Below are 123,028 nucleotides of genomic sequence, written 5' to 3' on the forward strand. Positions count from 1 at the left end.
ACCGAGGCCCTGGGAAGGGATGATATGCCCTCTTCACAGATGACAAATTGAAGCCCCAAGAAGGGAAGGAACCCAGCCAATGTCATACAGCAAATAAGTGTCCAAGCTGTCTCAGGAGCTTGGTGTTTGTAAGACAGCTCCTTGGCCATGACCTAATTTTGGTTTGGGTCCCTGTGCAGTTTTGGGGAGTGACCAAGTGCAGAAGGAAGAGCTGTCTCCTGGTATTCAGCCAGCCCTTAGCTGTGGCGTAGATGTAGCTGCTGAGGCCCCACTGGGGGTGGAATCCAGATGTGGGAAACAGGAGCCCTAGGTCCCTTCAGGACCTCATGATGCTTTGGGCAGAATGGACTTGGAACAGGGCAGGTAGACAAGAGGCACCACACTGAGAGGCAGAGGAAAGAGGTTAGGTTTCGAAGTTCAGTCTCACTTTGCCACTATCCCACTGTGTGACTTCAGGTAAATAACATCCACCCAGAAACCCTAGTTTGTGCATTTGTAAATGGGAACAGCACCTCCCACCTTAGAGGGCTGTCAGGGAGGTTGAAAGAGGCAGTAGGAATCCAGTACTTCCTTCCTGGCCTCCCCCAACCCAAGCTAGGTTGCTGGTGTCCCTGTCCCCAGCAGAGGTGATCAGCTGCTCCTTGGTGAAGAAGAACACGAGCTATGATGGTATCTCAAGTCCCAGGCCTACAGTGGATCCAGGCTGTGGGGGATCTGGTCAGTGCTGCCACCTATGGGCCCTATCAGGGCCAGATGAGTCTAGCATGAGCCCTCAGGACAGGTGGGTGAACCCTGGCTCTGCACTAAGACCTCAAAGTACTTGCTCACTCTGTGCCTCAGTTCCAGGGAATCTCCTGAGCATTGGTTGGGGGTGGGCAGGAATTGGAAACCTTCTAAAGGGAAGATGGAATAGGCTCCTTCACAAGTAGTAAGCTCCCTGCCTCTGAGGCATGTAAGCAGAGACTGGCAAGCACTGGGCAAGGATTCACTCACTCATTTGATAAGATATTGAGAATCTACTTTGGGCGAGGCCCTTTGCCCATCACTGGGGAATCCACTGACAAAGCATCCTTACTGTCCCAAAATTTACATTCTAATAGGGGTGAGAGATGTTAAATAGTGGCTAGAAAGTATGTACTAATTATGGGAAAGGTTTGTCAAGGAACCCCTTCCCCCCACCCCTTCGAGGAAGTGATTTCTAAACTGAGTTTGAAGGACAAGTGTGAGTTAAGTAGGGAAGAGAGGAGTATTTAGGTCTGAGAGAACAACAGGTACAAAAGCCCAGTGGCAAAAAAGAGCCCTGCGTTTCTAAGTAGTTGAAAGGTCGGCATGACTGGAGGATAGGAAACAAGAAGGGTGGTGATTGAACTGGTTGGGCGAGGAGTCCCAAGTCCTCACCTGAACAGAGAGACCCATCTTAAGGGTCAGGGTCAACTCTGTCCCATGATGGCCAAAGGTGAGGAGCTAGTCAGGTGAAAGAGGATGGGACAGGGAGGGAACTGTCTGTGCAAACACCTGGAGGAGGGGAAAGTGAGCCTGAAGCAGCTCAGTCCGGCTAGACCCTGACTGGGAGAGAGGGGAGGAGGCTTGGCTGACCCGAGAGCCTGAGAGTGTTGCTGAGCAGCCTGAAGGCCATAGGGGGAGACAGAGGGGTTTTAATCAGGAGAGTGACCCACCCTTGGTAGGAATATTAAGGAAGGTTGTCTGAGACGCCCTTTAAAGTAAGTCCCTACAGACCCTAGGACTGCGCAGAACCTCTGGGGAGCGCAGCCATTTTAGGCACAACCTCATCAGAGCCATCTCAGGGAGGACGAGGAAGCTCATTTGTCAGAGGAACCTCAGAGAAGGGACACCAGGAGGTGGGGTTTGGTCTCAGCTCGTCCCTGACTCAGTAACTCAAGAAGTCTTAGCAGGCAGGACCTTGGGGGCTGAAAGGACAATTCTCTCATCCTTGGGCGGGAGAAGTGAGGTTAAGTGAAATTGCTCCAGGCCACACAGCAAATCAGTGGCGGGGTCAGGGTCAGAAAGAAAGAAACTAGTATCTACTGAGCACCCCGTATGTGCCAGTCCAGTGCCGGTCACTTCATACACCACATCATTTAGTACAGGGCAGACTGAGGTCCAGAAGGCATGACTCTTGTTGAGGGTCACACAGAGCTAGGACTAGAAACCAGACCTGCACATTCCTTATCCCGAAACTCTTTTGGGTCTGAGTCCGGGGGTGTGGGGAAGAGGCGGAGCATGTCCAGGAGGGTGAGGGGGTGGGTGGGGTTGTTTCGGGGACTTTCCTCACCGAGGTCAGAAGCCCGAAATAGCTGCGCTCCAGTGAGCACCGCAGGCTTGGTTACACTTTCTTTGCCCCACCCGCCGTGGGGATCCATCCAGCAGCAGAGAGCGTCCCATCTCCCAGGAGAACCGGGCGAGCCTCGCAACACGCGCCTACTCTCACCCCGCGGGGTACGCGACCGTGCCCCCGGGATCCGCCAACGCTCTGAAGCTGGCGCTGATGCACCACAGCCTCCAGGCGTTCTCCGCCTTCTACTCCCACTGGGTCCACTCCGACGACCCGGACAGCGAGTATAGCCACAGCCCGCGCCGGCCAATCAGGAAGCAGAAGCTGACTCGGGCACACCTCCCTCGGCGATGTTAGGAACCTGGACGCCCCGCCCAGTGGCCTGGTCTGGGAAAAGCCAAACTGAGAACTAGGGGGTGGGGACTCTGGAAGGGTGAAAACGACTACCCTATGAATCACACACACAACTGACCCGAGAAATACATGCCCGGAGAATAGATTCCTAATTTTAAATGTATGTATTAACTCAGTCACTCCTCATCCACCCACCATCTATCTGTGTACCCACTTATCCAAAGTTATCAGGCGCCTCCTATGTGCCAGGCGCTGTGCTGGGTGCTGTCTATAAATCATGGTGAGCCCTGAGTGAGTCTAGTGAGGAAGTCTAACAGTAACAAATGCTTACACTAATCATGCATCTATTGTAATCGTGATCAATTCTAGGAACATAAGGTACAGGCTGCTGGAATAACGGAGTGTTGCGTTAATTAATTTATTTTTATTGATTTGAGAGAGAGATATTGATTTTGTCGTCCCACTTATTTATGCATTCGTCGGTTGATTCTTGTATATGCCCCGATGCGGGGGATGGAACCTACAACCTTGGCGTATGGAAACAATGCTGTAACCAATTGAGCTACCCAGCCAGAGCACGGGCCTGTTTAATTTAGATTGTGGGCTCAGGTTTCTGGAGAAGTTAGATTCGAGCTGACTCCTAAAGCAACAAGAGTGTTCCAGCCAGAAGGAAGAGCTTGTGGAAAGGCATTGAGATTGGCAGGCACTCGGAGAGTTCTGGGAAGGAAAAAGAGGCCAGCCAGTATAGCTGGAAAAGAGTTGGGGGAGGGGAAGCAAGGTGAAATAAGGCTCTGGAGGTTTGAGCAGATTATTCAAGACTTCGAAGGCCAGAGTAAGCAAGTAAAATTTTATTCCAAGTGTGAGGGACAACCATGTGGGGGGTGGGGGAGACTTTAAGCAGGGTTGGGGGTGTCACTTGTGGAGAATAGACAGTGGACACAGGGAGACCCATTAGGAGGATCTTGTAGGTGCCCTCCAGCCTGGGGGTAGCAAACTAGAAGAAATTAGATGAGGAGAGGGGGCCATGTGGGTAGACAGTCATGAACAGACTCCAAAAATAATTAGAAGATAGAATCTACTGGCTGGCTGGTTGCTGGATTGAATGTGGGAGGTGGGTGAGGCAGACGGAGATTAAAATTAAGTCATTCCTTTATTGGACAATTATTTATAGAGTCCCTCTGGGTGCCAGACACCATTCTAGAGAGACTATCTGGGTTCAAATCCTGGCCACCAATTGCTAGGTGTTTGCCTTGGGCAAGTTATTCAGCCTCTCTCTGCCTTGATCTCTTCATCTGTACAATGAGGATCCTAAGAACACCCAAGAAGTGTTGGCTGGGTAGCTCAGCTAGTTGGAGTTTTGTCCTGATATACCAAGGTTGTAGGTTCTATCCCGGGTCAGGGTACATACATGAATCTTATGTATGCATAAATAAATGGAACAACGAATGCCTTCTGTGTCAAAATCAATACATTTTTTAAAATTACTAAAACAAGATTGCTGTAAGAATTAAGTGAGTTAACATATTTAACACTTTGGATCTGGGTTCTGAGGTAGAGAACTTGGACTTGGGTACTTGCAGCTGGGTGCTTGGGCCTGCTTCTTGGAGTAACCAAGCTTCATTTCTTTATCGGCCTTTTATATAAAGTTAAAATGGGATGATATGCTAGAGCAGTGGTTCCCACACTTGTCTGTCTGCACATTACAGTGACCTAGAGGTTTTTTTTTAATTCCAAAGTCCAAGCTGCACTCCAGACCAATTAAATCGCAATCTCTGTGGGTGAGACGCAGGTTTTTGAAGACTTAGTATGTTTTGAAGCCTCCAGATAATTTCAATGTGCAGATAAATTTGGGAACCACTGAGGCAGAGAGCAACAAGGAAGCTCCTTTAAAGTGAGCCGTCAGGGAGGGCTTCTCTGAAGAGGTGACATTTGAGTGAAAAAGGAGTGAAGTAGGAGCCATCATTGGAGAGTCATGGGGGAAGGTCTTTGGGGAAATGTCTGGCCTGGGTACCTGCATTCCAGAAGGTGCCTTTGCCGGAAGTGGGGAAGACTGAGAGAGTAATAGGCTTGAGCTGATGGGTTCCAAGAGAATGGGTGAGTAATTGTGGCTGAGTGAAGACCTTTTGCCTCTTCCTCAGGTCGGCACCTGGAGCCACTGAATCACACTGTGCTCCTGGTAGGCAATGGGTGCTCTGTCCTCCTCACAACCTCTCCTTGAAGGAGGCAGGGAAGGGCTGTCCACTGGCCAGGCAGAGGCTAGGCAGAGGCCCAGACAAGGTCGTGCAGCAAGGCTAAGGAGTTGTGAGCCCCAAGTCAAGCCCTTGCCTCTCTGCCTAGGGCTGGTTTCTAGAGGCCTCCCTGGCCTTTGACCTGCTTCTGTCCCTGTTGGGGAGATCTGATGCTCCGTCCAATGCGGGGTATGGGTGAGTGGGGGCTGGGTACCATCCTAGACAAGCAAGTATGTGCAAATAGAACAAGAGCAGTAAAATTGTACCAGTTTGGGGTTTGTGATTATTCATTATGGTTGGGCTGGCATTTCCCTTAGTGCTGGTTACAGGGAAAGAGAGTCCAGTAAATACATTCTGGGACAACTTCTCCTATAGGGCCACTCCCCCATGCAGTGAAAGAGCCATTGGGGTCTGCCAACCTCTGTCTGCTCACTGGACCCCCCACTGGGAGCTGGTGCTTGAAGCTGGGAAGTTGGGGCTGGGTCTCTAGGGCTGGGTTCTGAGGGTGGATGGGCACTTGGGGCTAGGAGCTGGGCTTGTGTCTCAGAATAACCAAAGGCTCTGTTTCTTTACTGGCCTTATACAAACGGGCCTGCCCCTAACTTGACTCTCCTTTCTATGGCTTCACATTACAAGAGAGGGGTGTGACCCTGCCTGTCTGCGCTGTCTGCTCCATGGAGGCTCCAGAGGGAAGGGAACTAGAAGGTGCTCTGGGCCCCTTCATGGGCCTCATTCATGGGGCCTTCTTGGGGTCCTCTTCCTTTCTCCCTGGGCCAGGTAGCCCATGCTCCCTAATCTTCACCCCTCCCCCACAGCCATCTGCTGAAAGGAAGTGGTTCTTCAGTTCTTCACAGGAAGCCACAGGCCTCCTTTGCTTCAGCTTCCTCCAGCGCCTGTTGACCAGGCCCTCTGCTGGCCCAGGCCACTGTCACAGCTGGGTCCGGGGATGCTCTGCAACCAGCATCACCTCTGCTGCCCAGCCAAGTGAAGTGTGTGTGTGAAGTGCTTCTCTCGTTTCTTTTTAATCCCTGTGGCTCAGGTCTGGAAGTGCAGGTTGTGGCCCTGGAGGCGAGACCTACTTGCAAAGGGTCCGAAAGGCCGTGTCCAGGAATTCGGAGATCCCAGAGAGAGCAGGGGGCAGGCCCTGCAGCGTTCCTCCGGATTGACCACTGTCATGCGCTTCAGGAGCTCCTGCTACAGACAGGGGCAAGGTTGGGTTAATTTCAGTCTCTAACATCCCTGATGGGGCCTGACCCAGGGAGGGCTGTGCCGAGCTGCTCAAGGGCGGTGCAGGCTGAGGAGGATTTCAGGATGGGATTGCACTGTCACCTGGTGGCCACACCAGCACATAGCACCATGAAATTGTGGGAGGCCTGCCAGGGCCAGGAGTGAGCTGACTTTCATGGGTGTAGGGAGGATCTTAAAGAATAAAAGAAGCCCCTGGAGAGAGGGATCTTATTAAAGAGTATGACAGCTTAATGTGAGCACTTAGGAAAGGCATTCTAGGTCTAGATGAGATTCCAACTCCTCCCCTCCTCCATTTTATAGTCTGGGACACTGAAGTCCAGGGACAAAGGACCAGGAGAGAGGACCTCAGCGTTGTTTTCTGTCAAGTCAGCCACACAGACGGGAACTATTGTCAGACTTGTCTTTGGGTGTGACCTCAGAGTGAGGAACTGCCCTGCTAGTTTCTAGTCACCCCCATTTGTGACCAAACGTGGCACTTCTCAGCACCATCACCCACCTTAGTACCAAAGTTGGCAACAAGATGACTTTTGTCAGCTTCAGAATTAAAATTCACTCTCAGAGGACCAGGATGTGACAGGGCCAGGGGGATTCAGAAGCATGCATTTCATGTTCAGCAGTTTCAGGGTAGGAAGTGTCCTGGAGAATATGAATTCAACCCTACCGGTTTTTACAAAACCAGGAAGCTGGGACCCAGGGAGGACAAGTAACCTGCCTGAGGCATCCCACCCTGGAGCTGGGCCAGGACTCAGCTATGTGTTTTTCTGAAGGCCGTTGCCAAGGAGGAGTCTAAAAGCGCATTAGCATCTCCTGACTTGTTGCATTGGTGAATTCTGTTCTGTGTTCGTCATTCTGCCTCATACTTTGCAGACAATGGGATTTTTTTTTTTGCACTCTGTGAAGGCTGACGAGGGCCAGCACAGGCAAAAGGAGATAGGGATGAAGAGGTGGTGGCAGGGAGGGAGAAGTGGGGTCATGGATGCTTTTGGGGGCTCCCAGTTTGTGCACTGTGGGCTCCAAGTAGGTAAGAAATGGGTCTCTTCCACTGTCATGTCCTCAGCATTTGGCACAGTGCCTGGCTCAGGCCAAGTGCCCAGTAAATGCCTGCAGAATAAAGAAGGCCAGGAGCTATCCTGCAGGTGCCCAGAGGGACCTTGTGGTCAGTGGAATCTCCCCTTAAAGACGAGTCACTTCAATGTCATTTAGCCTGAAAACTGCTGAGGCCTCAGATCTAAAATCCAGGGTAGAGCTGTACATCTCTCTTTGGCCTTGATGCTGTTCAAGTGAATAAGGTGCCAAGGGAATAAGAGGAGGATGCTCACCGTTGGGAGAAAAGCAGAACAGAGTCTGTGAGCCCCAGAGAATAAACCCTGAATCCAAAGTTAGATGGTCTAGTTCCTGGCTGGCATTTGGCTGTTTCCTCTTTGCTTTATGCAAGTCCCCAATCATGATAATAACTGACATTTGCAAAGTGCTCGCCATGTATAAGGCATCATGCTGGACTCTGTCTGTTCATTAATTCATCTGATTTCCTAACAAAGACTCCATGAGGTAGGGGATATTATCATCCTCAGTTTATAGAGGAGGAAACTGAGAGGGGAAGAAACTTGTACGGGGGCATACAGGGCAAGAATTGAACCCAGGTCTGTGGGACTCCAGAGGAACTTTCCTAACTACTATGCTCCATTGCCTCATTTGCAAACTCTTCAGTGCTAGAGAATATTGAGTAAAAGGTAAGGGGCCTGTGTTTACTTGGACCACAGTGTTAAAGGGGGTACAGGTCCCCCTGCCCTATGCCTGCCCAGTGGTGGCAGTGGGCATTACCAAAGGAACCCCAATGAAAGAACAAGAATTCCAGGTACTCCTTTCCATGAAGATTGGGGAACATGTAGGGACAGGTAGATGGGAGTCGGGGAGGCTAACCTCAGTTTCAATTCTGCCCACCTATATTGAGCACCTACTGTGTGCCAGGCCTCTTCTGGGCACTAGAGAGAAGACATAACTTACGCACAGTGCCCTCGTGGCCAGAGGACACACACTTAACGTCTCTGGGATGTCGACCCCATAGACAAACTGGGGTGCAATTAATAGGCCTCAGCAGAGCATGATACTTGAGACCCTACCTCTCTCTGAGGGCAGAAGTCCACTCTATCACTCCCCTATGCCGCCGTGAGTGGCCCCAGCCAAGGCAGGTCTCCATTCAGGCTTCTGTTCAGGTGAGTATCAGGTTAGGAGACTCAGCCCAGCTTCTGTTCTTGGTTACAAGTCATGGAGACAATATTTGTGGAGCAAGATGGTGCCACTATGCACTTTTTCTACAAAGTGCTTCTCTGGGGGCCTGGAGCAAACCAGCTGAAGCAACCGATTGCCATCTGCAAAGATGGCATTGGACCTGGGGGCATGAGCAAGCAGGATGGCCCTCTTCCCCACCCATCCATACACGTTTGTGTTTCTTTTCTTTTTTTAAAGACTTTATTTATTTATTTTTAGAGAGAGAGGAAGGGGGAGGAGAAAGAGAGGGAGAGAAACATCGATCGCCTGCCTCTCACATGCGCCTTAACCTGGGACCAAACCCGCAACCCAGGCACGTTCCCTGACTGGGAACCCAACTGGCAACATTGTGCTTTGTAGGACGATGCCCAACTAACTGAGCCACACCCGTCAGGGTCATCCATACACATATGTGATGGAAGGATTTCTGGATTATAAGTGAGGACAGCTGGTTTGGCTTTTTTGTGACAAGGTTTTATAGGTGATATGTGGCCACTTCCCAGGGGTGCAGATCTCCTCGGAGGATGGGCTGGCACTGAGGCTGCTGTCCACTCATAGACCAGAACACAGCATGATTCTCTCCTTCCGCCAGTGATGGAACCAGCCCTACCTTTACCGGCATTTGATTTCTAGGGTCTCTGCCCTCCGCCAGCCTAGGTCCTGGCACTCTGCTTCACCTGGATAGGCCTCCCAAACTTCAGATCTCCCCAAGGGCTTTGGTTGGCCTTCCCTTCCCATTCAGAAGGCATATGCTCCAGATGCACATTGTCTATCCTGTCCCAGAGCTCTCTGAGGGAAGGGAGGCCTTGCTGAGCCCTCTGAAAGCTGCTGTTACACATTTTGCCCAAGCCAAAATCTGGCCTCCTATTCTCCATCAGAGAGAGATGACTCTGGTGCTTCTTCAGAGACTGGAGATCTTGTGTCTATGTTTCTGCCTAATCAGAGAAGTAGCTGGAAGCTTCTCTCACTGAGAACAGACCGAGCTCTTCCTCCCCAGTGCCACTGTGTAATGCAGCCTGAGCATTCCTAGTGTGACAGGGACAGCAGGAAGCTCTGCTGGGGAAGAGTCCCAGAGGAGGGGGTGTCTGAGCTGGTTATGAGCTTCAAAAGGACATTCTAGGCAGAAAGGACAGCACATGCCAAGGCCCAAGGACAAAATCAGCTGGTTGTATTCAAGGAGCTGTGGTTGGCTTTGGGCGAAGTGAGGGTGGGGTGTGTGGACAAAGCAGACCAGAGCCTGATCTTGCTGGGCTTCTTATAGCAAGGACCACTCACAGGAAAAATGTTTTTTGAGAGAAGTTTATTTTTTTGTTCACCTCACTCACCCACAAGTGTAACAGAGAAACCTGGACTGTAACAGAGAGAAGGATGGTGATGGGTGGCTTGGGAGCTTCTGACTACTCATCCTCCTCCTTTGACTTCTTCTTCTCTTGATGCTTGTAGGCTGCGTAGCCTAGAAGCCCACCAACCTTGGCCATGAGGGTACTGCCACCACCAGCCCCTGTAAAGCAAGTATAGTCTGGCCACCTGTAGCCCAGGCATCAGGCCTGGGAATCCAAATATCTGGAAACCATTGCTCAAGTCCAAACTCTTCATTCTTAGATAGAGAAACAGAAGGCCTAAGAGGGGATGGGACTTCTGCAAAGTGAATCCTATCACCCCCTTACCCCAACTTGCCACCTCAAAACAGAGCTGTGTTTCAGAGACACAAAAGACAAAATAACAACTCATTCTCTTCATGTCTGCAGTGAACACATGGTGTCATTAATAATGCTAATAACAGCTACCTTTGTGGAGACCTCTCTGTGGGTGCTGGGGGATTCATAAGTAAGGGAGAACAACCACCTTATAACACAAGGCTGTTCCTAGCCCGGCCCACACCCCTTACTTCCCAGTGCTGGGGAATGACCTAGTCTGTGTCTCCCCCTCTGCCCCCTCTGAAAAGGGCTCTGTTCTTTTAGGCTGGTTCCTGGGGCTTTGTCATCCCCAATTGAAAGAAGATGGAGGCTTCAGAAAGGTGGAGAGACAGTTTGTCAGGGGTGGTTTTTCTCTACGATTTTGGAGTCCTCAGAGAGAAAGAAGGAGAAAGAAAAAGAAAAAGAAAATGGTGGATGGGAGAGGGAGAGTGATAAAGAGAGATACATAGAGATAGATATGAATATACATTTTTTAGAAGGATCATTCTGAGCTCTATATGTATTCCGTTCACGGTGTTCCAGAAACGCAAGTTCAGACCAGGGTTGGTCTGAGATTGAATTGGGTTGTCCTGCCACTCTAGGTTTTTGCTACTCTGGGTGTCTGAGATTGAGCAGATTCATAAAATGTGAAATTGAGGATGATTATCCTGGTTAACAGATGAGAAAACTGGCTTGCTGTGACTTGGTCAAAGCATCAGTGAGGCACCAGGCTAAAGGCAAAGAATCAGACTGACTGGGTTTGAATCCTGGCTCTGTGCAAGCCAGCTGGGAGAATTTGAGTAAATTACTGAATCAATCCATCTCTCAATTCACCCACTGTGTGATGGGGTTTATAAGAATACTCTCCTCAGAGAGCTGAGTTGGCCTGTGAAAAGGACTCAGAATAGTGAAGGGGGGGCGGGCTATGTGGCACTGGTGTCGCTGCCCCGGGGCCCCCGACTCACCCAAACTCTGCAGCGTGGCCACCAGCCCTCCTGCGGGCACGCCGCCCCCGTTCGCCACGGCCGACCAGCTCATCAGCGAGGCTGCCAACGAGTTGGCAGCGATGCCGGTGGCGGTGAAGCCCAGAGCGGGCAGACCCATGGCCAGAAGCCCTGGAGGAAGAGAAGGTGGTAAGGGAGCGCCCACGACCCGGGCCACCCCACCTTCCTGAGCTTCAGCCTTCCACACCCACCTCCTCCGACTGCTACGTAGGTCAGGGCGCCCCAGAATCCGGAGTTGCTGTCCTCCTCGGAGTCTCTTCTGCCTGTCGGGAGAGCGGACAAAGTGGAGTGGAGCAGGCAACAGAGTCCCCTGCTCTGTGCCTGATGCCCAGGAACAGCCCAAGAACTGGGGAGAACCTCACAAAAGGGAAGAGACTTTTCTCCTAAGGCAGCGTGCCTGGCACATAACTGGCATTGAATAATGTCGGCAGAATGGAGAAATTGAGAGTAGGATTCAAACCTGGGACTCTCGCTACGACAAGCCTGTGGTGTCCATTGTAGTAGCTCCTCTCATTCAGAAGCATTCCTGACTCTCTAAACCAAGGGTTCTGAAACTATCCCCTTCTTTCTACCAAAGTCCCCTGGCCGCAGGATCCTTACGTGCTTCCACACCGCCGCAGGTGTAGAGGAGCAGGTAGCACAAGAAGAGCGATATCGCCTTCTGCCGCATGGTGGCGCTACGCGCTGGCTTTGTCGCTGGACCTGGGGAGGAGAAACGAGAGTGAGCCGGAGCCATTTTTTGAGCCACACCCGCTCGGCTGTTTTCCCTTCTGATTGGAGGATGAATCCCTAAAAAGCAGTGAGGTGCTCTAGATTGGGCTCAGCACCCCCGTAAAGATCCGCGGGGGTCCCATTTCCCCGCCGCAACGTTGGCGGTGATGTTCCCACCTCACCCTGTGGTCGTGAGGATCAGCGAAGGAATCCTCCCGGTAAGGTGCCTGGCACGTGGCCCGTGCCCGCACGTGGCCCGTGCTGAATGATGTCAGCTAGTAACATTACTGTGGTTTCTGTGTTTGACTTTGTGGGACTTTGCTGTCACTGCCTGTGTGACCTCGGGAAGGACACGGGGCAGGGGCTTCTCTGGGCCTCGATTTACTTATCCCTAAGACGGGGGTATTAATAGAGCCTATTTTAGAGGGTGACAGTGAGTTTTGAAACTATTCACCACTATGTCCCCAGAACTTGGAACAGTACCCGTCACATGGAATTTTCTAAAAAAATGGTTGTTGATCAACTTATTCATCCAATGCATTGAATGTTTACAGGCATCAAACATTGTCCTCACATCAACTTCCTTTTATAGAAAGAAAGCACTGAGGGGTTAAGGAGCTTGTCCAAGGTCACACAGTAAATGGTGTAGCCAAGACACACGCTCATGACCGTCAGAATTCAAAACCTATGTTCTTTCCATTATACCACAGAATAGGAAAATGTGCATGCCCCCAAACTCACCTCTAATGTGATTTTTGTCAGCTCAGTGCAATTTTCTTAAATTAAAAACTAACCATACCTTCCTCCACCCCCAGTATTGAACACTTACTCAGCACTTTATGGCACAAGGTCGTTTATACCCATAACAACCACACGAAGTACCTGGAGGTCCCGCTGTTCTTAACCATGTGTTATAGACAAGGAAACTGAAGCTCAGAGAGTTTAATATTCCCAAGCCTGCCCAGCCAGGAAGTGACACAATCAAGATTTAAACCTGCAACTGACTGATACTCAAACCCACACTTCCAACAACCATTCCAGATTACTCCATTTATGCTTCAAGATAAACTCACTGTCACATTAGATCCTGCAACCAAGGGGTTTCAGAAATCATGCAGTCCTTTGGCAGGTCAGGTAGCTTGATTATCGTTTTGCAGATGGGGAACTAAAGCCCCCAAAAGTGAAATGACAGTTAAGGCCATAGATTGCTGACATGGCATCTGTAAGCTTAAGTCTAAAGCTTCTCGGGATTTTGCACCTCAACCCCCTAAAAGCCCCAAACCTCCCCCTCAGACCAGTTTTAGACCAGGGCACTAAAAGTAGCCTCCCTGAGGAACGGGTGTCCTGGCTCTCTGGGCGTGAGGCTCACAGGTAGGTTAGCCTGGCAAAGGGTGATTGCTTGACACCCGTACCTCATCATTTCTGGATTTACCTTGGAGGAGAAAAGAGAAGGAATCTTCCTGCTCTTCCTGCCTGGAGCCTGCTGGTGGATGCAAGCAGGAGTGAGGCGCAGCAGCCGCTCTCTCAGCCTGCAGGCTGTCTTTTTATAATCACATTCCAGTTGCGCACCCCCCCCCTGCCCGATAGTGGGCCAATCTCTATCAGAGTTTCCATTTCCTACACGCGGCAGAGTTTCCTTTTCTCCCCCATCTCTGCCAACAGCCTCCCTGCTCTCCCTGCTGGCAGAAAAATGTAATTCAAATGGGAGTTTTGACCATCCAAAGCAGGTCACACTACAGTGGGATCCATGGCCCTGCTGGATTTAGGGAAGCCCGACAACCAGTTCCTCCTGGGGCCCAGAGGCTTTGCACAATTCAATTAATAATAATACCTACCATTTATTGACCACTTGCTGCACGCCAGGACCTGTACAGAGTGCTCTATGTATGTGACCTTTCCAATCCCACAATAATTTTGTGAAGTAGCATATACTGTTTTTTGAAAATTATTTTAAATCCATATTATGAGTTTATTTTATCCTATAACCAATTCAAATTTTCACATGATTAAGGATTTTTCATGGCTACCAGAACAGGACTTGGGCTGGAGAATCCCTACAGACACCTTCCAGAGCCCCTCAAATCTTGGTGTAATCCACATAGTTAAGAGTTAAGAGCTCTTCTAGATGGCCATTTCTCAGCTTGCAGCTTTGAGGGAAGCATCATGAGAACCATTCACCTTCTGAAAACCTAAAAAGAGATGTGGAGCCAGAAATAACTTTAATGCAGGAAGTTATTTACCGTATTTTGCTGTGTATAATGAGCATCCACATTTTTAGCCCGAACTTTCAGGAAAAAAAATCTTTTGTTTTAGTTTTTTATTTACATTTTGAAACAAAACCAATTATCATATTCCAGGTATTACTTTGCATATGGATATCATTATTGCTTTCTAGAGTTATACTTTTAATGCATAAGCATAAATAAAAGACTAAAAAACATTTCTATAGATATGGAATTACTACTACCCATATATAATGTGCATCCTTATTTTTCCCTCAAAAATTTGAGCAAAACAGTGAGCATTATACATGGCAAAATACGGTCTTTCTTGTGGAGTTTTGACAATCCAGGCAGACTGGCCAGATGAGTCAGAAGAAGGAATCTGTGGAGGCATTTCTGGAATCATACTGGGAAGTACCTGGTAGGGATTTTTGCTTCAAGGCCTTTTCAAGGGGTCTTGTGTTCTCCTGCATGAATACAGGCTTCTTTGTGGAACTAGCTACGAATATCAGTGGGTCTTCTTTTGCTTTAGTAATTTTCCTTTAATGATAAAGCCAGTGAGCTAGGGAGTCTATGGGATCTCTGGGACAAACCTTTGCCACCTCCACCAGTACATGCGCAAGGCAATTTCCCAAGCACCTCTTCCCGTAGTCAGTTTCCATCCGGTGGGCAAGTTGTAGTCCTGCTTCTGCCATTTGTTAGCTGTGTGGTCTTCAGCAAGAAGCCAGCGTCTGTGAGCCTTGGCTTCTCATTTGCTCTCATGCTCCCTCCTCTTGGCCACATGTTCTCTCCCCTACCATATGCTGTTTATAATCCTCATTTTGCAGAGAGATTAAAACTTGTGGAAATGAAGTCATTTCATACCATTGTTCTCTGAAGCTGCCTGCTGCTGGGTGATGGGCATATATGATAAGACTGTCACAGGTGGGCACAAGTAACCATGTTCTTAGTGATCTCGAACAATGAATTGAACTGAGAGAATTGAACACATGGAGAGTTTATAGCAGAAAGAGAGAGAGCAGATTTATTAGCGATAGTATACTCCATAGAACATGGGAGCAGGCCAACTCCAAGAAGAGATTGACCCTCAGTGGCTAGAGGGATTCTTTTCTTATAGGGCGGATGTTTGCTGGCTAGTTTTGGCGGGCTTTTATTGTGCATGTGCATGTAGTTATATTATTTTAAAGCTACTGTGCATGCAGTCTCCCATAATTTTCCTTGACTGGCACCAGGGCAGGGGTCCCACAATGTTAATTTATTATGATGCTGTTATAATGAAGCAGGGGTCATGTAGCATCTTCTGAGCAGGAGCAGTCGTGATTCACCATGATTCAGTGCTTTTCCAGACAGGAGGGGGGCAACCAACCAGTCTTAGAACAGGGTCTCTGTCTTGTATCGATGTCTTTTGTCTTAGCCCTGAGGCGCCTCCGGAGTTTCCTCCTTCCTGACTATCTCCTGCCTCAAGACCAGTGAAGCCCATATTCCTGTGGCCATACATCCTTTGCCGTAAAATGGGTCTTGGCACTAGGTAATAGATTGAATGTTTTTTTAAGCCTTTGGATGGTGGTGCTTGTAGGAGCATTATGGTTACGAAACATAAGTTCCAATAAGGATGAATCATTGCCTTCTCCAACGTGGAAGGGGGCAGATATAAGTGACCTGTCCTGAGGTGGCTGCCTGCTCTCCCTCACCAATGGCGCTGGACTGCTGCCTGCTGCGGGCTGGTTAGCTATTTGTTGGCAGTTGCTAGATCAGCCTTGGTGAGAGGGAGGCCACGTTGTTGGATCCATTCATTGCTACTGTGGCCACTCCTATAGGTCTTTTGCAAAACAATAGAGTGGCTAAGTTTAGAAGTTGGTTGACATCTGTAGGATGGGACATCGGATCATCTGGCTGGAGAGCTTTTTCCTGCGGTAGATGGTCTCTGGTGAGCATTAATGTTGGGACACAAAGATCTGCATGCTTTTTGCCCACTCCTGTAGCTTCATCCACATGTCCCTTACCTGCTTATCTCCAAAATTCCACTTGTGCTCTTTCCATGCCCTTGATCAACTAGCCAAGCCATTTGCCACTTATCAGGAATTAGTGCATACCTGAACCTCAGCCCATCTCCTCGTCTATGCAAAGGGTATGACAAAGTGTACTGCTCACAGTTCTGCCCTTTGGGAGGATTTACCACCATCCTTCAGGGCTACCCCTAACTGGGGACATAATAGAGTGGTCTATTTCCAGCTGATGCCAAAATATCTCATCGACCTGTCTGTGAAATGGATTTAATTCCTTCCCTTCTTTTTTTTTCTTGTTTTTTTGTTTTTTTATTGTTATTCAATTACAGTTGTATGCCTTTTCTCCCCATCCCTCCACCCCACCCCAGGTGAACCCACCTCCCTCCCCCCTCTCCACCCTCCCCCTTGGTTTTGTCCATGTGTCCTTTATAGTAGTTCCTGTAATCCCCACTACCCACTGTCCCCGCCCCCACCCCCCACCCCTGCCCTGGCTATTGTTAGGTTGTTCTTAACTTCAATGTCTCTGGTTATATTTTGTTTGCTTTTTCCTTCTATTGCTTATGTTCCAGTTAAAGGTGAGATCATATGGTATTTGTCCCTCACTTCCTGGCTTATTTCACTTAGCATAATGCTCTCCGGTTTCATCCATGCTGTTGCAAAGGGTATAAGCTCCTTCTTTCTCTCTGCTGCGTAGAATTCCATTGTGTAAATATACCATAGTTTTTGGATCCACTCGTTTGCTGATGGGCACTTCGGTTGCTTCCAGTACTTGGCTATTGTAAATTGTGCTGCTATGAACATTGGGGTGCACAGATTCTTTTGGATTGGTGTTTCAGTGTTCTTAGGGTATAATCCCAGCAGCGGAATTACTGGGTCAAAGGGCAGTTCCATTTTTAGTTTTCTGAGGAAATTCCATATTGTTTTCCACAGTGGCCTCACCAGTCTGCATTCCCACCAACAGTGCACGAGGGTTCCCTTTTCTCCACATCCTCTCCAACATTTGTTTGTGGATTTGTTTATGTTGGCCATTCTGACTGGCGTGAGATGATACCTCATTGTGGTTTTAATTTGCATCTCTCTGATGGCTAGTGATGCTGAGCATCTTTTCATATGTCTCTGGGCCCTCTGTATGTCTTCCTTGGAGAAGTGTCTGTTCAAGTCCTTTGCCCATTTTTTAATTGGGTTGTTTGTCTTCCTGGAGTGGAGTTGTGTGAGTTCTTTATATATTTTGGAGATCAGGCCCTTGTCTGACGTATCATTGGCAAATATGTTTTCCCATATTGTTGGTTCTCTTTGTAATTTGGTGCTGTTTTCTTTAGCCATGCAGAAGCTTTTTATTTTGATGAGGTCCCATTTGTTTATTCTTTCCTTTATGTCCCTTGCTTTAGGGGATGTGTCTGTGAGGATGTTGCTGCGTTGAATGTCTGAGATTTTCCTGCCAATGTTTTCCTCAAGGACTTTTATGGTGTTACGGCTTATATTTAAGTCTTTTATCCATCTTGAGTTTATTTTCGTGTACGGCGTAAGTTGGTGATCGAGTTTCATTTTTTTGCACGTAGCTGTCCAGATCTCCCAACACCATCTGTTGAAGAGACTGTTTTTGCTCCATTTTATGCTCCTGCCTCCTTTGTCAAATATTAATTGATCGTATAGATTTGAGTTTATTTCTGGGCTCTCTATTCTGTTCCATTGGTCTATGTGCCTGTTTTTATGCCAGTACCAGGCTGTTTTGATTACAGTGGCCTTGTAATACAGTTTGATATCAGGTATTGTGATCCCTCCTGCTTTGTTCTTCTTTCTCAAAATTGCTGCTGCTATTCGAGGTCGTTTATGGTTCCATATGAATTTCTGCAATGTTTGTTCTATATCTGTGAAATATGTCATGGGTACTCTAATAGGGATTGCATTGAATCTATAAATTGCTTTGGGTAGTATGGCCATTTTGATGATGTTAATTCTTCCAATCCATGAGCATGGTACATGCTTCCATTTGTTTGTATCTTCCTTAATTTCTTTCTTCAGTGTTGTGTAGTTTTCTGAGTACAGGTCTTTTACCTCCTTGGTTAGGTTTATTCCTAGGTACTTTATTTTTCTTGTTGCTATATCGAATGGGATTTTTTTCCTGATTTCTGTTTCTGCAGTTTCGTTGTTGGTGTACAGGAATGCCTTTGATTTCTGGGTATTGACTCTGTATCCAGCTATTTTGCCAAATTCATTTATTAGGTCGAGTAGTTTTTGAGTGGAGTCTATAGGGTTTTCCATGTACACTATCATGTCATCTGCAAACAGTGACAGTTTCATTTCCTCCTTTCCAATTTGGATGCCTTTTATTGCTTTTTCTTGTCTGATTGCTGTGGCTAGGACTTCCAATACTATGTTGAATAGGAGTGGTGAGAGAGGGCATCCTTGTCTTGTTCCTGATCTTAGTGGGAAAGCTCTAAGTTTTTGTCCATTGAGTGTGATGTTGGCTGTAGGTCTCTCATATATGGCCTTAATTATGTTGAGGACTGCTCCCTTTATTCCCACTTTGCTGAGTGTTTTTATCAGAAATGGGTGCTGTATCTTATCGAACGCTTTTTCCGCATCTACTGATATGATCATGTGATTTTTGTCTTTGCTGTTGTTGATGTGATGTATTATGTTTATTGATTTGCGAATATTGTACCATCCTTGCATCCCTGGGATGAATCCCACTTGGTCATGGTGGATGATCTTTTAAATATATTGCTGGATGCGGTTTGCTAATATTTTGTTGAGAATTTTAGCGTCTATGTTCATCAGTGATATTGGCCTGAAGTTTTCTTTCTTTGTTGTGTCTTTATCTGGTTTTGGGATTAGGATGATGTTGGCTTCATAAAAAGAGTTTGGGAGTCTTCCATCAGTTTGGATTTTTTCGAATAGTCTGTGAAGGATAGGGGTTAGTTCTTCCTTAAATGCTTTGTAGAAATCTCCTGTGAAACCATCTGGTCCAGGGCTTTTGTGTGATGGGAGTTTCTTGATGACTGCTTCAATTTCCTTTGCTGATATTGGTCTGTTCAGGTTTTCTGCTTCTTCTTCAGTCAGTTTTGGAAGATTATATTTTTCTAGAAATGTGTCCATTTCATCTAGGTTTTCAAATTTCTTAGCATATAGGTCATCATAGTAATTTCTTACGATCCTTTGTATTTCTGTGGTATCAGTTGTAATCTCTCCACTTTCATTTCTAATTCTGTTTATTTGGATCCTCTCTCTTTTCTTCTTGATAAGCCTACTAAAAGGCTTGTCGATTTTGTTTATCTTTTCAAAGAACCAGCTTCTGGATTCATTGATCCTTACAATTGTGCTTTTAGTCTCTATGTCATTTAGTTCTGCTCTGATCTTGGTTATTTCCTTCCTTCTGCTTGCTCTGGGCTGTCTTTGTTGTTGTTCCTCCAGTTCTTGTAGGCATAGGGTTAGGTTGTTTGTTTGAACTGTTTCTAACTTCTTAAGGTAGGCCTGTATTGCTATGAACTTCCCTCTCAGGACTGCCTTTGCTGTGTCCCATAGGTTTTGGGTTGTTGTGAGTTCGTTTTCATTTGTTTCCAGGAAGTTTTTGATTTCTTCCCTAATCTCGTTCTTGACCCATTCATTGTTTAATAGCATGCTATTCAGTCTCCATGATTTTGAGTGTTTTGGGTTTTTACCCTTGGGGTTGGTTTCTAGTTTCAGACCCTTGTGGTCAGAGAAGATGCTTGATATGATTTCAATTTTCTTGAATTTGTTGAGGCTTGCTTTGTGTCCTATCATGTGGTCTATCTTTGAAAAAGTTCCATGGACACTTGAAAAGAATGTGTATTTTGCTTCTTTGGGATGAAAAGCGCTGTATATATCAGTTAAGTCCATTTCCTCTAGGGTATTGTTAAGTGACACAATATCTTTGTTGATCTTTTGTTTGGAAGACCTGTCCATTTTTGATAGTGGGGTGTTAAAATCCCCTACTATAATTGTGTTGCTGTCAATATCTTTCTTGAAATCCTCCAAGATTTTCTTTATGTATTTGGGTGCTCCTATGTTGGGTGCATATATATTTATAATGTTTATGTCTTCTTGGTGGATTCTTCCTTTGAGTATTATGAAGTGACCTTCTGGGTCTCTCTTTATGGCCCTTCTTTGGAAGTCTATTTTGTCTGATATGAGTATTGCTACCCCTGCTTTTTTTTCCTGTCCGTTTGCTTGGAAAATTTGTTTCCAGCCCTTCACTTTCAGTCTGTGTAAGTCTTTTGTCCTGAGATGGGTTTCTTGTAGGCAGCATATGTGTGGGTCATGTTTTCTTATCCATTCAGCTGTTCTATGTCTTTTGATTGGAGCATTTAATCCATTTACGTTTAAGGTTATTATCGATAGGTAGTTATTCGTTGCCATTATTTCCTACCTGTGTTCCTCTGTCTTTCTCTTTTCCTTCCTTTCCTTAAAGCAGTCGCTTTAGCATCTCTTGCAGAGCTGGTTTGGTGGAGCTGTATTCTTTTAGACTTCTTTTGTCTGGGAAACTCTTTATTTGGTCTTCTATCTTGATTGAGAGCCTTGCTGGGTAAAGTAGTCTTGGTTGCAGGCCTCTGGTTCTCATTATTTGGAATATTTTTTGCCATTCTCTTCTGGCTTGGAGCGTTTCCATTGAGAAGTCAGTTGCTAACCTTATTGGGGCTCCCTTGTATGTTACTTCCTTTTTCTCCCTTGCTGCCTTTAAGATCCTCTCTTTGTCTTGGAAATTTGCCATTTTAATTATGATGTGTCTTGCAGTGGGTCTCTTTGGGTTCCTCTTGTTTGGGACTCTCTGTGATTCCTGGATTTGGGTGACTTTTTCTCTCCTCAGATTAGGGAAATTTTCCATCATTACTTTTTCAAACAGGTTTTCTATCCCTTGCTCTTCTTCTCCTTCTGGTATTCCTATTATACGGATATTGTTACGTTTCATGTTGTCCTGCATTTCCCTTATTGCCTCTTCATTCTTTCTGAGCCTCTTTTCCTTTTCTTGCTCCTTCTGGGTGTTTTTTTCTACTTTATCCTCCAGCTCGCTGATCCGATCCTCTGCTTCATCAAGTCTGCTTTTAATTCCTTCTACTGTGTTCTTCAATTCAGAAATTGTGTTCTTCATTTCCTCTTGGCTCTTGTTGATAGTTTCTATTTCCTTTTTCATGTTGATATAGTTTGCAGTGAGTTCATTGTAGTTTCCTTGTAGTTTCTGGTAGTTCTCTTTGAGCTCAGAGAGCTCAGTGAGCTTCCTGATGACCATTGCTTTGAACTCAGTATCTGATAGTTGACTTGCCTCTTTTTCGGTTAGTATTCTTTCTGAGACTTCCTCCTTTCCTTTCATTTGGGAATTGTTTCTTTGTCTTCCCATTGTTTGTGAGGCTCTTCTTGTTGGCCTCTGCTTCTTAAATTGCTTTGTTCTGACTCCCTGGGTTTATGATATGAACTTGTATGGTAGAATGCCAATGGGATTCGGTGGTGCTGTCTCCTTACTCTCCTGTGCTCACTGGTCTTGAGCTGACGTTTATGTGTTTAACACAGTCTAACTCTAGTCTTTTCAGCACTCCAGGTTTTGTTGTCTCACCGTCAGATCTTTCAATGTCCTCTATCTTTGGTCTCTGATCTTCGTATATGCTGGAATACTGTTGGCTGTTCGCTCTGCTCCTCAGATCAGCTAGGTATTTCCCTGTCGTTGAGGGGAAGTGGATTCCGCTCCCACCTATGTTGCCGCCATCTTCAAACCAGTCATTCCTTCCCTTCTTTATCAGTTGGTTGCAGGGAACCCTCCCTGAGGCCATAGGTACACGTTAAAGGAGAGGTGTCAGATCAACAGATTTACTATATTTTTGGACTATAAGACGCACTGGACCATAAGACGCGCCTAGGTTTTAGAACAGGAAAATAGGAAAAAAAAAACCCCGCTCCACTGTTGCTCCCCCCCTCCCCTGCCAGTGAGCCAGGTAAGCTACATTTGGACTATAAGATGCACCCCCATTTTCCTCCCAAGTTTGGGGGGCGAAGGGCGTCTTATAGTCCAAAAAATACCGTAGGTGCCCAGGGAGTCTGAGCTGCCTGTTGATTGGATTTACTCAGCCTCTGGACTCTTTGAGCCCAGCCCTGAAAGTACCACTTCCATCATACTGGATGGCTGCTGTGCCTGCCGGGTGACATCTAACTTAAGACAGATAGCCACCTGGCATCCAGTGGTCAGATGCTCAGGCACTGCTTGGGTCCAGTGACACATCAGGACCTTTTTGTTCAAATGGGCGATGGTGACTATGGCCTTACTCCAGAATCCTGGGGGTTCTCACTGTAACCCTTCAATCTGAGCTTTCACAGACACCCTCCAGAACCTTTATTCCTGATGGATTCCTCCAGCAACCTTGAACTGCAGGACCACATAATCCAAAGTGGCAGCATCGCCTGCTTTATGGTTTGAATCTGCTGTACGGCACCTTCTTGCTCTGGGCAGTGCTCACAACCGCAGCCTTCCGGGTCACCCCGTAAAGGGTTGGAGAAGTACAACAGTTCTGAGTGTGTATATTCTGCCTCCAAAATTCAAAGAGGCCCACCAAATGAGCCCGTTTTTAAGTGGTGAGATGACTTGTCCTGGAGTGCCCTGAGCCATGGAACTCCTAAAAATGTTCCCAGGGTGGCGAGACCATGAATCTTCATGTAATTTATCTCCCACTCTCTGGCAAACTTGGTGCTTTTACCACTTCCTGTTTATGAGCAAGGAGCATGATGTCGTTAATGCAGTGGACCAGCTTGTTGTTCTGCGGAATGTCCAGGCGATCAAGGTCCCTGAGGACTACATTATAAGGAGAACTGGAAAGGTAACAAAGCCCTGAGGGGAGAGAATGAAAGTGCTGTCATCACGGCATTGCGAAGCAAAAGCAAACTGCCATCTCACGGGCATGAAAAAGAGAGCATTGTGGGGTATGGTGGGAGGATGAATGAAAAAAGTGGAAGGGATTAAGAAGTACCAACTGCAAGTTATAAAATAAGTCAGGCCCTGACCAGGCTGCTCAGTTGGTTAGAGCGTTGTGCTGATACACCAAGGTTGTGGGTTTGAGCCCCTGTAAGGCCACAAACAGCAATCAACCAATGAATGCAACCGTAAGTGGAAAAACAAAATCTATGTCTCTCTCTCTCTCTCTCCCCTTTCCTCTCTCAATCTAAAATCGATTAAAAAAATAATAAGAAGTCATGGGATGTAAGGTACAGCATAGGGAATATAGTCAATCATATCGTAATAGATATGTGTGGTTACTAGACATTGTGGGGTCCCTGTGTCAGGTATGTAAATGTCTATCCGTAGGTGTACATCTGGAACTAATATAATGTTGTCGGTCAACTGTAATTAAAAATAAACTTAAAAAAGACAAAGAAAGCAATTGCCAAATCAATTACCATGCACAAGTATTAGGGCTTGTGCTGATATGCTCCAGTAAAGATACCACATTTAGACCCCGGCCAGGTAGCTAAGTTGGTTAGAGCATTGTCCTGATACGCCAAGGTTGCAGGTTCAATCCCTAGTCAGACCATGGTTAGGAACCAGTGAATGCGTCAATAAGTGGAACAGCAAATTGAAGTTTCTCTCTCTCTCTCTCTCTAATTAATAAACAGAAAAAATTTTTTTAAAGCTACCACATTGAGTAGAGTAGCTCTGATTGAGGTTATCATGTGCTTACATTTATAGTAGCCCATCATCTGTCATCCACCAGGATACATCTATTTTCCTGGAGGCCAGACAGGCAAACTGAATGGGGATATGATGGGCACACCCTCAGCCAATGTATTACAGCAGAAATAATACTGCAGAAATGAACTATAGGGCAGTGTGACGGTTAATGTTATGTGTTAACTTGACTAGGTCACAGTACCCAGATATTTGGTCAAGCAGTAGTCTGGATGTGGAAGGTAGTTGTTATATGAGATTTACTTTGTTTTAAAGATTTTATTTATTTATTTATTTTTTTAGGGAGGAGAAGGGAGGGAAAGAGACTTCAATGTGTGGTTGCCTCTCACGCACCCCCTACTGGGGACCTGGCCCACAACCCAGGCATGTGCCCTGATTGGGAATTGAATTGGTGACCCTTTGGTTCGCAGGCCAGCACTTAATCCACTGAGCCACACCAGATCGGGTATGAGATTTACATTTAAATTAGTACATTTTGAGAAAAGTAGATTACCCTTTATAGTGTGGTGCTCCTCACCCAATCAATTGAAAGGCTTTAGGATAAAAAAGACGACTCCCACTTAGAAGAGGGAATTCTCGCTGCCTGTCTGCCTTTGGACTTGAGCCATAACATTAATTCTTTCTTGGGTTTCCAGGCTGCCAGCCTACACTGCAGATTGTGGACTTGCATGAGCTAATTCTTGAAGGTGAATCACTCCCTTTCTATCTATCTGTTGTATCTGTCCATCTATCTAATCTATATCTATACATATCTGTATATCTCTCTATCTGTCTCTCTGTGTCTATCTATCTATTTGTACATCCAATTGGTTCTGTTTCTTTGGAGGACCCTGAGTAATACAGGCCGTGTCAGGGGCTTCTGTGTGGCTCTTCCTATCATAACAGCCTTTATCCAGAGTTCCTGGAATTAATGACAGGCTCTGCCAGCTTCTATGTACCCCATTGGAGTTATGGTAAACTCCATCCATCACCTGCCTCTTTTAGTCCCTACTCTGACTAGGTAACTGTGATGGTGTTTTGTGTCTCCTAGCTTCTATGTCAGCTCAGACTCTACGTCATTAACAATCTTTGAAAATTCTGAATACCCTCCTTTTTCTTTTCTTTCTTTTTTTTTTTTTTTTAATACCCTCCTTTTTCTAATGCACACTTACCCTGGCTATAGATCCATTTGGGGAAGGATTGGAGGAATAATTACTACATATAATTGTGATGTCATTGCACAGTTGTTCCTTAAGGGACATGTCCTCCCTATGGTTAAGGGATTCTGGGTCTGTGAACTTAGATTTAGAATCTGTATGAGGAACCATGATTTTCCACTGTGGCAGCTGACGTCAGTCTTCTGCTTACCAGCTCTTGATTTTTTAAAATATAAAAATCGAGGATTGCCCTGGCTGGTGTGGCTCAGTGGACTGAGTGCCGGCCTGCGGACCAAAGGGTCGCTGGTTTGATTCCCAGTCTAGGGCACAGGCCTGGGTTGCGGGCCAGGTCCCCAGTGGGGGACACGTGAGAGGCAGCCACACACTGATGTTTCTTTCCCTCTCTCTATCCCTTCCCCTCTCTCTAAAAATAAATAAATAAAATCTTAAAACAAAATCAAGGATCACCTAGTCAGCTGTCCATCCACCCCATCCCCGTAATCAACTTGGCACAGGTCCCTGTTGATCAAGGCACCCTTATGGTCAGTGTGGCCAGCCGCACCTGACAGTACTTATACTCACCTGGTCTTGGAAGCCGCCTCTCCCATTCTGGAATCTCAACATTACTGTTAGGGATCCCGGTTCCGAAGCAGCATCTCTTACTCTTAATCCCAGCCTACGAAAGACAAATACTGCAGAGCTACTCAGCGATGCTGGTGTCCCCTTTGTCGGTGAACTGCTTATTGCCTCAGCAGAGAGAGTATCCTTCGGGCACTCCTAGAGAACATAGCCAAGTGCTGAGTTCTTGGATCCAACATTTCCAACTCTCTGAACTTTCTGACCTCTTTTAACTGCTCTACCATGGAAGTTCTATCATCTCGACCCCCTTTGTTGTAGGCCATCATCCTGCCCAGGCTTTAAAGGAGCCCTCCTCGCAAACTATTAGGACCATATTTCAATAATCTATCTCTGAATAACAAACCACCCCAAACTTAAAGGCTTAGAACAACAGCAACTTATTATTCCTTACACTTTTCTACAGTCTGGGTTAGGATCAGTTGGGTGTTTATCTGCTTCATGTGGTATTTGCAGGAACTGAAATGTCCAAGATGTATTTTTCACTTACATCAATGGCACCTCAGCTGGGAAGGACGGAAGACCTGACAGCTGGTCAGGTGAGTGTGCTTCTCAGTGTGGTGTCTTCACATGGCTAGCTCACACCGCCTCACAGTGTGAGGGTCTGATTGTGGTTGGGTTTCTTACATGGTGGTTGGCTGCCAAGACAGAGGAAATAGAAGCTGCCAGTCTTCTTAGAGGCTAGGTCTGGAACTGGAACAGTGTTAGTTCTGCCGTCTTCTGTTGATTAAGGTGAGTTATCAGACCAGTCAGATTCAAGGACGGGGGATAATAGACCCCATCTCTTGAGGTGAGCAGGGGCATGCACTTGGAGGGAGGGAAGGCGTTGATGGTGAACATCTCTGGAAACGGTATACCGGAGCCCTACTCCAGGCATCCCTGCAAGAATATTGAAGCCTGAGTTATTGGAGAGTGGTCGATGATGATGTATTCCCCATCAGCCAGTCTTACATTCTGCCATGCCAGCCCCCTCACTGCCATGTGAGAGTTCTGGTTCCTCCTAAGATTACTCCCACATATACCAGCCAGGTCTTTCTATTCGCTGATGTGTAGCTTATTTTCCCCAGGTCGAAACTTAAATTTTCCCACTCAGGATTTGCTAGGTACTGACCCTGGTTATTTGAGGATTTGATGGGAGCAGGTCTTGAGAACAAATGTCATCTAATGAGGCACGTACTTCACGTGAGATCATTGCATAGTCATGAGGAAAGGGGAAACTTCCTTGTTCTTCCTTGGCAAGAGGGAAGGGCTTGCTTCTCCTCCTACCTGGGAAACTCAAGCGAATTTATGAGATAAGGATTCTTAGGTTGGCCTACCCTAATGTCCTTTTCCAAGTTCTCAGGTTCCTGTGTTTTCCCTATCAGGGCTTTGACTTTGACATAGAAGATCTACTAACACTGTGCATTTAGAGTCCTTTGCAACTCTGCAACATATAAGCAGCCTGATCCTGGATGTTATTTTCCACATGGTCTTCCCTTCACCACATGTGGAAGAATTAATCATGGTGCTGCCACATGAAGGCCAAGGTTATCGTCACTTTACTTACTACCAGCAATAAGGTCCCTATTGCCTTCACCTGGGTGAAAATTCTAACCGCTAAATCACAACCTGAAGGTCTGTTTCTCAGGACCTCTTCTGGCACTAAATGCCAGCCTAAGATCCCTAGAAAATAGAATCCGAATCAAAGGTTATATATTGATGCTTTCTTGGAGGTTGCAATCCCAAGGAAGGAAAAGGGTGGGGGAAAGAGAAGTGAAACAGAGAAGGAAAGAAATGCAAGCTGGCACATTACTTAGCTGACCAGAGCCCCGCCAAAATCCAAGCCAGTGGTTCCGTCACGTGGGATCTCTTCAAAGAAGGCATATGGAACCACTAAGCCTTGGAATAGTCCATAGTAAGGAAGAAGGGCGAATATATCTGTCAGCAATTTTTCATTGTCTTGTTTCATGGTCACCAATGGGGTCTTAATTGTCTGAACTTTGGAACTGTGTTGACTCATTCCTCTGGGCTGTTGCTAAAGGAAGCCAGAGCCTTCAGAGATCCAGTTGGGTCAGATGTAACAGCTGAAGCTGCTACTGTTCCCACGATAGCAGGCTTAATTTGGTTCATAGCAAAGACTAGCACTTGCCTCATGCTGATCTGAAGCAGCCAGTAACATTTAGGGAGGAAGCAAGGATGTTGACCGCTGGGAGACATCTAAACTGAGTGTAGTACAATTAAACTAATGACTTTGGCATTTACTTAGAAAGAGATGGGAAGAAATGAAAAAAATGAGATGAGAAGCTCCTGGAGGGCTTAGAGCAGAGGAGTGTGACCTGTCTGACAAGTTTTAACAGGATCACTCTGGCTGCCCAGGACAGCCAGAAGCAAGGGCGCCAGTTACGAGTCAGTTGCAATAATCCAGGTGTAATAGTCATGGTTCTATCAGAGAAGCAGAACCATTAGGATTTATATGGAATAAGAGACTTATTATAGATATTTGACTTTATGCAATTAGGGGTGCTAGTTAAGTGGTTTATGTACAGCTGTTGCTTGAGCAGCTGATGTTGCACTGGAAGTCAGCAGAGCAGTTCTGAAAGAGAGATGCTAAGTGGTGGAGGGCAAGGTGAAACTGGCACCCAGGAAGATGAACTGGAATCCACAAGGACAACTAGCTCTCCTACTCACTGGCCTTTCCTCACCAGTAAGCCTCCGATTTTGATGATGACCAGCAAGAGAAGCTGATGCCTTTTATCAACACACACCTAGTCCTGGAGTGGGAGACGCTGAAAGTAGAGATGGTGGGGCTGAGGGCAGAAAGGCACAGGAGGCGGGTGGTGCTAGAGGAGCTGTGGGCCCAGCTGCTGCCTGACGCTGCTGGCGAGAGGAGTCAGCAGACCAGTGAAAACGTGCACCAGCTGCACAGCCTCTGGCCCTGCACTAGTGTACTATGTGTAAGCATGGCTACAGCTTCACTTCTGCCTTCCAAATCCTGCCCAGATCTCCCTCTGAGGCCAATCCTCACCCAAAACTACGCAGGAAAGGGAATTCTGGGAAACATAGTCCCAGCTTAGCTCAGTTGACACAATTCAAAGCCCACCACACCAGGTATGATAAAATGTCTTGGACCTGAGTGTTGGCCACTGGGATGTGAGATGTGCTCGAATTTTGGAGGTATCTTGACTATTTCTCACTGTCTGAATCTACTTGGCTTCTGAGCTTGGATGGTGAGTTCTGATGCAAGGGTGGACACGTCCCTTGAATCCGATGAGGGAGAAGGAAAGAGGCCCACCAGTTACATCTTCAGAGCTTGGGACAAAGGTATAAATGGAGGCCCATATACCACGTCTAAATATTTAAAAACTTGTGATAACTTTGCATGGTGACAGATGATTACTAGAATTAGGAGAGTGATCTCATTGTAAGGGATAAAAAAGTCAAATCACTATATTGTACACATGAAACTAATAATTAATATAATACTGTATACCAACTAAAATAAAAAATTCAAAATAAATAGTAAAAGTGCCTAAAACATTAAATAAGTAAGTGTTTAAAAACTCTAGTCCCGGCTGGTGTGGCTCAGTTGGTTGTAGTGTCATCTCATAGATCAAAAGGTTGCAGGTTCAGTACCTGGTCAGGGCACATACCTGGTTGCAGGTTTGGTCCTGTGTACGAGAGGCAACCAATCGATGTTTCTCTCCCTTCCCCCCCTCTAAAATCAGTAAGAATGTCCTCGGGTAAGGAAAAAAAAAAATCTCTAAATGAAGACAATAAACTATTATATAGAATATATTCTATCAGGTATTTTTTGGACTATAAGATGCACTGGACCATAAGACGCACCTAGGTTTTAGAGGAGGAAAATAGGAAAAAGAACCCCTCTCTGCAGGCCGCACCCCCCCCCCCCCGCAAGCCAGATATACTACATTCGGACTATAAGACGCACCCCCATTCCCCTCCCACATTTGCGGGGGGAGTGCATCTTATAGTCCAAAAAATATAGTACTTTTAACAAATATTTTATAACGACAAAATTAAATATATGCGTAGATCTACTTTTTACATGACTGAAAATCTATCAAAACCACTGAATTTAATTATTGTAGTACATATCCAGGTGTTCTGTTTATGGACTGGAAATACTTGGATGACAAAGAAAATATGTACATTAATAAATTATATACTTATTCCATATAAGAAAGTCTTCTCACTCTGTCCTCACACGGGGACAAGGGAACTCTCTAGGGCTTCTTCTTTTTTTTTTTTTTAAAGATTTTATTTTTAGAAAAAGGTGAAGGGAGGGAGAAAGAGAGGGAGAGAAACATCAATATGTGGTTGCCTCTCCCACACCTCCTACTGGGGACCTGGCCTGCAACCCCGGGCATGTGCTCTAGACTGGGAATCAAACCAGCAACCCTTTGGTTCACAGGCTGGCACTCAATCCACTGAGCCACACCAGCCAGGGCTCTAGGTCTTCTTTCATAAAGGCTAATCCCTCATGACCTAATCACCTCTCAGATGCCCCACCTCTTTCTTAATACCATCACTTTGAGGATTAAGTTTCAACATACAAATTTTGGAGGATATAAACATTCAGTCAATTGTGATTATATAAGGAAAAATAAACTTCTATCTTGTTAAAGCCACTGAGTAATTGTTCATTCTCTTTGCTACAGCAGCCTGGCCTTACCCTAGGTGGCAAACCTCGTGATGATCTCCACACTCACCAAAGTCCAAGAGCATTAGATGGGAATGGATGAACAGTGTAACTCCTCATGCTTGAGGGTGGCTCAGGGAGCAGTGGAACATTTTCTCCAATGGCCTTGAGCAGAGCAAGTGTGGCACCTGTTGCTGGCAGATGTGAAGAGAGGCCTTGTGGTCTAGATGAGAAGGACACAACAAACCACATGGACAGATGACTCGACACCAGATGGGAAGGAGGATGTCGCTATGGACAGATGACAAAGACTGTCCATATTCCACATCCCCTGCCCAAAGACTAGATATAGTCACAGCAATTCAATTCAGTTATGTGTCAAATATATCCCAATAAAGCTGGAAAAATTTTTTTGAAGATTTATTTTTAGAGAGAGGGGAAGGGAGGGAGAAAGAGAGGGAAAGAAGCATTGATGCAAGAAAGAAACATCCATCGGTTGCTTTACACCTGGACTGGGAATTGAATCAGTGACCTTTCAGTTTTCAAGATAACACCCAACCCACTGAGCAACACCAGTCAGGGTGAAGATTGATTTATAAAAAATTAAATGCAGGTTTTTTAAGGTTTTATTTTTGAGTTTGTGGACCAAGAATTCATACCTACTATAGAAACCAGTTATAATTTTGATCAGCTCCCCCATCTTCCACCCTGAACTTACAACATCCTTTTTATTTCTAAGGGTGAGGATATGTTTTGTTTTTTTTTAAATTGATTTCAGAAAGAGAGGTGGGGAGAGAGGGAGGCACGTTGATGTGAGAGAGAAACATCGATCAGTTGCCTCTTGCAAGCACCCTGACTGGGGACCAAACCCGCAACCCAGGCATGTACCCTGACTGGGAATCAAACTCATGACCCTTTGGTTTGCTGGATGATGCCCAACCAACTGAGCCACAATGGCCAGAGCCACCATCCTTTTTAACACGAACATTTTCTGAAGATTCGGAAGAGGAAGCATGCCATGACACTCTGGCAGAGCTGACCCACTTGAGCTGTATCTTCTCTCTGGATTTCCATGGTACCCTGAGCACAGCACAACTTATTTACTATTCTGTCAATAGTTATTTCCTTTTCCCTCTTTTCTTTTGCTACTATGAACAATACCACTAGAAATATTCTCTCCCACTTCTTGCTCAGGGGCATACCCAACTGCTATTGCCAAAGACACATGGAGGAAGACTAGATAAGAGAAGAAGGGACAAGTTTTGACAGGGCAAACATTCAGCAAACACAGGTGTGTGTTCAGGTCAGTTCAGATAATATCAGTCACTGCCCCCACTTTAGTCTCCAGTAACTGTTGACTCATGTCTCCTGACCTGTCTTCTCTTGGCCTCTGCAAAAACTCTCCTCTCTGCACTGCCTTGCTCATGGCTCCTTTGCATGCATCTCCTCCTGAAGAGACCTCTAACTGTTGGAGGGACTTTCTCTTGACTCAGGAAGGAGAACTGCTCTCCTCCCTCTATGGACTTCCAAGGTAATGTCATCCAGTCTCGGCATTAAACACCACACATACAAGATCTATCCAGAAAAAGTCCAGCCATTGTTAATCTAACAAGATGGCTTGTGTGACAGTGATGTAACCTGGCAGCCAAGGAGAGTGGACTGGGATGCGCATGCACGAACAATGACGACTTCACTGTACTAGTCAGTGGGGGTGGTAAATGTCATTGAGTGAGCATATGTACTGTGTGACAGTCACATTAAAAATGACTGAGTAGAGCAATGAATCTGCATCAAATTTTGTGTTAAGCTTGAACTTTCCTCTGAGGGAAATTATTTGGATGATTCAGAAGGCTTTCGGGGATGATGCAATGAGTGCAGTGCAAATAAAATGCTTAAAGATGGTTGAGGATCTGTTGAAAGTGATCCACTTTCTGGAAGGCCTGCCACAGCAGAACACCCTGAGACTGTTGAACGTGTGCGGGCTGCAGTCAACAGAGATCAGTGTCTGGCAGTGTGAGAACTAGGAGCTGATCTGGGGATTCCAAACACTACTGTGTCCAAGATTTTGATGCAGGACCTTGGCATGAAACATGTCGTGGCAAAATTCATCCCACGGCTTCTGCTACCAGAGCAGAAGGAACATTGTGCTGCAGTTGGGAGAAGGTCCCAAGGTGCCGACTCTGAAGGAGACTAAGGCGTCATTGTTCTATGTATCTTCTTCAATGTCCCTATTTTTCATAGTCTGTGGCTGGATACTTTATGGACAGGCCCTGTCATGTACTCATAATCTCCCCAAAACTCTGTCTTCATCTCTGATCTCTCTTCTAAGAGATGCACAGACTAGAGCCTGCTGCCTGCCTAATGTCTCTTCTGGGATGTCCCATAGGCATCTAGAACTTCATAGGTCAAAAATAAAACTGTTCATTTTGTCTCTGAAACCTGTCCTTCCAGTCTTCTCTTTCGCTGGAAATACCTCCATTCACATAGCTGGACACATTGACCATAATTTCTTCCTTTCCCTTGCCACCTCCTAAACCCAGTTCGTCCCTAAGTCCTGTTGACTCCATCTCTAGAATATATCTTGAACTGTTTGCTTCTCTCCACCACAACCTTCCCATCATCTCACATGGAAAACTGCAATAGCTTCCTCAGTGGCCTGTGCATTTATGCCAGTCCACTACAGTCCCATTCTCCTCATAGAAGTCAGACAAACCTTCTGTCACTTACCTGCTTAAGAACTTGGGCTTCTTTCCCATCTTACTTTATACAGTGCACTTTGAAAACGAATTCCGTATCCATTTCAGGGTCTACAGGTTCTGCACCTCTGGCCCCTGCCAACCTCTCCTCGCCCTCTGTCCTGCTAAGCCCTGGCTATACTGGCCTTTCTTTCTTGTCTTAAACACGCCTCAAGGTCGACCTTCTCTACCCAAGTGACTCCCCCTACCCCATCCCAACATCGTTCTCTGTCCCTGTGGCGTGTCTTTTCATTCACAGTCCTTGCTGTTTGGCTGTCTTTGACACTAGACTGTTGGCTTCACAAGGGCAATGATCACAACTGTTTCACATGCCAGTGTATCCCCCGTGTCTAAGCCAAAGTCTGGCACAAAGTAAATACTCAGTATAGATTTGCTGAAAGCATGAATTAGTGAATTAATTCACCATCAATACCTGGAACCTGAAGAAGGTGGAGTGGGAAGCTTGTGAGAGATACAGAGGATGATGGCCCAGATATGATCCTTCTATTCCATGATGCTGTAATCTGATTTATGAAAAACAAGTAAGTAGGCAATTGCAAAACTGCTAAGTAATACAGTGGAGATCAGAACTGAAGGCAGTAGGAACACCGAGAGGCTCCTGCCCCAGGGCGGGGTATGTGATTCGAAGGAAGGCTGTGTTTACATGATCCAGGGCACCAGCATCTCCCTAGAGTCAAGTTGCTTCTTGTAATAACGAACGTTTATCTAGTTACCAAGTTCCATGTTTCTTGTTTATTTTGTTTGTTTTTAATGTGCTCACAGTGATAGAGCTTCTAAGTGATAGAGCTGGGATTCAAAGCCAGGCAGTCTGGCTCCCAAGCCTACATCCTTTTTTCTTTTTTCACCTAATTCGAGGTGAAATTCCCATGGCATAAAGTTAATCATTTTGAAGTAAACAATTCAGTGGCCACTAGTACGTTCACAATGCTGTGCAACCACCACCTCTGCCTAGTTCCCAAACATCCTTCAGTCTGAAGTGGAACCCCTTACCCATTAAGCAGTTTACCTGTTATCCTCCATATTCTGGTTTTGATTCTCAAAAAGATCCAATTGTACAATTGAGGAAAGTGAGGCTCTGAGAAGTTCAATTATAGGTCTAAGGTCACGTAGCTAGTAAATGTGGAGTAATGATTTCGAACCTTAGTTTTCTGACTCCAGAGCCTAAACCTTTGATTAATATACATCTTTGGGAAAACACACAAGGAGGGGGCTGGCTTAAGTTTTAAAGAGAGTAAATTCTGTTGGGGCAGGGATCTAGAAGTTTTAAGTGCACACTCAATTGTAAAAAAAAAAAAAAAATTCATGTTGAAGTAAAACTTCAACTAGTGCTGTACAGGTAGTCAGCAGAGCCCCAAGTACTCTAAGTACAAGGGCAGAGACTTGGAAAGGTCAGCCTTCCCTGCAGGAAGCTTTGCCAAAGCCTCAAGAACAATAAACTGGTTAATTCCTGGGGCAGCCCCAGATGGGCCAAGCTGGAAGCTGAAGAGAAGGCAGAGTAGCTAGCCAGGGGCAAGCCAAGAAACCCCAGGTGGTTGTTTGCAAGAGAAGCTGGGGGTGCAACTGGTAACAAAGTAAGACACAGGCCTCAGGTCAATTGCATCCCACTCTGAGGGATCAAGAGGACTCTCAGGAAAGCTTTGCCTTAGTATTGGGTTGGCCAAAAGGTCTGTATGTTTTTTTTTTCATAAAATAAAAGACACATGTTTCATTTTCACCAATAACTTTATATTGATTTGGGTATTTTGAGTATGTTGGCTATCTCCGGTTGCTAAACATCTTCCATTGTGTAAGATGGCCCCACAGCAAAGATTTGGCCAAAATGTCATAGTACAAGAAATTTTGCAAACCACTTTTGACACATTCGATCAGTCACAGCACCTTCTCCATACAGTGCACAAATCTTTTTGCATTTCAGTTGCGTTTTTACCTCTCTTGAAACAATAAAGCATAATATGCCAATCTTCTTCCATCTTCAATATTAAAATGGCTGTACAAAAACTCATCAATTTTGATGTTTTTTAAATGCACGTTGATGTGACAGCTGTTATAATACAATAACAAAATTGGTGCAATGGTGCAGAAAGAACGGGACTTTTTGGCCAACCCCATATTTCTTTGTCTTCTCCCTCCTAGAGGGACTGTTGTCACTCTAGCACCCCTCTTCTCCAATATAGGGGTGCTCTCTTATAGGGGTGCTCTCTCTCTGGGATTTCCTCCTATCTCTCTGGAGGTCAATGACCCTCGACCCCCCCTTTTTTTTTTTAAAGAGAGATTTTATTTATTTGTTTTTAGAGAGGGGAAGGGAGGGAGAAAGGAGAAAAACACCAATGTGTGGTTGCCACTTGAGTGCCTCCCACTGGAGACCTGGCCCACAGCCCAGGCATGTGCAACCCGGGACTCTTTGGCTTGCAGTCTGGTGTTCAACCCACTGAGCCACAGCAACCAGGGCAAGAATCCCCCTTTTTATGGGTCTCAGACTGAGGGCACTCCTCTAAGTTGCCTCTCATGCAAGAGGGCTGTACGGCCTGCCTCGCTGATGGAGGGGTTCTCTCATACCCTCCACCCTCTTCAAGCTCCGAGTGGTCCCCAAATTCTACTTCAACAATGCGCTGCATTAGGCCCAACCGCACCCCTCCTGCTCGCAGGGGCCAGGCCCACGGAAACTAAAGCATCACAACTCCGCGGAGGTATCGCGAGAGGCGTGGAGGCCACCGCGGCCTAAAAGAGGAGGAACGAGGGCGGGAACAAAGAGCTAAGTGGGAGGAGTCTGGCCGCTTCCGAGGTCGAGGTAGAAGACCGTCCCTCCCAGCAGCGCCCCCGCGTGACTGCGCTTTACATAACCGAGGCCTCGCGCGTCATGAGTGGCGTACACAAGCCAGGCCGAATCAGAGTCCTCAGGAGCTCCGTGTTCCGCCTCTTCGTGCTTGATGGACGTTGAGATGACCAGTGAACGGGCGCTCAGTGCCGCCGCGCCCGCCCCGGTCCAGCCGCACCCGCCCGCCCTCCCGCCTGCCGCAGCCCGCAACCTGCCGCCGCCGCTGCCGCCGCCGCCACCTCTGCCAGGTTGTGCTTCAGACTGTCAGATAAAGCGGCGGGCTGAGCCGGCGGGGCGGCTAGCACGGCCCGGGCCGGACATGGCGGCGCTCTACGCCTGCACCAAGTGCCACCAGCGCTTCCCCTTCGAGGCGCTGTCTCAGGGGCAGCAGCTGTGCAAGGTGCGCGGGCTGGGGCGGCGGCCGGGAACTGGGACGCTGGAGGCGCGGCCCGGAGCCCGACGTTCCGCGGGGACGCCCGGCGGGGTCCCCTGGTCAGGGCGTGGCAGGCCCGCCTAGCTGAGGAGCCGCACCCGCCCCGCAGGGGGCTGGCGGGGCAAGTGAGGGAGTCCTGGACCCGGTCCTGGCCCCCTTGCTGGCGTGTCCGGCTGCTTAGCAACCTCGAGGGATTGTGATCGGACCCTGTGAAGTCGGGGGAGGGAACAGCGGGACCCCTGCTTGGCTTCTACCAGCCGCGCTGGAGATCCTTTTTCTTGGGCTAGCTGGCTTCCCCGCCGCTGGGGTGTGTCTGGTTGCAGACTGAGGGACCCCCTTGCCCCGCCTGAGACTGAGCTCCAGAGTTGGGTGCTGCCTGAAAGGAGCGTCTCCAACTCGGGCGCCTCACTGACACTTTTCAGCCAGTCTCAGAGTCGGAGGTGGAGAGGCTTTTTAGAAAAGGCGCAGTCAAGCGCACGAAGCAAAAGGATGATTTTTCAACACCCAGTTGGTGACCTTCGGTCCCCATCCTTACCAACTGTTGGTCAGTTGTTACCCCTGAAGATGCAAGTTCTCTTTTTCGTTTAAGTTGCTTTATCTGGCTTTGTCGATTTAAGGGCATAGAAGAGCTGTGTGAGGCGACAGCTAAAAGTCACCAAGCCGGCCTTAAAAATTAAATTACAGTATATATTTTATATATATATATATATATATATATAGTTAAAGGAAGTTATGTATATATAAAAAAGCAATCATAATTTTAACCCAGCAATTTCATTTCATAAGTGAACCTGCTCAATCACACAGCGGCAGAGGCAGAACTGGATTAGAATCCAGGGCTTTTGACTCCCAATCTAAAGCCTGTTCATGCATACCTTTGTTTTACAGTAAGTGACTGCAGGGTAGTTCCATATAAATTCTGATTTATCTCCTACATCAATGCAGGGCAGTGATGCCAATATCATAGAGGAAAAAAATTAGGCCCCAAAAGTTCAAGTGACTCAAGCGCCGTGGCTATGCTGGGAGTAGTCCCCAGGTCTATTGAGTACTGAAGACCGTTTCCATTTCTGACTGCCTTTTAAAATTATATCCCCCTTTCATTTCAGGAATGTCGGATTGCACACCCTGTTGTGAAGTGCACCTACTGTAGGACTGAGTACCAGCAGGAGAGGTACAGTTTTTGTCCACCATGAGAAGTGTTAATAGGCTTTTTCCTCGTAAAATCTGTAATCGGTGGCATTTCAATGTACAGATCTGCAGTCAATTGCATTTTCTACAGACTCTACAGTTTTTTATTTTATCACATTGATGGGTGGAAAACACTCATGTTTCCTAGTTAGGCATTGATGGCTTACATTTTTTAAGTTAACTTTGATCCTTGATCATTTGACATTGTGGTTATGATCTGCATGACACCCAGCAACGAGAATAACACACGAGCTTCATGTTGCAGTGTGTTTATATACAGAGTTTGAAGAACTCATAAGCCAGAAATATGACAATCCTGCTAACGGTTTTGTTAGCCTTAATTGTATTTGAAACTCATTTGCCTTTACACTTGCCTTGTGTGAATCTCATTTTAAAGAGAATGCAAAACGCTTAAGGGTGAGTGAATATACATCTTTGCGGGGGCTTTTGATCTAGTAAGTGGTTTATGGATACGGTAAGTTCAACTTTTGTGGGGCTGCACCTGTAAGTGGTAGTGCCTTAAGCATGGTGGGGTCTGTTTGGTAGCTCACACATGGAAGCATAGGGAATATACTCTAGAAGCTCTACTTCTTAGCTTTTATATTTAGGTTTAGGATCAGTCCATCTTTAATTTTTGCATATGGGGTGAGATACAAAGTTTGATCCTTAATTCATATCATATACAAAAATAATTCAAGATGGATCATGGAAACAGTTTTATTTTCCATGCTTTTTAAGATGTCAAAACATTTGTATGTATTGATATACATCCCACCCCTTCAATAATAAATCTAAGTGTACACCAACATGTCCAGTATCACAGAATCACTGATGCTGGTCCTCTTTCTAGAGGTCTCTCAATGTACTGCACTTCCTCTACTGCCGTTTTAAAGTGGCAGGAAGTTGCCCTGGAAAATACGTTGTTTGAGCATCCCATTGTAATTTAAATGTTTTCTACTTTAAAGTTTTTCTTTTGTCTGTTTTAACTTTATGTTCACTTTCATAGGAATTGTATGGTAAAATAATCATAACATCGTGAATAGGCTGGGGTTTTTGTATGACTTTATTTTTATCTCCAGAATATTGCTTAAACTGTTCTTACACATCAAGCACTTGTGGGTACCTCCCCTTGGGAAGGGTTAGGCTTTAGTTAAGATGAATTTTTCCTGCAGCTGTTTATCAGCTCAGGCATTTAGGTAATATTATGACTTCTGGCAAAAGACATTTTTATTTCTGTCACTCCTTGGCTCTTAGAGGAACTGGAAATAGTGACAAAATATTTGGTCATAACATCTATATCCCCACATCTAGGATTTTTATATCCTTTTACTTACAGAGGTGAGCATAGATGGAGAAAGGTCAACATGGATTCAATCTCTGAGTTCGTATTCCAAACACATATATTTAACCTTAACTTCAAATTCTCAGTTATTTATCTGAACTGAGGAGAATTAATTTCTTTTCTGCTAGGTTAGTCCAATCTAACATAATATTCTTTTCAGGGTCCTCTCCATAGCTGATCATTTTACTTAGTGATACTTGGAGATGTCATAATCAGAAATAACTCACTATTTTTTTTAAATTTATTTTTAAGAGTTTATTTTTTAAAAGATTTTATTTATTTATTTTTAGAGAGAGGGGAAGGGAGGGAGAAAGAGAGAAGAACATCAATGTGAGAGAGAAACATCAATTGGGACTGAACCTGCAACCCAGGCATGTGCCCTGACCAGGAATCAAATCCGCGACCTCTTGCTTTGCGTAACGATGCCTAGCTAACTGAGCCACACCATCCAGGGCAGAAATAACTCGTTAGTTTAAACTAAAGCCTTATTTTAACTGAGCTAATAAAATTAATAACTACAAAATAATTAAAAGAGCCCTGGCTGGTGTGGCTCAGTGGATTGAATGGCCGGCCTGTGAACCAAAGGGCTGCCGGTTCCATTCCCAGTCAGGGAACATGCCTAGGCTGCGGGCCTGGTCCCTGGTTGGGGGCGTATTGAGAGGCAACCACACATTGATGTTTCTCTCCCTCTGTTTCTCTCTCCCTTCCCCTTTCTAAATATAAATAAATGAAATCTTTGAAAAATAATAATAATTAAAAGAGCTATTGGCCATATAGTCAACCTTCAGTTAATCAAGTATCCAGGCTGTATTTCACCTTGACACTTAGCAATGACCCTATTCTTCAGGTTTAAGGAGGAATCAATGTTCAGCTGTTGCAAGTAAAACAACTTTTTTCTTATAGAAGCCTTGCATCTCTCTCTTCCTTTGCAGTAAAACCAGTACAATATGCAAGAAATGTGCTCAGAATGTGCAGTTGTATGGAACGGTGAGTAGATTTCTCTGCACCTAACACCGAGCGCTCAGGTCTCTTAGAACTTTACATTCTGTGGACTGTTAATGTAATTACCATATTTTTATTAGAATAACTACTTACGTGTAAATACTTTATCATAAACATTCCAACTCAGGTAGTTCTCAGGATTGAGGAGTTCTGTGTTTACAGTCACTGCATCAGGACTGTGATTATAATTTTCCTGAGAGGCTTCAGGAACTAGTAGGGAAAGAGGAGGGGACAGATGGGTCCTATGACTTGACCTTTCTGTTTGGTAGCAGTTGCCTGGGCATCTTGATGAATGATTTTTTTTCTCTCGGTGTTAGGGTTCAGGATACATGTCGGTATAGGCATTTCTCCCAACATGTTTCTATAATGATAATGGCAAAGAGGCCTTTTCCAGAAATTTCAGTCATTTGCTGGTTTCTCCAAAGAGCTGGTTCTGTTGAATTTCTCATAGAAGTCCCAGCACCTACGCTACCGGGTTTTTGTTATTTCTTCATTTATTTATTTTCAAATCAATAGTCTTCTGCATAAAAACCACTTTACATAGTGTTAGGAATTGGGCTGCACTTGATCAGTCAGTGTAAAAGGAAATGTAGAAAGTTGGGGATACATTTTTGCCATGACTAATGGACTATGGAATAGGAATCATTGCTCTAAAAAAGGAATTGGTATTTTATAATATACTTACTTGACCCTTTTTTCTCTTTAAGCCCAAACCTTGTCAGTACTGCAATATAATTGCAGCATTCATTGGCAACAAATGCCAGCGCTGCACAAATTCAGAGAAGAAGTACGGACCCCCGTATTCTTGTGAACAGTGCAAGCAGCAGTGTGCATTTGACAGAAAGGATGACAGAAAGAAGGTAAATTTCCGTGTTTTTCTTGATTGTTTTTTCTTCCAGAGAAATTAAGGTGGGCCAATCGTGTCCTAAAGACGTATATCACCCCGGCTGGGTGGCTCAGGTGGTTGGAGTGTTGTCCTGACACACCAACATTTCGGATTTGATCCCCAGTCAGGGTACATGGAGGAAACAACCAGTAAATGCATTGATAAGTGGAATAACAAATCAATGTGTTTCTCTCTCTCCCCCAAATTAATAAATTAAAAAAAAAGACATATAACAGAGATGATGTATTATATAATTGTATACCTGAAACCTACGTAATTTCATTAAACAATGTCATCCCAATAAATTCAATTAAAAAAAGACATAGCCCTGGCTGGTGTAGCTCAGTGGATTGACCACGGGCCTGCGAACCAAAGGATCATTGGTTCGATTCCCAGTCAGGGCATGTGCCTGGGTTGCGGGCCAGGTCCCTGGTAGGGGGCCTACGAGAGGCAACCACACATTGATGCTTCCTCTCTTTTTCCTTCCCTTTCCATCTCTCTCAAAATACATAAAATCTTAAAAAAAAAAAAAAAAAAAAAAAAGACTTGTAACAGAGAAGGTTTTCTCACTTTTACTCCTACTTCTGTTATTGACCTTGAAGATGTCCAGCCTTTGTGTTCTTCATTATTGAATGTGGACCCTTACGTCTAACATCTCATGGGTTAGTATTTCATGAGAATCTGAATTACAATGATCAATATCCCACATAAGTGAAGTGGTGATTGGCAGAATTCTACAGAACTCTGTAAAGGAGAGATTGTGACTCAACCAAGAGAGTTGTACTATCCACCGGTTTCATTGTCTGGCTCTTTAAATATTTCTATCTGTTGAAGTTAAAGATCACAAGAAGGTGACATGGAGGGAAGCTCTATGTGAAATGATGGTACCCTGGTGGAATCAAAATGGTTTAGATTTTTGTCTGTTTAAAGCCATCCAGTGAGTTCCAGTTGCACTGAGAATAAAACCCAGACTCCTTTCATGGCCTACAAAGCCCATACCTGACTCTCGGTCTCATTTGCCATCACCCTTTCCACCTCTTTCCTTGTTCCAGCCGTGCTGGCCCTCTTTCAGTCCTTCCGACATGCCAGTCTCATTTCCACCTTTGCACTGGCTGTCCTTTTGCCCAATACTTCCTCCTTGAGAGTGTCTTCAGTGGTTTTCATGTCACGTCTCAGCTCAACATACCACCTCCTTACCAGTACCTTCTTCTAACTCCCTCAGTCCTTTTTATCATATTGCCCTGTTTTATTGTCTTCATGGCTTGTAACATTATGAGAAATTATCTTTTTTTAAGATTTTACTTATTTTTAGAGAGAGGAGAAGGGAAGGAAAAAGAGGAGAGAAACATCAATTGGTTGACTCTTGCATTTGCCGCAACCAGGGACCGAGCCCACAAACTAGGCATGTGCCCTGAGTGGGAATCAAACCAGTGACTTTTCGCTTTATGGGATGATACCCAACCAATTGAGCCACACTGGTCAGGGCAGATAGAGGTTAGATTGATAAGAGTCATACTTTATTGAAAACTATCTCCTTTCCTTTTTAGTTGTCTTATCTGACATGGCCAAAATACTAATCTGAAATATATCTTCCACCTTACTGTTATTTATTGATAAAAAAAGATGGTCCTCATTTTCTATTTCTTTTTTTAAGATTATTTATTTATTTTTAGAGAGAGAGGGAGGGAAGGAGAAAGAGGGAGAGAAACATCAATGTGTGGTTGCCTCACACTCATCTCCTACTAGGGACCTGGCCCACAATCCAGGCATGTGCCCTGACTGGGAATGGAACCGGCGACCCTTTGGTTCACAGGCCAACACTCAATCCACTGAGCCGTTCCAGCCAGGGCTCTATTTTTTTTTTAGATTAAAGATTTTATTTATTTATTTTAGCAAGAGGGGAAGGGATGGAGAAAGAGAAGTAGAGAAACATTGATGTGCTAGAGATACACTGGTTGCCTCTCACATGCCCCCAACTGGGGACCTGGCCCACCACCCAGGCATGTGCCCTGACTGGGAATTGAACAGGCGACCTTTCAGTTTGCAGGCTGGCACTCAATCCATGGAGTCACACCAGCCAGGGCTCATTTTCTGTTTCTTAAAAAGTGACTAAATGGATTGTTTAATTTTTTTAATTGAGGTATAATTGATGTACAATATTAGATTAGTTTCAGGTACACAACATAAGATTTGAAATTTGTATGTATTGCAAAATAATCACAGTAAGTCTAGTTAACATTCATCACCATACATAGTTACCTAATTTTTTTTTTCCTGTGATGAGAACTTTTAAGATCTATTTTCTGCCCTGGCTGGTGTGGCTCAGGTGCTTTTTAGGGATGCTTAGGCTCTCAAGAACTGACTCTTGCTAACCAAGTTCATTAATTTTCAATGGGACCAGAATACTCCTGCCGGCCAGCCAGGGCACCTCTTCCCTGAATCAAGATACGGGAGAGGAGCTCTCCCTCCCCCTGTCTTCCCCCCGCACCCTGGCCATCGCCCAGGTGAATTACCTTTACCTCTCTCTCCTGAGCTCTAGGAGCCCCTTCCTTTGCCTCTGTAACTTGTTTCCTTAGCCCATTTCTTCTACAGCCCACTTCTACCTTTGTGACTTTCTAAATAAACTTTCTCTTATTAAAAAAAAAAAGATACTGGAGAAGCTGTATTAGTCATCAGGAAGTAACATATAATAATAGTTGAAGCACAAACTTTGCAGTTCCTCAGACCCTGGGTAGCTGAATGATCTGGGCAAGCTACTCTTGTTACATATCAATTTAACCACTTTTCCAGTGGGAATAACGATAGCTAGTTCACAAGGGCATAGGGAGACTTAATTGAGATAGATATATAAAACACTTAATTTTGAGCCTAAAACTCAGTTAATGTTATAGACATTATTATTATTTGGATTATACTAGAATTCATTAAGTTTTACTTTCTTAGTTATAATCCTACCTTAAAAGTATGGATAATTTTAGGCATCCTGAAGTGCATGTTTGTAAACTTCAGGAGAGCTAAGCTTAGAGATCGAGCGTGCGTGATCTGGATTCAGAATGCGTGGGTTGAAATCTTGGTTCTGTCATTTATTTGCTATGTACCTTTGGGCACGTTAATCCATCATTGCCTCGGTTTCCTCATCTGTAAATGAGGCTAATCGGGCCTGATCATTGTTATGAAAGTTGAGTTATGTGGAAAGCCCTTGGAAGGGAATCTGGTACATGATAAGTACTCGATAGGTGTTATCTATGATGATTTCTTTATGATACTTTAGTTCCCAGAGGATAATTTTATATATTTTTAAATATATTCTTTAAAGATTTTATTTATTTTTAGAGAGAGTGGAAGGGAGTAAAAAAAGAGAGGTAGAGAAACATGCATGTGTGAGAGAAACATAGATGGGTTGCCTCTAAATGCCCCTGACTGGGACCCAGCCCACAACCCAGGCATGTGCCCTGACTGGGAATCAAACCTGTGACCTTTTGGTTTACAGGCCGGCACTCAATCCTCTGAACCACACCAGCCAGGGCTAATTTTATATTTTTTAATTTTATTTTTAAAGGAGAGATCTGAAATCAAGTATCCTGTGGTTTGGTGTGCTATTCTTGTTTTTAATGCTGTCTCTCTTTTAGTGGAGTTACCTTGTTTTCAAACCTTCTTTAGTGAAAGTTAGTAACTAAGCAAGGTCTTCCAGAGTGTTTTAAAATCAGGCCTTCTGGCCATATCCCATAACATGAAGTGAACCACATTGAAGTTTGGTTTCAAAATTCATTTATATGTCCATTAACAAATAATTAAATGCTTGTCATGTATCAGGCACTGTTCTAGGTATTAGAAATACATTAATGCACTAAACGGAAGACTTTAGTCTCACAGAGCTTGTATTCATGTGTATGAGAGAGAGGTGGGTGAGAACAAACAAGGAAAGAAATTAGCACACATTTTAGATACAAATGCTATAAAGAAACAGTATATGGTGGAGAGTGACTAGGGAGGCCAGTTCAGATTGGGCATTCAGGACAACCTCCAAGAAGGTGACGTTGGAGCTGAAATGGGAATGATGAGAACATAGCTATGGTATTTCTGGAAGGCAAAGATTCCAGGAAGAGGAACCATCTATGAAAAGTCCTTGAGGCAAAAATGAGCTTGGCATATGGGAAGAACAGAAGGTAGAGTAAACTAGGGGAAGAGAAAGGGAATGAGATGATAGGGGCAGGTAGGGGCTACATTTAAGTCAATTTAGGCCAAGGTAAAAAGTTTGGATTGTATACTAGATATGATAAACCATCGGATTAAAGAGAGGAGGATTAAAGAGAGGAGAGAGAGAGAGAGAGAGAGAAAGAGAGAGAGAGAGAGAGAGAGAGAGAGAGAGAGGAGAAATGCAATCAGATTTACATTTAAGAAACTCTCTTTATCAGCTGGGTAAAAATGGTTTATAAGAGCCCAAGGGTGGGATTAGGGAGCTCATTTGGGTGGCTCCTGCAGTTGTGAGCAGTAGAAAGGCTTTACTTGGGAGTGGGGCAGATTCAGAATGATGTGCTTGCTAAATGGGTGGGAGGGTGGAGTGCAAACTGGATTTCACTAACAAGATAAAAGTACTTTAGATAAGTGATGGCTTGGCCTACCCCAGTTCAAGATGGTGCACAAGATCTAATTTCAGAACAAGACATGAAAATTAAAATTCCAAAAAATATCATCACACTCCCTGCCCCCCCTGCATCATTCCAGCCAGCTCTGTGGCCCTGCCACCTGCACCAGGCTGCCCCACAAACAGGTCTGCAGTCAGTGCTGCGCATAGGTGCCCCAGCTTCAGAGGATCTGGAAAGCCCCAATCCTAGCCCTGTGCCCCGCTCCCTGGTGCAGATCTGCTTCTGCCCAAAGGGACTAACTTTTTCTAATTCAGAGTGTCATGGTAGGCTACCATCAGGGACCAGGACACTGGAAACTATTCACTCATTGGTCTTTTTCTGGGGACATTCTGTCTGAGAAAGATATCCAGAATACCATTTTGTGAGTCATTTATAAGGTATTAAAACTGAAGTATAAGTTTTATATTTCATAAAACGTTTTTTTTTGCCTGGCTAGTGTGGCTCAGTGGATTGAGTGCCGGCCTGCAATCAAAAGGTTGCTGGATGGATTCCCAGTCAGGGCACATGCCTGGGTTGTGGGCCAGGTCCCCAGTAGGGAGCGAGCGAGAGGCAACCACACATCGATGTTTCTCTCCCTCTCTTTCTCCCTCCCTCCCCCTCTCTCTAAAAATAAATAAAATGTTTTAAAAAGTGTTTTATTACTGATTTTTAGAGAGAGAGGAAGGGAAATAAATGTTTTATTATTGATTTATTTGTTCCACCCATCGATGCACCCATTGGCTGATTCCTGTATGTGCCCTGACTGGGTATCAAACCCACAACCCTGGTGCATGAAATATTTCATCTTCTGTCTTCTCTTCTCTCTGCTGAATTTTCCTTAACGAGCACAATGGAGATATTTGTGTCTCCTGAAATCCTTGTGGAAACTTTGCTCTGGTCTGGGTTTATTAAGTTGAAGAAAAAACAAACAAAAAGGTACATAAAATCAGTAACTCATATTTATTAAACAAGACTTATTTGCCTGGCACCATGCGTTACCTACATTATGTTGCTAAATTCAACAGCCCTCTGAAATAGGTACTATTATTCCCTATTTTACAGATGAAGAAATTGAGCCCAAGAGAGCTCAACTGACTTGCCTAAGTTCACACAGCTCGAAAGTGGCAGAGCTGGGACTTAGTCCAGAGGTTCTTGCTTCCCACACTCACGTTCTCTAGTACCCAGGTACTTAGTTCCCTCTTCTTTATCTTTGTCTCCTTGCCTTTCAGGTAGATGGGAAGTTGCTCTGCTGGCTGTGCACGCTTTCATACAAACGGGTCCTTCAGAAGACCAAAGAGCAGAGGAAGCATCTGAGCAGCTCTTCCCGTGCCAGCCACCAGGAGAAGGAGCAGTACAGTCGACTGAGTAGCGGCAGCCATTATAACAGGTAATCCCAGATGCGTACGATAGGACTAGAGGTGCCAGTAGGTGCAATGTAGTGCTCACACCGTCAGCCATGGAAGAAACCATTTTGTATAAATTTCCCTATTTTTTCTCTCTAGTTACTAGCCTAAAGGAGGACTCTCCTTTGTCATATCTTACAATGCCTATATTTTCCAGGAGCCAGAGACACTTCCATAAGGTGTCAGAATTTCGTGACTTCGTTTGTATCATGTCTGAAAAGTTGGTAGTCCTTACTCCACTTTCACATGTAACGTTCTCCTCACCCTTAGAGTGGGTTATCTCCCTGGAAGATCGGACATTTCACTTTCTGAGGGGTGAGGGCTTTTTACATGTATTTGGCCAGGAGGTTGATTGATGTTCTAGGTTTTTCATGGTAGTGTTGTTAAGAGTTGTGGATTGAATCCTGGCTTTTCCAGGTTCTCCGCATGAGATTTTAGGCAAGTTTTTCCTTCTATAAAATGAGAGGAATAATAGTATTACCTCATGGAGTTGTTTATAGTTCAGGAATAGTGATTCGTTTTATAACTGGTATATAGGAATACATTTTAGTTACTCTTGGTTATTATTACTGTTAGGATTTTGTTTATTCATATAGCAAACATTAAGTACTCTCATGGGCCAGGGACTTTGTTCGGAATGCAGAGGTGAATCAAAGAATCATGCTGCTCACCAAGAGTATGCAGTCTGGTAGGGAAGACAGACCTGAAATCAAATCATTGCAGTATAATTCTCTGGAAGCATGGAAACAAATTTCACGGTGGAAACCTCAAGATACAGGCGTGAGAGGCAGTCATAATTAACCGCCTTAGGAAGTCAGATGAGGAAGGCTTAGAGAAGAGCTGGCGTTGGAGCTGTGTCTTAGGCTGAGTCGGAATCATCAGGTGAGGAATGGACAGAGGCAGACTAGGCTTGGGGAAGAGCATTTGCAAAGACAAGGGGAGGACATGAGACCACATGGGCCTCTGGGGAATTGCAAACCCTCTTATGTTACTGGAGCTTATGGTTGGGAGATGGGAGAAAAAGGGATTCTGTAGCTCTGGTAAAGAGCATGAACTTGATCATGGGGTTGATAAAAAAAAATTAACCCTGATTATTGTGGAGAATACACTGGAGGAAAAAGAGCCTGGGGGCTAGTTAAGAAGCTTTCTTTTGTAAAGTCCAGGTAAGAGATGTTAATACAAGAACCTCACTGAGGCAGTGGCACCGAAGATCAAAGAGGCAGATTCAGGAAGATGCTTTAGAGGGAGAATGAACAGACAGATGGACAGGAGCTGGGTGAGTAAAGGATTATTCTCAGGTGTCTTACTTGGACATATAGCTAGACTCTTAACTTACAGAGAATATAGGAAGGGGAGAAGAGAAGATTAGTTTTGAAAAGTTGAGCTTGAAGCATTAAAAAGAATTATTTAGTGGGAGCTGAGCCTAGAACTCAGAAAAGAGGTTTAGATACGAGCCATTGGTTATACTTAAGTGGGAACAGAGATTACTTAAAAATGCAGATTCCTGCGGCCCCACTTCAGAGTTAAATTTAGTGGGATCTAGGATAGAGTCCAGGAATCTGTATTGTTTTGTGAATATCCCGGGTGATTCTGATATAGGTGATCTGTTGCCAACCACTGTGATGGGTGGTGGTTGGTGTAACTCAGGCTGAGAACAGAGCTCTGGAAGCACTCAAGAAGGATGGAATGGATATTTGTGAACCATATATGTGATAAGGGATTAATATCCTAAATCTATAAAGAACTCCTACAGTTCAATAGCAGGGGGGAAAAAAAGTAAATACAGTAAAAAAAAAAAAAAAAAATTGGGCAAAGGACCCAAATTTTTCCAAAGAAGACATTTTTCCAAAGAAGACATATAAATGGCCAGTAGATACTTGAAAAGGTGCTGAATATCACTAATTGGTCAGGGAAGTGCAAATCAAGTCCACCTCATCATACCTGTCAGGATGGTTATTATCAAAAATACAAGAGATAACAAATGTTGGCCTGGTTGTAGAGAAAAGAGAACTCTTATACACCGTTAGTGGGAATGTAAATCGGTACAGCCATTGTGGAAGAAAGTATGGTGGTTCCTCAAAAAAATTGAAAATAGAACCACCATATATGATCCACCAAGCACTTCTGGGTACATTCCCAAAGGAGTGAAGTCAGTATCTCAGAGAGATACTTGCACTTCCACCTCCACTGCAGCATTATGCACAGTAGCCCAGACCTGCAAACCACTTAAATGTTCTTCGGCAGATGAATGGGTAAAGAAAATGTGGTATATGCACTATGGAATATTATTCAGCCACAAAAAGGCAGGGGATTCTGCCATTTGCGATAGCATGGACAAACCTGGAGGGCATCGTGCTAAGGGAAGAGAAAGACAAACACTGCGTGGTATCACTTTTATGTGGAATCTTTTTTAAAAAACCAATGTCATTGAAACAGAAGGGAATGGCGTTTCCTAGGGCCGGAGCAGGTCAAAAGTACAGACTTTCAGTTGTAAGAAGAGTTAAGTTCTGAAGATCTAGTGTACAGAAGACCGACTATAATTAATACAGTTTTGTACACTCGAAAGTTGCTGAGCGTAGACCTTAAGCATTTTCTCCCTGAAAAAAAAAGTTAACTAGTGAGGTTATGGATGTGTTAATTATCTTGATTTCGGTAATCATTCCATAATGTATTGTATATCAAAACATCACATTGTACACTTCACATATATATAGTTATATTTGTCAATTATTTCTCAATAAAGTTAAAACAAAGTTGGGTGATGAAAGATGGCATGGTCAGTGGTATGAAATGTTGAAAAGACATCAAGTAAGGAAGGGTTGGAAGCCTCCTTTGAGCTTAGCAATTGGACATCCATTAAGGTGAAGGGGTTGCAGACTGATTTTAGAGGATGAACTTATTAGGGCTAAAACTGACTTTTAGTGTTGTTGTGGGACCCAGATACCAGTAGACTCACAGAGAAGGAAAGTAGATGAAGGAAAACTGGACTAGGAGTTCAAGTATGTCAACCTGGTGTCTAGTCCCAGCTTAACTCTTAACTAGCTGTATATTCCTGGTCAGTTAATATTAATGAGCCTCAGTTTCTGCAAAGTAAAAATAATATCTTGTATATACCTCACAGGTTTATAAGATGCATGTGAAATGTTGAATGTAAAAGTACTTTTTAAACTGTAAGATACATTATACTTATCGAAGTTTTATTGACTGTTTCGTAGTTGTTAGTAAGTCAGGTGTAGTACTTAATTAAGGCTGAGAATTTTGGGGGCCTATGAAAACAAGCCACCCATGCATCCAGGACCTATGAAATTAACACCTTGGTGGATTTTAATAATCAAGAATAAATAGCTCTTGCATAGAAGAGCTATAATATTTCATTGGTTCTATTTGGCACTTTTATTGTGATGTTTTATTAATCTTTGAATTCTAATGTGTGTCTCTGTTTTTTTGCCATTAAAAGCCAGAAAACACTTTCTACGTCTTCAATTCAAAATGAAATCCCAAAGAAAAAATCCAAGTTTGAGTCAATCACAACCAATGGAGACAGGTGAGCCAGTTGGAGTGTGCGTTGCGTGCGTGCTTCCGTGTGAAATGTGTACAATTCCTGAAACAGGAATACATTTTAGGGTGTGCCTTAGCGCTAGTGTATGGTTGTCAGTCTTAGAGTCACTGTGCTAGCTACTTGGTATCTTATAAACAGGCAGTACTGATATTTGTTTCTAAATCGAATCTTGTCATTAAAAGACAGGGACATGTGACTGGATTTAATAGCAATCAAATTCTACAATTCACAAATAACTGCTCCAGACTAATTCTCAGAAGTCAACAGCGGATGCCTTCCATTATGACCTGTGCCTGTAGCGTCTTCCAGGCAGTCCAGGAGTCAGGCTTGAGAGGCAGAGCAGAGACAAGCTGGAGTTAGGCCGTGTTCCAAGGGACGATCTGTGCTTCCTTGGCCTGCAGAAAGACAGCGCAGTGCAGATGCTAGATCAGGAGACAATGAGATGCATTTAAATATTTTGTTTCCTTGTAAGCCTGTCTAAATGTGTTTTTATTCCTTCCATCTCTCCTCAACAATGCTTCCTCTTGTGAGTTGCATTGTCCTAATACCCAAATTGTCCCATCCCTGCTGGTGCAGTGGATGGCTTCCTAGCAGAGTCGTGGGCCCAACCACTTTTGCCTTTCTCCAGGGCCCAGCATCCTGAAGTGAGGCCACCTGACACACTGTTCCCTAAAATCCTTCGAGTCATTTCCATTCCAGTCTCAGCTCTCCCTTCCAACCAGTGGTGGTTTGGGAGCAGACTGGCATACAGGCTTAATTAAACAAGCCATGTAGGCTTGTTTATATGCAAGTTGTCCTTGTAAAAACTAGCATCATTGATTTTAAACTTCTTGAATTGAACCTTCTAAAATGCTTAACTTAGATATTCGGATCACATGGGGGAAGGAACCCTAAAGTCCTTCTTTATGGTCAGCCTTGCTGTTCTCTGAACAACTGACTAATCTGGTCAATCTGAGGAAAGTAGATATGGCACACAGATTGTCCCATCACCTCTGCCAGGTCCATGACCTTGAAAAAACCACTTCAAAGAGTGAACGCTTCTTAATGCCCTGCTTTCTGAAGGCCTAAGCCAAGACCCACAGCCTTTAGAGTCATCATTTCTGTCTTGTGTTCACTTCTGACCCTGGCTGTGTTTGAAGACCTGGAAAAAGTTTGTTCATATCCTTTCGTTTAATCAACCAGTTCTTTTTTTATTTTTTTAAAGATTTTATATATTTATTTTTAGAGAGAGGGGAGAGGAAGGACAGAAAGAAGGAGAGAAACATCGATGTGTGGTTGCCTCTGGCATGTCCCCAACTGGGGATCTGGCCTGCAACCGAGGCATGTGCCCTGGTGGGAATTGAACCCGAGACCCTTTGGTTTGCAGGCCAGCGCTCAATCCACTAAGCCACAGTAGCCAGGGTTCAAATAAACTCTTATAAAAATCCAGGGAAAAAAAGTTTATCCATCCAAGTTATGATTTTTTTTCTTTCCATTTTTTTCACTCAGCTTTTCCCCAGACCTGGCTCTGGATTCACCAGGCACTGACCACTTCGTCATTATCGCCCAACTGAAGGAAGAAGTGGCCACTCTGAAGAAGATGCTGCATCAAAAGGATCAAATGATTTTAGAGAAAGAGAAGAAGGTATGGCTTAGTTTATGCCTCTCAGGTTAGAATGATGGCAGGGTAAGCTATGTGGAATAGGGCACGGTGCTAACTCTACTTAACTGGTATTGGTCGGGTACTTACCATTGATGCTTGAGAGAGATCCAGTGGCAAGGCTGGGGTGTCCTGGGGAGAGGCTTGCTGTCTGCTAAGAGGACTTATGGCATGGTATTACTGTGATGAACCCACCTCAGCCCAGTGGGTTTAGAAAGTTGATTTTCTGAGCATTTGGAGGGAGCTTACACGTCTCAAGGAGAATATGTGTTAACCAAGCTTACAGAGATGTATAAAACTCCAGTGTTCCCTCTTAATTCACAGTGGGGCGCATAACTGAGTACTGTTTTTCTCAGCGTGAGCTTCCTTAGAAGGTTGTAATCAGAAAGTGCAGAGTGAGCATGGTGTTAGGGTGGAAGGAGGTAGTTATGTAATTGGAATTTTTAATGCTCTCAGGCTAAGAGAACCTGATGCCTCTATCATGTCCGTGGGACAGTAAAACTCAAAATATGTGGGCCAGGTCTCCCTTCTCCCTGGACAGTGTTCAGGTAGGCCTTCCTTTGTGGCTTTTGCATCACGTTGCTTCTGTTGCTGACAACTCCCCTCCTGAATGACTTACTCTTTAAACACGTTAATGTCTTCAGTAAAATCTTACTCTGTTCTAAGTCATCCTTCCTCTTTAAGGCAACTTTTTATATCCTTGTTCTGATTCATGTCTGGTGTTTCTTTTTCTTTTTTAAAGATTTTATTTATTTATTTTTAGAGAGAAGGGAAAGGAAGGAGAAAAAGAGGGAGAGAAACTGATGGGTGAGAGACAGCAATGGGTTGCCTCCCGCACGCCCCCTACTGGGGAATAGGCCCATAACCCACACATCTGCCCTGACCAGGAATCAAACTGGCTGCCTTTCAGTTCTGCCACACGAGCCAGGGCTCATGTCTGGTATTTCTTACTTTCACATTCTTAGAGATATCTCATTTTTGCCTTAATGCAATATATTAATGATAATAATAATAGCTAATTTCTGATGGATGCTTACTATGGGCCTAACTCTATTCTGAGTGTTTTATATGTATTAACTCATCCTCATAATAGTTCCTTTGAGATAGGAATTATGATCATTATTTTATAGATAAAGAGTGCCTCCAATATTTTTCCTCTTGGGATTCCAATCCCTACAACTAGCTGTTTTTTCCCTGAGCCTGTATGTTGCCTTGTAGCAAGTTTAGAATGCTATTATTCACTCCAGTGGCTAACAAAGGCATTTATGACATAAAAACCTTCAGGTGCAGTCTTTCAATCTAATTTCCACCTCATTTTATAGAAGAGGAAGTAGAACTAAAGAAAGTAAATAATGTGTCCAATTCAAACAACTAGTAAATGGCAAAACAAAGGAATAAACTCAAATCTTTCCCACTGTACCATTCTTTCTACTGTTCTCTGCTTTCTTCTTCTAGTAAGGTGGAGATTCATGGAAAGAGACCGATATTCTGAGGGGGTGGGGTGGGCTTGGTGGAGGGAGGCAAAGGGGGAAAAATTGGGACAACTGTAACAGCATAAAAAATATATATATAATTTAAATAAAGATACCAGTATTCTTTCCACTTTACAACATGACTATCATATGAAAGTGGACCCAAGTATATTTCCTTCATGGACTAGATCAGAATGGCGCATAAAAGGAGTTTTGCAAAATAGAGACAAAATAAACACTTGTTTCTACTGTGCTGCAAAGTTGGGGTTTTAAAAGGAGCAAAAACAAATAGTAGATTTTTCCCTATAACTTTCAGGATCAAGGTCACACTTCGAGGCTCTGCCCTGTCCTGCCTATCTCTAGTGCCATCTGCTGCCATTCCCCATGCTCATCAGTCATTAGAACAAGCTCTTGGTTATCTCACACCTTCTGCCTGTGCCTTTGCTGTTCACTTTGCTTGGGTGCCCTTGTCCTTCCTTCATGTTTCAGTTGCTGCCTGTCCCTCAAAACTCAGCTCCCACATTTCTCAAAGTATCTCTTCTTTTGCTCCTTGAATAGCATAGTTAATGGGAGAAGGCCTGGGGTTTGAATTCTAGCTCTGCCACTTGCTAACATGTATGATCTTGGCCATGCCACTTAACCCTTTCTAAGCCTTGGTTTTTCCATGTATAAAATGGGAAGAATAATATTATCCCCCACAGGGTTATCATAATGTTGAATGAAGTAATCAATCAGTTTGCTTGGAACAGGGTGAAAATTCAGTAAATAGAAGCAGCTCTTATTCTCATGGCCCCTCTTGAAACCATCAAAGTGCATTACAATCACTGATTTATTTGGAGGTGGGTATTTAGAGGTATACATAAAATCTTTAAAACCTGCTAGTGGCTAAGTATCAGAAATACTATTTCAGGATCCTGTGTGTACCTTTCAGGAAGTCTTTAGAAACAATAGGATATGGAATTCCCTGGCTTCGATGTAGGTATGGATCTTCAGGAAAGCCCTGGACTTCATTCATTTGGGGGACCACTTAGCTCTCCAGTACCAAAACATTTTTCATTGTCCAGAAATGTCTTCAGGTTACTCTGCTTTCTTCCCTCAGATCACAGAGCTGAAGGCTGATTTTCAGTACCAAGAATCTCAGATGAGAGCCAAAATGAACCAAATGGAGAAAACCCACAAGGAAGTCACAGAACAATTGCAGGTGACGGATGCTTATTTTATGTGGTAACTCATGTATTTAGCTGATTATATTTTAAGTGGTCATTTCTTAGATTCCTTTTCCCCAAGTACTGACAAATCGCTTTAATCTACCTTTTACATGTATTTTATTGTTTCACTCTTAGATGTGTTCTGATCTTTTCCCCTTAAAAACAGTGGAATTCATAAAAGGGTTCTTTGATTTTTGGATAAACCAGATGTGATTCCAGTTGCATGAATCATAAATTCTGCTTATGCAGCACATTAGGGGATTCCATGGTTTGTGATGGATAAAGCATCCCTTTCTTGCAGTGGGTCCCAGGAGACTGAAGTGTACCGATTAACCTCCAGCAAACACTGCCTTCTTTCCCCTGAACCTAGAGCGCTTTCTTCTGTTTTCTCTAAAACGTGCTCGTCTCTGCCCTGGCCAGACAGCCCAGTTGGTTAGAGCGCCATCCGGACGTGCCAAGGTTCGGTTCAGCCTTTGGTCAGGGCACGTACAAGAATCAACCAGTGAACACATAAATGAGTGGCACAACACATCAGCCTCTCTCCCTTTCTCTTCCCCCCTCCCTCTCTCTCTCTCTCTAAAAAAAAATCAAACTTAAAAAAATTAAAAAATAAAAACAAAACAAAATAAAATTTGTGCATCTCTTCCTGATCCTCTACATCTGCCCTAGCATCTGCATGAAAAACATATCCTATCCTGTTAAAACATCCTCGCACTGATTTTTTGTAGGCCAAAAACAGAGAGCTCCTGAAGCAAGCAGCTGCCTTGTCCAAGAGCAAGAAGTCAGAGAAGTCAGGAGCTATTACCTCTCCATGAGAGACCACAAGGAGCAGTAACAGCAGTAACAGCAAATAAATTCCTGGGTTAGGGTTGGAGACTTGGGAACTGCAAACTTTCTTAAGAAATCTCTATTTTATTACTGTTACCTTTTGTGTGATTGCAGTGGGCTGGATGGAGACACCTGGTCTGTGCTGTGTTGTGACTGCATGCTTGAATGTTTGGGATTTCCAGCTCTTTTTCTCTCACTCTCTCACACTCCCAGTCCTCCCTCTCTCTTCCCCCTTTCCCGACCTTCTCTCCGAACTACTAGCTCTCTGTCTCTCTCTCGGAACTCCTCTTTCCTCCTTCTTCCTCTTCTTTTTTGTGGTGGTTACTGCTCAGTGTTACGTGCAGAATGATGTTTTTGTCCATCGTTGCATCCTGCCACACCCATGAGCAAATAGTTTGGCATTAATTTCATATCACTGCCACCCTCTGAACTTTGGAAAACTGCCACCTTAAGACTTGGTACAATGGATGAGGCTTTCTCTCTCCAATAAACCTTTTGCTTCAGGGTATACTCTTGGGTTTTTTTCCAGGTATATTATGTATGAACTTTGTACTGTGTATAGCCAGAGTTTTATTTATTTTTTAAAAAAGAAACTTTCTTGATAAAGGAATAATGGTAGTCTAGCTTGTTCTTGTAAAAGTGATGCCTCTTTAAAAAAAAAAGTTCTATTCTAGCTTTTAGTAAAAGAATCAAATCTTTTCTTTCTTGTTACCTTGGAGTCTTAACAACTGATTGTTAAGGTGAAATAATTCAATGCGTAAGTGTGGAGTTAAGTGCCTTTTGGAGGATGTCTTGGAAGAGCATTTAAGAAGATACTTAGGGAGGTAGCAGCGGTTTGAACAGCCTGTCTTTGGAAGTAAAGGCAGGAAGAAAGGTTGTCCAGGTTGTACTGGACACTTCCCTCTCGCACCCCTTTCTGATTGTTTCATGTGACAGCTTTTAAAGTCTCACACTGCCACTTCTTTAAAAAAAACAAAAAACAAAAAACCAAAACCCTTACTCGCTTATATCAGTTGTCATACTTGGCCATTGTAAGAGAACTTTTTTTTACATGAGCAGATTCAAAATGGGATAATATTTGAACTATAAAGCATTTTCCAGGTCAGCACAAGCTACTCAAGTATGGACTCAGAGTCTGACCGAAAGAAATGGTATCACTGTACCTTCTCCCCACTGCTCCTCACTCACCCCAGCGTGTACACTCCCTTTGAACAGAAATGTATTGAAAACAGGTGCTTCCCAGAAGCAGCTTGGCTTTACCTGTAATTGTTTATGTCCTGTTTTCCCTTCTTGACCAGATAAGCAGGCACATGGATTTACTTTCCCAGGAGAGGGGATAAGTTTGCATTTCTAGTCATGCTCTCAGGTCCTCTATGTGATGTTTGTAAAAGAAAGTAGAGATGTTTCGTGTGCCATGAACAGTAACATCAGCTGCCTTGGAGTCATTCATGCAAGGGGGTGCTTGAGTTAGAGGCAATCATGAGGGCAGATTACCTTTGTACCTCATCTCCCCGAATTGCAGCAGTAAATGTAACTTGCTGCGCATTTCCTAGAAGCAAACACAGGTTCTCACAAGTGGAACCCTGCACAGAGTGGGACAGAGCCGTGGAAATGGGTGGCTTCCTTCTGATAAGAGAAACAACGGGACGTGTTGTTTCTATATCACTCTCGTAGGGGATGTAATTTTTCCTTTTGGGCAAGGGAGAAGGCAGTGCTAAATAGTTTTATAACTTTTTGAATGAGAAACTTTTAGGTAAAGACAAACTGTCAGATAATATTTTTCAGATGCATGTACGTTGACTGTGGGGAAGGATTGTGAAAAAAGTCTTTTTTTTTTGTTTTTTTAAAGACTTGAGAAATTCTGTTACATGAAGTGATGATATAAAAACATATTTAGTTTTATACTAAATCTTTTTTTAAGGTTTTGGCACTTAATATAAAGCAAATTCACACATTTTCTAACTTTCCGCAAGTTCTGAAAAGGGAAAGAAGAAACCTCAGTCTTGCAATTTTGGTTTTTAAAAATCATGACAACCTTTTACCATAAAATTGAGTAGCTAACTTTTGGTAACACCTTTTGTTTATTTGTATGTTTGTAATAACAGACATTTTAAAACATAGGAATGTTTTGGTTTGTACAGACTTTGACCAATGTGTGTTAATAAAACTTCATATTGACTCAAGTACAATTTTAGGTGTTTTTTTCTCATTTATTTCTTGTTGGTTCACCAATAAATCCTATTATCCCCTTCAACTTAGAAAACAGTTTGTCTTGCTTGAGGGCTTAAGAAATTAAAAGCCTCAGTATGCTAATAGGGATTTTCATGTCCATCAGAGAATAAGTTAATTCTCTTTCTTCCGTGATTTTATTTATCCAGTGTAAGTACTTACTTCGTTACAAGCACTGTGCTAGGCAATGAAGATATAGCAGTGAGGAAAATCAACAAAGTTACTGCCCTCGTGGAATACTGGACACTGCCATTGTTCCTTGGTTTTATATTCATCATGATTATTTAAAATATACATAGGATAAATTTTTAATTTTTATTTATTTTTAGGGAGAGAAGGAGAGAAACATCAATGTGTGAGGGAAACATCAATCATTGGCCTTCGCATGCCCCCAAATAGGTATCTGGCCTGCAACCCAGGCATGTGCCCTGACCAGGAATCAAACCAGCGACCTTTTGGTTCTCAGGCCGGCACTCAATCCACTGAGCTACACCAGCCAGGGCAGCATGAATTTTAATAAGGTATGAGTGAGAGGTTTTTGAGGTGCCATCTCAAGAACGTGAGGGATGTATGAGTTTGAAACCTTGGTGCTAATAGCTTAATAACAGGTATTATCACTGTCACATCCTGGTCGTACTATTTTATAGACTCAATGACAACTTATTTTCTCTAAATAATTGTAGATAGTTTTATTTTGTAGGTTCTATGGTCTCAATGTTTGTATTCTCCACAAAACTCCTATGTTGAAATCCCAATCCTCAAACATGATAGTTTTAGGAGGTGGGGCCCTTGGGAGGTGCGTAGGCTCTGTCCTCATGAGTGGAACTAGTGCTGTATAAAGCAGCCTCTACAGAGAGCTTCCTATGCTCCTTCCACCACATGACACAGCCAGAAGGTGCTAGCTGTGAACTAGAAAGAGGGCTCTTATAAGACAACCCATGCTAGCACCTTGATCTTAGACTTTCCAGCCTCCAGAACTGGGAGAAATTTCTGTTGTTTATAAGCCACCCTGTTTGTGGTATTTTGTTACAGCAGCCCAAACAGAGTAAGACAATGGACTATGTTTATGACCACCTTTATTGTGTGAATTGTCTTTATGCATTTATTCAGTCTTACACATTTATTTAGCAATAAAAAAATACCAAACCACTGATATATGCAACATTGTAAACCTTAAAAACATCATGTTAGTCCTGGCTGGTGTGGCTCAGTGGATTTAGCGCCGGCCTGCGAACCAAAAGGCCGCTGGTTCGATTCCCAGTCAGGGCACATGCCTGGGTTGTGGGCCAGGTCCCCAGTAGGGGGTGCATGAAGGAACCACACATTGATGTTTCTCTCCCTCTCTTTCTCCCTCCCTTACCCTCTGTGTAAAATAAATTTTAAAGTCTTTTACAAAATATTTTTCAAAACATGTCAATTGAAACACACCGAACACTGAAGAACACATAAAATATGATTTCATCACTATGAAGTCCAAAAACTGGCAAAACTAATTTGTAGTGATAAAAATCAGAATGATTTCTGTGGATAAGTGGAATTGATTAGAAAGGAGCATAGCTCAAGAAGACTTTCTGGGGTGATGATAAAAATGTTCTATATCTTGGTTTGGGTGGTGGTGACATGAGTATATAAAAGTGTCAAAATTTGTTGAACACAGTATCTGCATTCTATTGTATGTCAATTATAACAATAACAGTTAATATAGAAAAGCACTTAATCCTAAAAATGCTACTATGAACATTCCCATACTTGGTTTTTGGAGCACATATGTGGGCATATCTTTTGAGTTTATAGTTAGGAGTAGAATTGCTGGGTCATAGAATATGTATGAAACACAGCTCTGATACTTAGTAGCTGTATGACATTGGGCAAGTACCCAGAACCTTTAGAGAACATGGATTTCCTTATCTGTTACCAAGGAGCTAATCTCATCTTGATGGGTGCCAACCATGAAAACTGTTTTTGTCAGTTAACGAAAGGACATAAAGCTGAGAAACCTTATTCTCTAACATCACAGATTTTAGAAAATTGCTAACTGAAATATCAGTAAGAATGGAATATTCCACTCTTGCCTGGAGGATCTGAGTTACTTTGACACAGAACAGCAGCCTCAATTTCCAACCCAGGTGCAAAGCTTCAGATAAGGGGTTTCCAGCTACAACAGGCCACATTTATCTTCACCTTGTAGTTTCCAAGGAAACAGGATTTCCAGTCCTTTCATCTCAGGCCTAACGATAATCCCTTTACAAATAGCCTTCTGTACTTTGAGGCTATATCAAAACACCCTTTCTTTTAAATTTTACCTACACTCCATCTCTTCCCCAATCCTAGAATAACTATCTCTTCCTGTGCTTGTTCCTCTGATGTGCAGTCTGCCTTACAGCATTCAGTTAATAAAACTAAGTTTGTCAGACCACAGGTGGTCTTTATCACATGGGCTTTATGTTGGGGATTACGGATAAATGTTTGTAAAATTTGTTCACTTTGCCTAGGTAGGCATTTAAGAAATGGTAGTGATTTTTTATTATTCATGTATAAATTCGAGAAATGTTCATGTGACATCTAGTATTTGCAAGGCACCAATGTATTGTTATGTAGGGACAGGACAAGATAGCACAGGATACAGATAGACAACCACTATTCATTTGAAATGAAAAAAGAAAACCACCCCTGTATCTTCAATTGCTAGGGGAAAAATACCTTTACTGAACTTCACTTTACACGGAGTCAAATATAAATGAAAACATTCTCAAGACTATTTTACAGTTAAAAAGTACAATTTACACGATTTGCTAAGACATAAAACTATGGATGCTAAGAAATGGTAGAGTTTTAAGCAGAGTGAGAGCCCCCAAATGTTATCTGTTCCATTCTATAGAGAAAGAAATGCTCTTATAAATGCTCCAACAAAAAAACAGAGATAGACTACCTTACAAAAACTCGAAGGCGGAATGAAGGCTCATTCACCCGTTGGGGTTCCCCTCCCGCATACGGAAAGCAGCTTCCTCTCTTTGCCATTCCCCAGAGATTCGCAAAGCAGGCCAGGGTGGGTTGGGATGGAGAACACAGGAAACAAACACTGCCAATTTCCCTTCACTTCTATCTTGATCTTCCAAACCAAAGTCTTACCCCTGTCTTTCCACTTACCATAAGCTCACAAAATGCAGTCTTCTTTCGGGACATTGAGGACATACACTCCAAATGACTTAAGAAAAAGATTTAAAATCTTGGTTTGGGATACAAATGAAGATGCCATTTGCCAGGCATTTAGATGAAGAATGAACTTGGGAATATGAGAATGCGCTTTAGAAAGTAGCGAGATGACAATGGAGTTGGTTTAGTATTTGGGTTTTGCAGTCAAATCTCATAAAAGCAAATTAACCTGTGGTCTTAATTTTCTCAATTGTAAAGGAAAAATATTAACGCTTACTTTGTTCAGTTACTTTACGTCATTTAAAAAACCGATTGTTTACTATCTATCCTGAAGGTAAAAACATGGTCCCTTGCTGTTTTATGAACAACTGAATTGCAGTGACAATTCACAACAGTACATGCTCGATAAACTATTTTTATTACTATAATCATATCGTTTTGATTAGAAAAGGGGTGGGAGGAGAGATGGAAGTGGTTTGTAAACCATAAATACTCCGCAAACACTAACAAAGCCAGGATGGAAGCAGAATGAGGAATTTCAGGAGTTTGGTTAATGATCTGAGTTTCAACATTGTCGAATACTCCCATATTTGGGCCTGAATTCTCAGAATAGAACATGTTAGGGCTGAGATCATCCGGCTAATCGAAAATTCCTGCCTTCTGTCACCGTGCCCTGGCGAGAAACAGTACCGCCAGCCACCTCAGCTCATCCAATCCCAGCTCCAACCGTGTAACGTCACCACTCCGACGAGCATCCTTCTGGCCCAGCGCATCCAGTCTCTAAGCTACTGTCCCCGGGACTACTTCAGGCTGCACAGGCGCACAGTACAGCAGGGCGGGGCAAACGCGTGCGCACTGCGATGGGGCGGGGCTAGTGCGCACGCATTCTCAGTCCCTTCCCCGCCCTTTCTCTTCCCGGTATCCCAGTTGGTCTGCGGTCCGGTTTGGTGGCTACTTCCGGTGGGACAGCCGAACAGGGCGAGTCAGCTTCAGCTCCTCGTTATGTCCTACGGTCCCTTAGACATGTACTGGAACCCGGGGCCCTCGGGGCCCCAGCTTCGGGACTTCAGCAGCATCATCCAGACATGCAGCGGCAATATACAGCGGATCAGCCAAGCCAGTAAGCCGGGGGACAGAGCTGGGGGACAGAGCTGGGGTGCGAGGGCTGTCCCAGGGACAGGCCTGGGTGAAGCTGCCGTGACGTGGAGCCCGTTTGGGGCTGCGGCCAAGGCCTCTCCAGAAGACGTCTCGGGCTTTCCACTCTGGGGGCGGCGAGCTGTCATCCCCGAGTCTTGTCAGGCCCGGACTTCCTGAGGGTCCCGAGCCCCAGCTGAAAGGAAGCTTGAGTCTCTCCTTAAGAGTTATGCCCTCATGGTATTGGTGTCAAAACATCAGTCCTGACAGCCCCAGGGTGGGAGTATGTGTGTGTGTCACCTCGAGATCCGTGAGTTGATTTGGTGCAGTGGTCAGCCGAGTCTTTCCCCGTCATCGCCTACCCCACGCCACCGCCCCCCACCTCTCTTTCCTGTTTGGCCAGTTTGCATCGGTAGTTGTTTACTGATTTAAACTTTGGGTTTACGTTCTCCTCAGCTCTGGCTCCTTGGAAATCAGCAGCTTTCAATTAAGGGAAGTGGAGAGGGCGTGTGTTTGGGTGACTTAAAAAACAGTTCTTCCTTTAATGAATTTGGAAATCAGATACAATGACTTGTATTTGAGGGGTGAGATAACTTCCGTTTTAACAAAGAGAATTCACCGTAAACATTTCAATTCACATCATTCTGTCTTTTGTAGCAAAAGATTTGCACATATTTTTGCATTTCAAACCGATGAAACTTTTGTTTTCCTTCACTATTTACCGACTCTTGAACAAATCTGATACACAGAGAAACTCAGGGTCTTAGCCATAATCATATACTAATTAAGACACAGTAGAGTTGGAGGTGGATTTCAGATCATTGTCTTAAAACTTCATCCCCACAAGTAGTGTCTGAGTGAGACTAGCTGAATGAGTCAAATACAGGCTCTTCTGCCTGGGACTCAGTTCAGCCCTATGAACAGGAGAGCAGCAGCACCTTTACCTGGAAAAAGGGTGATCATTTGTTTTTTGTTATTGTGTGTTTTGTAAACTTGGCAGTACTGTTAATAGGCAGAACTAGTTGGCCCTGAACACAGTTATTTTCAGTATTTTTAAAGAACAGAGTATCATTTTGCTTTTAAATTTAAGTACACCATGTAGAATTTGAGAAGTGGGAAGTTCCCGATGGGAAGGGATTGAGACTGAGTGATTCGAAAGTGGAAAGAAGAGTATGTGGTCTGTTTAATCCAGAAATTAAAAAAAAAAAAAGAATATGACCCCTGGCTCGGAAATGTAGCAGTACTTCGTGTTCCGTTTTCTCTCTGTGAGGGAGCTGCAATACAAGTTAGATCAAAAAAGTCTGGTTCAAAGCCAAAAGTTTTCTGTTGAGGCTAAATCTAATTTTAATATCTATTTGTGAAGTCATTCTACATAATATTTGAGTATCAGGCTATGTGATAAGTACTGTGGGAACTAGCATGGATTCTTTCAAAAGGGTTTCTGTGGAGAACATAATCGATATAGAAAGTCGAACGGGATCAGTGCCATAGAAGAGGTATAAACAACATTAGGTATTCAGGGGAGAGAAAGATCATTTTCAGTCGGGAAGGGTCAGGGAAGGCATTATGGCATTTGAGCTAGGTCTGGAAAGATGGTGGAAAGAATGTGAACTTTTGATGGTAAAAAATGGAAGGGCATTCCAGGAAGGGATGAAATGAACAAGGCAATGTGGTAGGAAAGCATAGGGTGTATGTAGAAAAGTAGAGTTAATTTGGCCAGAGTGGTGGACTCCGCAAAGTAGTGGAAAATAGGGTTGGAAAGGTAAGTTGGTGCCCACATAGGAAGAGCTTTAAGTGCTAAACTGGGGGACAGGGGAGGGTTGGATTTAATTCTTTAGGAATATGTAGATTGAATTGGAAGGGACACACTGCAATCAGAGACACCGTTTAGAGACTGGAAATAAAAAGGAAGGAAATGATAGGAGAGGCTTCTTTGGTGATAGAATTGGTAAGATTTAAGATTGGGAATTGGGCTAAAGGAACATTGGAGTCAACCATTAATTACATTAATAACTAACATTTGGGTACATACTGTGTGCCAGGCAGTATGAAAAATTCTTTTTTAAAAAATATATAATCTTCATTATATTTTTTCCATTACCATTTAGTTCCCTTATACCCACCCCCTCCCCCTGAAAAATTCTTTACATACAATATCTTAATTTTATAACAACCCTGTAATTACCAATATTATTTTAATTTTATAGATTAGGAAACATGCTGAGAAAGATAAATAATTACCCAGCTAACATGGCAATACCTGAATCTGAAACCAGGTCTTTTTCTTATGATCAGCAATTAGCCTTTTTGTAATTTTTAATTAATATTACAGTTTTACAGCAGTTAACACTTCAGGTTACAAGTGACTTTTTAACTCCATAGGAAACTATGGGAATACCTGAGGCTGTTGAACTTCGTCGTCTTGTGATGTGTCTCCGTCCCCTGCTAGATCGTTAGTGCCTTTAAAACATGGGACATGACTTGATTCTTCTTTATGTTTCTAGTACTTACCTCACTCCCAAGCGTATGATAGATTCATTCATTTACTGTTCAACAAACATTCTTTGAGCACCTGTTCCATGCTGGGGATGGAGTTGATGAACAAGAAAGACAGAATCCCTTCACTGATTGTGTGTGTGTGTGTTTGTATGTGTGTATGCACAAATGCATACATACACATATATAAATAATGTTGAATAATAAGTGCAATGAAGGAGAAGCAGCACAAGGGAATAGAGAATGAGGAGAGGAGGGTGGGTGTGCTATTTGAGGTAATTTGGTCAAGGAGGGCCTCTCTAAGGAGGTGACATTTGAGTAGACACCTGAGTAAAGCGAGGGAGACAGCCCTGCAAGTACCAGGGGAAGGCATTCTAGGCAGAGGGAATAGCAAGAGCAAAGATCTTTGTGTGTTCAAATAGCAGGGAGGCTAGTGTGGCTTGTCTGCAGTTAGAGGAGAGAGCATAAGGTCAGGGAGGTAGCCAGGGATCATATCATGTAGGGTCTTGATGCTTGATAAGTTGTACATAGTAGATTTGAATGAATGAGGTTTTTCTACCATCTTGGAACTCTTGCTGCATTCTCCTTGTACTATGTGGTACTGGCCGCATCTTATTGACCCTAGGCAATATGAATTAGAATTCTTCCTTTGGGATCGCTTGGTGAGGAGTTGGGAACTTGAAATTGGCATGGTGACATTGTGTCTACCCACTGAGTACTGTCAGGCTAGCGTTTGCCCCCCAAACCTCTCTAAGCCATGGCCATCATATCTAAGTGTACATTCTGAACATGAGCTGAGACATATACCCACATCCATCCAACTCTGCAAGAACCTGTACCCATTGAAAATATGAGAGAATAGCGATTTTTTTTCTTACCTTTATAGTGACAGACATGGGTGTGCAGTCGCTGAGCATATCAGCCTGAAATACGGCAGGTCACCGCGTGGGTTGTTACAGGTACAGCTAAGGGTCACTGCTTGGTACAAAGAGTTGTTAACAGTATGTTTTTGGTACAGAGGGAAACTGCTTGACGCTGCCTGTTGTGGAATGAAAGGTCTGAGCAGGCATTTGCTGAGGCAAATATTGGAAAAAACCTAATAGCCTCCGAGTTATCTCTGAAGAAGTTGAAGAACAGCATTTCTGGGTTTTTGTTTTTTTTTTAAACTTTGATTTTGAGGATACGTTTATTAAAGCTGGGGACAGTGAAACAAGGAAAGGCCTAGGATAGAAGAAGCCACAGGAGAGAGCCTAGGATACTTTGGCTCCCTACAAATGTTACAGCAAAGAGTGAGCTTAGGTGGGGCTGCTGTCAGTTCATTGGAAAGTCAGAGAAAAGGCGGCCTTAGAGACTGATTCAGAGGGTTAGCCCGGGACAAGCTGTTGCTGCACTTTGCTCCCCTGGTTGCAAGTCTTGTGGGGGTCCTTAGAGTTTAGGAAAAAGAAAATTCACTCAAAAAGGAGATTCAAGTGAGCATGCCCCAAGGAGGGTATGCAGTAACAGCATTTCTGTTACTTAATGATGTTAATTTATTGATATTATTTTGTTTACTAAAAAAACAAAAAGCAATTGAACTTTTAAAACTGATTATCAAGAAATTCTGTAGGTTTTTCTTTCAAAGTTATTTTCATATTTTCCCTTTGCTTTCTATTTCATTGCTACCCTCTTAAGTTTTCGTGATCTCAACATCTGTATTCCAACAGCATACTCCCAGGGCCTCTGTTCCCATTCTCCTTCATCCTGATAATGCCATGAGCACAACGTCTGAAATCCTGTTTTATTATCCATCCACTCACCTTCTGAAGAGCCTGCAGTGGTTCTGTGTTGTTTGCTACATCAGATCTTAACATTTTACCTTGCTTTTATCCTCTCGGTCATCTTAACCCAAATTAACCATATTTTCTACTTCTCTTTACCCCTTGCTGTAGGCAGAGTTGCTTTCTTAACATCCCTAAACACTGACGTTTGCTTGTTCTCTTCCTCCTTTTTTTAATATCTTTCCCTACCTCACTACCTATCCATATTATACAATTCTTTTTTTATTTTTTATTTTTAAATATATTTTATTGATTATGCTATTACAGTTGTCCCATTCCCCCCCCTTATTCCCCTCCACCCTGCACACCCCCTTCCACCTACATTCCCCCCCTTTAGCTCATGTCCATGGGTCATACATATAAGTTCTTTGGCTACTACATTTCCTATACTATTCTTAACCTCCCCCTGTCTATTTTCTACCTATCATTTATGCTACTTTAAAAAAAATTTTTTATTGTTATTCAATTACAGTTGTATGCCTTTTCTCCCCATCATTTATGCTATTCTCTGTACCTTTTCCCCCTTTCTCCCCCTCCCACTCCCCTGTTGATAACCCTCCATGTGATCTCCATTTCTGTGATTCTGTTCCTGTTCTAGTTGTTTGCTTAGTTTGCTTTTGTTTTTGTTTTAGGTGTGGTTGTTAATAACTGTGAGTTTGCTGTCATTTTACTGTTCATATTTTTTATCTTCTTTTTCTTAGATAAATCCCTTTAACATTTCATATAATAAGGGCTTGGTGATGATGAACTCCTTTAACTTGACCTTATCTGGGAAGCACTTTATCTGCCCTTCCATTCTAAATGAAAGCTTTGCTGGATACAGTAATCTTGGATGTAGGTCCTTGCCTTTCATGACTTGGAATACTTCTTTCCAGCCCCTTCTTGCCTGTAAGGTCTCTTTTGAGAAATCAGCTGAGAGTCTTATGGGAACTCCTTTGTAAGTAACTGTCTCCTATTCTCTTCCTGCTTCTAAAATTCTCTCCTTATTTTTAATCCTGGGTAGTGTAATTATGATGTGCCTTGGTGTGTTCCTCCTTGGGTCCAAATTCTTTGGGACTTTCCGGGCTTCCTGGACTTCCTGGAAGTCTATTTCCTTTGCCAGATTGGGGAAATTCTCCTTCATTATTTGTTCAAATAAGTTTTCAATTTGTTGCTCTTCCTCTTCTCCTTCTGGCACCCCTATGATTCGGATGTTGGAACGTTTAAAGATGTCCTGGAGGTTCCTAAGCCTCTTCTCATTTTTTAGAATTCTTGTTTCTTCATTCTTTTCTGGTTGAATGTTTCTTTCTTCCTTCTGGTCCACAGCGCTGATTTGAGTCCCAGTTTCCTTCCCATCACTATTGGTTCCCTATACATTTGCCTTTATTTCACTTAGCATAGCCTTCATTTTTTCATCTAATTTGCGACCATACTCAACCAATTCTGTGAGCATACTGATTACCAGTGTTTTGAACTGTGCATCTGATAGGTTGGCTATCTCTTTGTCGCTTAGTTGTATTTTTTCTGGAGCTTTGATCTGTTCTTTCATATGGGCCATTTTTTTTGTCTCGGTGCGCCTGTTATGTAAAGGGGCGGAGCCTTAGGTATTCACCGGGGCGGGGTAACGCTGGTCACTGTGGTGTGATGCTGTATGTAGGGAAGGGGCCGAGAGGGAGCAATGGGGCTTGCTCTGCTCTCTGCTGGTTTTCATTCACTTCCCCCACTACCCACAATCAAATTGGGCCCTTCCTTTTCTGGTTCCTGGGTGGGTGGGATTGTGTACGTTCTAGGCCCCTGTGGGTCTCTCCAACGAACTCTTCTGTGAGGCTGGGAGTTTCTCATGCTGCCGCTGCCACAACCCCCACAGGTGTTTTCAATCAGAAGTTTGAGGGTTTATTTCCCCGCGCTGGAGGCTTGGGTTTCGTGGTCTGCTTCGCTCCCCAGTTGTTCCTCCTGGTTTATCTGCCCCCGAATGAGGGACTGCCCGCTCTACCAGCCGTGGCCTTGCCAAGAGTCCTCTCCGCCCAGCTGCCCATCTCCGCCCCTCCTACTAGTCTAGATGAATGTCTCTTCTTTATCTCCTTGGTTGTCGGACTTCCATACAGTTTGATTTTCTCTCAGGTCCGGTTGTTTTTTGTTTTTAAATTGTTGTCCTTCTTTTGGTTGTGCGAGGAGGCACAGTGTGTCTACCTATACCTCCATCTTGGCTGGAAGTCCTCAAATTATACAATTCTTTGAGTTATACTTAAATCCTGCCACATATAACTAAGCCTTCCTTCGCTTTTTAAAAAAGATTTTATTTATATATTTTTAGAGGGAGGGAAGGGAGAAAGAGAGGGAGAGAAACATCAGTGTGTGGTTTGTCTCTTGTGTGCCTCTCACCGGGGACCTGGCCTACATCCCAGGCATGTGCCCTGACTGGGAATCAAACTGGTGACTCTTTGGTTCACAGGCTGACACTCAGTCCACTGAGCCATACCAGCCAGTGCCTTCTTTTGTTTTTGACAATGAAGTCAGAAGGCATGGGCTTTAGGGGTCAGTAGATCTGTTACTGAGTCCCTGTTCCTCTGTGCACTGTTAACCTTGAACAGGTTATTTCCCCTTTTTCTCTGTTACCCCATCTGTCAAGTGAATAGTATCGTCAAAGTGGGTTGTTTGAAAGTGCCTAGGATAGTGTCTGGCGCATCGTAACCACTCAGTAAGTGGTGGTGGTATTGGTTGAGTTCCCCGCCCTACTACAGTGTGGTAGTTAGGTGAGCAGGCTCAAGAGTCAGACTACGGGATTTGAATCCTAGATCTGCTTCTTACTAACTGTAACATATAGCTTTACCCCTCTATTTCTCAATATTCTCATTTATTAAATGGAGTTAATATTTATTTCTTAGGGTTCTGAGGATTAAATGAGGTAATTTATGTAACATGTTTAAAACAGTGCCTGCAACATAGTGTTTAGGAAATATTAGCTCTCATTTTTTTTTTCTTTGAATTTGCAGGCAATTTCTTTTCACAGTTGAACACTTATATTCTGTATTCTCTAATGAATTTATGTTTCTTGACCTCGTCATTCCAACTAGAGACATCGCTGTTAGTTTCGTGGGAATAGAGAGACCGTGCATTGGTGTTCCTGTTTAGTTAGCTACAGCGCCTGGCGCAGCAGTGGATACGTAGTTGGCATTAAATGTGTGCTTAATTGATTTTATCATTGCTAAGTACATTTTACTTGGTCTTGCATTTGATAATAATAGCTATCCTTAATTGAGTCCTTTCTGCGCCACTGTCCTAAATTTAGATTCATATTATCTCTCATCCTCACAACAACCACATGAGAGTTATTCTCATTTTTAAGGTGAGGAAACCGAGGCACACAGGAGTGGAGCATTTTGCTCAAGATCAAAAAGCTAGGAAGTGGTGGAACCAGGAATAACAACACATAGGCAGTTGGAATTCAGAATCTGTACTCTTTTTTAAAAGAAGATTTTATTTATGTACTTTTAGAGAGTGGGGAAGGGAGGGAGAAAGAGGGGGAGGGAAACATCAATGTGTGGTTGCCTCTCACGCACCCCCTACTGGGCACCTGTCCTGCAACCCAGGCACGTGCCCTGACTAGTAATCAAACCAGTGACCCTTTGGTTCGCAGACCAGCACTCAGTCCACTGAGCTACACCAGCCAGGGCCAGAATCTGTTCTCTTAACCGTTACATATTCTGTCATACGTCGGGTGGAAGATTATACCTTTGATATTTAGTACTCGTGTTCGGTTTAGTTTGGAGCTTTACTGTTGTAAGACAGTGGTTAATTTTTATAAGTCAGGTCATTTTCATTGAAGCTATGTGAAAACAGTGTAAACCGAATTTTCAGAATAAGACACAAAATGACATTATTGTCATAATCACCTCAGGCTATCATTTTCTGTAATGTCAATAATGTGGGGTTTTTTGTTGTTGAATTTATGTTTGGCTTTTTAAAAAATACTGAATTAGAGCATTAGATGTCAAATGAAAATAATTTTTTTCCCACTTGTTATGGCACTTGCTTTCACTATGACTAGACTTTGATTTGGATTAAGGTTCATTTGGAGATTCAGATTCTGCTTAAAGCTCAGCTAAAAGAACATAAAGAGTGTTCAATTTAGAGTAGTTCTAGGTGGATGTTAGCTGAAATGTAAAATAAATTGATTTGCTTTGTAGTCTTTTAAAAGTTTTAGCCAAGCCATGCTTTTAAAAATGGAAAGTCACCCTGGCTGATGTGGCTCAGTGGATTGAGCGCTGGCCTGCAGACTGACAGGTTGTCGGTTCAGTTCCCAGTCAGGGCATGTGCCTGGGTTGCGGGCCAGGTCCCTGGTTGGGGGCCTGCAGGAGGCAACTGATTGATGTTTCTCTCCCTCTCTCTAAAAATAAATAAACCTTAAAAAAAATGAAATTCAGTGATAGGAGAAACCAAAGCCCTGTTTTAAAAATAACAAAATTGCTTACATAGAACTGAATGATTGTCTTTATATTTGACCTGGTCATCAGATTTCCAGGATTATGTAGCATTTCTTTTTCTTTTTCTTTTTAAAATTTATTATTTTTTTAAATTTCATTGTTGTTAAAGTACAGTTGTCTGCCTTTTCCCTCCACCTCCCCCCCACCTCTTATGTAGCATTTCATAGAAGATACCCAGTTATTTTCATCCAGAATGTTGTAACAAATTTACTAGAATGCTTAGAAAAAAGCTTTCTTATTAACCAAGTTGAACAGAAAACTCTATTTTAGATTCAATCCATTTTGATAAAAATCTTTCCCAATAGTATCACTTTACTTTTTGACATTTTAAATCCATTCAAGTGAAAATTAAGCATACATGTATTCTATTTTTTGTGTGTGCTTTAGGTTTATTAAGGAATACAATTCTTAGATGTAAAATAAAGGGGTCATTGAGACACTATTTTTGAATAAATCCCTGATGTTGGTGGTTATGGAGGGCAGTGTGCAAAAAATTCTGCTTCTTTGGATTCCAATAAACTACTGTTCTTATAATTTGAAATTTGGGGTATCTGATACCTGGTGTTGATGGAAACTTTTAGGAAAATATCTTAATAATCAGGAATTTAGAAGGAGTTGGTGGAGGCTTAGATTAATTCTGGTATTTCGCTAGCAAATGATCCTATAATGTCTCCCTACCCCATACTTCCCCGACTCTGCGCCCTCCGTGCTACACACACCACAAATTCAGGTAATCTCAACAAAAGAAGTAAAAAGCAGTCCAGATAAAAAAAAAGTTCTCAAATGAGAATATAGAAATAACAGCTGATTTTTAATGGATGTTCTCCATATTCTATAAAATCCCCATTGCTCTCTAGGATATTCAATAAGTTTTGATAGATGATTAATAACTTGATACTTTGACGTGTCTCCATAGTTTCTAAGGAGAACGCTCTACTTTATAAAAACAGTCAGTAAAATGAAATGTGTCTTTGAACTTTTGTAAGCTCTACCTTGTGTCATGTAGTCAACCAACGATTTTCTAGAGGGGTGTGTGTGGTTATGCAAATACAAAAATGAGTAGAATGTGGTCCCTGCTCTCCAGAGGCATATAGGCAGCCCAGTCCCATTTGTACACAGGTGGAGCCTCCCTAAGCCAAACTGTGGCTTGCTGAAACATTCCTTGGTTACACAGCCTCATTCTGAGACTAGAGCTTCTTTGTTATTATTGAAATTTAGCATTGAGCAGTGGTAGGAGTACTTAGAGATCATTTAGTCCTCACAGAGTTGTAAAGATTTAATAAGAAAAATCTACCCACATAAACAGAAAGTACTATAACAAATAGTAAGTGTTCAATATATGGTAGTTAAACCTGAATATCATATACAGTTCTTACAAAGAGACCCAGCAACATGAAATGACTTGAGTGGTACCACACACCTAGGTAGTGGTCAGGTCTGGTTTAGAGTTCTGGTTTCATTGCCAACTCATGTTCATTCACATCTTCTTGAAAGCAAGGGTCATGATATAAAAGGGAGACTAACTCAGTTAATCAGTAATTACTTATATACCCACTGAGTGCCTGGTGCACTGCAGGACTCTTGGTGTGTACCCAGGAATGTTGTCAAAGGTGGGAGGAGGTTGGGGAGCGAGCAAGTTAGAGCAAGGACGTCAGCCTATCTAGAGCAGAGAGCTATTAAGTTAGGGAGGCGTCAGATAGGCAAGGTGGGGCTAATTGGAACCCTGGAGGAGGAGGCCTGCCCTCTGTCACTACATTCTATTTCCTTTAAATGTCAGCCTTTTGAGAACAGAATGTGGCACAAAGAATATAGCCGTTGAAATTAGCCCTGGGTTTGAATTCTGCTTGTTATGACACTCTGCTCAAAACCCATCAGTGGCTTCTGGTTTCATTAAAATCCAAAGTCTCTGCACTAGTTTATAAGGCCCTATAGTCTGCTCCCTTCTACCTCTTTGGCTACTTCTGTTCTCTCTCTCGACTCTAGTCACACTGGCTTCTGCTCTGTTCCTCCACCATGCCAAGTGCTTTTGCCTTGGGGATTTTGTACTTAATACTCTCTCTGCTAGAAGGCTTTTCCCCCAGATATTTGTGTGGCGGGATCTTTTACTTCCTCTAAGATGTCTCTGCTCAGTGTCACCTTGTCAGAATTCTTCTCTGACCACCCTATAGAAACTAGTATCCACTCCCCAGCCCTCATCATTCCAGCCCTTACCTGAATTTTTTTCTTTATAGTACTTATCACTACCTGATATATGCTGTTTTATCTCTTTTCCTTAAAATATAAGCTTATTGACAGCAAATGTCTCCTGGAGCATATATAGAACAGGGTAAAGTAGGTACTCTGAATGAATGAATTTTGTAGCTCTTGCGAACCCTGAAAAGTAATTTGTCTGCTGAGGTGGACTTCTCATGGTCAACTGAGGGCCCAAATTTTATTAATAAGAATTATCTAATGGCCATTTGCTGACAGGAGCTCCTCATGTACTCTACACCTGGAAGAACCTCAGACTGAACTCTCAGCCCTACACCCTCCCACCCCCACCCTGCTTGTTTATGCCGTCTGAGTCAACCACTGCGGGGGAACCCTGGTTTCAGTCTTTCTCCCAAGGGACTGGGGCCTGCCTTGTCCAATCAGACTATGCAAATAATAACCTCATTTGCATTGATACCAACCAATCATTATTGCATGATCAGAACTGTACAATTTGGGCCCTGGCTCGTGTGGCTCAGTGGATTGAGTGCTGGCCTGTGAACCAAAGGGTCACTGGTTGATTCCCAGTCAAGGCACGTGCCTGGGTTGTGGGCCAGGCCCCCCAGTTGGGGATATGCGAGAGGCATTCGATCACTGTTTCTTTTGCACATTGATGTTTCCCTCCCTCTTCTTCTGCCTCCCTTCCCCTCTTTCTAAAAATAAATAAAATCTTTTTTAAAAAAGTGATTGTTGGTCAAATAGGATCACACTTATCAAGTGTAAAGGGAAAACACACCTCTTTTCAATAATTTACTCAAAACACATTCTGCTGTCAATAATTTACTTCTGACACTAGATATGTGGGTTTTCCACACACCAAGCAATAATCAGCTTTTCCAGACACCATCTGGGTATCCTGCAGTTTCACTCAATTCCAACTTTGACTACTGGAGTTAGCATCAGATTCCACAGGTTAAGTAAGGGCTCACTTCCACAAGACTTCACCCCATGCCAATTGCAGATGAGAAATTGAGGTTCCCGTTACTACCACCTCCTCATGTTCCACTGACTTGCTAGAGAGGCTCACAGAACTCAGGAAGACATTTACTTACTAGGTTACCATAGGTTATCATAGGTTACTATAAGAGGATATAATTCAGGAACAGCCAGATGGAAGAGATGCCTAGGGCAGGTATTTAAGAAGGGGCTCTGAGCTACCTTGCCCCTCTGAACTCAAGGCACCATCTCTACTAATGGGAGGTTCATCAGATCTAGTTTAAGAGTTTTAATAGAGCTTAATCTGCATCCTACCCCCACTATTCCTCCTGTTTGAGGTCTGTGCGTCTAGCTGAAAGTTCCAACCTTTTAATCACTTGGCCACTCTGGTAACCAGCCACACCCAATCTAAGGCTACCCTAGTCACTTTATAGCATAAACTTGGTGTGTTCCAAAGGGGCTCTTTATGAAAAACAAAAGACACTCTTATCACTCAGGAAAGCCCAAAGGTTTTAGGTGCTTTGTGCCAGGAAATGGTGACAATGACCAAATATACTTTTTATTATATCATATCAAGTATATAGCCCAATGGCACATAGTAAATGCTCAGTACATTCTAATGTCTGCCCTCTTTTATAAATTATTTGTATGGCTAGTCAGTTGGTAGCTTTAGTGATATCCTGATTCCCATTTGACTTAGATAATAAGGAAAACCCACATGTTAGTAGTGAAAAATGATTTATATCTTATATAATGCCGTACTAGCAGAATGCAGTAATTATAGTGGTTACATCTTCCTGTAATCAGGTGAATCCTGTATCTCCATTATAAAGTTGGAGTTACGTTTTTGCTAGAAAAGTATGGTCTGAAAATAAGATAAAATCATAAGTTGAAGTGCTGCAAACCTGTATATTTTTGACTTTATAGATTTGAGGTTGGAACATCTATGGTACAGTGATTGCTTTGGCTGAGGAGAAATAACTTGTGCCTACTGCTAAGGGGTGGGTTGTTCAGCTTCCACTTAGGAGCAGTCACACAACAGTCATTTACAAGATTTTGCTAAATCATTGTTTCTCATCAGACTTAGAAGCTGTCCACGAACAAAAAGTCTTGTAAGAGTTTATTTGATCCAAAATGATATCAATTGGTGGGAATCAAAATCTCAGCAAATGGTCAAGAGAATGTCAGTTTTACAGCTTACTTTATACTTTAGAATCAAAGGGGGAGACTTTAGGGGGATTATGTGAAATCCACTGGTGGTAGGTTAGAGATGTGGGAGAAAGCAAAGCAGGGATATCTCTGAGATTAGATGAAAAGTAAATGGGGAGACACATACTTCTTTACAGGATAGTTATCAGTTACAACACAGAGATGTGTTGTATGGGGACAAGGTAACAAGAAGGGGTTCCATGGTCTCACAATCCGGTGCTGTGGTGCGATGGCTGTGTCCTGAGGGATCTGGAAAAGATTACTCTGACAGTCCAAAGGAGTGTTACTGTAGGTGGATAAAGACAATAGGAAACTTCTGGTCAAGATGACGAATAAGTAAATGCAGTACTCATATCCTCTTGCAACCACATCAAAATTACAACTGAACCACACAACAACCCTTATTCAGAACAGCTGATCCTCCATAGTGGTTTGTGGTCAGTGGTCCCAGCCAGTCCTTACAACCAGTAGGCCTGGGGGTAAATCCTTACCTCAGCTAACCAGTAGGGTGTGCACAGCCTACATGGGGGTATGCACCTAGAGTGCCCAGCTTGGGTGATTGGGGAGGCTGTACCACTAGACCCTACAGAACACCTACTACATTGGGCCACTCTGTCAAGCCCAGGAGAGGAAGCAGCTCTACCTCATACATGGCGGGGGGGGGGGGGGGGGAAAGGGAGGCTGCCAAAATGAGGAGACAAAGAAACATGTCCTAAGTGCAAGAACGGAACAAAACTCCAGAAAAAGAAGTAAACCAAATGGAGATGAGCAATCTACTTGATGCAGAGTTCAAAGTATAGTTATAAGATATTTAACAAACTTAATGAGAACTTCAACATCATAAAAAGGACGTGTAAACTATAAAAATGAACCAGTCAGAAATGAAGGATACACTAACTGAAATGAAGAATAATTTACAAGGAATTGACAGTACAGTAGAGTAGATGAAGCCAAGAATCAAATTAGTGATTTGGAATATAAAGAAGCAAAAAACACCTAGTCAGAACAGCAAAAAGAAAAAAGAGCCCCCCAGATGAGGATAGTATAAGGAGCTTCTGGGACAACTTCAAGTGTGTCAACATTTGCATCATGGAAGGTGGTGGCAGAAGGAGAAGAGAGAGAGCGAGAAAGTGAAAATCTACTTGAAAAAATAATGACAGAAAACTTCCCTAGCTTGTTGAAGGAAATAGATATACAAGTCCAGGAAATGCAGAGATGGACCTCTTTAGGTTCATCCAACCAAGATGAACCTAAAGAGATCCACACCAAGACACATCATAATTAAAATGCAAAAGGTTAAAGACAAAGAGAGAATCTTAAAAGCAGCAAGAGAAGGCAGTTAGTTACCTACAAGGGAGCTCCCATAAGATTCTCAGCTGATTTTTCAACAGAAACATTTCAGGCCAGAAGGGATTAGCAAGAAATTATTCAAAGGGATGATAGCTCTACCCAGCAAAGCTATCATTTAGAATCGAAAGACTTAGAGAGCTTCTCAGAGAAGAAAAAGCTAAAGGAGTTCATCACCACCAAACCAGTATTACATGAAATAGTAAAGATTCTTTTTGAAGAAGGAGGAGAGGGAGGGAGAGAAGGAGAAAAGGTAAAATATGTGAACAATAAAATGGCAATAGATACACGTCTAGCAAAAATTGAATCTAAAAAAATAAGGAAACAAGCAGAACAGCAACAGTCTCATAGATACAGACTTCCTAAAATAATTTTTAAAAGATTTTATTTTTTAGAGAGAGGGGAAGGGAGAAGGAAAGAGAGGGAGAGAAACATCAGTGTGTGAGAGACACATGGTAGATTGCCTCTCACACGCCCCCAAGCGGAGACCTAGCCCACAATGTAGGAAGTGCCCTGACTCGGCATTGCACCGGCTGCCCTTCTGTTCACAGGCTGGCGCCCACCCCACTTGGCTATACCAACCAGGGCACTGGTAACTTTTTATTAATAATAAATATACATCTTGTTCCAAAAATGTTTGCTGTAAAACTTATGTACTAGTGGATTGTAGTTTTTATTGTGACATTTGGTATTAAGGCCATTTTATTTTTATTTCAAATTTTATTTTATTAATTTTTATTTTTATTTTCACCCGAGGACATTTATTCATTGCTTTTAGAGAGAGAGGGAGGGAGGGAGTGGGGGGGAGGGGGGAGGGAGAGAGAGAGAGAGAAAGTGAGAGAGAAAGTGAGAGGAAACAACATCAGTGTGAGAGAGAAACATCGATTGGTTGCCTTTCATATGTGCCCTGACTGGGGATTGAACCTGAAACCTGGGTATGTGCCCTGACCAGGAATCGAACCTGCAACCTTTTGGTGTGTGGGATGACGGCTCCAACCAACTGAGCAACACCAGCCAGGGCCTATATTTAGTATCAAGGCCCTTTTAAATGTGATTAAATTTTTATCCAGTGCCATGGGAAATCTGGAAAAATTTGGAAGTTCTTTGGGGGTGATGAATAAAACCACCATCCTCCACTTAAAGACATACTCTATGGGACAAAGATGAACCTCAGAATTTAAGGGAATGTGTATGCCAAGGTTTTGATCATGACAAGCTTTCTATTAGTTGCATGTACTTACTCAGGATGTGGGAAGAAACTGCTGATCTTAAACATAGGGTGCTCATGATGAATCTGTTTCTTCTTCTAACAAATCTTTTTTCCTTCCTCTCCTCAGCTGCCCAAATAAAGAATTTGATGAGCCATCTGGGAACTAAACAGGACTCCACCAAGCTACAGGAAAATCTGTGAGTAGGTTCCTGACAAGACTGGGTGTTATGAGGGCCCTTCGAGGACACAGTGCCATTGCTGCACGGACGCTTAGGTGCCAGGCCCGTGAAGTCAGGGTGAGAGGCAGTGGGACATGAAGCAATAGGTGGATCAAGAAGGCGGCAACAAAATATACGAATGGACTGTGATCTTCTCTGCGTCTTAAAGTCCTTGATCTCTGGTACTTTCTGTCCTTGGGCAGTTTAGCAGAGCAGGTCAGGGAAATAGAGAAGGGAGCCCCTCCCTTTCTTAAACTATATTTTGCCTCAGCGACCCTCCCTGTTGGCAGAGGACTCCTGACGGTCTACAGAGGTCATCTCATCTAGTTGCATTTCCAACTGTATACATTATTAGAAAAAGTTTTTTCAGAATGACCCCAGAGGAGCCTGAGAGAATAGTAGACTGGTATTCTTTTTATCATATCCTTCTTGAGTACCTTTCTGCTGTTAAAAGTTCTATTATTCATCTGTAAAATGTACTGAACAATGTTCTTTGTTTCCTGTTTTAGATGTTGTAAAGTGAAAGAAGGACTTACTGCTTTAAGCTTTTTCCAGGGAGATGGGAAGTATCTCTGGATGTGTTTGTCCTGTCCAGGATGTTCAGGCTCCCGACTGACTCCCTCTTATTTTGGACTCCCTTGTTTTTTATCTTGGAGTCTCCTTTGCAGTGAAAAAACATTAATAATTAATAGTGTGGTTTCTTTGTCCTCCCTTAACATCTTTGTAGAAATGGCCAGATAACAGAGGACACCATGACCGACAGGAGCTCTTTTTGTATTTCCACTGTTCTTCAATTCCACCTAATATATTCCATATTCGTCCCTCTTTAATGTCCTTTCCCCTCTACTCTTTATATGTATTTACACACTATAGGACTTTTTTTGTTTTTAGAGGGAAGAACCTGAAAGTAAAGCATAAAGAACCAGTAGGGGCTCAAGGGTAAAGCTGAAAAAGCACCAGCTTTAAGCAAGAACTTGGGGGCAGATCTTTGGAGGTTGTTGTCCAGGCTAGGAGCTGTGTTTTGAATGCACATTTTACCCAACCGCCAGTGCCAGGATTCTGTCTCTAGGCAGTGGGGCTGGGACAGTCGCCCTGCAGACCCCCTGGTCAACTCCTCGTGAGAGTTCTGTGAGAGAGTTCAGTGTGTACAACTCTGAGATTTAGCTCTGGGGGCAGTTGCTCTTCTTATATTTCTATCAGAACTGCTGATGTGCTTTTCTCTTCTCCCCAAAGAGTTAAAGTAACTGATCAGCAGGTTTCACTGAGGCGGGTTCTCTCTACTCAGTCATGTGAAGACGCCTTGAAGTGGGTTTGACTGGGTAGTAGTTCTGGAATTTTGCTGTGAACCTGGGCATCTAGTAACCTATTTCTTCAGGTGCCCTTTCATTCCCTGCTTTGTGAGACACTCTGAGAATAAGCTGATACTAACTATAACAGCTCTCAAGAAGTGAGAAAATCCTGAAACATGTCTTTTGTCTCTTAGGCAACAGTTACAGCACTCCACAAATCAGCTTGCCAAGGAAACAAATGAATTACTGAAGGAATTAGGGACCTTGCCCCTTCCCTTATCTGCTTCAGAACAGGTAGGTATTTTCTACTTTTGTTGTTGTTGCTTTGTTTTTCAATAGGAAAGGACATTGTTTCAATGGGAAGACAGTGTGTGAAACAAAAATAACTTCACTTTGGTGCAGATAGACCTTCTCTAAACCTCAATTTCATTATCAGTAAAATGGGGAAATGCAGCCACTGTGACAAGAGAAAGAATGCATGTACTAGGTCTTGCAAAGTACCTGGCACTTCGTAGGTACTCAGTATGTGGTGGCTGCTGCTATTGTTAGTAGTAACGTATTAATATATTAATAAAATAGGTTTAACGTTTAACTGAAGGAGAATCTCAACGTTTGCATTTTAGGTTTTGGCCAGCAGCTTTACATTTTCAGGCTTGATGCTAGTTTGTTTTGTATCCAGTATCTATAAACTTCAATCATATGTCTTTTATATTTTGCAGTCACCTTCATGTCCCATAAGAGTCATTCCTAGGTCTCAGGTTGAAGAAATGCTCAGGAAAAAAGATTTCTCTTTTTAAGTCATTTATTCAGTGGCCATTTAAATCCTTTCAAAACACACGCTTCTATAGGATTCATTAGTTTCCTTGAAATGCCACGCCTTTGTTCGTACATTCCTGATGTCACATGTGCTTCCTCCTCTGGGGCTTGATGCTTTCACCTGTCACTCGTGGTCTACCTCAAATCCTCTCTCTTTTAGGGAAAAAAGAAACCTTCATCTACCTAAACCTGTTGTGAGTCCATTTTGCTTTTAGCTTCTATACCATTCATGGGGGACACTTAGCTTATATTGCTTTTTATTATTGACCTGTTTAAATGATGATGTCCCATCTCTGATGGCTCTAAAGATGAAGCCTACAACTTCCCTATCCAGGGGTTGTCTGTGAGTTGTGGCTCTTGGAACCAAATAGTGTCAGTGTGTTGTGATCATCATTTTGACATACAGTAGAAATAGAGTGTGTTATTGTTACATGAAACTTGTTTCATATATATATATTTATGTATATGGTATTGCATCAAGATGTCGCATTCTTACTGTGTGTCCCCATCAAAAGAGTTTGAAGATCACTACTTTAACCTGTACCTGGTAGGCCGTTTAATGAAGTATATATTCCGTCTTTGGAGTTTTGGCGCCCCTTGCACAAAAGAGAGGATCCAAGCCTGGATGCTTTCCCATCCTGCTACAAAGTAGTTAAGATAAAAAGTAGTCTTCATGTAATCACCCTTTGGTTATCCATCTGTGTCCTGTTTGTTTTAGTTGTAACTCATGCTGATATTTCAGTTATGGACAAATCCCCCCTTGCCACCCAGTATCTCTGAACTGTTCCAAAATTATCCCCTCCTCCTCCCAGCTGTGCACTTAGGGAGTACACACTTGCAAGTCACAGTAGTAGTGAAAAAAGAGTCTAAGCGTCTGATGCAGACAGAGTATTGAAAGTACCTAAGAGTTAAGTAGTAGCCTAAGCAAAATATAAATAGAAAGTTAAATCTGCTGCCAAAAAAACAGAAAGTGGATGTAGTGTATTCCAACATCAAATAGAAGTTATTTTCGAATTATGCATGCTGTTGTTCCCTTCCATTATCTTGGATCATTAAAAATATGAAATAGATCTGCAAATACACTATCTCTGGTGAAATATAATTCCTTGATTCCCTTCTTCCTATTGTGCTGAATACTCTTTTCCTTTTCCTGTCTTTCTTCATCTAATTCATCTTAGCCCCATTACCCATCTTGTTACTGCCCTATGCATCAAGCCATACATTCTACTTTCAGTATTTTTTCATATGTATGTACTATCATCAGTGATCTTCTAGCTGCTAAATCTGGGTCTTTTTGGTTCTCACTCCCTTTTCCTCTCTGATTCATTTGGTCCTCTTACCTATCCTGTCTCCGCTGAAACTTTCTTTTTTCCATGATTCCCTTCCACTTTGTCCCCCCACTTTGGCGATCCCTTTCTGGCCTATTTTCTCTTACCCCAGCCTGAGTCGCAGCCTCCTTCTCTGAGTGTGCCCCTCGGCCATTGATCTGTAATTTTCTCACTCTGTGCTTTCTCCCTCAGGAGTCCTATCTACTCTTATAAGCTTCCTGTCATCTTTATGAACATGCCCCTCAGACCTTTTTCCAGCCCCCGCCTCTAAGCCCATATTGCCAGTTCCTCTTCTGAGCTCTCCTCTTAAATATACTGCCTTCATCTGAAATTTAATGTGTTGTCTTATACCGAATTCCTCTTATTTCACCCAAACCCCTTAACTGTGCTGACTGGCAATACATGTTGTCATAGAAAATTTGAGCCTTTTGACCTAATATCCACTCACCCATTTGTCCTGAGGAAAAACAACAACAAAAACCAACTATGTACTCTGGAGCCAAATTTCCTGGATTTAAATTCTGCCTGTGCCACTTACTATGTGATCCTGGGGAAATTACTTAACCAGTCTCTGGTCTCGGTTTTCTGATTTGTAAAATAGGGACTAAATAGTACCTAATACAGGTTCTAGCATGGATTAAATGAGTTACTATATTAAATACTTACATCAGTACAAGCACTGTATAAATATTAGCTCTTACAGTAGGGCTCACTTTAGCTTTATTTATAATAGTTAAAAAGTAGGAACAATATAGAAGGAATATTTGCATAAAATTTACTAGATCAGCTTGATGAAGTATTATGTAATAAAGACCATAATTGTGAAGAGTATAGTAACATGGAAAATGTTTATAATATACTTAAAAGATCATATTTTTGGACAGTGAGATTGAGGAATGATGTTTTTCCACTCTTGTTACAATGTTTATGAAAAAATAAAAATCCCAGAAAAAGGAAAAAAAGTTTCTCATTTCTAAATTTGCTTTCACTATTACTACCACCCTCCCAGGTGTGAAATTTGAGTCATTCTTGACTTTGTCCCCTTCCCCTACAGCCACTCACTGAGTCGTAATGTTTCTTAAATTTGTTCCTTTGTGTTCCCGTTACTGACAGCACATCCTTCTAACCTTAAACCTAGACCATCGCAGTAATCTTTTTACGTTTTCCCTATTCCGTTTTCCACACCAGCACAGACTCATTTGTCTAAGCTGTCATTTTGCACCCATTGTGTTTCCTGCTCTGAAATCTTCATTGTTCTTTATTCTTCAGAGGTTAAGTCTCAAACTCATTAGCTTGGCACTTTAAAACCTGCTACAGTCAGCCCTTCCCTGCCTTTACCATGTCATCTTTTAGCTGTTCTCGTGGGGGGAAAAAAACCCTTTGGTTCCAGCCATTCCAAACCATCTATCTATCTCCTTACAGATCCTCTTCAAGTTTCTACCGCCACGCCCTTGCTCACGCTGCTCTCCTGCCTGGTTTGCCCAGCCCTTCTCTCTGCTTATCCATGCCTTACTCTTTCTTCCAGTGCCCACCTCCTTTTGGGGCCTTTTAGACCCCTTGGATTCTTACTGATTATACCTCCTCTAAACTCCTACAGTACTGATTAGATAGGCAATTATTTATAATAATGACTTGTTACTTGTATGTCTGTATCCTTTATTTACAAATACATGGTGTTAGCTCTTTGAGGTGAGGGATGAGTTTTTACTTCTATGTCCTTAGCACAGAGCAAGTGCTCTCAGTATGTGCTTTTTTGAGACATAGAATCAGTAAGCTTAGTTAAGGTAGCTTGTAACTATACAAACTTGTTTTAAGGTTCTCAAAGATTTAAAACATCACCATAGGAAAATGACCCTATGGTTTTCAGAAAAGCTGTGAACTCAGCATAGTTGAATACAGTTTTAACATTTTAATAAAAGACAATTTCTGTTTGGGTCCAGTTTGAGTCCACAGGTATTTATTCTGCTTTTGATTCTCCAGGGAACCAAAATTCTGAATTGCAGTTCCCTCTGAAATCACCTTACAAAGTAAATGTCACCCAGTTCCCAGGTTTGTCAGAATGAAAATTCGGATGAGGCCTATAATATTAACCAGGGATTCGAGTTAGCAAAGAGCAAAATTATTAATTTAAGGAAGAGCCTATTTCATAACAATTTTGCTAGTAGGGAATCTTTAGGGGGTATAATATTGCTTTTAATGGGTATTAAAACCAAATGATTTAGACTTACTATGCAGTTTCACATTTTTGTTTAATTTCCTTAGCGCCAGCAGAGACTTCAGAAGGAACGCCTCATGAATGACTTCTCCGCAGCCTTAAACAATTTCCAGGCTGTGCAGAGAAGGGTATCTGAAAAGGAAAAGGAGAGTATTGCCAGAGCAAGAGCTGGATCTCGACTTTCTGTAAGTTTATTCCCCAGAGAAGACCTTTGCAAATTTCAGGATGGTCTTTTCTAAGTCTTTTTTCCCTCTGACCATTGGCCTTTATTTACTATCCCCCCAAATAATAAATATAGGCATTAGCTGCTGCAAAAATGTCAGACTGATATAACCTGTGTAAAAGAGATAATGTTTTATACGGTCAAAGACTAGAAAGTAAAGGGCACAAAGGTTTTAAAAAGTGACAGGTAGAGTTATGTGTGATTCTTTTTTTTTTTTTTTATACTGGCCTTCCATTAAAAACTTAAAAAAGAAGAAAGAAGTAATCTGTTTCTTAGAATATAGTAGGCTAGGTTATTTGGACTAGCTTTCTCTTTGAAAGGAATGAACAAACACTAGATTTTAACAGCCCAACTTCTCAAAAGCTCCTACGAGCCATGAAAATTTTAAGGTCAAAATCTAAGAGAAGGTAAGAACCTATAGAGGTGAGCAGAGCACGGAAACTGCTTTTGCCCTGAGTACATTTACTAAGGACAGACTTGAACTTCAGTTTTGATGTTCTCATGGCATGAAGGTAAATAATAGCCAAAGCTCAGGGTCCACGCAAGGTGGAAAATCTAAAGGAAGATGCTCCTCAAATTAAACTGGGCCCTAAGAGACTATATCCTCAGTGGATTGCCAAAAGATTGCATTCGCACTGAGCCGAGCAGGCAGAGGACGGCAGGGGGGGGGGAAATCCAGGCTATAAGCTGTACCACAAAGTAACCTTCAGGCAGATTGACTGGCAAATTCATACCACCTGAATGGCGCAAAAGCCTTAAGCTTCAAGTAGTCCAGGCCTGGTAGAGTACCTAGGTGCCAGGAAGAAGCAAATAGAAGTCCTCTCTGGTTAGATACCTTTATCCCAACCCTGAAATAATGCCCTCAAACATTTTCTGATGTGTGAGCAAGCAGCATAGTATTAAAAATAACCAAGTACACAAGGAAACAACCCTGGACGAGGACTAGTAGAAACAACAGTGAGGTGAAATAGACTTACGAAGACTTCTTTTTTAAAAAACTTTATTGATTTGAGAGAGACAGACAGACAGACAGACATCGATTTGTGGTTCCACTTATTTATGCGTTCATTGGCTGCTCCTTGTATGTGCCCCGACCAGAGATTGAAATGGAAACCTTGGCATATTGGGACAACGCTCTAACCAACTGAGCTACCCAGTCAGGGCTTACTAAGGCTTCTTATTAGAATTATAAAACAACTGTACTTACTGTGTTTAAAGAAATAAAAGAAAGATTTGCAAACATCTGTAAGAAGCAGGAAACTATGCAAAGCTTTGGGAAAATGTCAAGAGATTTTCTAGAATTGAAAAATATAATATGGAAATTAAAAACTTCATGGATGGGTGGTTTGTGTAAAAAATAGATTAAAAGATATTATCCAACTTGTGGGACGGGGGTTAAGAAGGTAAATAGGGAGGAAAGATTGTGAGAAATAAAGAATGAAGTGAGAGGATCTAACAGTTTTAATTGGAGTTACAGAGCAAGAGTAGAGCAAACATAGAACAAATATTTGAAGAGAAAATGGGTGGTAATATTTTATGACTAATGAAAGACACTAATCTGTAGTTTCAAGAAGCCAACCAATCCCAGGAGGTATAAATAAAAATTTTCATCTAGTACATAAAAGAGAAACTTCAGAACATCAAAGACAAAGAGAAAGATCATAAAAACAACCAGGGAAAAACAACAGAATACTCTAAAGATGCAATAGTTAGATTGACAGCTGACTTCTCATCAGCAACAGCGGGAGCCAGTGGAGTGCCCCCTTTAATGTTCTGTAGGACAATACTGGCTACATAGAATTCTAAACCCACTGAAAGCAGATAACCAGAATGAGGGCCAAAGACATTTTCAGGCAAAAGAGAGTTCATAGCAACTCTCTTTGGGAATTGCAGATTGAAACCCAAATGATGTACTATTTCATGTCCAGAAGAAGGGCGAAATTTGTAAATTTTGTGAACACCAAGCATTTTTGTTAGGGATACGATGCAACAGGAACTTTTCTGCCTGGCCAGTGGTTGTATGAATTGAACAACCACTGGAAAGCATTTTGGCTGTAACTTCAGAACACATGTACACCTTACGACCCAGTAGTTCTACCCTAGAAAAAACTGTATGTTGGTACCAGGCTCTACGTACAGGAATGTTCATGGCAGCATTTATGTAGTAGTCAAAAATTGGAAACCTCCAAATGCCCATCAACTGTGGAATAGATAAATACGTTGTGATATACTCATATACTGTAATATCATACAGCCAAGAAAACGAACAAACCACAGTTACATTTCAGCATCAGGGACGGATATGCACAACCCGGTGTAATCCAATCAAAGCAGGAAAAGAGCCCTGGATTGCAGGCCCGGTCCCCGGTTGGGGGCACAAAAGAGGCAACCACACATTGATGTTTCTCTCCCTGTCTTTCTCCCTCCTTCACCTCTGTCTTAAAAATAAATAAATAAAATCTTTTTAAAAAAGCATGAAAAGAGTACAAACCAACAACATAATCCTATTCATGTAACGTTCAAAATCAGGTAATATGATATTAAATAAAGATGCATATCGTTACATGTGTAAAATACGAGAAAATGATTATCACAAAGTCAGGGTAATGGTTACTTTAAAGGGAAGGGAAGGGGGTTGTAATTGGAGAAGGGCACTCAGGTCAGCTTTGGGACACTAGTAGTGTTTTATTTCTTGACCTGGGGATAAGGTAAAAATTCAAAAAAAAAATCCCAGTGTTCCTGTGCCTGAGTAGAATTTTGAAAATTTAAAAAATTTTCTTATCCTTTTAATTATTGCTATATTAAAAATGGAGAGCTTTTTTAAAAATGGGGATAGATTGCTCTTTTAACCTTTTTTCTTAGTTTCTTAATTACAAAATTAAACGCATGCATTAGATTGATTTTTGAAGTGAGTTTGCTACTTAAGTACCTAATATGCTGTAAGTGTCCATTTTTAAAAATCTTCTTCTTTTTTTAAGATTTTATTTACTTATTTTTAGAGAGAAGGGAAGGAAGAGAGAAAGAGAGGGAGAGAAACATCAATGTGTGGTTGCTTCTCATGTGCCCTTCCACCGGGGGCCTGGCCCGCAACCTAGGCATGTGCCCTGACTGGAAATCGAACCCGAAACTTGTAGTTTGTGGGACAACACTCAACCAACTGAGCCACACCAGCCAGGGCCATTATCACGTTTAATCCTCTCTTTTGCCCATATTCCCTCCATCCTGTCTAATGTAGTTACTGTTCTAGGCCCAAACTGGAAGGCAGATTTGCTTTCTCACCCTTTTCTTAGTCGAGACAGATTGCCAGAGCCCTGTGCCTTCCTTTATAGATCTGGTTGGAGCCAAGGGATGTTGCTTCTTTACACTCTAGCTAAAAGAAGCTATTGTCTTGTGTGTCTCTGACATGTTTCTGGATATCAGCAGCAATAATGCCCTCTGCTTTCTAGGCGGAAGAGAGGCAAAGAGAGGAGCAGCTCGTCTCTTTTGACAGGTAAAGGAATTATCAGACAACCGGCTGGCTAGTTGAGATAGGGTTCTGTTCTATTCTATTCTATTCTATTCTATTCTATTCTTTTTAATTTTAAAAATCAGTGAGAAAAAAAGGTGGAAAAAATAAGGGAAGACCTGGTGTGGGTAATTTATAATCCACCAAATAAAACAAAAATATCCAAACCATGGGTTTTTCCAAGGTCTTTGAATTATGTAAGGATTACTTTCAAGGTAAATAAAAATTCCAGGAATCCCCTGATGCCTGTGTTGGGGACAGAGCCTGGCTCATTAGGAATAAGTATTAAACCACAAATCTACAGATTAGGAGGTCTAAAGCATTTTATCTCTAATTCTTCAAGGTTATTGGGTCTTTGTTTACTCATCTCTAAAATGGAGGCAACTCATTTTTCTAGGACTATTAAAAGAGAAGGCAGTTTGTATCTGAAAAATGTCTCCATTCTTAACTTCTTCAAACTGTATCAACTATAGTAGGTCCTCAAATAACACCATTTTGTTCAATGTCATTTCCTTATAACCCTGACTAGATAGATGCCGTAGGAACCTAAATCTTGTTTATATCAATTAGCCTATATGTGTTGTTTTGCTTAAAGTCACAGAATCTGTTATGCACCTCAAAGGGGTGCTGTATGATTCAGCTTTCTATCTCCAGCACATGAAGGAAATTTTTTAAATAATGTCAAGATGACATATGATTTATGCACACTGTTGGAAAAAATGCTTAATACTGGATTTTCAGAGTGTTTCACGTCTAGCATGATATGTCTCATGCCTGTCTCCTAAACAGGGTACCCAAGGAGTCATAACATTTCACTAACTTTTTACTTTGGTTTTCTCTTAAGAGGTATTTAACCCAAAGCATAATCTTAAGATTTCTGGAAACCAGGAGATGTCTTTCTGTTGGACTGCCGGGTCATTTAGCCTGCTCTTCTCCTTCCGTTTAGTACCCAAGATAGCCACACAGCTAGCACTTTGAGAGTGCCCGGGAAGAGAATGGGCCAGTACATGCTTCACTGACTTCGGATCTTTGCCTACTTTCTTTGTCTGGCAAGCCCTAGCAAGATTGCACAGTGTACCCCCAGATGGAAACAGCAAGGAGTCCCATCCCTCATAATTCTGCCTCATCTCAGTGTTGCCCGTGAAAGCTGGGACTTTGTTTTCTTGGTGTTATCAGCCCTTTGCCTCTGGATATGAAGAATGCAGCCCTGAGGGACTTGGGTTGATTGATACCGGAGGATTGGTCCTTCCGTAGGCTCTTTTGGCAGTAGGGATGTTGGAGGTGTCTCCTGCACACCTTTGAGAGGAGGAATCAACTAGAGTGCTTGTCTCCCTGTAGCCACGAGGAATGGAACCAGATGCAGAGCCAGGAGGATGAAGTGGCCATCACCGAACAGGATCTGGAACTTATTAAAGAGAGGGAAACAGCGATTCGGCAGCTGGAGGTGAGAGGTCATGTTTTTCGTTTGACTCGATGTAGCTGCACTGTATAATCCACTTGGATTTTCTCTCAGTGATTATGAGAAAACATGAAATGAGTCACTGTGTGATTTGGATATTACGTTTCAGTGTAATCAGTGGTGAATTTGAACTACTCTTATAATGATAATTTGCCACGGTTCCCAAGAATACCCAGTTCCTTTTCTCAATCACCATGTCTTCTATGGTGTCTATGAGAATATGCATGGAGAACAGAGCAAGGCAAACAGATACTGTCTTGCTCATTAAGACTTTACCCTCAAACCTCAATGCCAGTCCTTAGGTGAGGTAGGGCTCGACAGGGAGCCCCTTTGCTTAGTCTGAGTAGCTCAGAATAAAGGTAAGCCAAAAGGTTTGCTCCATTTTTGCAAACCAAAGTTTTGCTAATCCTAAATTGTGGATATCACTTCAGTGGTCAGAGAAATTGGAACAGTTTTAATGTGGGGGTTGAAAGAGAGATATCAGGGCCTTTCTTACCCGAGTTTCCAACTTTAATTTTGCGCAGTGACCAGTAAAACATCCTTACACCAAAGACTGCCATCCCTGAAGGGGCAATAGGGAAAGGAAGGTCGTAGAGAGGAGAACCTTTGAGCTCCTCCTTGACCTTCACCTGGGGCAATAATTCTGAACCCTGACAGCACATTAGAATCACTTGGACAATTTTTTTAATGCCTTAGCTCTCATCCCCTACACACCAATTATCAGTTTGGGTTATGTGAACCTCCTGTCTTTTGTAGGTTAAAAATGGGCAAATCACAAGCGACCCTGGGAATGGGTTTTTTTTTAATTTTCCAGATGATAATATGCAGGCAGGTTGGGACCCACTGCCCTGGATCCCATCAGTATCTGGTCTTAAATGAGACAGTTCATCCTCAAGTTTGATTATTTAATTTCCTTCAAAGATACCGTATCTTTCTTTTTTTCACCTACTGCTAATAATCATCGACTTGGCTCTCTAACATCAGAAATAATGTTACAGTAGGGAGTGAGACATAACGAGCTAAGGTAAGCACTGTAACTTAGTGGGTGTCAGGGATGTGAGGGGCACTTCACATTTAACGGAATTAATTCCAAATTCCTTAACCAGGCTCAGTTTTCACGTTCAGTTATTCCTATATGCCAACCCTGTTCTAGTGGAAGAACAACACACTACTGTGTGTCTCCTGCACTCTCACACTACACTTCTGCCACCTCTGGCCACCGAAGGTGTGGGGTTTTTTCCACATCAAGCAATTTTGCCACGCCAGCTGGTTATTCTACAGTTTAACTCAATTCTGACACTATCTACCAGGAATTAGCACCAGCTCCCGCAGGTTGAGTTCATCCCCACACTTCACATGCCAGTGGGAAGTCCGAATTGTCACCTGTGCTTCTGATGGACAGGCTCTAACTTGGAGGCTCCCAAAACCCCCTCCTTGGTTTTGATTAATTTATTAGAGTGGCGCACAGAACTGAGGAAAACAACTTCCTTGCTAGATTACTGGTTTGTCATAGAAGGATGCAACTCAGGAATAGACAAATGGAAGAGACACCAGGACAGTGTGCGGGAAGGGACGCAGAGCTTCCATGCCCTCTCCAGGTGTGCCGCTCTCCCAGGACCTCCATGTATTCAGCAGCCCGGAACTCTCGGAGCCGGATCGACATGCAGGGTTTTTATGGAGGCTTCATTTCGTGGGCTTGGTTGACTAAATTATTGGCCACTGGAGATTGATTCAACCTCCAGTGCCCCTCCCCTCCCCATACTGGGGCTGAACGTTCCAACCACCTGATCACAAGGTTGGTTCCCCTGGCAGCTCCCCATCCTTAGGGGCTACCAGAAGTCAAGTCTTTTTTTCTTTCTTTTTTTTAAAGATTTTATTTATTTATTTTAGAGAGAGGGAAAGAGAAGGAGAAAGAGGGAGAGAAAGATTAATGGGTGAGAGAAATATTGATTAGTTGCCTCTCACACGCCCTCCAACTAGGGACCAGGCCCACAACCCAGGCATGTGTCCTGATCAGGAATTGAACCACGACCTTTTGGTTTGCTGGGTGATGCCCAGGCCACTGAGCTACCCCTGTCAGGTCCTCAAAAGTCAAGTCTTTAGAATAAACTCGGGTGTGGTCGAATGGGGCTTGTTATGAATAAATAACAGAAGACACCTTTCTCTTTGATCAATTAGGGAATTCCAAAGGTTTTAGGAGCTCTGTAAAGGGAACAGGATGAAGACCAAATGTATATCATATCTATGTTATAGTGAAGCTGGGTGTATTTGCTCTAAGGACCCAGTTACCTTTCTGTTTCTATGGCTTCTCTTTAGCTATAAGGCACAACTCAAGTCCTACCTCTTCTGCAAAGTCTGCTCCACACAGCGTTCTATATACCATTTATTAGTCATTTCCCATACGAAGCCCTTCTTATTTATGTTGTTGTGTGCTAATCCCCTCAATTCCCAGTTAGCTAGTAGGCCCTTTTGTATCCACAGCAACTAGCAGACTGGCCCAAGTATGGCAAATGTCTTTAAAGTTTAAAAAAAAAAAAAAAAAAGAGCATGGGCCTTACAGATATAATCCTAGCTGTGGTGCTTCGTTTTCTCATGGACGAGCTATGTGGTTAGACAAGTTACATAACCTCTCTGAGCCCCATTATACTCAAAGATACTTACTTCATAGAGTTACTGACGATTAATTTAAATATAAAGGAGGCATAGTAACATCGTTAAAACATCATAAACTTTTAATTCTCAGTCTGGCCACTTGCTCGCTGTGAAACCTTAGTCTATGAGTCATTAAACCTCTCTGAGCCCCGGTTTTCTCTTCAATAGAATGGACACAATACATGTCTTATTGGGTTGTCGTGTGGACCGATTAAGTAATAGTAGTAGCTAACACTTATATATGATTGATAAGCCTTAAAAACACATGTGTTGTGTTATAGTAATAGCTTTAGGTATGTTACTAACTTCAGGTAAGTAGAGGAGATGAATCTCTAACATGTTGCTTAATGTTAGTTGTTTTCTGTATTCCTTAGGCTGACATTTTGGATGTCAATCAGATATTTAAAGATTTAGCTATGATGATCCACGATCAAGGTGACCTGATTGGTATGTATTATTAATACCTTTAACTCCAGGTGAGTCAGTAGTGTTTGTGTGCAGAGGAGTCAGTAAAATGTGTCTTAGGAGTGCCATTTAAAAATTAGTAAGTTCAGTTTCTTAGCATTTTTCTTACGTTGTCAAATGTAGAAGTTAAAGTGAGGTCTCAATGGGTGTTCAGCTCCATTCAGTTGCCAGAGCCTCGTGGTAAGTCTTTGGCTGTTTAGGGAAATAGCTGTGAGCTTCCCAGCTTTATTTCCAGAAATTTTCACAATTTTGAGATTAGTAAGTCCTTTTTTAAGCTTTCTATTAGGAAATAATTTCAAGTTCATAAAAAGTTGCAAAAATAAAAATTTTTTAATAAAAAATTTTAAGGACGTCCTTTATAATCTTTACCCAGACTTTTACCTCTTGTTAACATTCTACCTCATTTGCTTTTTATTTGCTCTCATTCTTTCTCTTTATATAATGTGTTAAACAAAAAAATTAATTTCCATGGCTGAAAGCCTTTTTAAAAGAAAAGGGTTTATTAGGCCACTGCTAGCAAAAAAAGACAACCAGTCTTGGGGCGTGGAGTCTAAAGCACCAGCAGCATGGCTAGGTGGGGAAGACAACGCGTTCGTCGTCCTTGAGTTCTGCCAGCATTTATATATCTGATAGTGGGGAGAAAGATGGAAGCCCTTCTGAAAGGATTACATTAGCTGTAGACAAAGGGGATGGGAGAAGGTGAAGCAAGGTCAGTTCTGGGGGAGGTGCAGTGCAGTCCCCAAGTAAGAAGTGACCACTCCTGTGAATTAGCTGTGGTTAGCAGGTTGGAATGTTCATATATAAATAAGAAGCAGAGGCTCCTGGGGTTCTATGGCACCTGGCTGTTCTTTCTTTTAGATAATTGTAGAAATAGCCATCTGGAAATTAATACAAAATTCCAACAGGTATACATAAATGTGAATGGTCTTTTGTCAGAGCTGGTCCATGGCTATTAACAGGTTAACTGTCTCTTTCTCTTAATCTGCGGCTGCTGTAATTTTAATTTCGAAAACCTTAGAATTTTTTTTTCCTGTCAAATGTATATACATAACTTTTTCTGAACCATTTGTGGGTAAGTTGCATACTGCATAACCCTTCCCCCTCCACACTTCAGTGTTTATTTCCAAAGAATAGGGCTATTTCTTACGGGGTTAGTGACTTTTGATCTCGTGGCTGGATAGTTGGAATGGTGGTGGTGAAACCAGGACCCATAACTCCAGGAGTTTGTTCAGTTTGCAGTCTTGAAACACCAGGTTTGGTAAAACGTCCATTGCCCTCCTTTCTTGCAGACAGCATAGAAGCCAACGTGGAAAGCTCAGAGGTGCATGTGGAAAGAGCCACTGACCAGTTACAGCGAGCTGCTTACTATCAGGTAAAAGAAGGTACCAGAGAAAGTCCCTCTGTGCCACAGACTTTATGGGCCATCAGAATATACTAGTGATTTTCAGCCTTTTTCACTTCTTGGCATACATAAACTAATTACTAAAATTTTGTGGCACACCAAAAAAATATATTTGTTGCTGATCTGTCAAAAATATAATTTTGATTCATTCACACTGGACGGTGGTTTTTGTGTTTGTTGTCATTTTTTTTATTTGACAAACTAAGGGAACAGAGGTCAGTGCCCCTGACTCAATAGTCAGGTGTTGCATGTTTTAAAAATTGCAGCACACTGGTTGAAAATCACTGGGATGAACTGACACGTTGAGAACAGTTGCAGCCCTTTGCTTAGGCTTCAGTTGGAGGCAAGAAGACGTAATTGCAGTCCTAGTTCCAATTTTAGGATTTTCCTTTGCAGAGAGATCTACAAAAAGACATCAAACCTTGAATAAGTTTATATAAAAGCCTGTTAGCTACAGAGCTAACCCTGTAAGCTGGCATGATACCTAAATCTGGTTGAAGGCTAATTTTACATCCTAAACAGTTGAACTTTGTTTCAGTTAGGATAACAATTGATACAAAGTAGGACTTTGCAGACCCTTTCTGTTGACTTTGCCATAGAGGGTGGATGTAGAATCAACTCTGATGGCTGTTTACCTGTGAATAAGTAGGGGTCTTATCATTTTGGGTTTTTTTTTTTTTTTATCTATGAATAAATAGGGGTTGATGGTTTTACTTTCTGTAAAGTGACATTCTTTTACATATTATTTGAAACTGGTTTTATGATCCATCTGGGCCTTTATTGGTATACAAATACTGTGAATGAGGTTCATCTCATTTCTCAATGTGGCGTTGCATGGCTTTTTAGAAATAAATAGCATTTCAGTCATTTTTCATGCTCCTAGGATAGCTGTATTTCACCTGGGAATATTCTTTAATTTGTATTTAATAATAGTGTTTCCTTTTAAAAACTGAATGATGACTTTAGTATCCAACAGCAAAGGAATAATTAAGTAAATTAACTACATCTACTCAATGTTATATGGGAATTAAAAGAGGTGTTTACGAAGGGTTTATAATAACAAAATTTTTATGCTAAAATGTTAAGTGAGAAAAACATCAAACATCACACAGTACGATCCCAATTATATGAAATAACAATTTGTATAGGTAAAAGATCAGGAAGAAATATAATCAAAATGTCAACAGCTTTATCTGTGGGTGATTATTTTCTTCCTGCCTGTCTGTATTTTTTATAGCAAAAATAAAATTTTATAGTAGGTATAAAACCTTTATTAATATACACATGCACAAATAACTTATTTCATTGCAAATAATGCCTAGCTAAACTGTATTTGGGAGCCTGGAATTAAAACTTGCACTACTGCCTAGCTCTGGTAACTGTTAAGATTTGGGGCAGGTCTCTGCATATTCATTCGTGGATAGAGTTAATTTTGAATTACCAGGAGGCAGATTTATGAGGCACTCTTGGAATAAAACATTTTAACTTGTTTCATGAGTATCTTCTGCACACATTTCTCTTCTCAGAAAAAATCTCGCAAGAAGATCTGTATCCTGGTGCTTGTCCTGTCGGTGATCGCTGCTTTCTTCGCACTTATCATGTGGCTAGTTTATGGAAAGTGATTGCCTCGGCGCTTTCTCCCACGGAACTGTTTTCAAGGGCAAGTGCTTGCTGGAGTCTGCCAGAACAAACTGATCACAAGAAGAGAGCATGTATCAGAGCGACCTGTAATTATTTAGTTAGAAACTACTAACCAGTCCTTGGAATTAGTGACCTCTAGAGGCAGTATTTATCCATTTATGTATACATTGTATTGATTTCTCAAATTAGGAATTAATTTGTATTTTGCTTTCTCTTCTATTCTGATTGCTCTTTATCCCAAATGTTTACTGAAAATTTCATTCTAGATATTCTTGTTTTAACAGGTGACACTACAGTCTTGTAAATTGTCTTTTTTATGTGTATACAATATTTACCTTTTTACTAGCAACTGAGATATAATTACTTTCTGGCACCCAGCATATTGGAATTTGTCAGAAAAGTAAAATAAGCCAGCAATTTTTATTATTTAACATTTTAAGTTGAATTTTTAAGAAGCCTATTCTCTATCTGCTTTGAAGGATTTTGGCAGTGTATTTAACTAGAAAGTTAAAAATTGCACATGTGGTCCAGATTAAATGAGAAGTATCTAGTTGAGCTTACCAGGTGTTGAGGTGCACATTAGTCTGGGTTTAAAGTTTGCTTTATTACCTGCTGGCCTCATCCACAGCAGCTCACCTATGCACACACTAAACCATCACGTTCACTTTCCGAAGAGACTAATTTAATTAACATTACTATACTCCAAGGTGTCCCTCTCCCACCTGCCTGTATAGAAAGGGATAATTAGACAAAGCATGCTTTTGGAAAGCCAATAGGAGTTGTTTAGAATGATTTAATCCTTTTGGTGGTGTCGTTCAGTTGTGGTTCTGCATTTCTGGTGAATGATGAATGTTGCGGTCCAAACACCGCCCTGCCCTATAAGGGTTGCTGGGCATTTGATGGCAGGAAGATTTTAAAAGCTAAACTGAAGTTGGTTTAAAATTTAGTGCTGTGAACCTGGAGATAAGGCAAAGAAAAGGTTCACTTTTGTAAATAATACTGGTTTGAAATAGTGATGTTAGACTTAATTTATGAACAAGGAATTAATCTCATAGTTTTAGACAAAAAAATGTTTCAATAAAAGATCGTTGTAATATAAATATTTGTTCACTTCCCTTTTTCACAGGTCTATCTAGAACAGTTAAAGGGAATGTGATTTCTTTAAGCTCTCACATAAATGTGAATTGGGCCAACAATTTCAGTTTGTCCTTAAGTGAATTAGAGGATTTGACTACGCTGGATATATTTATATTAATTTCTTCCATTCCCTTTAATGTTCCTTAACCTTCTTTTACTAAACCAATGTGAACAGTAGGGAAACAAGGGCCCAAATGCATAAGGTTTTTTTGCACTCTTGCACCATTCTACCCACTTGATACAAATAAACATTTTAAAAACTTTCATAGTAAGTTTTTATGAGTTAACTTCCTAATGTGGTAGTTATTAGGTAATGTGTTGTCCTTTAGAAAAATTGAGACCTGCAAGAAGACGAGATCAGGGGAGGATGGGTTTGGGGGTGGAATAGGTGCTGCTGCGGTCCCTTCCTTGAAAAACAGGCGGAGAGCTGCTGGGATATCACAGTGGCCCAGGCAGCAACTTCAGAGCCGATTTCTTGGTTCTATGATCAATGCCCCTTCAGCTCCAAATTATAGCTGGACTTGGAGATATCATTTGTAACATTCCAGGCAATAAAAAGTCTTTGATTGTGAAAAACTATTTGAGTTTGGGTGAAATGAAGCCACTATAGTTCTGTTCTAAAATACTATGTAAGCCAGTAGTGGTGGTAATGGTGACCATACGTAGCAAATATGACCTTGGCCTAGAATTTGAATGGCCTGGAATTTGTGGCAGTTGCAAAGAGGCCAGATGGTCCTAAAAACCTATTCATAGAATCCTTATCTGTGTTTTTTCCATCGTTGTGGGCACCATGATCCAGGACAATGGTTGACCATGGCTTCACATGAAACACTAGAAAATTACTGATACCTGGGTGCCCCTGCGAAAAGATTCTACTTTAGTTAATTTGGAATATAGCCTAGGCATAGGGGCTTTTAAAAGGTCCAGCTAATTCTCATGTATAGCCATGGTTAAGAACCATTGGAGTGGAGGTCAAAAACTAGACTTGGGTACTGAAGGCCTAGAGAATCTTAGCTCTGCCGTTAACTTGCTATAGGTATTCGGAAAAGTCATCTAACCCGTAGGCCCCAAGTTTTATCAACAGCTCTCTTGTAGTTGTGAAATTCTCTGATTATAAGGACCACAGGGGTTTGGTCCAAACATGCAAATTCTGTTTGCTTCTGTATTCCTTTCCTTTTTCTCTTTTCTCTTTCCTTTATGGAATGTTCTAGAAGTACTGGACAGATCTAGCATTCCCTCTTTAAGTCAATTAAAACTGTAGTAAATTTACTATATATGGTAAAGTAGAAATGCCAGGCTGGCTACTTCCTCTTGGAATGTTCCAGAAAAAGAACTTGTTAGCTGCTAGACTGGTGCTTCCAGGATAGGTTTGTCTTGTTTTGCTAAGGGGTGGTGATACGCTGCTTTACCATTGGGCAAAAATATCCAAATGAAATTATCATTCAGTCAGTGCAAAGTAAAACGCGCTGAGCCTTCTCCATTCAGTTTTGTTTTTCTTCTGTTCAGAGGCTCTCCTCAGTCATGGGAATGAAGCTTTTGCTTCTGGTCACTAATTGTGGACCAGAACCCAGTTCAGTTCTCAGTCTGTCCTGTTTCCTAGTATCTCTAGGTTTCAAAGATTTTTTTCAGTATTGCCTTCCAGTGCTATGAAACACAACTACTTCAAAATCTCCATTTCACCAGGAAATAGTTTGAAAGGGTTTTGATCCCCAGCCTCTGATCCTACTTTTAAGGCGAGTGAATAGTTCGTTTTAAATACTTATCCAAAATGAAATTTGATTGACAGTGTAGCACTTAATTTTTAAAGATAAACTTAAAATAATAGAATTTTTAATGTTGGACTATGATTAAGGACCAAGCTTTTACCAGTCCATAGAGACATGAGAAAAATGATCTAATAGGCTTTTTAAAGTACTATCTTTGAGGCTGAGCTAATGACTTTTTCAACTTTTTAAAACAAGGATATTTCAAGATTATAAAGATGAAAAGGTGGTGATATTAGGTGGCAGTCTTCATTTTTATTTTTTACTTTTTTTGAGAGGGTGGGGAGCATATGGTAAAGAAGGAGTCTTTATTCAGTGCAAAACAGCACGTTGCAATATGGCACGGCTCTGAAAACAGTACCGCTGTGGAACAGCTCTGGGGCCAGGCCCCTTTCCACCCAGCTCTGCTCTGCTCCACGAAGGGCTGCTGTGCTCCGCCCCAGTCTGCTCCTGCTCTGCTCCGCTCCTCTCTGGCAAGACACCAGCATTCCAGCTCAGCCTGGAAAGCACAGTCTGCAGTCTTTGGTGGAAAGGGAAAGTGCACTCCGGCAGTCTTTATTTTTTAAACCTACTTAGTTGGCACAATAAAAATCAACATTCCTATAAATATTTTCCTCTTCCATGACAACTCTAACGTCTGAGCCGCTCATTTAGACTTGCCCCATCACTTTACAACTGAAGAAGTTGAGGCCAGGAATGGCAGTCTCCTACATGAATTGAAAGGCTTTAGGAATTGCTCTACATGTGAATGGGTCATTTGTAGGGTAATATTTGAGCTCTTGCTACCAGCAATTTACTATGCTAAATGTTAAATTTTTTAAAACATTTTATTTATTTATTTTAGAGAGAAGGGAAGGGAAGGAGAGAGGGAGAAAAACATCAATGTATGTTTGCCTCTCACGCACCCTCCACCAGGGACCTGGCCTGCAACCCAGGCACGTGCCCTGACTGGAAATCGAACCGGTGACCCTTTGGTCTCTAGGTTCATGCTCAATCCATTGAGCTACACCAGCCAGGGCAGATGTTTTTTGTTTTGTATGTAATATTTCATACCCACAAAATCATTTCAGAGAGACATTTTTCTTGTCCCCTTTTTATGGATTAGGAAAATGAGGCATGGTAAGTAACCTGCCCATAGGCACACAGTTTAGGAATGATGGAGCCAGGACTTGATCTCAAGCACTCAGACTTCAAAACCACACCTTTCAACACTAGACACTGTCTCTGTGCATCATTGATACAAACTACCCTACTCACCACCTCTTCCGTGAAGCTTTCTCTAAAAATCTGGAGTGGTGGCAGCTTCTACCCAATTTTTCATGAACATCTTTTTGTCAGTACCTTGTGAACTTTTCATTAAACCCCAAGATAAATGAAGCCTCCTGCTCGTACCATATATACACACAGTTGTTTTTTGCGTCTTCCTTTGATCACTTTGTGTTCCAGAAAGTTTTTCTGGCCCTGACCCATCAGGGTGTGGCACATTTGGTTGGGCGTTCAGTCCCCTGCTGGGGTACGTAGGGGAGGCAACCAATTGATGTTTCTCACATCAATGTGTCCCTCCACCTTCCCCACCCTTTGGCTCTCCCTAAAAATAAATAAAATTTAAGAAAAGAGAAAGTTTTTTGATATCAATATGGTCCTAATGTCTTAGATTCTATTCTAAGGAAGTCTCAATGTCTAAGAAATTAATCTGTCTTTCTTCCAAATCCAAAAGCTGCTAGCCAATCAGCCTTTCCATTTCAAAAGCTTAAGGGTCTAGAGTCTTACACTGTAGACTGATGCCCTCCAGTTTGCTCATCTATACTGACATCATTGGTGCCCAAACAATGAGCCTTTTGCTTTATAAAGCCTAGGTAAGTGTAAGGTGCCCTCAAATCACAAGCCAGTGTAAATATCAGCTGTGCTGAAAGCAGGAAACATGACCAAGGAGTAAAGAATTACAAGGGTAAGAACTCAGCTTTGGGTTTCTTAGGTTGGATAGTCAGCAATAGAAGGGATTAAATAATGGACCACCCAAGGAAGTTGAGAATTGAAAGGCAAAGTTGACATAGATGTTATCAGGTCACTCATAGCTAGAAATGGCTTTAATAGCACCTCATACCTAAAAGGGGCATAGAAACTCCAAGGCCTGCACAACCTCTGTAAATAAAAGAAACTTGTCCTTTTCTGTTACACTCAAAACACTTTTGAGACAATTTAGAGAATCATGTCCCCGTGCTCAAAAGGAGAGTCATAGTCTGTTTACTTGAACCCCGGTTTAGAATTTGTATTTTCCCCATCAGCCTAATCTTTTCTTTGAAATCACAAGACTGGAAAGGAGGATATTAACAAGTCATTTGATAAGTCATCTGATCAGTTAATATCCTTGCTGGATGAGTTTATTGTGCTTTTGAAGGCCAGAGGAAAAGGTGGTTCTCCTACCTGCCTGAGAGTTGATAATTTTAAAATCCAAGTTACTATGTTGCAATTAAATCTTGATCCCTGGAGATGTCATTAAGGGCAAAATCTTTTGAACAGATTGATGTTCAGTTTAAAATCTAGAGGGCCAGTAGCAGGGAATCAAGAAAAGAAGTAACTCCTGATCATGTGCAGTGACTTGGTGAACAGTTTTCAGTTAATTCCTTTAAAAACTAACAAACAGCCCTGGCTGGTGTGGCTCAGTGGATTGAGTGCCGGCCTGCAAACTGAAGGGTTGCTAGTTCGATTCCCAGTCAGGGCACATGCTGGGTTGTGGGCCAGGTCCCCAGTGGGGCGGGGGGTGGGATGTGAGAAGCAATCACATATTGATGTTTCTCTCCCTCCCTTCCCCTCTCTAAAAATAAATAAATAAAATCTTAAAAAAAAAAAAAGCAGGTCAGATAATCCATGCTTTCTACAAAAGTGAAAACTGGGCATCAGTACATGATAATAAATATGATTGTATCAACATCTAATTGTGCAGGACAGTTGAAAACTGGGCATCAGTACGTGATAATAAATATGATTGTATCAACATCTAATTGTGCAGGACAGTTGTGATTAAAGAGCATGGCCTTTGGCATCATATAGATTTAGGTTTGAATCCCACTAACCCCTTGTTCTAGGGTGAGGCTGGGCAATTCAATCTCTGAACCTCCACTCAGTGATCATAACACCTATCTTAAGAGTGTTGTGAAGATTAAATGAGATGATCCATATAAAATGCATACTTGCCCAAAGAAGTAAGCACCCAACAGACAAAGCCATTATAACCAGAGGCCCTGCTGATAGTCTCAACTAGCTGTTGAGCCAGGGCAGGCCTGAATCGTGTTTCCTTTCACGATTTAGTCACTGTAACCGAAATTTAAAAACCCAAAGGGACCACAGCTTAATTACTATTGAAGATTTGGATGCTTGTCTTCTGGTCAAGTTGTTCCTGGCTCCAGCTTGTCCAGACTTTATTTCATCAACAGACTATTTTGCAGTGTATAATGTGCACTTTTTTGCCCAAATTTTTGAGGGAAAAATAAGGAAGCATATTATACATGGATAGTACCTGAAATATCTGTATCTGTTCTTGTGTTTTGTAATTAGTTAACATAAAATATGTTCAAAATAAATGCTAAAACTCCTTTATAATACAAAAAACAAGTATCTAAATATAAACACATTGAACTTAAAACAAAAGTTTTTTTCCTGAAAGTTTGGGCCAAAAACGTGGGTGCACATTATACACGGGATCGCATTATACACGGCAAAATATCTCACACCCCCAAAGCAGATTTCCATATAATTTACGGAAGCTCAGGAGGCCCAGATTTGGATTAGGAAGGGGGAGTGAGCATGCAGCTCTGCAGAGAAGTGCCAGAAGAGAAACAGAATGAGTGATCACTGCAGTCTCTGAGCTCTGCGCTCTAGCTCCTCTCTAGATTGGGGTGCGAGCCTGTAGAAGGGATGGAGTTGGGAGATTTAAGAGCTCAGCAGGGTGCTTGCTGCCGGACTTATGGGGAGACCGACACCTCTCCTTTAGAAGCACCTTTTCCTCAGACACCCCCCAGCTACAGAAAACCCTAGTCTTCGGAGACTCTTCCAGAGAAGGCCAACTGTCTCAAACACTGAAAAACACCTCAAAATCACATCCCAGTCTCCACCGATACCAGAAGTGCCCTGTACGTGCGCGCGTACGTGCGCGCTCGCGTGTGTACGCACAGGATACTGGGATGCCGCCTCTCCCCTCTGAGTCTTCCAGTTTCCCGGCGTGCTTCGAGCCCGCCAAATGGGAGGGGGAGACGCAAGATGGCGGCAGCCGCGAACTCTGGCTCCAGCCTCCCGCTGTTCGACTGCCCGACTTGGTGAGTGGCGGAGCGACCAGGGGTGGAGTGGCCCGGCCTGGCCTGGCCAGAGCGGGCTGGGCGGCTCCATTCTCGCAGCGGGCCGAATGGTTCCGACACCGTGAGACTGATGAGGCAGAACAGTTCGTCGGGCCGGGCGGCGTGGGGAGGAACCGGCAGCCCGGGCCCAGGCACTGAGGAATCCCAGAGTTGGGGGATTCTGAGGCGCTCGCTCACGCAGCCCCTCCGGCAACGAGCCGTTTGCCGGAGCGCAGCTGGGCCGTGGCCCTGAACTTACCTCAACTCCTGACTGCCTAGTGCTCTTGTGAGCGCCCTACCTGCCCCGCTGCTCTGCATCCCGAACGCGCACGAGCTGGCATCCCGGCCTTAACCCGACCTCAGAGCCCCGCGTCCCCTGCGGCGCTGCGTGCGTGGCCGGGTACCTGTTCGTCTCTGGCGGACGGGGAGCTCACTGAGGGCAGGGACGGCTCCGACCTACCCCAGTATCCCAGCGACCAGCGCGAGACCGGGCACAAGTGGGCATCAGTCATTGTTAGAAGGGACCCTTTCACCCTTTCTCAAGTTCTTGGGAATAATGGAATAATTTAATTTAGCCTTTGAGTAGAGTACAAGATGAATAATTATGAATCGCCTGGCAGGAAGCCCCATCCGAGTGCGAGCTCTATTTCTGCTGCAACTCACCACAGTGTATATTGTTTGTGTTATTCTTTGCCTCCCGTTCTGTCGGGATCCTCAAGGGCAAGCGCTCTCTGATGCATCTTTATGTTCCCAGCTCCCAGGCCTTAGCCAAGCACCTAGTAGGAGTTCAGAAAGGATGTTTTGGATGTAACATTGCTTTTCCTGTTTCCCAGACAAAACGGGCCTTTGTCCAAGGCTCTGTCCTTTCAGCAACTGCCCTAGAGGAGTTAGCGCAGAATTGGGAGATGGCTAGGTTGCATCTTCAATTAGATGAACAGATACACACTTTTTGGATGCAAATGTAAGGACAAACTTCAAAGGAGCAAACACAGGAAGCATGTGAATGTGTGGCCGTTTGTTTTCTGGGTATCTTTGCATTTTTCGTAACACCCAGTTACTTACTTAAGTCTACAAATTTTGTGTCAGTTTTGGTTCCCTGCTGCATCAATTCCAGACGTTGGACCAGGACAGTAAACTTAAAGTTAGAGTAGACAGGTGCTACCATTTCCTCATGAAGCAGGCACTTTGTTAGGTGCTTTGACCTGTGTATCCCCCTTGAATGCTCTGGTTATAGGAATATAGACAAAAGGTTCCTTTAAAAAAAGCCACTATAGCCCTAGCTGGTGTGGCTCAGTGGACTGAGCGCCAGCCTGCAAACCAAAAGGTCACTGGTTCGATTCCCAGTCGGGGCACGTGCCTGGGTTGCAGGCTAGGTGCCCTGTTGGGGGCATGCAGGAGGCAGCCACACATTGATGTTTCTCTTCCTCCCTTCCCCTCTCTCTAAAAAGTAAATAAATAAGTTCTTAATAATTAAAAAAAAAAGCCATTATAGCATGACCTGTTCAAGGATACAAAATGTCTCTTGTATTTGTGGTTAGCTGGTGTCGTGGGCATGATATCAGGTTACCTGGATTCCCTAATGATGTACCTCTGATTTGGTGTCAGAGATCCGCTTATTCTGTGATGGGATTGATCTTGATCAGCTCGAAACACCAACGGATTTATTCAACCTTTATAGGGTATTAGTTAGTGGCAAAACTTAGATTCAAATTCAAGTGATCAGACTACCCCAGCTGTAGTACTTGCACTCTCTACGCTGCTTTCTTTCTGAGGTAGAAAGCCAGGGTTAAAATATAGGTTTCTCTGGTGCTGCTCTAAATACAGATCCACTGAAATCTGTTTTAGAGCAATTGAATCACTGGGGAAGTAAGTGTCAAACTTAGAAAGGAGCTGTAATAACAGTGAAGTAGATGACATTTCTGCTTGAAACATGAACTAATTATAGGCTGATAGAGCTGCATTGCTGAATGGGACAATAATTGTAAGTGGCATTTATGAACTCATCCTGAAAATGCTTTTTCCCTCTTATTTTTCAGGGCAGGTAAACCCCCACCTGGATTACATCTGGATGTAGTCAAAGGAGACAAACTAATTGAGGTTTGGAAATACATGTGTTCCCTTTTTTCCTACCACACTAATGATATTTTGTCAGTGGTGCACTTTTCCACCCCCTCTCCTGTGCTTTGTTTTCCAGCAGTGCTACTTTTGTTCATCCTGATTTTTTTCTATTAAAAGCACATGGTGATATAACACATTCATACCTCTTATCTTGCACAGACAACTCAGTTTTTTGTGACTTCTCTCACCTTCTAAATGAAGCGTTTTTAATAGATCTTGGACCTATGGACCCTAATCAAACTGGAAGCCCTATAACTTAGTGAATTCCCTCTCTATAAGTACATAGGGTTGTGTGGAAGGTGCAAGATATGCAATAATTGGCCCTGGCTGGTATGGTTCAGTGGATTGAGCGCTGGCCTGTGAACCGAAAGGTTGGTGGTTTGATTCCCAGTCAGGGCACATGCTGGGTTGCGGGCCAGGTTCCCAGTAGGGGGTGCACTAGAGGCAACCACACACATCGAAGTTTCTCTGCCTCTTTCCTTTTCTTCCCTTCTGTCTAATAAATAAATAAATAAATAAATAAATAAATAAATAAATATTTAAAAAATGTGCAATAAGTGAAAAAGAAGTGAATGATGTAGGTTAAGTTTAGCTTTTAAGTTGTTTTTATAATAAATTCAGGCTCAAGCCCTTGAATGAAGAGAATGGAATGCTGGTGAAATTTATTCATTTATTCAAAACATTGAGTGCTTGCTTTGTTCTTGTTATTGTGGGCAGCATAGGGACTAAAGCAGTGACTAAAACATGGTTTCCTCCTTCAAAGAAAGTATCTGATGGGAAAGACATCACAAAAAATTCCATGATAATAATTGAAATAAGTAGTATAAAGGAAAAGTTTAGCAGAATTCCAGGTTTTTTATAAATCTCTGGAATGAACACCCCATAGAACTTGAAGAGAACATAAATTTTGATTAGCTAATAGGTTGTATATGGTTTTGTTTTGTTTTTGTTTAATTCTTGTGGCACCATTTATTTACCAAGAATGGAGATTAAGCCTGCTGTGACCATGGAGTTGTGAGTCTCCATCTCTTAGACCAATTTTATGTTTGCTTGCTCGAAAGAGATTAGTTTCAGGGTCCCACTTTTGAGTGTATAGAGTAAAAACATTGTTCCATGGTTGAAAAGCTGTCTTTGAGATCTTCTGAGTCATGTTCTGTAAATGTATTGTTGTCACTTCAGGTATTTTACGAAATATTGAGTGTTGAGGCATGAGTTGTGATGAATTTTTTTATTCATCATGCCCACAGCCAGTGATTTAAGCCCCTTTGTCATGGGGTCTTCTATCTTTTTATTTTATTTTATTTTATTTTATTTTATTTATAATTGACTTTATTAGGGTGACATTGGTTAATGAAATTATATGTATCAAGTGTACAATTCTATAATTCATCATCTGTATAGATGATGAATAGATACCTATCTGTATAGATAGAGTTCTTCTGTCTTAAAAGTTAACAAAACATTATTCAATGAAATAATTTTGCTAAATAACTAAAACCTTTTTAACTGTAGACTGTTACACAGATATAAAATATTGTTGCTAAATAGCATGAAGCTCTGAAGACATAAGAATCTGTTTTGTTACTAGAATTTAATAACGCTTCACCGTGCAACATAAAGAAACAGAAAAGGAGGCCTAGCCTTAGTATCATATTCCTTTGTGAAATAATTTATATTTTCAAAGTGCTGTCAGTTGTCAAACATCCCTCTGATTACTGGTTTCCACTGATAGTGTTGTCTGTCTTCCGTTGCTCTTGTGTGTGCTGAGTTGCCACACAATTGTCAAGTTACAACCCTTAGACATCACTGTGCTTTTTCTGAGAGCAATAGATCTGAGATGCGCTTATTTTTTAAGGATTTAGGCAGCACTTGATACTAACCGAACTATCTACGTCCTAGCCTTGTGTCAAAGGCTTGTGCCCTGTTGTGATAGCTGGGTTTAAGAAGTGCAATATTAAAACAAAAGCCATGAGTCTCTTAAGTTCAGTGTGTAAAGACAGACTATGAGTTATAACTCAGTGGCATAACTGGATAAAGGTATTAGCCATAGTGAATCAAGAAATTGTGGCTTTAGTGACTGTTGAAAAAGACCAATGCATTATTTCATTTGCTTGGACAGAAGCAGCACACTGTCCAGGAGTTAACAAATCTTAATTCTAAGACATACTATTTTCCCGCTACATGTTCATGTTTTTATAATTGAAATGCCTTTGATAATGAATATATACATTTAATTTGAAGGCCCTTTTGTGCTTTTTCCCCCCTCTAAACATCTAGATTTCTGTCATGTCTTTGACACCTCAGAATCATAGCAATTTGGTCAGTGTTACATTAGAACCCAAGAGCTGGTGGTCTTATATACTGTTTCCTTGAGATCAGCCAATGAGGACTGTGGTTAGCAAATTTTAGTTTGCGAGGGCATAATCTCTGCATATAAACGGGAATGAGAAATGCAGTGAGATCCAGCCTGCACAGATATTACCCAGAGAGAATAAGATGTTGAAATTTCAGAGCTCTCTCAATTCTAAAGCAATGTCTTATATTTAACCCAAGTCTTAAAACTTGGGGCTAAGCAGACATGGGATGATTGTCTTATTGAGCCGCCAGGCTGTTAATTCTTGGTGCTGCCTAGCAGTATAGTATGGACCTGGAACAAGCCTTGCCAGCAGCAGATGGGCACTCTGCTGGACAGGGTTTCCCAGAGGTGACCCACTTACCTGTCCTAGCTTGAACTAATTGAGCCTTAAGGCAAAGCTTGAAAGAAACTGGGTAAGTGATTGTTTAAAAAAAAAAATTAAGAGTGTGTCTATAGTATTTGTTCACTTATTAAAATGTTCCTTGCCATATGGTGCATTTTTTGATGCAGGTAGAGTGAAGAAAATATATAACATGGTTAAAAGAGCTTAGACTCTGAAGTCAGGCAGTTTCCATCTGTCTGAATTTCTAATTCAGCTTATAAATATCTAGCTGTGTGAACTTGAGTGTGTTAATTTCTTTGTGCTTCAATTTTTCCATTTGTAAAAAATAGGAATAAAAGTACCTACCTACCTCAGAGTGGTTGTGAGGATGAAATGACAGCGTAAAACTTACAGCACTGTGTGTGGCTCAGAGGTACTCGGCAGTTGTCACTGCTATCCGAGCGTGAGGTGTATTTCTGGTTTTGTAAGGGGAACACTCACTGAAAGTTCAATGGCATAGCCAGGAAGGAAATGTAAGCCTCTTGATTCCTAGCCTGGTACCGTACTAACTTGACTGTGTCTTTCTACTCAGCTTTGTGCTGTGTTATCTCAGGAATATTTAGGAGTATAATGTGAAATGTGAACTAGAACATAGTGAGACCTTGTAAGGTTTTCCTTTATAAAGGAAAAATATCGTATATCCAATAAGGGTTATTCTTTAAAATGGTCAAATGGTAGACTTTTAAAATTGGAAGAAGCCCTGACCAGTTGGTTACAGCATGGTCCCAATATGCCAAAATTGCAGGCTCGATTCCCGGTCAGGGCACACACAAGCATCAACCAATGAATGCATAAATAAGTGGAACAGCAAACTGATGCCCCACCCCCCTCTCTCTCTGTGTCTCCCTCTCGCTCTGTGTCTCTCTCTCTGTCTCTCTCCTTCCCTCTCTCTAAAATCAGTCAATTAAAAAAAAAAATTAAAACCGGAAGAAGCGTTAGCAAAAATTTACCTGGAGCTGTCTACAACCAGGCTGTATCAGGATTAAAAGAAAAACAAGGATAGTGTAGTAAGTTTTTCATAAAGCTAAATCAGCTCCAAGTATTCCAAAAGTACTTTGGGGCTATGACGACCGAGTAGAATATAGATAGGTGTTTATACTCCCTTCCTTTCCTAACCAATTGATACTTTTCTTTTGGATGCATGTTTTCTGAAAAGCAGTCATTACTTTATAGATATGATATGTGTTCTTGTTTCCTGCTTGATCTAAAATTAAGATCCAGTGAAATCTTAAGTTTCCAATGGACAGAAGACAACCCTTCTTGTAGGCTACTTTCATCTAATAATTAGGACAACTTTTTTTAATCAACGCTAGACATCTGACCACTATATTTGGGAAAATTAATTGCATCTACCCCTCAAAATGTTAGTAAATTATTCTGAGCTCTTTATCTTGAAGAGTAACAGGAAATTTTTTTTTTTTTTCACCTTGGCAAGGAGTTTTATCTTTTCATGGTCCTCTGTTTGATTGGAAGAATGTTTGCTACACCCTGTTGAAATGATTTGAGTAATATTTAATCTAATGTTTATTTAGAAACTGATTATCGATGAGAAGAAGTATTACTTATTTGGGAGAAACCCTGATTTGTGTGACTTCACCATTGACCACCAGTCCTGCTCCCGGGTCCACGCCGCCTTGGTCTACCACAAGCATCTTAAGAGAGTTTTCCTAATAGATCTCAACAGTAGTAAGTAACTGACATCCTGTCCATCCCCGTCTCACACATTTCTTTTGGGCAATGTAATTAAATGCTCTTTGGGTTCTTCAGTTTCAAAATTGTGTTTTATTACTGATCAAGGAAGAAGTTTGCGTTTGGTTTTTAAATCTGCCCTTCTCGATTCCTGTGATATCGCCTATTTTCCTGAAATAATTGGTGCCTGGAGAGAGAAGGTTTGGGGGGAGGACTGTCCTGGAGAAGGCAGTAGGTATAGATAGGGAACAACAAGAAGAATACCCAGGAGCTAGGGACCACGGGAATCCAGGTGTTTATAGGACCATGATAAACTGTGGTCCAACATAAGCAGCAGCTGGGATTAGCTCCATTAATGTAATAGAATAGTGGTGCAGGACATTTACAAAAAATGCTTTTGAACAGTTTAATTTTTTTGTAGTGGGTTATTTTTTCCAGCTACATTCTGCTTTGATTACTAATAATATCAATTTTAATTTCATGAACATTATACAACTAATAAGATTTTCAACTTTGCCAAAGATAATCCCAGAAATGCAATTGAGACTTAACTACATGGAGCCCTGAAGTTTGTTCATTTTCCCCATGTATAAATACAGTGTGAAAAGGGTGCTGCTTCCTGGTCTGACCATGTTCTCCTTCCTCACTTCCCCAACATGGACCCTAGCCCAGTCTGCCTATATAATGGTGTTGGAGAACCTTGTCTCACAAGTACTTACTTGCAAATTTATCTCATCTTTTCTCTCCGTTTTATAACATGCAGAATGCAGACATGGAAGAGTTTTCAGACTCTGCAGTAGGATTTTGGCTTGCCTTGGCATTCATATTACCTGTTTCAGCCAACCTCCTTATCTTGTCCTGGGGAAAACCCAAGGATAACTGCCACCAGGGCCTGTGTTCCTTAGACTTGGGGCTGGAGAGGTCAGACCACACGAGGCCTGTCTCCTACCATGGGTGGCATGGTTATTGCTGGGTTGGAGCCATTCGTGCTGGGCCCAGGATGGAGCCAAGCCTGTCTGGCAGCAGAGAGCAAGCAGTGGTATTTGTTACATGGGGTGACAGCAGGTCTGAAGATGTGTAAGAATTCCACTGAAGAGATTCAAGACCCAGTGAAGGAGTTTTCCTTTTCGTTGTGATCCATGACAGGGGATGCAAAGTGGACCCCGTGTCATTTTCATTTTAAAAAGCAGAACTGATATGCTGGGAGGAGCTGCTCTCCCTTCTACAACTCAGGTTGGTTTTTTTTTCTCTTACATTTTTGATTTGGTTATTCCCAGCACACGGCACTTTCTTGGGTCACATTCGATTGGAACCTCACAAGCCTCAGCAAATTCCCATCGATTCCACAGTCTCATTTGGTGCATCCACAAGGGCATACACTCTTCGCGAGAAGCCTCAGACATTGCCATCGGCTGTGAAAGGAGATGAGAAGATGGGTGGAGAGGATGATGAACTCAAGGGCTTACTGGGGCTTCCAGAGGAGGAAACCGAACTTGATGTAATTCCACGTCTATGTCATTATTTTGTCTTTTGGGACTCCAGTTTTGGCAACGTGTGCTTAAAATAACAATGACTTAGTGCCAGGAGATTTTCTTGAGTTCAGTACTAGGCCTTCGTCACAGGTAGACTAGTGTGGTCAACTGTGACACGCTTCGGAGAGCTGCATTGTATGAATTTGGTTATGTATGACAAGGGGTGACAAGACTAGGTCTCTTGCCAGTAGACACATGGTTTTCTTACACACCTTCACTGGATGTTAGAGGCCAAGGCTGGGAGTTAGATTTTTCCCAAAGCTGCACTGTCCAAGGTGGTAACTACCAGCTACATGTCAAGTACTTGGTAGTCATATGGGACTAGTGACTTCCGTGTCGAATAGCACAGATAGAGAACATTTTTATCATTCAGTAAGTTTGATTGGACAGCAGTGACTTAGACGGAAGCTTTTCTGATACTGTCCAAATAGCTCATGAATCTTTTGAATAAACCAGACTGTTTTTGTTCTTACGGACCTGGCTGCCCTGAATACTATGATTTTTACAATATTTTATTTTAAAGTTTTCTAGAGGCTGACCCCAGTAGTTTGTGATGTGGCTGTCATCCTTTACACATCTGTCACTGCATTGGTGTGACTGGTCTATTCAGGCAGACCATACGTAAGCATGTCCTTAACCACCCACATGCACTTACTATTCTAGTACATTAAGGCAGTTTCCCAACCTTTAGGGAGAAAAGCACTTATGGAAATCTTACAATTTAGAAGTTACTTTGTTACAAAGAAGTAGCCTTATAGCCAGAGGCCTTGATGGCAGTCACTCTTGCCCATTTTTCCTCCGGGCTGCTTCCATGCTTTTCTGTCTTTTAAATTTAGTATGTGAGGTCTGACTGGATCTTCATTCTCAAGACATTTTGAATATCACAAACTGCAATGCAGATTGGAGTAAGTCCAGAGGATTGGGAAGAGGCAGGCAGCAGTGCTGAGGCCAAGTTAATCACTGAGATGGATAGATGGTTATGAATAGAAATGGGGCCATATGCAGGAATGGAGGAGTGACAGCACATTAATGCCAAATATTAAGTGTACGGACAGTGTCCCTGTGAGTTCTAAAAGAAAGAAGCTGTCAATTGTCCTTTCTCATCTCTGTCTTGTTACTTTAAAACAATTCTTGGAGTTCCTTCCAGTCATATTCCTTTAATTCTCAGCATAAAGACATGATAGCCTTTCTTTTAAAAAAAAGCTCAAAACCTCAAGTCAAAGATGGTCGTACAGATAACCTGTTCTCAGCTCAAGGCCTCCGCCTCCTTTTGAACATCACTGCCCCACTAGTCAAAGAAGGTGTCTCACATTCTGTCAAAGGTAACTTGTTAATATTATCAGTCCAGGGGCAATGATGAGTTTTTTCTGAATGGAGAAGAGAATCTTTTCTGCCAGGGGAAGTCAAAGTTAGCCCCTAATGCCTTCCTGCCCTTTATGTAGGAATATATTCTTCAGATTTTCTGTGTACTGACTCCTGTCTTTCCTGTGTGAACCCTGTCCTAGAACCTGACAGAGTTCAACACTGCCCACAACAAGCGGATTTCCACCCTCACCATTGAGGAGGGGAATCTGGACATTCAGAGACCAAAGAGGAAGAGGAAGAACTCACGGGTGACTTTCAGTGAGGATGATGAAATCATCAACCCAGGTGAGGTATCTTCCCAGTTTCTTCTGGTGAAAAAAGGGTGGTCTCAGGGAGTAGTGCACATAAGCTACAGGTCAGTTGCAGTGCTTCGCAGCAAGGCTCAGGATGATAGGTGCTGTGTTAAGGAGAGAGAGTTTCTGTAGTTCATTGGTGTAGTACCCTCAACACTCAGGCGTTATCCGCTTGCAGTGTGAACGAAATAGCTAAAGGCAGGGCCCATGTAACTCGGTATACCGAGCAAGGCCGTAATTTTCCTCTGCTGATCAAGTATGTCTGGGTCATGGTGAAGGTTTAAGTTAAGCATAGTGTTTGCTCTCTTTACCCCTGTGCAGAACATTATTGTCTTTTTGCAGTTCAGGGTGCTTGGTAACTCTTAAGATTGGAGAACCTGCTGCTGCTGCTATTAACCACGTTGAAGACTTGCCTGTCTGTTGGAGAGTAGATTACAGAAAGTTTGTATGAAAACGTCAGTAAGATAACATCCGATTATGGGACGGCCACTAACCTACCAGTTTGTTCCATCATGTAACATCTATTTATTGGGTTCACGTTATGTCCCAAGTACTCTGGTAGGTTAATGACATAGAGCTGGGAGTTATAGTTTATACAGTGAAGATGGAATTGGGATTCAAAAAACTTTGTTTGAACATAAATCTCAATGGATAGAAACAGGGATCCCAGACTAACAAGTTGCTATTAACACCCAAAATGAAATGCAGTGAGAATCGCTTTCAAGTCCTGTATTTAGGTTCAAAATGTCAATTATTTAAATGGAGGAGGAGACTCATAGGTACGGAGAACAGTCCCTTAGTCCCCTGGGTGCTGGAATGTAGGGGAAGGGACCACGCATGAGGGAGAGCAGAGGGAGGAGGCAGGGCCAACCTTAAGGAGGAAGCAGTGGGCAAAACCAGAGCCAGTGAGTAGCAAGTGTTTGGTTCAGTATAAAAAGCAACAAGGAGCCTGGCTGGTGGTTCAGTTGGTTGGGGTGTCATCCCGGACACGAAAAGGTTGTGGGCTTGGTCGGGGTGCATACAGGGAGGCAGCTGATTGATGTTCCTCCCTGTCTCTCTCTGTCTCTCCCTCTTGGTCACACCCCTCCCTCTCCCCTCTTCCTTTCTCTCTAAAATCAATAAAGATATCCTTAGTGGGGATTAAAACAATAATAACATCATCGAGTTCTTCTTATATGTAGAGGAGTTAAAAGGATCCCTGTGAAAGAGATTGGGGCATTCGTTCCAGGGCCCAGTTTACTTTCCCTGGATGGTGTGTGAAGTGGAACGGTTTACTGCTAAACGTAGTGAACGCCTGAGGGAAGTGTTAGGCAGGGGTGGGATGACCGATCTAGGAAGTCTATTTCTGGTCCCCAGAACCTATGGAGTAAGAGTTCCTAGAGGTGGGACCTGAAAATTTCTAGTTTAGAACAAGCTCTTGTACTAACGAGTAGCCGATAACTTGGGAATTACTGGACTAGACAATCAGCATCTGATCTGCTTTGTTTTTCTCCTGGAAAAGTATTGCCCAGAGCTTTGTTAAGGCCATGTACTCAGGTAGAGCATAGCGTAGTGGTTAAAGAGTGCGGGCTCTGAAATCAGAGGGCCTGGGTCGGAAGTCCTCCTCTCTGCTTAGTACTGTATGACCTTGGTCAAGTAACTGACAAGACTACTGTCCTCACAGGAGTGGTGGGAAGATTAAATGTATGACATGTGAAAATACCTCAGATTGGTGCTCGGCATTCAGTAAGCTCTTGATGATTGTTAGCCATTATCTCCACCGTCGCCTGTCAGAACGTAGGCCGTCTAGCCATGCAAGCTTTCCTATACCCTGAAGTCGACTTAGCAGGGAATTTGTTGGTAGATATCCAGGAACAGGGGTCTCCTGGAACGGTTGTATCCTCTGTCTAGGAGTAGAATGGCTGGAGAATGAGGAGAGGATGAGAGGCTTGACCACCATGCAGCCAGCACAGAACAGGGTCCCCCAGAGAGGCGTAACCCCTTCCTTCTGTAGGTGTGGTGCGCTCATGGGGCGCACCCCCCAGTAGCCACCCGTCAGGCCCCCGTTGCTCATGTGCCTCCATGCATCTTTTCTTGCTGAAGGGATGATTGGAACAGGGCTCCTGTGGGGATGAGAAAAGATAAGGGTGCCTTTTTTAGAGACCTTGTGTCCTTCCTGAATCTGGTTGTCTTTTCCTCTTCTTTCATGCGGAAGCCATTCATTCGTTCATTCATTGAACAAAGGTTGGTTGTTCAATGAATATACCAGGGTATATTCTTTAGAGGCATCCTAACATGTGAAAAGCCAGGCTTAAATCAACCAGGTATTAATTATTCAAATTAAATAAGGAATCTTTATTTTCCAAAGGAATTTATAGGAGTGTTTTGTTTTGCTTTTTAAGATTTTATTTATTTGCCCTGGTTGGTGTGGCTCAGTGGATTGAGTGCCAGCCTGTGAACCAAAAGGTTGCTGGTTTGATCCCAGTCAGGGCACATGCCTGGATTGCAGGCCGGGTCCCCAGTTAGGGGTGTGTGTGAGGCAACCACACATTGATGTTTCTCTCCCTCTCTTTCTCCCTCTCTTCCTCTCTCTAGAAATAAATAAAAAAATTTTTAAAAGACTTTATTTATTTATTTTTAGAGAGAGGGGAAGGGAAGGAGACAGAGAGGGAGAGAAGCATCCATGTGTGAGAGAGAAACAGTTGCCTCTCACGTGTCCCCAACTGGGAACCTGGCTTACAGCTCAGGCATGTGCCCTGCCTAGCAATTGAACCGGTGACCTTTTGGTTCTCAGGCTGGAGCTCAGTCCACCGAGCCTCACCAGCCAGGGCCTGAGTTGTTCTCTTGTCAATTAAGTGTTTACTGTAAGTGGTGTTTACCTCATAGGCTTGTGAGGATTTAACCAGTGCTCAGCACCCAGTACACACTCAAAGTATTAGCTGTATTTTACTGTTTTAATATGGGTTGTTGTGATTGCTTTGTTTGCAGCGAGCGCTATACCCTTAATCCTCCCAGTAGAGTACCAACCTAACCCTTCCCTCATGTCTTTTTGCAGAGGATGTGGATCCCTCAGTTGGACGCTTCCGGAACATGGTACAGACTGCAGTGGTCCCAGTGAAGGTAGGAAGCACATTGTCACAGTATTCGAAATGCCATTTCGTATGGTCTGGTTTAAAAATTCACTCTTAAAAAAAAAATCACTCTTGCCCTGGCTGGTGTGGCTCAGTGGATTGAGTGCCAGCCTGTGAACCTAAAGGTCACCGGTTCGATTCCCAGACAGGGCACATGCCTGGGTTGCTCGGCCAGATCCCCAGTAGGGGGGGTGTGAGAGGAAACCACACATTGACATTTCTTTCCCTCTCCTCCCTCCCTTCCCTTGCCTCTAAAAATAAACAAATAAAATCTTTTAAAAAAATTAACTCTTTCATGTGTAGGTAAGTGTTAAATGTTTGCCTAGTTTTAAAACATTCTTTTCTCTCTCCCATTTTTTTACCCTGTGGAAATACTTTTACTCCATCTATTTCTAGGGGATCCTGGAGGGCCATAGAAAGGCTGCAGGTGACCAACCAGGTCGATGCTGCATATAAATTATGGTGTGATGGGAGTCTGTAAATTTACCTCCCACAAGCTGCAGAGAGACCCACCTTTCTTTAGTCTTTCCCTTCCGGCTCAGTTTAAGTTCATTTCTGCATGGCACCTCGGCTTTTGCTGTGCCTTCATTCTGCGCGTAGGGATGGCACACACATACAGGAAAGCCAGCCCAGCCCTGGATTAGGTTTGAAGGCCAGGCATGTTGAAGAACAAGGAGGGGGAAGTTACAAAGGTGTTCTCACAAATTGCTCAACAAATGGAGGAACTACCTGACAGCTCGGAACAAGTAGCCCTTTAAGTACTGAGATCCCTGTAAATAGAGCTATTCAGAAAGCAATCGGAAGATACTGGGCAGAGATGCTATAGAGATTTATTTTTAACAAGTCTTTAGAATAGCCCCAACTGGCTTGGCTCAGTTGGCTGGGTATTGTCCTGCAAAGCCAAAAGTCGCCAGTTTGATTCCCGGTCAAGGCACATGCCTGGGTTGCGGGTTTGGTCCCTGGTTGGGGCATAAGAGACAACTGATTGATGTTTGTCTCCCTCCTTTCTCCTCTTTTTAAAAATAAATAAATAAAATCTTAGAAATAAAAAGTCTTTAGAATATATTAGACTAAATTAATATGTCAAATTCCTGGTTAGTCTTTGTTTAATCCAGAACGAGTAGAGAAGTGAGGGGAGTCTAGTGTGAAAAACTGTAAGATGAAATTTTCTGTGCAGCTCCAGTGTGTTCATGTCACATTTCCCCTTCAGCCCGTTTCTCTCTTTTTGGAATGTCCTGTTAGCATTAAAGTGTAAAACCAGCAGATGTTTTTCCTTCTGTGTCAGCTTTATTGTGGTGTGATCCACACAGAGTGAAACGCGTACATGTCAAGGGTACAGTTTGGATTTTGACAAATGTGAACACCGGGGTCACCACCATACTCAAGATCTAGATTTCCATCACCCCAGGACATTCCTTTGTGTCCCTTTGCTGCCAGTCCCCTGCCACTCCCAGACCCAGGCAACGAGTCAGTTCTTTCACTCACTACAGATTTGTTTTGCTCTGAGATTAGTGTTTAAAAATTGGGCGCCCAATGTGAAAATAGAGACTAACTTCTTATGCCCCGCCCCACCAAAAAAAAATTTACCTGTTTCCACCCATTATCACCTCTGTTTTCTAAAAGGACATTTTAACACCAAAACCCCCCAGAGGCCTGGCTGGTGAAGCTCAGTGGATTGAGCATGAGCCTGTGAACCAAAGGGTCGCTGGTTTGATTCCCAGTCAGGGCATGTGCCTGGGTTGCAGGCCAGGTCCCCGGTAGGGGGCATGCGTGAGGCAACCACACATGGATGCTTCTCTCCCTCTCTCTAAAAGTAAATAAATGAAATCTTTAAAAACAAAGACAGAGGGAGGGGTATGACAACCTCAGGATAAAGAATGGTCACTTAAACTGTTTATGTTTTACTTTAGGAAAAGCTCACACACTGTCCTCATTTTTTTTTTGGTGTGACTCAGGTGAAGACTTTGTGTGCACCTGTCAGGTTAGACGGCCACTGTAAAGTCACTCTAAACACAGAGGTTTCAGGACAGTGAAATAGACTGGGAAATAAAACAACAATAAAACAAAAAGGGGCCTCCCCCAATTTTTTTAGGACTAGAATAGAAAAAAGCTAATTAGTACCACTCTGTGTCTTACCTCTTGTCTCCTCTGTTCCTTGTGAACCACAGAAGAAACGAGTGGAGGGTGCTGGCTCCCTGGGCCTGGAAGAATCAGGGAGCAGGCGCATACAGAACTTTGCATTCAGTGGAGGACTCTATGGAGGTCTGCCCCCCACGCACAGTGAAGCCGGCTCCCAGCCACATGGCATCCACGGGACAGCACTCATTGGTGGTTTGCCCATGCCATACCCGAACCTTGCCCCTGACGTGGACTTGACTCCTGTTGTGCCATCAGCAGTGACCATGAATCCTGCACCAAACCCTGTCGTCTATAACCCTGAAGCTGTCAATGAACCCAAGAAGAAGAAATATGCAAAAGAAGCTTGGCCGGGCAAGAAGCCCACTCCTTCCTTACTGATTTGATATTTTTGGTCATGGAGAAGGGTGGGATTGGGTGGGAGTTGGGTGGAAGGGCAATGGGGGAGCTAATGAACTAGGGAGAAAAATTTTACATGTGTGCAGTATCGTCTTTCAGAATGTCTCCTGGGGTCCTAACCATGTAATATCAAAACCTGGGGTGGGGTTGAAATAGCCCGTAAAGATTAGTCTTCAGAACACTTCAGTGTAGAGAAATGTTTTATACATCCTTTTAAATAGACTTCCCTGGCTCTCTCCCAGGCCTTTCATTACCTCCTCCTTTCTTCCCTCTTTCTAGGATCATTTTTATTTGAAGTCATGTACCCTAGGGAGAGACTCCAGGCCCTCAGGTTGAATTCAGAGATGGGGAGGTGACCGTCACATCACCAGCCTTGTGGGTACTGCAGCCTAATTTATATTTACTATCCCTGTAAGTCCCACATAGCAAAAGGGTTGCCCTGGATCTGAGGTTGATCAAAAAGAGGGTTTACTACTCTTCAGTTAAGCTACAGTTTAAACTCAAAATGTTTTCCTGGTCAGTGGTTTTGAGGTCCAGTAGTTAGGCTTTTCTCTTGTGTTCTTTCTATTGGAATGAGAACATTTTGATTGTGGCTGAGGCCAGTGCCAGAGACACAGGTTGATAGTTGTCAACTCACTACTTGTTTGAACTTTACCTGTTTTGCTTGTCAGACCTGAGTACCCTACTTGCGGAAGTTTCTCATGTGATTCCAGAGCACTGTCCTCTACTCTCTAAGGCTTTACTTTCCTGTTCCAGTGTGTTAATGAAGGCAACTTACAAAGGATATGACCAGTTAGAACAATTCCAATTAAAACGAAAAAGATCTAGCTTTGCAAGTAACTGACGTCTCTAAGAGGACGTTTTTAGACGTTGGTTCGGAGGCTCTTTCCCCCCTTTGACTGAGAGCTCTCATTTTCCGGAGCGCTAAGGCTAGTCCTGGCTAACAAACGTAGGAGACGGAGATAGGAAACATTGATATGAGCTTTGTACAGAGATTTGTACATTTGTGTAATAGGCCTTTTCATGCTTTAAGTGTAGCTTTTTACCTGTAACCTTTATTACATTGTAAATTAAATGTAACTTTTGTCAGCCCCGTGCAGTTGTGATTCAGTCACCATCACCGATTCCCACCGATTAGGGAGGTTTGTCAAAGGTACAGCTTTGGGGCTTGGGAGGTACTGCTCTGTCCCCATTTTATTACCACACGTGAAATGCCCCCTGATGATTGCGAGACTTCTAATTAGAGATTCTAGTCCCCAGAGCGAAGCCTCGTGGAGCTGAGTGGGTTAAGAGGTGCCAGCTGCTCTTCACTGGGAGACTGGGCTTTGGGGCACTTGTCCTGGAGTGGGTGTGGTTTAAACCTGGTCACCAGCTGCAGCTCAGGTAGCACAGGAGCAAAAGGAAGCTAAAGTTGTGTACGCTTCGAAGGGATTCCAGCTAGAGTTTGGATTGAATGGAAGTGACTTGCCTGCTTGAACTTCATCGCAGCAAGTGCACTCTGTGTGGTCGGGATTACGCACGTAGGTGCTTTGTGATAGAGATGCCAGCTTGGCTCCAGATGCCATGGCTGGAGAGTGGACTTGCAGCCGGCGCTGCCTGATAAAAACAGAAAGGCCCATAAAGTCACAAGTGTGCAGGAAGTTGACCTCCATCAGCTTCTATAAAAATGAGGGTCCTCATCTTAGGAGAGTACCTTCCCCTCATTGCAATGACACATTGATCACCCACCCACCCTGCCAACCCAGCAGTGGCCCCCAGCTTTTTGGAACTAGGGACCAGTTTCATGGAAGACAGGAGGCGGAGCTTGGGTGGTAATACAGTGGCATCCACAGGGGAGGAGAGGCCGAGGACCCCTGATTTTCAGCATGTCACTAAGTTCACAGAGCCCCAAGACGAGTACTGTTTTTATCGCCATTCTACAGATGAGAATACAGGCTCAGAGACAAACGTCCCTGTGATCCCACTATAGTGAAGTCAGGGTTGAAACTAGTCTGAATCCAGGGCACAGGCTCACACAACCTCCAGCATGGGTTGGGGTGAAGGGTGAGCGAGTGTGTCCTGCAGCTGGGGCGCTGTTGTATGCAGTGGGCTGTAGCTTTATTAATTTGTAGCTAGGCATTTGTTTTGAAGTTAATTTTTTTTCCTAACAACTTACTGGAAGGTATAGGAAAGGATTTAGATTTAGTTTAGGTAATAAAAGACATGCCTCCTAGTGAGAGCTCATGCCCTGCATTATTTGGTTCCAGCATTTGCGTCGCAGAGTGAAACTTGGCATTGGTGTCTCAAAGAAAGCTCAGCAGGGGTTATCCAAGCCTGCAAAGCTATGTACCTTTTCTTTCAAGGGCCCAGTTGACTTCGGTGGAAGCGGGAGTGCCTGAACTTGGTAGTTTCGTGATGTGAGAAGGGATGTATGTGTAGAAACCTGGCTTGCCTGGTGCCATATTTCTGATTTCTCCCAATCATGTTTCCGTGCCCCTCAAGCAAGAGCACTGTGGGAGGAGTTCAGTTGCCTCTCTCCCTTAATGCAGCTTTAGACATTGACCCTCCCATTCACACGTGTTGACAAGTGATTGTCACTCAGGTGAGCATGATGCTGCTGAGAGACAGCCTCTCCCTCTAGGACACAGTCCACCCTGGACAGGAAGTGACCATGAGCTTCCCCAAAGTCCTGTGCCCACTAATGGGGCCACCAGCTAAGAAGGGAGAGGACAACCCATGTTCCCCTGCCCAGGGGAGGAGAGGAGGGTGAATCCCATGAAGAAGGACAGAAACCAGCCCATTTGCCAGGCGGTCCTGGCTCAGCATCTGCGGTTGGGTGACAGTTGCTTAAAATAAGGTGACTATTCTCTGCAAACTGTAAAATTTTAAGAGTCAGAAGGATTTATGAGATTCGGTCTGCATCCTTCATTTTGCTTGTGAGCAAACCATGGCAGTGGGGACTGACCTCTCAACAGGGTTGAACACATAGGCGGTGCACTACCCCTGCTTACAGGGGGCCTGCCTCCTTCAAGGGAGCGCACACAGTGTCCTTGATGCTGAGAGCTCTAGTGGAGGGACAGACAGGTGAGGACAGGGACAGCACGACCCTGGGGATCAGAAAGGCTTCTAGGGAGATGACATTTGGGCCAAGCTTTGAAAAACCAGTAGGGATTTGCTGTGTGGAAGATTCTCCAGGGAGGGGAACCAGTGTGAAGAGGCATGGAGGGAGGTGTGGGGTGGCTGGTGGGTGGAAGGAGGGAGGAGTCAAAGGCAGAGGCCAGACCCCACCCTGCAAGTTTTGCTGGGGAATTTGAAAATACCAGGAAGCCACTGAAGGATTTTTTTTTTCTTAAAAAAAAAAGATATGCTCGTGTAGAAATTTCGGATAATCCAGAGTACATCACACACACACTCACCCCTCACCCGTCACCCACAGTGGGGGAGACTACCTTGGGGAGATTTCAGGTGTTATAAAATCCCTCTGGCAGCGGATGAATAAGGCAATCACCTGGCCTCAGGTGAGACAGGTGTTTTAGTGCTCACATACTTTAGCAAATCTAGAGGAAAGTACAAATGTTAAGAGCATACGGAAGAGAAAGTTCCAGTGGTTCTGTCTGCAGGAAGGAAGGGTGGTTAAGGTCATGGAAAGTTCCAGAAGGGAGACATTTGTGCTTCCAAATGGTGGAGGGGATGGCACTCCATGCAGGGGCAGTTGCAGGGCCAAAGGGGGCGGGGTGGATTAAAACCCCCAGCATATGATGGGGGTGACGGGAAGTTCTGGAGTGCTCACCTACTGATTTTTTTTTTTTTTTTTTAAACAGCCATTTCAAATGAGTTGGTTTAATTCCAGGTGGTAGAGTTCTGGATGGAGCAAAGACAGAAGAACGCTCTTTGACAGGGTTCTGGGCTGGGTTTACTCTGTCCTCACAGCTAAGGTTGAAATGGCAGTGAGAACTAAAGAGATGAGCCATGGCATGACTATTATTATTTATTTTTTTTACAAAGGTTTATTCTTAAACGTACACCAGGCTCCAAGACAACACTTCAGTCCAGCTATAGGTGGCAAGAGATGTTGCGACAGGGAATCCAGCTATTGCAACGGGGATGGAATGGTCACCGGGCATGAGAACAGCTCACTTTTTGCCAGATTTCTTAATTCCACCCGTGGCCAGGGGGCCCTTCCCCAGGGCCTCTGCTTCAGTTCCTCAAATTTCTTCTCTTTTTGCTTCTGCTCAAATGCTTCATCTTCCTCGTCCATCTTCTTGACCTGCTTTAGGGGCTGCTTCTTGCCACCTTTGCGGCCAGACATGGCCCTGCTGCCCTGCCCCTTGCCAAGACCCTGCCACCAGAAGCTCTCACCGACTGATTTTGAATGGCATCTGTTGTGGAAAAAATCATTGCCTGTTCTACTAGGGAATCGGACTTGGACGGTCCACCTCTGAACAGGGGCAAAGGTGCAGCTCCAGAGTCAGCCAGCAGGAGGGGCCCTGCTACCACCCTTGGAATAATCCCTCTGTTGACAGGCGTGAGCCCGAGGGTGGGGCTGTGAGGGGGCAGACGAGGAGCACTGAAACCAATATAGCGAGCTTTCTATTTCTGTCAGTATCTCTGGTCCCCTTTAGGGGTCTGTGGGGCCCTAAGTGCTGTCTCCCCACCTAGGCCAGGTTGGGTGACACTATTGCCCCATGGCCAGGGGGCAAGTTTACTACGGGAAAGCGCAGATGAGATGTGGGAGGAGGCTCTGAGAAGAGAACCTCTGATGGCCGAGTCTCCCCGCCTGCCTCCGCCTCCCCCCCACCCCGCTCCGCCCCCCACCCTCCCGCCCAGCCAAGCTGCCACCCGGGCACTGGAGCCTGTCGCCCTCGCCTGCAGTCGTGCCCTCTCCTAGTGACGCTGTCCAGACCAACCTCTGCCGCTGTGGACAACTCTGGGCAGCAGTCAAAACTCACTCCTACTGCTCTCACCTTAAAAGGAAACAGCAAAAACCATCTCTTTATTCGATTCCACTTCCCCACCAGCGACCTCAGCTTCCCCACACCCCTTTCTCTGCTGCTTTGCAGAATGTCTCCTGGTAAGAATGGCCTCATCTTGCTGTTTCCAGTTCCTCTCCTCCCCTTGCTCTTGAAACCACCCCAGTCCACCAACAGTCCACAGAAATGCCTGCTAATGACCCTGGTCTAGGGCCCCTCTGATCAGGATGCTCCTAGGGCCCCGTTTTCTCCAGAGGAAAAGTAGTCCTTCCACTGCACACCCTCCCCCTTTCCTCTCTCCCCTCCTGTCTTCCTCCCTCGCTGTTCTGCAGTCACCCAGTCTGGCTAGACCTTCAACCCTCAAGGCACACTCCCGCCCTGCCCCTGGGGCTGGGCTCCCCCCACCCCCATGTCAGCACAGCCGCCTCCCTCACTGACTTTAAGTGAGAAAGAGAAAGGCAAGCCCTGGCCTCCAGGAGCTAGTCTGGCACTTCAGGCTGGTCCTCGGTGTTCCCTGGCTGAATGAGAAGGGCACTCCGTGACCCTGGTGGATCAAGACAAACAGGACCACTCCAGAACCATGGATGAGCATAGAAAACATGAAATTTGTCAAAACCACCAAAAGGACCAGTCTTTCCTGCAGTGGGCTGACTCATGGGCCCAAAAGATATGTCGACCCGAAACCTCAGAGTGTGACCTTATTTGGAATAAGAGTCTTTGCAAATATCTCCCAAGAATCTTGAGTAA

General features: G+C 43.1%; 4 protein-coding genes, 1 long non-coding RNA gene and 1 other non-coding gene across 8 annotated transcripts; 5 read left to right on the top strand and 1 right to left on the bottom strand.

Moving 5' to 3' along the window:
• Window positions 1–9,674: 9,674 nt before the first annotated feature.
• On the bottom strand, window positions 9,675–13,371 carry IFI6 (interferon alpha inducible protein 6). The gene is made up of 5 exons (XM_024554754.4): window positions 13,215–13,371; window positions 11,672–11,773; window positions 11,263–11,334; window positions 11,033–11,182; window positions 9,675–9,892 (listed from the first exon to the last, which is right to left on the bottom strand). Exons 2-5 carry the CDS (start codon window positions 11,739–11,741, stop codon window positions 9,789–9,791), a joined length of 396 nt encoding a protein of 131 aa, XP_024410522.1. The 5' UTR covers window positions 11,742–11,773; window positions 13,215–13,371; the 3' UTR covers window positions 9,675–9,788.
• LOC123479165 (uncharacterized) lies at window positions 11,796–30,552 on the top strand. Its single transcript, XR_006654699.3, has 3 exons — window positions 11,796–12,000; window positions 25,926–26,008; window positions 30,128–30,552. It is a non-coding gene; the product is annotated as an uncharacterized lncRNA (long non-coding RNA).
• A 5,298-nt stretch (window positions 30,553–35,850) lies between these two features.
• FAM76A (family with sequence similarity 76 member A) lies at window positions 35,851–57,453 on the top strand. 2 transcript variants are annotated; one of them, XM_053920234.1, is made up of 9 exons: window positions 35,851–36,079; window positions 37,219–37,283; window positions 39,575–39,629; window positions 40,352–40,504; window positions 46,385–46,542; window positions 50,016–50,102; window positions 51,606–51,741; window positions 54,328–54,429; window positions 55,165–57,453. In XM_053920234.1, the coding sequence occupies exons 1-9, from the start codon at window positions 35,999–36,001 to the stop codon at window positions 55,249–55,251; spliced, it is 924 nt and encodes a 307-aa protein (XP_053776209.1). In that variant the 5' UTR covers window positions 35,851–35,998; the 3' UTR covers window positions 55,252–57,453. The 2 variants fall into 2 exon arrangements, with proteins under 2 accessions (XP_053776209.1, XP_053776210.1); XM_053920235.2 differs by lacking the exon at window positions 55,165–57,453 and adding an exon at window positions 54,738–55,151.
• Window positions 57,454–61,531: 4,078 nt separating this feature from the next.
• On the top strand, window positions 61,532–96,124 carry STX12 (syntaxin 12). Its single transcript, XM_024554443.4, has 9 exons — window positions 61,532–61,766; window positions 77,636–77,705; window positions 79,210–79,309; window positions 83,422–83,559; window positions 87,044–87,087; window positions 88,441–88,546; window positions 91,588–91,660; window positions 92,968–93,050; window positions 94,607–96,124. Exons 1-9 carry the CDS (start codon window positions 61,649–61,651, stop codon window positions 94,700–94,702), a joined length of 828 nt encoding a protein of 275 aa, XP_024410211.1. The 5' UTR covers window positions 61,532–61,648; the 3' UTR covers window positions 94,703–96,124.
• Window positions 96,125–101,798: 5,674 nt separating this feature from the next.
• On the top strand, window positions 101,799–118,421 carry PPP1R8 (protein phosphatase 1 regulatory subunit 8). 2 transcript variants are annotated; one of them, XM_024554444.3, is made up of 7 exons: window positions 101,799–101,934; window positions 103,989–104,049; window positions 108,341–108,494; window positions 109,775–109,995; window positions 111,535–111,679; window positions 114,722–114,786; window positions 116,966–118,421. In XM_024554444.3, the coding sequence occupies exons 1-7, from the start codon at window positions 101,879–101,881 to the stop codon at window positions 117,317–117,319; spliced, it is 1,056 nt and encodes a 351-aa protein (XP_024410212.1). In that variant the 5' UTR covers window positions 101,799–101,878; the 3' UTR covers window positions 117,320–118,421. The 2 variants fall into 2 exon arrangements, with proteins under 2 accessions (XP_024410212.1, XP_053776974.1); XM_053920999.1 differs by lacking the exons at window positions 101,799–101,934; window positions 103,989–104,049; window positions 109,775–109,995 and adding an exon at window positions 109,644–109,730 and having other exon boundaries at window positions 108,361–108,494.
• LOC112299667 (small Cajal body-specific RNA 1) lies at window positions 105,934–106,099 on the top strand. The gene has a single exon (XR_002974268.1). It is a non-coding gene; the product is annotated as a small Cajal body-specific RNA 1 (non-coding RNA).
• Window positions 118,422–123,028: the final 4,607 nt, after the last annotated feature.

The sequence above is a fragment of the Desmodus rotundus genome, chromosome 3 (genome assembly GCF_022682495.2).
Source record: "Desmodus rotundus isolate HL8 chromosome 3, HLdesRot8A.1, whole genome shotgun sequence".
NCBI lineage: Eukaryota > Metazoa > Chordata > Mammalia > Chiroptera > Phyllostomidae > Desmodus > Desmodus rotundus.

What these genes read in the sequence shown, in the direction of transcription:
- STX12 (XM_024554443.4), top strand. Translation starts at nt 61,649, where the DNA reads ATGTCCTACGGTCCCTTAGACATGTACTGGAACCCGGGGCCCTCGGGG. An exon ending in CCTTATCTGCTTCAGAACAG is followed by an intron (nt 79,310 to 83,421) that starts GTAGGTATTTTC and finishes TAATTTCCTTAG; the next exon opens with CGCCAGCAGAGACTTCAGAA. An exon ending in CAGCTCGTCTCTTTTGACAG is followed by an intron (nt 87,088 to 88,440) that starts GTAAAGGAATTA and finishes GTCTCCCTGTAG; the next exon opens with CCACGAGGAATGGAACCAGA.
- FAM76A (XM_053920234.1), top strand. Translation starts at nt 35,999, where the DNA reads ATGGCGGCGCTCTACGCCTGCACCAAGTGCCACCAGCGCTTCCCCTTC. An exon ending in TTTTAGAGAAAGAGAAGAAG is followed by an intron (nt 51,742 to 54,327) that starts GTATGGCTTAGT and finishes TTCTTCCCTCAG; the next exon opens with ATCACAGAGCTGAAGGCTGA. An exon ending in AAGTCACAGAACAATTGCAG is followed by an intron (nt 54,430 to 55,164) that starts GTGACGGATGCT and finishes GATTTTTTGTAG; the next exon opens with GCCAAAAACAGAGAGCTCCT.
- PPP1R8 (XM_024554444.3), top strand. Translation starts at nt 101,879, where the DNA reads ATGGCGGCAGCCGCGAACTCTGGCTCCAGCCTCCCGCTGTTCGACTGC. An exon ending in AAGGAGACAAACTAATTGAG is followed by an intron (nt 104,050 to 108,340) that starts GTTTGGAAATAC and finishes ATGTTTATTTAG; the next exon opens with AAACTGATTATCGATGAGAA. An exon ending in AGGAGGAAACCGAACTTGAT is followed by an intron (nt 109,996 to 111,534) that starts GTAATTCCACGT and finishes ACCCTGTCCTAG; the next exon opens with AACCTGACAGAGTTCAACAC.
- IFI6 (XM_024554754.4), bottom strand. Translation starts at nt 11,741, where the DNA reads ATGCGGCAGAAGGCGATATCGCTCTTCTTGTGCTACCTGCTCCTCTAC. An exon ending in CTGCGGCGGTGTGGAAGCAC is followed by an intron (nt 11,335 to 11,671) that starts GTAAGGATCCTG and finishes CTCTCCCGACAG; the next exon opens with GCAGAAGAGACTCCGAGGAG. An exon ending in CTACGTAGCAGTCGGAGGAG is followed by an intron (nt 11,183 to 11,262) that starts GTGGGTGTGGAA and finishes CTCTTCCTCCAG; the next exon opens with GGCTTCTGGCCATGGGTCTG.